This window comes from Mixophyes fleayi, chromosome 7 (genome assembly GCF_038048845.1).
Source record: "Mixophyes fleayi isolate aMixFle1 chromosome 7, aMixFle1.hap1, whole genome shotgun sequence".
Taxonomy (NCBI): domain Eukaryota; kingdom Metazoa; phylum Chordata; class Amphibia; order Anura; family Limnodynastidae; genus Mixophyes; species Mixophyes fleayi.
In genome coordinates this window covers 6,914,110-7,018,043 of record NC_134408.1, presented here as the reverse complement: position 1 = coordinate 7,018,043, position 103,934 = coordinate 6,914,110, and the positions used below count along the sequence as shown (strand labels likewise).

The 103,934-nt window shown below is 37.0% G+C and overlaps 3 protein-coding genes across 3 annotated transcripts; 1 reads left to right on the top strand and 2 right to left on the bottom strand.

Annotated features, from left to right (window-relative positions):
• Nucleotides 1-5,116: 5,116 nt before the first annotated feature.
• Nucleotides 5,117-17,820, bottom strand: LOC142098592 (guanylate-binding protein 7-like). Its single transcript, XM_075181425.1, has 10 exons — nt 17,616-17,820; nt 16,799-16,926; nt 15,688-15,797; nt 14,427-14,614; nt 13,993-14,241; nt 13,103-13,383; nt 12,384-12,596; nt 9,112-9,214; nt 6,219-6,412; nt 5,117-5,340 (listed from the first exon to the last, which is right to left on the bottom strand). The coding sequence occupies exons 1-10, from the start codon at nt 17,788-17,790 to the stop codon at nt 5,140-5,142; spliced, it is 1,842 nt and encodes a 613-aa protein (XP_075037526.1). The 5' UTR covers nt 17,791-17,820; the 3' UTR covers nt 5,117-5,139.
• Nucleotides 17,821-37,148: 19,328 nt separating this feature from the next.
• Nucleotides 37,149-92,935, bottom strand: LOC142098433 (interferon-induced very large GTPase 1-like). The gene is made up of 8 exons (XM_075181280.1): nt 92,539-92,935; nt 55,401-55,622; nt 54,696-54,935; nt 52,286-52,384; nt 50,249-50,377; nt 48,628-48,765; nt 46,125-46,262; nt 37,149-41,888 (listed from the first exon to the last, which is right to left on the bottom strand). Exons 1-8 carry the CDS (start codon nt 92,933-92,935, stop codon nt 37,372-37,374), a joined length of 5,880 nt encoding a protein of 1,959 aa, XP_075037381.1. The 3' UTR covers nt 37,149-37,371.
• Nucleotides 92,936-93,807: 872 nt separating this feature from the next.
• On the top strand, nt 93,808-100,583 carry LOC142098431 (up-regulator of cell proliferation-like). The gene is made up of 4 exons (XM_075181279.1): nt 93,808-93,899; nt 94,906-94,934; nt 95,839-96,831; nt 96,895-100,583. The coding sequence occupies exons 1-4, from the start codon at nt 93,808-93,810 to the stop codon at nt 100,581-100,583; spliced, it is 4,803 nt and encodes a 1,600-aa protein (XP_075037380.1).
• The last annotated feature ends 3,351 nt before the right edge of the window (nt 100,584-103,934 follow it).

Here is a 103,934-nt window from a genome sequence, read left to right as displayed (position 1 = left end):
AGGGGATTAGAATGATACCAGACATGATGTTTCCCATGTCCTAAACCTTAGATCGCACTAAAGTGTATATAACAATATAATATTTAACTATAAACTCTGCTACATTTCATTACAAATAACTGTTATAAAAATAGTTACATGAACTAATTACAAATGTATATGTTTCTGTAAATGTGTGTATAAGTGTTTGCAGGTGTTGTGGTAATTATGCTCCTCCGCGCTGTAGCGTGCTGTTCGCATAATTTCAGACAGACAATCATATTGACAGATATTAATTGAAATGTTTAAATACAATTATTTGACTTTGACACGTCTTAAAAGAAAACTGTTAATAAAAACACTTTTATATTGAAAAAGAAAAAACGGTGACTTTGCTTTAAAATTGGTAAAGAAAGAACGTGTTTCTACAGCCAGGGGTTGGATTACAGCAATATCTAATATCACCATTATCCTCAATGTCTGATAAGATGTCAGTGAAAACAGATTTATTTAACAAACAATGTTTGCAAAATGTGCTCCAATAATGCTCTTTATGAGGATGCACATTACTGGCTGTGTAGAAAACTGTGAACAGCGTAAAACTAAATACAAATGTTGCATATTTTACATAGCTACCAAACACTCTGCAAGGGCGGGCCCCTACTCCTCTGGGCCCCATAGCCGTTTCACACCTTAGAATGGTGGCAGTTCCTCCACTGGATGAAAGGAACTCTACAACCTGTACAGTACAAAACCATTTTTAATCTACTTAAAATTGGTGTCTCCTTTGTCCTCCATATGGTCTTCGGTATGAGAAATTTGTTACACAAGACTTTGAATACATTTATATATATTTATTAGGTCACCTGTCCTTTTTTCCAAAGTAAACATACTTAGATTTTCTAACTCCCATATATAACTTAAACATTCTATTCCCTTTATTAATGAGCTCATTCCTCAGAATCTGGTCTATGTTTGGTGAAACGCGTCTGACTGTTTTAAGCACAATGCAGGGTACTAATATACCAGGATCAAAAGAATGATGCGCCTACTTGTGTGTGCATGATGAAAAGCATGAAATGTCCAACTTACTAACCCTATTAGACAATTTACTTCATAAATGTAAACTTCCATTTTATGCTTGGTTAATCTCTCCAACCAAACTCAACATTAAAGTAATAGTATTCCCATTTAATAAATAAACCTATTTCCCTCCCTCCAAACAGCCCCAGCAATAAATTAATAGTATTTACATTTAATAAATATACCTATTTCCCACAACCGTCACTGCCATTAAATAATTCATATTCACATTTAATACATAGTCCTCATTCTTCCCAAACTCACCCCCACATTCAATTAATAGCCCCCAAACCACCCCATCTTAAATGATTAGTCCCCACTATTACATAAAATCACCCCACCATCACCCCACACACAAAATATCACCCATTGCTTAGTCCCCATCTACCACACACACACGAGCACTACATTGCCACAATCCCTCTGCCCTCATACTCACACTCCACACATTATATTACCACAAGCCCCCTGTACCATCACACACACACACATTACATTTCCACAAGCCCCCTGTGCCATATCACTACATTGCAACAAAAGCCCCCTGTGCCATCACACACATTGCTGTGCCCCTTCATCACCACGCTGTACCCCCATATGATCACACTGCGCCCTCCATGCTGCTTTTGCTCCACCCTTCACATGGACCAACCTTCATCACACTGTGCCATGCTGCTTTCCCCTTCATCACTCTGTGTAATAGTGCTCCTCCTTCATCACACTGTGCCATTCTGCTCCCCCCTCCATTACTCTGTGCCATCCTGCCCCCTTCATCACTCTGTGCTATTCTGCTCCCCCCTCCATTACTCTGTGCCATCCTGCCCTCCTTCATCACTCTGTGCTATTCTGCTCCCACCCTTCATCACTCTGTGTTATCCTGCTTCTCCCCTTCACCCCTCTGTGCCATCCTGCTCCCTCCGTTTCATCACTCTGTGCCATCCTGCTCCCTCCGTTTCATCACTCTGTGCCATCCTGCCCCCACTTCATCACTCTTTGCCATTCTGCTCTCCGCCTTCAACACTCTATGCCATCCTGCTCCTACCCTTCATCACTCTGTGCCATCCTGCTCCCCGCCTTCATCACTCTGTGCCATTCTGCTCCCTCCTTCAACACTTTGTTCCATTATTCCCCCACTCTTCATCACTCTGTGTCATCCTGCTCCCCCCTCATCACTCTGCCATTCTTCTTACCCTTCATCACTCTGTGCCATTTTGCTCCCCCCTTCATCACTCTGTGCCATTTTGCCCCCCCTTTATCACTATGTGCCATTCTGATTCCCCCTTTATCACTCTGTGCCATCCTGCTCCCCCTTTATCACTTTGTGCCATTTTGTCCCCTTTCATCACTCTGTGCCATGCCCCCCCCTTCATCACTCTGTGCCATTTTGCTTCCCCCTTCATCACTCTGTGCCATACTGCCCCCCCCACTTATTCACTCTATGTCATCCTGTCCCCCCCTTCATCACTCTGTGTCATGCTGCTCCCCCCTTCATCACTCTGTGCCATGCCCCCCTTCTTCACTCTGTGCCATCCTGCTCCCCCTTTATCACTTTGTGCCATTTTGTCCCCTTTCATCACTCTGTGCCATGCCCCCCCCTTCATCACTCTGTGCCATTTTGCTCCCCCCTTCATCACTCTGTGTCATGCTGCTCCCCCCTTCATCACTCTGTGTCATGCTGCTCCCCCCTTCATCACTTTGTGTCATGATGCTCCCCCCTTCGTCACTCTGTGTCATCCTGCTCCAACCCCCCTTCATCACTCTATGTCATGATGTTTTCCCACCCCCCTTCATCACTCTGTGTCATGATGCTCCCCCCTTCGTCACTCTGTGTCATCCTGCTCCAACCCCCCTTCATCACTCTATGTCATGATGTTTTCCCCCCTTTATCACTCTGTGTCATCCTGCCCTCCTTTCATCACTTTGTGTCATGCTGCTTTTCATCCCTTTCCTCCATTGTTACCTTTATCGTGTTTTTCCCTCTCTTTTCTTCTCTTCTTGCTTGCTGGCTCCTCTCTGCGCCGCTCCTCACTGAATGTGGGGCGTGATGACGTCACGCCCCACATTCAGTGCGAACGGAGCAGGGAAGAGAGGCTATCAGGTAAGTTTTTATTTGTTTGTTTTTTAGTACCCTGCTCCGCCCCACAAATGAAGAGGGTGTAACCATCAGGCGCTGGGGCCCACCAGGGAATACCCCAGCTTCCCGGCGGACCAGTCTGACCCTGGTGGGGTCTGTACAATGTGGCTGACAGTGGGGTCTGTACAATGTGGCTGACAGTGGTGTCTGTACAATGTGGCTGACAGTGGTGTCTGTGAAGTGTGGCTGGTAATGGGTTCACTATCACTCAATGCTCTGAACAAATTAGAGTCACCATTGATAGAGCCGGTTAGCTCACCATCATCTGTGATAGGGCTGTGTAGTGCTTGCATATTACGACTCTGAGCACAAGTGTCTGTGCAAAGGACCAAAAGATATGTGCTCATTGTGTATAACATATACTTGTATTGGTGGAGCAATATTAAGTATTCATACATAGCATTACACTGGGCAACACCTGGGTCACTTCTGCTAATACACTCCAGTGATTAATACTTGCAGAATGAATATTCAGATTTATTTATGGTTACATGAGGCAAATAACATATTTCATATTGCAGTGTTGTCTTAAATGGAGTAGCTTTATTGAATTGTTAATTTGATGGAGAAGAAGCAATAGTTTAATGCAGTGTAAAGTAAAACATAGACTACTTTAGAACTGATGATTACAGATATTGGTGTAGTTAATGACAGTTGTTGTCAGCGCTTATTCTTAACACTGTATATCTGTGTGTATCTAGCAAATGGAAAACATGAGGTATTGGTTCATATGTTGATCAAAACATTTAAGCCTGCCTTCCAGTGTCAAGTTTGCCTTATTTTATACAGGTCCCACACTGACCTATATGCTTCAAACATCATTAAAATGCAGTTAAAATCAGATGCTCTCACCTCCCAAGTATAGGGACTTACATCTAGCAAGGACTGGCTTATCAGACACACCCAAAAGAGCCTTAAATAGGTTTGATGGACAGCTGCTATGACAACATTCAGTATTTTGAAACTAAACCAGTGAAGAAATAACCCTACGCTCGGTTAATCCCGTAATATATATGATACCAGCTACACGATAGTATAATTGCCCCATATGTATACAAAGCAAGAAGACGTGTTTAATAGGATACTACAAAGAATATGTCATTTTTGGGATTTATACTTTGAATACAAAATAAAATATGATGTCAATATTTTTCTAGTTGTTCTAATATTTTGGGAAACTGTATTTGTAGCCCCAATGTATCTCTGCTAGAGCCGTGCACAGCAGTCAGACCTCACTCAAAGGCTCTGCTACAGTCTCTCAGCTGTACAAGACACAATCAGTTACTTATTGTTTTGCATCGCAGTGAACAGTGACAAGCCCTAGTTATTGATAGTACTACCAATATCACCTAGAAGGCCTGTGACTCATAACCTAATTGGAATATATTATGGCTGTATTGTTAGAAGTAGATGATTAATGTAATTTAAACATGGCAAATTATTGTAGTACATCTGTACCTCATTCCAATTAATATTAATTTTCATACTGCGTGTCAATGTTTATTATTTGAACGTGTATCCATGAGTTCATATTGAGATGCAAATGCACCGTTTTAATAATCTAAATAAAATAAATAAATAAGTGGTGTCTTAGATAAGTGGCCAATCCTAGAGAACAGGAAGAGGGGGGTGAAAGTTCAGAGTAGAAGCTTTTCAAACTTACTTCATGAAGGTTGATTCTATTCACCAGCTCACACACAGATACATTTTAACTAACTTTAATATTTACTTATGTTTACACCATAAAAAGCTGCAAAAGGTAATAAAATAATTAATAAATCACTTTATTTTTTAATTGGAGCATAGGATTTTTTTTTAAAAAAACAGCGTTTCGTTTTATGAATAATCATGGTGATACTGTATGTCAGCAAAACTTATGGATTAAATACAAAGTCTGCATATCATCCAATAATTATATACTAATATTTGTTCAGGATCCGTATTCATAATGGAAAAAACTTTTTTTGTAACAGTATGGAAATCACAGCGGGAGCAACAGCGCCCATAACCTGTGTGAATCCATTCCAAATAGGCTTATACCAGGCCGGTTCATTCAGCTCCACTTTCTTGTTCTGTAGGTCTTCTATCTGTGCATGGTACATATTGGCTTGTAGAGATCCCTGATTCTGGTATGTGTTCATTTCCTGAGTATACAGTAAGACTCATTACATATATGACAGGAAAAGAATAGAACATGAAATAACTGTTGTAATAATATGTTATGACTGCACAAAGATAAGCATTTGTTGTTGTGCTCTGACGAGAGTAATGGTCTGTACTGTGTCTCTGTCTATGTATGTGATACTAATTGTCTGATAGATGCATCGTCAATTCTTCTCTGATGATTTTAATCTGGGCCTATATTTGTGGGTTTGTAGGTACTTTGAAAATTACACATAATGGAAACAATAAATCGCCACAAGAAAGTCCAACCTACGATGATTATAAGAACACCCACATTATTAATTTTCCTTCCTAAAAGTTATATTCATGTATGTCTTAAATTCATCATGACAGAGGGAAACATCAGGACTAAAGTTATTGCATTTGTTTACTTTTATGTTTAAAGATCATTATTACATTGGTTGTAGTGTCCCTAAATATCTACTTCCTAAAGACCTGTAACTGAAAGATGTGAAATGCATCTTATGAAAACTGTAGAGTAAGTTGCGATCTCTGGGATTTCAGAGGTGGTGGAAGGATCAAGTCCTTTTTGGGGAGGAGAAGAGGGTTGTGCATTCTCCCACAAAGCAGGACGCACCCCTGTTTATCTGCCTTCTCCACTAGGCCTGATCGACACTTAGTCCCTCATCCACACAACTCCTCTGTCTCCTGCTGCAAACCTTGGCACCGTGCACACACCCCTGTCACTACCCATAAATCCATTCACCAACCTGTAAAACCAGATGCTAATGTGCAAAATTAAGCATGTGAGCGTTTGCATTTCAGTTTTCCAGTTTCGAAGTTCATAAATGACATGTAGCTTCTGAGTGAGGTAAATTGATTGAATTAAAGTATTTACCCTGTTCTTCTCCTCGATGACTCGCTCTATTTGATGCTTCATCAATCTTCTCTCTTCAGACATTTTCTCTTCTAACTGTTTCCAGTTCTCCTCCATAGTTGTCACCTGATCGGCCATCTTTTGTTTGCTCTGATATTGTTCCAGTTTGAGCATTTGACTTTCCAACTCCTTATTTTTCTGAATCGCTTTTTTCTCTGACAGAAAAAGTACAAGTCCTAAATTAAAATTGTCCCAATTTATCATTTATTTACTTCCTCAAGTACTGCATACAATATTTTGTAATATAAATACAGCTAATAATCTACCTTTTGCTATATTTAAAAGGAGATTTTACACCCATTTGTTATAGAAATGTAAGATCCCTCAATTGAGAAGTTAAATAATTGTTAGTAACTTAATCCTGTCTTCTGGTATATAAAGTGTGTTCTAAATAGTGTGTTGTGACCATTACAGTTCATCTGACATTTATTAATTCACATTTAATAGATAGGAGTCTGAGCTCAGACTCCCTCTCCATCCCCCATATATTACAATATAACTTGGCAGGTATCCAGGACTATTGTAACTTTTCACAGTACTGCAACAACGTTGTGGTTCTCTGATAAACAATTAACTCTCAGGGGGGAATTCAATTAGCCACGTTACTTGCAAAAAGTAAAGCAGCGTTAAAACTATTACCATTATTACGGTTATTCTAACCCATTTTTCAGCTTGAGCAGAAAGTACCGTAATAACGGTAATTACGCACACTATTACCGTAATAATGGTAATAGTGCACAAGCCGCGTTACTTTTTCAAGTAACGCAGCTAATTGAATTTTCCCCTCAGAGCTGCATTGAGGTAGATAATTCTATATCTTGTTTTCAGCTGAAAGAGGTAGAAAAATAATACAAATATGAGTAAATCATCTCAATGACAATTTGTGGATATGAAATTAAATATTTTTAATGGGGATTTAATTTAACCATTTAATCCTCAAATGTTTTTTTTAACTTTTTTTATTTTGGTTTTGTCTGATTGTTTATTTTTCCCCTGTTTAAGGTAATCAATGATAGTGGGTGATCTGTTCCCTGTCATCTGTAACATTTCATCTGCAGTGTTTTATGACCAATATGTTATTCGTATACTGTATGTATGAATCTTAGCAAAGTGTATCTTTTGTGTCTCACAGATACTGGTTGTATTAGTCATTTTTATAGAAATTTGTTGCTGTCTATTGTAATTCTTTATATTTTGTATCTGTTTAGTGGATGCAGTCTCTATATTAACAGCTGATTTTTTCAAATATAAGAAATTTGAAATTTATTACTGTTATTTCTCACCTGAGCACCATTAGGGATTAGTGTTTTTTTTTTATATATATATATATATATATATATATATATATATATATATATATATATATATATGTTATCACAAATAGGTGTCTCTTTCTTTGATTAAATGTATTGTTTAACTTTATTTTTGACATTCAGGCCAATGTTGAACCTTCATAATATTATCTAATATATAAAAGCCTAGCGGCGTGTTTTAGTGTGTGTGTGTGTGTGTGTGTGTGTGGAAAAAACTAACAGAGTGCTCAAGCTGCAGTGCCACCTGCTGGGCGGAGTTATATACTACACTGACCTACTAAATTCTTAGCATTATGTAATATATAAAAGCCTAGCGGCGTGTGTTAGTGTGTGTGTGTGGAAAAAACTATTTTCTCAGAAAGGGCTCATCCAATTGACCTGAAATTTGGTATACTGACATTATTTGACAAAAAAATTATAATAGTGAAGTCAGTTAACTTCCATCATCCCCCCTTCCCCCCTTGGGAGGGGTAGTTAAGGCTAAATTTACGAGTTGAGGGCTCAAACTCATTTTCATCAACACACATGCTGTGTTAGTGTGTGTGTGTGGAAAAAACTACCGGGTGACAGAGTGCTCAAGCTGCAGCGCCACCTGCTGGGCGGAGTTATATACTACACTGACCTACTAAATTCTTAGCATTATCTAATATATAAAAGCCTAGCGGCGTGCGTGTATGGCGATGAAGATGACAAGAACCTTTTTAACACCTTAAGTAGCTTGATTTGACTAGAATGCATGAGTATCATGCATGGGTTAACTTGTATTATATATATATATAGTATATTATATATTATAATTAAGGTTATATGCAGCCCTTGAAGTATATCAGCTTACCCATCACTGATCTATAATCTCACCCTCTCTTAGGTTTCTGGTTATAGCCTGGTCACAGACCTAGGAGTGTACACTGGAGCATACTCTGCTATTTTAATAATGTTCTGAGACAGAGATAAAGATGTTACATATACAGTACCTGCTACTCCATGCGTTCAGTACATCCCCCACATACTCCACCATCAGGGCTATAAACATTGAAAGCAGCTCAGCTGCATGTTTGCAGAATATTGTTTTTATCAGATTTTAGCAATATATTTTTATTACATATGTCTTATTATTGACTACATAAAAGTGTACTGAATGGTAACAACTGCAATTAGGTCATATTATATACACAAATGAACATAAACTTAGTACTCTATTTGCATCTAACCAATTCTTTCTCTTTGCTTTATTTTCTTTACTAATTTAATTTAATTTATGCATTTGTTTATATAAGTACACTGTCTTGTTATAAACCATATCTGTGCTCTTTGTTGGGGTATATAGAGATGACGATGTTGCCTGATCACAGTAAGTATTTTTTAGTTCCATTGTGGGGGTTAACGAAATTTCCCAAAAAATGACTTTTTGTAAAAGCTTACATGTTATTTTTTAGTACAATTACTCACAATACTGGTTGAACAAAAAATTATGGTGTGATGGAATTCAATGTGTTGTGAGGCAAAAGGACACTTAACATGTAACAACAATAATCGTTCACCTTCATTTTCCTTCTCTATCTCAGTCAGAGCTTCATCACTTTTCAGAAGGGTGATATCAATGGGTTTTTTGGACATAAGGTAATGCTTCAGTACTGCTTCCGCCTGCAGAACATCAAAGGGTTAGTGAATATAATGTAAAATAGAGTATTGGTTTCCTTTAGTGGAGCATTCATATGTATATTCCATTAGCTTGAGCTGTGTTCTGTTGAAGAGCTTAATAACACTACAGTGGGTTTCTGGGAAACCTGCTTCTCCCACTATCTAACTCTCAGAGGGTGTCGACTGAAGCTCAATATTCCAACTTTTATTACATTGAACAAAATTACTAGAAATCACCAGGAAATATTTGTCTCTACTCTCTTCTCTATGAAGAAGTGATCTTAGCATCCTCCATTGATTCACCAGCGATGTTTAAATATCTCTGAGCTTTCCCCTTTCATTTCAATGTTCCCAATTATTTCAATGGGGTTTCAGCCGTGTGTGCTTCACATGTAAAACCCACTGAGATGAGTTTATGTATTGAAATGAATGGGAAAATGTCCATCTAAGGAGTTTTCCATTACTATACAAACAAACTAGTTATAGAACAGTCAGTCATCTGGGCACCATACTGGATATGTATCTATACCAAATGATCCTGCATTTTTAGTTTGTTTCCGCATGCCTGGAGTCATCAGCAGTGTTTAGTCTTTTTATCACATAATTTCATATTCAGAAGTCTTTAATTGAACAGTTAATTAATTTGTTAACATTGTGTGCTTATACTGAATATTGAAATTACAATGGCATTAATTGAATAGTTGTAAGCTTTAAACACTGAGCATAGTCAAAGTGATAACAAATTAATTAATTACTTAAAGACTTCAGAATCGCTACTGTTGTGGGTAAATCTAACAAACATGACACATGGACACACATAATGATTTAAAATAGACCTGACACCTCCAGCATGATGTTCAATGTCTAATAATTCTATGGAGGTTTTCAAATTTATGTCATTGGGTTTAATAGTGCACATGGGGAAACACCACTGAAGTGGTGGCCCTAACATGTAATTTTTATTATCATTATTATTATTATTATTATTATTATGTCTCTTAATTTTGAACTCTAGTATATGAAACTAGTGGAAACTTTTTGGAGTGATCTACAGGATCAATTTAATAAAAAGATCTTTCATAGACTTACTTGTTCTCTAGGTTTTACTGAATAATCAGTGGTGTCAGTCATTTTTTATGTCAACAGATTTAGTGATTAGGAAATATGAATGTACAAAACAGCAACTTTTATCACTATTTCTGCAAATTGACCTTTAGAAGGAGACCCCTCAGTCTGCCATCCTGCCCTAACTACACAACAACAGAAGTGGACACTGGTCCCTAGAAAGTCAGCACACTCTAACCCTGAAATCCTCTTCTGAAGGTGTTTTGAGTATGATCTGAAACATGAGATGTAAGGAACACTAGAATTTCTATTTGTGCCTATCTGCCCGTATCAAGACTTATAAGGGCCTGAGTACTTAAGGAGAGCAAAACACAAAAAGGAGTAACTTTACACCTTAGCAAAACCATGTTGCATTGGAAAAGGAGGAAAAATTAAAATGTGGGGATAGATTTATAGTTGGGCCAGGGAATGTCTTAGATTAATTTTAAATTTCAGTGTAAAAATGCTACACTGTTTGTGCGCTAGAAGAAAAAGCATCCAGTATTTTTCTTATGTGCAAAATAATAAACTTATTTGCACCCCTTGTATTGTAACATGTTTTGTCCATAGCAAATTGACTCTTTTTTCTTTTTTTTTTTTTGCTTTGCTCTCCTTAATGATTCAGGCCTCCAATTTGCAATTTCAGATAAACTTCGCTCACTGCATTTTATACCAGTGGTTTAGAGATTTTCCAATCCAGTTTTATTACAGGATTTCCTCTCAAAACATTTTACAATTGTGTGGAGCAGAAGCAGGTCCCTGAGAGTAACTGACTAAATAAACAGGCATCAACTGGATATTGTATTTTCATAATGAAAAAGGGTTTGTAATGTCAGACTGACTAATGTGTTCTTTGGCAGTCATTCTGATTTACGAAATAGACCTGTTGATATCACAATGGCTTGCCTGTGTATCTTTAAATCTAGATTGTTAACAACAAATACAGAAAAAAATGTTAGCTTGTAACAGACTGTTTTAAAATATGGACCATTGATAATGAATAATAAAATGGGTTTTAAAATGTTATTACAGTGACATGTATGAATTGATATTATCAATATATGACACAATTTTGGCAATGACAAAACATTAAGAGTAATGGAATTTTGTAAAATGGATACAATTTAATTTTGGCTCTATTAGAGCAATTAAAATGGGATATAAACATATAACAAATTCAAAATACTGCTCTTTCTACCACACACATGCTACACTGTATTCTTTGCCACCTATATTGCTATATATGGCTATATACAGACAAAATATTGTTGAGATTGTAACATTATTTGTGTAGGGTTTGTATGTTCTCCCCGTGTCTGCGTGGGTTTCCTCTGGGTGCTCCGGTTTCCTCCCACACTTTCTAAACATACTGGTAGATTAACTGACTGTTATTAAATTGCCCTTAGTTTCTCTAGTTCTGTCTGTGTGTATATTAGAGAATTTAGACTGTAAGCTCTAGTGGGGCAGGGACTGATGTGAGTGAGTTATTTGTACAGCGCTTCAGCATTAATGCCGCTATATAAATAGATGATGATGGTGATGATGATGATAATGAACGTTCCATAAAATACATAAGTGTTTACGGTCCACGTGAAAGTCTTGCACAATACTGTAGATGGGTGGCATGTTTTCCCAATGTGGATTGTTACAAACATTACACAACTATGCAGCAAAGCAGCCGATTGTCCAAGGTACTGTTAACTGTTTTCATAGCGCGATAGATATGTGACGTTTCTTGATGCTTTTTTACTGGTGGGCGATATTCTTATGATAATCTTAAGGTGATTCTTAAACTAAGTGACCAAAGTCAAATTTAAATACTTTAGCCAAATTTATGAGACTGTCTAAACAATTCGCCCATCTCTAGTCAATGATCCTTTATAAAGTACTCTTTGAACTCATTATCTTTTGTTCAATGGCTATTAAACATAACACAGCTCCAGCAGAGGAGTCACAAAGACTGGACCACCATAAGCACTTCCCCTTTAAATCAATCAACAAAATAGAGTTTATGATGATAAAATTAATTGTCATCTAATAGGTCAAATAGTAAGCCACACCCACATACCTGTACACCTTTTCCTGTTTCCATATTGTATTGTTCCTTTATTGCTTTCAAGTCTTGCTTGAACTTTTTATGTCCACCAAGAACGCTGTACGTTCCTTCAGACAAAGCTTTCTCAAACTCTGCAGAAAGCTTCTCAATAAGGTTCTCACAACATTCCCAAGACTTTGTCTCATTCATCTCGCAGAAATCTTCCTTTTTCTGTTGTACAAGTTCCTGATAAAGGAAATAAAAGAGACTCAACTGCATGTTGTATCTTTATTCCTTGGGTGTAACATTGGAATATTGAACTACTGTCTCCTTCTAGTAATTAATAGTCACTTGAATTTCAATTAATCCTTATTGGAAACACTAAAATGGAGCTATTCATGAAGTGGAAACAATGTGGAGGTTTAGCGTCCGTTATTTTACTCAGCTGGGTCTATTTCAATACCAGACACCAGACATATATGTTCATATACTGTACAGTCATCTAGGAGAACATGATGATTTGCATAACTTTATGCATTGTTCTTGCTGGCAAAAGTAAAAATGTCACTGTCTATTATCGCTATGTCCCCACCCCTTTATAGTTGAAGCCTACTGTATATCTTTTACTCAGGTGACCTTAATATATGGAAAACAAGCTGAAATTAATATCTGCAGAAACCATGAGTTGATCACCTCAAGGTCATTGACATTTCTTCTCCCTCATATATTTTATGTTTGGACGAGTAACTCACTATAAATTGTCTTTGGAATTTGTGATCTTTGTCCTTGAAGGATTTGTTCATGAAAATCTCAAGAGCTTCATTCTCACATTGTCTACTCAGATTCAGAAACTGGTCAAGTGTCTCGGTGGGGAACACAACGTTTGCCATCATCTTGTTCTCATAGTACAGTATTGCCTCCTGGACGGCCGCCTTGTTTTCTATCTCAGACAAAGAAACCACCACATCTTCCATGCAGGCGACATTTGTGGTGCTTATGGCTTCAGTGTATGTTTCTGCCAATTTAGCCAGTCCTCGAAATGAGAAAAGTAATATATTATTGTATGTTTTAAAGACTTTGTCAAACAGTTGAGAAATCTCTAAACTTGATCCTCTATTAACTTTTTTTATGGATCGCTATAAAATAAGCAAATAATAATTAGAAATGAGATAAATGTTTTGGAAAAAAGATTTGCCAAATCTCAAGGTTGCCAAATTACTTTGTGAAGGTCATTCTGAAAAATTTTAGGACTTCACATCAATTGATCAACTAATTTTTAAAATGTATCTTCTGTCCAAAATTGTCTTATAGATGAATTTTTTTGACAATTGAACCATATATAAAATAACCAGCATAAATAATAACAGATTAACCAAATTTACATTGTTAACAATCTGGTTAAACTAGGACTTTAAATTAGTTTTTGAACATTAATAAAAGATTTGTTGAAAGTCAAAAATCATGAATTGTCCAAAGAATTGAAACATGGGATGATTTGTGATATTAGCCAGCCACTGACAAATTACAGTGCTTTTCAGTAAAATTTATTTCTCGTGTGGAATGGTTGCTTTTTTGGGTTTGCACAATTTGAACACTTACAAAATTTATAGTGTGACAATATTAATGACATAGATCAACTCACTGATTCCTGTGACTACAGGTATTCCTATAACACGCTTCACTTCAGCTTTATCGAATATATAGTCACAGAACTTCTTTGACTGAGCCACAAAATCAGGTTTAAGGTCACTCTCAGGTACTTCCTCCATCTTCTGTAGAACTTCTTTGTCAGCCGATGGCAAATCAAACACAAAGCATTTCCGGCTTCTGAAATACATGCGGAGGCATTGCCTGGGCTTATTAAACTCCATGTTCTTCAATGTTTTCTCAGCTTTTGTAAAAGTAAAAGAGAAAAGAAAAATATAATTATTTATAATTTGATTTTATTTTCATATTAACGTTGGGTTCTTCCCATACCTTTATATGCATGTTTTCATTGATTTCTTTTAAATCTCCTCCCCACATCTGTTAGAGTACTACTTTAGTAAATCTTTCTACTTCTTTTCCAATACTTACGGGTTTTCAGCTTTAGAGCATTCTCTAGATAATCATCTTCTGTGACCACGTTTCCGTCAATCACTAGTCCCAAAGTAAAGTCCCTCACCGCCCAGATGAAGATGGGGAAATGCTCAGAGAATTCTGCCTCCTCGTCATCATTGTCCTTAGATTTCACCTTGATTAGCTCTGTAAGTTCCCCCACAAATCTAGCACAAGTAAGTTAAGAAACAAACATACTGTTTTTATTTATTAATTTTCACTCTGGTCGCTTTCTATTAAATAAAAAAATTTCTGTGTTTACTCAATTTTGGATTGTTTCCAATCTTGATTGCAAAGCTGAATTGTTATATCAATTGCGGAATTGGAGACTCAATATAGATACTAAACAGCATCAACAGCAGCAACTTTGGGGTGTGCAAAAGTCTGATGGTTCTGATGGGATGAGCAGAATGGATTTGGGTGTTTCTTGCTAAATGTGGGCTAAGAGTTGTAATTCATACGTACTCATGTACATGAGGGTTGTTGTTTGAAACCCTTTATCTAAAGGACAGTCATGATGGCTGCAACACGCACTTCAATGTCTCTATGTCTCTTTAAATAGATTGTACTCTTTATAGATAGGTAATTTTCCCCCATGTAACCCATTGATTGGCCATTGTCCACACCAGAGACAGAACTAGTGAGCTGTGGGCCCCAGTGCAGGAAAGCATAGAGAAGGGACCCGGGGCCCACAGCTCACTAGTTTCTTGTGCAGCGGGCCCCATTATCTCCATGGGCCCCAGTGTACCACACCTGCTGCACCAATGGCAGTTCTGCCACTGGCCCATACTCACACAGCTGAATGTTTCACAGCTCTGACAACAAGGGCCCCTGGACCTAACACTACATAGCTGCCCACGCAAAAGTAAGATGAGGCATAAGATGAATGGATCAGCATCTAATCTTGTCCAGACAGTTGCCATGTTCTCTGTTTACATAGAAAGTCGGAGTTGGAATATTCCACACACTTACAGTCAGTGGTGATGACTCTCTTCTCCCCTATAAGCTGCCAGGGAGTTGGTGGAATCTGGTAATGATGGGACACACAGGGAAAGTTTGTACCTATCTCACTAGACGTGGTTGGACAAAGGTGTTCAACCTTCTCAAGTTCAGCTACTTCTACCGGAAACTTGTTTCTATCATTTTATGCTAAACACTGATTTATACGATCATATGCCGACCTCCACAATTAGAACAGTGAAGTATATTCTGTTTTATTTCCTTTCATTTTAAAGGATACTTTAGTCTATTTAGAGCATCCTGATCAATTGTGCCCTTGCTATTATACACCAAGGCACTGCTCAAGAGAACGGCAAGAGAAAAAATCCTGATGTCATTTTTTGTATCCCCCTGTAAGAGAACAAGAAATAATAAAATTGGTGTAATGAGCCCCTTTGTTTGTAATGTGGTTCTGATATTATCCAATATATTTATATTGGATGATATCCAATAATATTGGATAAATTCAATGTAATTATACTTGACAACTAATTTTTTATGGAAACTTTGCTATATTATTTATAGACCTGCTACGTACAAGTAATTTTTCTTTTCTAAATTTTGCATGCATGCACACACACAAACACACGCACATGTGTGCACACACGTGTTACTAGTCATATCTATATACAAGTTATATTGCATATAAACATATAACTTCATCCATACATTGAATACATTTTTGTTAAAACAATTACTCATCCGGTAAGACCGTAAGGCACTTTACACAAGGCCCTTTAATGTATGCATTGAACCAAATGTCTCCTTTTAGGCAGGACAGTCCCTGTCTGACTTCACCACACCAGTTGTCGCAAGTTTTCAAATGTTGGGAGGTATATTGAACTCTTACACCTGGCTGGTGTTAATAAATTTTGCTAGCGGCTACCAGCAATATGGACATGTTTGCAAGTTCCCAGCCGGCATCACAGATAAACGCTCACCTCTTCCATGAATTTGCAAACTGTGTAGACTGCACTTATAATTTTACCAAGTAAGTATATGCTTTCTTGTTTGCCATATAGATCTTTACGTAAATAAATACATACATACATACATACATACATACTTACATACATACATTGGCCATTCTATTCACCCCAAAGCCCCAACCCTTAGCCTTTCTTTAATCAGAAGTATGGACAGACTCCATGATTAAAAATGGAAAACCCCAATAGTAGACATGGTAGATATACAGTACTGAAACCAGTTCATATCCCTATAGACACGGAACTTACAATCCCCTCTAGTAAAGTCACATACTAGATTGGGTTGTTTTGCGAAGGTGAAATTTTATATGCAACTCCTATATTTCACCCTGTATTACATAGGAAAATTTTTAGTATCTACTTCACCTTCTCCACATCTCCCAGACCTTCTGTGTCCAGCAGAACCAGTGTGTGATTCACTTTCTTGGGATGGGGAACACACCACATCCAGATGCCCTTTGTCTCAGCTTGGACATTGTAGCCCAGGTTAAAGCCTGCAAACAGAAAAGTCCTTAGTGGAACTAAAGTTGGATCCAGCTTTATCCCAATGTGAAACAACACATACCTGTTTATCTAAGCTGACCTCATAGGTAAAATGATGAATAAATGTGTTTTGGGACAGCAAATGTCTGTAATACGGTTCCAAACAAAATAATTTCCTTTTCTGATATTGTTTGTCCATATGTAGCCTCAATACAATACAAACAAATGTTTGATTCCCCAAGTCCAGCAACAGTATTGCAGATGCTCTCCATTAAAGAGATAATTCTCATAACCAGCAGAGAGTCTTTCATAATTCAGTGTGCACAAGTTTATTAGCAGCCACTATTAAGTAAGAAAAGGTCATTGATTAAAAGTTGTACTCAACAAATGTATCTCAACTTGGCAGATCTCACTTAGGAATTCCACAAATGTCAGCAGTAGAGCTGAGTAAAATTTCCAGTAAAGTTCCACACAATATTCCCCTTTACTGCATTTGCTTCCAAAAATGTTGCATTTTTCGCTGGTGGAATTTGATGTTCCAAGTCCTCCCAGTTTGCTAGCGTATTATTTGCACACATATTGATGCAAGATGCTACACTGGTGAGAAGTGTCTCTTTAATGCACTGCTGTATATATAGAAAATCATAGACACAATACACTACATTTAAATAACTTCCTGCACTTTAATCAGTCCACTGACCTTTCTGTTCTCCAGCCAGCTTGTTCATCAAGTAGGACTTCCCCGTCCGATACAAGCCGACTATTGCCACCACTACCACCGGCTGATTGATCTTGGAGAGGATGTCTATTGCTTCAGGGTTGGGTTCTAGCTTTCCTTCAGGGGTGTTCTCAATCAAGCAGACTGGGGCTTTCATTGTAATGTCTGAATACAATGTCTGCAAGCGGAGAACAGTCAGGTGTTTATGTAGGTAGATGGCACATGGAATGTAGGTTATAGTCTTTATTGAGTTGTTTACAGTAGCAAAAGCTGAAAACATTTATGATTTTCCTTGTCTGTATAATGAAAGCCTGCAAACTACACAACATTAACTTTACATCAATCACCATTTATGCATCTAACATTCGTGCAACGCAAACCTTGGAATTACGACCCTGAAGGTGCATTATTGTTCCAGTAGAAAATATTATTGCCTGTGGGGAAAAACACATATATAACATCCTGCATTTATGTTTCTTCTGCTCCCTGTATTCTGACATAGTCTAAGTCATACACATTAGCCCACAACACTTAAATATAATATCAGCACCCCAGGCAGGGAGTAGATACAAAAACAAACATGCACAAATGACTTATTTTTGAAACAACTCACATTGTTTTCTACCTCTCAAAGTGCAGAAATACTTCTGTGATGAGCAGCTGTAGGGAAGAAGTCACTGGAGTCACTGATATGGACTTTGAACAAACAGGTATTATATACTCTGTACCTGTTGATTGCAAACTGAAGTGAAAATGAAAAAAATATATAATACAATTTTGAATAATAAGCCACAGCAGCTATGGGCAACCTGAAATTCCTCTCACTCATTGCAAAATGCCTCACACGTGCCCGTGACTTGATCCAAAATTCCACTACATTCCCACAGACCCACACTTGACCCAAAATGCACTCACATGCGTTCAGCCTCCCACAAGCCAACAGATCACATGTGTACTTCAACACTTTACCCACATATCACTTATACCTCCCAACATGCCACACAGACCTTCTAGCGTGCCCCCTCATGCCTCTCAGACTCACCCACATGCCCTAATAATATCAATTAGCATTTATTACTGTCCTTCATCTATTGAATACTATACAATTATAGCTTTTGCCTTGATCCCCTAAATATTTAGTCTATATGAGAGTACACAGGAAGGTCTTGTTTTTTCAATCATATTTATTTTGCATATTCCGCAGAGTATGAAAGCAAATAACTGCAATTTTCCGAGGAAGCACCAAATAGTACTTTATGATGAAAACTATCTGTAATAGTAATCTAACCTGTACAATGTATGTGCTTACTTTTATTAGCAATTTAATGGGCTTTTATAAGCGCCGGCGCTAATAAGAAAAGGTTAGATACACCAATTGGATAATTACTACATATTATCCACTAAGCACTCCTAATCCCTTATGTGAGAATTTAGACACCCTAATTGGATAATATCATATATTATCCACGAGATGCTCTAAAGTCTTTATTAGATTTAATATGATTTATGTATCCAATGCACCTATATAATGATTTTATTTGAGTTGTACCATGTCACAATGTAATTAATGTTTTATGGTTTTGAAAACGTACTCCAACCAGACGCAAACGGATACTATCAATCAAAAGAAAACTTCCTCCTTGACTGGCCAAGATGGGTGCCTTACCACTGTTTCAGGCATACATAGAAACACCATGTCATTTCCCTGATGAAGCCCGCCGAGTGCGGGGGAAACGCGTCGGATTATCCATATACTATCACCTTCTGACCCACTTTATTATTCGGACCTATCGGTTTTCAGACCAGAACCTATGGGGCACATTTATCAATATTCACATAAAGTGAAAAGTAGTTTTCAATCCTTATCGCAATGATAAGGATTGAACTATTTCTCCCATTTATGTACAACCCTGCACAGAAACAGCAGTTAGGTTGCGGCCAGAGCAGTCGTCATTCTGTTGAATGGTGACTGCTCGCAAAAACGATCAGGAGTGCAAAGCAGCAGATATCCATGATATCTGCTGCGATGCACCTGTAATAAATTTGCGGAGGGCACATCGGGAGCTGATTTCCACGGTAAGTGCACGATAGTGCACTACCGTGCTTTCTTAAATATGCCCCTATATCTGAGCAGACTGATCCATTCATCACATCCATACTTTGCGCTCCAACAGCGCTGCAGCATATCGGTACAATCGCACACTCAAGATTATCAGCTGGGACGCCAGCTACATTCTGCGCATGCGCGCGCGAGAGGAACGCAGCCCATCATCTTTCTCTCCGATCAAACACATATCAGGGTGGACTCCATACTTACAGGAGGCATTGGAAGCTGACCGTCTCTCTTCAACTGTAAGTGTACAAACTTTGCCACATTTGTGAATTTAGTTATTCTGCATTGCTCGCTGAAACGGGGGCAAATTGACATTTTACCTACCCATTGTGGGGGAACTTGTTACATCTACAAATTAGATTTATTTCAGAATACAACGCAGGGTCTACAATAGTTGAAGGACTTTTCAAGCCTCCTTTATGACCCAGCTGCGTGTATCAGATATTGCTCTAGTGGACAATAGTGAAATCACTTGTTATTGTGCATACTGCATATCATGAGAGTGTCATTACTGTGATTCTATGTCCCTACTGTGTTCATTGTATTGAACCCATTTGCATGTTTTATTGTTCTGGCCAGAACCATCAACTTTGTTGTTTTCAATAAATAACATCAATACTTCCATTCACAGCGCCGAGGTATTCTCTATATATATCTATATTCATTTAGAGATAGGGGTTCCCTATTTCCCTCTGGCTGCTTTTCACACTACAGCTGTGCTGCACTACATTTATATTCTAGTGCTCTTTTATTCCCTTTAATTTCCCCTCTTCTCATGCCTCATGTTTTAGGGAGAGGTTATCCCCTCCTATCTCCTCAGTGCTGGTTATATTGTTATCTTGTGATTTCCATGTCTTTTGTTAAGTCTTATTGTATACTCTCTGTATGGCGCTGTGGATCCCTTGTGGTGCCTTATAAATAAAGATACTACTACTACTACTACTACTACTACTACTACTACTACTACTACTACTACTACTACTAATAATAATTATAATAATAATAATAATTATAATAATAAAAATTATACATACTTCCTACATATATTAATGAATGATTGGTGCGCTAAATATATTTATGCTCATTAAATTGTATTTTATGTTTATAAATAAATTAATTTTGCCCATTTTGCAGCTGGCATTGTATTCGGGTCATTAAATATTTTTATACTCTATGTGATAGCTGACATATTATGTTTTCTGCAATTTGTCCTCTTTCACTTTCAGTTATACTCACACATAGCAGATACAATCTATACAACTGCATCTTGTTCAAAGTGCAGCCTCAGTCACCCAGTAACTGGATAATCACACGCTATCAATCAGCATAGTAGTTTTACTAAATTATTTTACGATAGGTAAGCCTGTTGTATGCCCAGATATATAACTATATAATCACCTGATATCTACTTTATAAACATTGTGTCCTTTAATTTTTTTCCATAACTGTTATACTCAAGACATTACAACTGTGAATATGCCATTTTTTGTTTGCCAAATTGTTGTTATTTATATTTAATTATTTATATGTATTTATATTTACATTTTAATTTTTCTGCTGCCCTTGGCCCTTTATGTGTTGCATTCAAAGGCATAAACCAAATGAAAAGCCAAGAGAAGATGTGGCTGTCTAGCCAAGTTCTATTGTAGGAAATAAGGATAGAAGGGGAATGTGAGGGCTCAGACTGCTATTTCCTAAAAGTGTCTGAACCTCCAACGTAAGGAGCAAATGGCAACTTATGTGCTCATTTCTCCACAAAAGGACAACAAAAATGTTATAAATTCAAATGCAATGAGTCATAAAAGTTAAATATTTGATTTGGATTACACCTGATGAAAATTAAGGATAAGAGATTTAACTATCTGTGACATGAGGATTGCAGAGATTAAGGTCAGTATGTGCTAAAGGGTTAACCAAAGATTTATTATTTAGTGCTGGGCGTCCTCTGAACATTGCTGATCAGCTGGAGCTCCTTTAGCCAGCCTCTGTTGAACCTGTGTTACAAACTGTACTACATTTGATGAACAAGGCGGCTGCTGCTCCCACCTTTCCTCCATTATATCTTTAGAGTCTTTGAAGATTTTTCTATTGTTATTTTATTTCTAGTTTATTTGTAACTGCAATCTACTAATCTGCATTGCTCTTCTAAAAGAATTAGTGTTGGAACTACTAAATTTGTTCTACTTTTTATCACATTGATTGACCAGGAAAGGTTTTCGAAACAAGACTTGGAAGAATACTTGGTACAAAACACATATGAGACCTTATGTATGTCAGCAAATAACATGTCAAGAATCGGATAATTACCAATGTTAGACTGAGGCATTTGAGCCCAGCCATTACAATCTGGATGGTGCTCCACCATGTGGCAGGCTATAGGAAACAAAAGATCCACCTTGCTCAAATAATTTGCTCAGTGCTAAAGTTGGGTGTGTACCTGTATATAGTCACAACTGGCCATTTATACATGCCCTGAAAAACGCAGTTAGTTCTCTCCTCTGAGTAACTCTCTTTGTGTGCAGCAATTTCTTCTTATTTGACTTCGTACAAAACTAGCTGCTTGTGACACTGGTATTATAGTGATATTGGTAACCATGTAGCTTCCCAGAAAACAATAAGTCTAATCATCTAAATTAAACATCTAAGTATAAAATAAAACTGTCATAATTCTGTTATCCGGGGAGCTCTAAGATATTTTTTGAAATAACCTCAGTGCTGTTCTTTATGTTACTATCTACATTCTAGATGTGGCTCCTTATTACTGTTTTGTCTGCTGCAGAGCTGACACTCTACTACAGCGCTTCTTCTCTGTTCCTGTGGAAATCTGCTGACTACTGAACAAGCACCTCCTAAGTGTTTCTGATGCCATTCCAGTGTTAGCCAGTCGTCTGCAGAGTTGACAGTCTTCTAATGTTTGTTATTGCTGACCCTCCTGGCTTGTTCCTCTAAGAAGTTCCGCCTAGATACTCCTAGTAAGGGCCGCAACCTGTGAGGAAGACGCAGCTGAGCCCAAACCGCCTTGCGGGTGATCCCTGGTGAATACCGTCTGCTCATTAGACTCTGTGCCTTACTGGAATGTTGTATCTAGACTACGGCAGGATCCTGTTCATTAAACCGTTCTGGCATCAGATCCGTGACAGTAATGTTTTCTTGGCACACACTAGACCCCTTAATACTAATTGAGCACTGTTTGTGCCACAACCTACCTGAGTATCTCTGCTGATCATGTTCATACCTTTATGGCAACAGTCTACCTATCTTCCAGGAATTTAGCACGCCATGTCACACAGCACACGTCATCTGATGCTGGTTCCACAAACATGACAATGAGTTCACTATACTGCAATGGTCTTCAAATGCACAAGATCTCAATCCAAAAGAGCAATTTGGGTTGTAGTGGAACGGGAGATTTGAAGCATGAATGTGCAGCCGCCAAATTTGCAACACCTGTGTGATGCTATCGTGTCAACCTGATCCTGAATCTCTATGAAATATTATAATAACCTTGTTGAATCCATGCCATAATTAATTCCGGCTGTTCTGGGGTCAAAAGTATAAACGTATTAGTGCTAGAAAAGTGTATCCAATAAGGTGGCCACATGATATATTGTCACAAGATCAGGGTACAAATCCTGGGATAGATGGGCACCTTCTTCACACAGCAGCCATAAAATGTCACAATGCTATGGAACAAACTAGTCTCAGAATTTATATTTAGGTTTATAATAAGTGTGATCTATTTCTTTGTGACTTCAATAAAGTATCTCTTTGGTTAACATGATTATTCTTCTGATAATATCAACTGTAACACAATTCAGAAGTGAGAGATTCTACAGGTGATATTCAGGGACATGCAGACTGTTATTATACGCTTATGACTGAAAGTCAATGAGAAAGGCAAGTCAGATAATTGTTTACATAGGGAGAGGAATCAGTAGCAGAAAGAAAGACATAATAATTCCACTGTATAGGTCATTGGTACGGCCTCATCTAGAATACTGTGTTCAGTACTGGAGGCCATATCTCCAGGAGGATATAAATACATTAGATACTATACAAAGAAGGGCAACTAAAATGGTGCATGGCCTACAGCACAAAACTTACCCGGAAAGACTAAAAGATCTTAATATGTATAGTAAGTCTGTTGCAATTTGCATCAACGTATTTCGCAGTTGATATGTACTCATGGGTATTTCAGTTTGGTATGTAAGAAAGAGATGGATTATATAGCAAGGTGGGGGCTTAATAGTTTCTGCTGAGCAACTACACAGAGCGCAAGGTAATATGTAGTAAAACACATAAAGGACATCAAAGAAAGTGGTAATAGGTCCTCATTATTTCTTCTGGTGGGGGCCATAGGTGCGTATAATAATAATCTGCATGTCTCTTCATATCATCTGTTGAATCTCTCACGTCTGAATTGTGCTACAGTTGACGCGTTCTGATACAATCAGAATAAACATGTTAACCAAAGAGATATTTTCTAAATGTGACACAGAACTAGATCACACATTTTATAAAACAAACTATAAATGTTTTTTTTTTCACCAGAACTAGCAATTCAATTAAAGCAAATAAATTAAAGGACATGAAACAAAGGAAATAAATATATTGTATACGAAATTATATGGATGAGCCATTTCTGCTTCATTACAAATAATTGTCTGAGTTTCCTGTGAGATGATTTAATGTTTGCATATAAAAAAAGCATTAGAGATTCCTGACACTGGTATAAAACTTCTGCGCTTGTAGCAAGAAACTTTGATTGTTTTGTTTTAGAAACCAATCTGCCAATTGAATTACTATCTGATAGGCTTTCTTATAACCAAATATAAACATGTGGGGCCTGAGTCATTAAGGAGAGCAAAGCATAAAAAAGGAGTAACTCTGCACCTGGGCAAAACCATCTTGCATTGGAGGGAGAGGTAAATTTAAAATGTGGGGACAGATTTATAGTTGGGGTAGGGCATGTTGTGGATCAACTCTAAATTTCAGTGTAAAAAAGAAGCTATCAAGTATGCTAGATGGAAAAACAGCTAGTATTTAACTTATGCGCAAAATAATAAACTAATTTGCACCCCTGGTATTGTAACATGGTTTGTCCCGGAGAACATTTATTCCTTTTTTTTGCCTTACTTTCTTTAATGACTCAGGTTTATCGAGAAGTATATGAGCAACTGTAATATAGGTTATAACATCCATTTACATGGGGGAAGGGGGAGAATATATCATTCAATCAAAGACAAATTATTGTTTCTCAACAATAATTGGATGAAATATAAAATTTAAACCTTTGCCAATATTTTAATATAGTGTTTTGAATTATAGTTTATTTACTATAGAAAATATATAAATTTTATGTGATGTTAATATGTAGAGGGCATGTGTTCCTGGATTTACTGTCTGCTTCCATCATCTGACACTGTTCCAATGCTAAAAGAGAAGAGGGAACAAATAGACATTCTGTAGATTAAATTGTAAATAAAATAATAATGGCACTGCCCAGGTGTCTCAGTCTAATAGGCTGCCTATCCTACCACAGAATTGGTCTTAAAGAGGACTCATCACCATGTCATGTGATAATCTTATTACATTATATTTCTCCATTACATTTTGTCTTGTGTATTATGCTGTAATAGAAACAATTAATTCCACGGAACCCCATTTACCCAGCATGCTGTGCTCTCTGCCAGGTAGTCTGTCTCCGATCCACACATTGTGGGAGAATGTGAAATGTAGAGGAAGCCGGCCGGCAAGCAAGCATAGTGTCCGAGTAGTGAACTTACTCTTTGGCCCCCGCCACGTCTCCCAGCTCTCCCGCTGTGTGGGCTGGAGGAAGCCTGGCTGGGAGAAAGCATGATGTACCAACAGCACTTTAAATAAAAAAACACTCTCTTGAGTAAATGGGGTTCTGCGGAAAACTGATTCTTTGCTATTTATAGACAGCCCGAGCTCCTATGTAGTACATCAAAATATAGTATTACAGAATATGGTGAGAACTCCTTTCTATTTATCTCAGGTAACAGTTTATTTATAATAAAACAGTGGTTGAAATACAATTACAGCATGGCATCAAGTGATGAATTCAAATGAGGAGTTGTGATGAATGGGTCTCCTTGACCTCTCATGTGATCCGCTCCTGGTAGTTGGTATGATTACAAGCCCAAAATTGTCGAAAGAGCCCACTGCTTTCAACCCACTTATGTGAAATTTATATAGCGGTATTTAGTTGATATAACAAAATAAGTCTATTGCCATTTGCACAAACGCATTTCGCAGTTGATATGTCCTCATGGGTATTTCAGTTTGGTATGTAAGAAAGAGATGGATTATATAGCAAGGTGGGGGCTTAATAGTTTCTGCTGAGCAACTACACAGAGTGCAAGATATTATGTAGTAAAACACATAAAGGACATCAAAGAAAGTGGTATTAGGTCCTTTTGAATTCTTCTGGTGGGGGCCATAAGGTGCGTACAATAATAATCTACATGTCTCTGAATATGTTGAATCTCTCACGTCTGAATTGTGTTACAGTTGAGGCGTTCTGATACTGTCAGGAGAATAAACAAGTTAACCAAAGAGATATTTTTATCAAAGTGACACAGAACTAGATAACACATTTTATAAACCAAAATATAAATGTTTTTTCTCACCAGAAGTAGCAACTGAACTAAAACAAATAAATTAAGGGACATAAAGCTCAGGAAATAAATAGATTGTATTCTGACTAAATTATATGTCATTTATTCAAGACTTTGTCATGAGGAAAATGATCCTAAAATGGATCAGACATTTTTGTTGAATTACAAATAATTGTCTGTGTTCTCTGTAAGATGGTTTAATGTTTGCATATATATATATATATAAATCATTAGAGAATCCTAGCACTGGCTTTAAATAGTTGGATTTGAGCTTGTAGCAAAAAACTTTGATAGTTTTATTTTAGAAATCAATCTGAAAATTAATTTACTGTATGATGGGTTTTCTTATCTTCCAAATACAAACCTGAGAGAGAGAGAGAGAGAGAGAGAGAGGGGGGGAGAGAGAGAGAGAGAGAGAGAGAGAGAGAGGGAGAGAGAGAGAGAGAGGGAGGGAGAGAGAGGGGGAGAGAGAGTGAGAGAGGGGGAGGGAGAGAGAGAGGGGGAGAGAGAGAGAGAGAGAGAGAGAGGGGGAGAGAGAGAGAGGGAGAGAGAGAGAGAGAGGGAGAGAGAGAGGGAGGGAGGGAGAGAGAGGGAGAGAGAGAGAGAGAGAAAGAGAGGGAGAGAGAGAGAGAGAGAGAGAGAGAGAGAGAGGGAGACATCTAGTGCCCTCTAGTGTCCTCTTAATAAAACACTTACATTGAACATTTTCAACATGAAGACAATTATATTCAATCTGCAATCTACTATTAAATGTATAGTTTCTTAGCTACATTTAGGTAAAATGATCTGTAGCACCACCATTCATGGTAGATGCAGATGCCTCAGAAGTGAGAATGGGAGCGGTTATTTTACAACAATATAACACATCCCTGCACCATTTATTTGTTTCCTGCCACTGAAGTCTACTATGACATTGGTATCAGAGAAGATTTAGCTATAACATGGGCATTCAGGGGTTATTGGGTGGAGGGGCAGCTCATCCTCAACCAGCTCTTACCAATCAGAAACATCTAGATTTTATAGACAAAGCAAAGACACTGAACCCCTGTCAATCCAGTTGTGCTGTTTTCTTTTCCTGTTTTAATTTTCTCGTTCATTGTCGGCCAATAATTTAAAAATAATACTGTGTAGCTTTATAGAAGAATATTATGACTCTCCAGATTTTATTCCAATAATACCGAAAGTCAAATTCATGTTACTGGTACCAGCTCAGATCCTTCATGAAACCCGCCTTTAGAAAACAAATTCATTTTGATAATCTTTATAAGCCAGGCAATTTAGGTCCAGAAACCTATGAAATTGGGAGGAAATGGTCAGGGTCAGAAACGTATATACACATTCTAATTCGGTGTGGCTCAGTGGTTAACACTTCTGCCTTACAGTGCTGGGGTCATGAGTTCAATTCCCATCCATGGCCTTCTCTGTGAGGAGTTTGTATGTTCTCCCTGTGTTTGCGTGGGTTTCCTCTGGGTGCTCCGGTTTCCTCCCACACTCCAAAAACATACTGGTAGGTTAATTGGCTGCTAACAAATTGACCCTAGTCTGTCTCTCTCTGTCTGTGTGTCTGTCTGTGTTTGGGAATTTAGACTGTAGGCCCCAATGGGGCAGTGACTGATGTGAGTGAGTTCTCTGTACAGCGCTGCGGAATTAGTGGCGCTATATAAATAAATGGTGATGATGATGATGATTCTCTTGTAAGGACAGACTGCTGCAATTACCAGACATGCTCATAAAGGCTCATCCTGCCATACTAGAGAGCTCTAATGGGGGGAGAACTGTCACAGATGCACAACCCCTACATAAGCACCAGGACAATCTCTGAGGTTCTGTTTAGGATATCCCGGGGGTCACTTCATATATCGCCCTGGTATATAAACTCTGCCTGACTTCTGGTCTAGCTTAGTATCTGCTTGCTCTGACCTTGGCTGTGGATATATATTACTCTTCTGTTTTCATTTTATATCGGCCTGATTGTTGCTGACAATTGTCCAACCTTGACCTTCCTGTTATCCACTCTTTGGGTTCTGCTTCTGTCTTAATTGACTCCTCTGGCCTGACGCTGACCTTCTTGCTATATACTCTTTAGTTCTGGCTGATCTGACCTTCTGTGCCTCTAAACTTATTGTTTTATTTTTGGCTCATGACAGTTCCAGAGTGTGTATTTATACTAGAGATGGTCACTGACCCCCGTGTTTTGGTTTTGGATTCGGTTTTGGATCTGGATTACCGTCGTGTTTTGGTTTTGGTTTTGGTTTTGCAAAACCGCCATTGCGTGTTTTGGTTTTGGTTTTGGTTTTGTTTGGTTTTGTTTTGCAATTTGTTATAAAAATTACATTTATTGGTGCTAAAATAACATAATTTAGGTATTATTTTGTAGCTACATTATTATTAACCTCAGTAACACTAATTTCCAGTCATTTTTTATTCAATTTTGAACACCTCCTATGTCACAATATGATTTTCATACACTTGAAAAGAAAAATTGCTGCAGTTCTTGCCAGTGATAACAAAAAGGCCATTGTCATGCCTGGGCATAAGACCAAAAATCCACCTCTTAAGTGTGGAATTATTTTTACACGAATCCTGGCAAGAGTTGTCTATCCATTTGTAACATTTTGAAAGCCACACTCAGTAGAGGTAGGGACCTTAACCATCTGGGATCCTCATCCATGTTTCGTCATTTTTCAGCGAGTTATTGGCAAACTGTTGGGAAAATCAGAAACTTTGGTTAAAAAAAAATTAACAACAAGCATTCCAGCATAATCTACCTCCCTTCTCTCATCTACATCCCAGCACCTGCAATCTTCCCCCCACAACAATTGGCAAGTAAACAATCCTCTGCAAGAGGAAGCAAGAATGAAACCTGTCACCCAGTCGCAAAGCGGATCACAGACGCCCTGGGTACTATGCTAGCGTTAGATCTGTGTCCAATGTCCACTATTAATACAGTTGGTTTAAGACATTTAATTGAGGTGTTATGTCCCTGTTAGCAAATGTCATCACTATACCATTTTACTAGAAAAGCTTATTCTCTCCTGTACCGGAAAGTTCCTAAAAATGTCATTATTGGGTGACAAAATGGTATTCTACCCACTGTACACTTAACCACAGATATGTGTACAAGCGGAACTGGGCAAACAAAAGATTATATGACTGTGAAAGCCCACTGGGTTGGTCTTTCGCCTTCCCCAGCATGGACAGCAGCAGCATGTACCCAGGTGCATCACATTTTTGAGAAGTAGGCTACTCTGTGTATCAGCAGCTTCACTAAGAGGCATACAGCTGACAAACTGTTCCAAAAACTAAGGGATGTCATTGAAAGATGGCTAATCCTGCTTGGAGTCTCCTGAGGATATGTCATTTCTGATTACGACCCCAATATTGGTCCAGCATTACAGCGGGGCTGAATTCCATCACATTTCCTGTTTTGCACACACTATCAACTTGGTGTTACAGAACTTTTGAAAAATGACATGCAGGAGATGCTGTTTGTGTCCATAAACATTTAGGGTCAATTTGTGGTTTCTGCAACAGCATGTAGGAGAATACAGCAGCTGCAAGAAGACTAGCATTTGAGGGGAATATACTTTAGTCCAGCGAAGTAGTTACCTGTGAAGAAAGTGCAGACACAGTTAGCTTGAGTCAAGTGATTGCCTTAATAATAGATTTTGAAAAGGTGCTACATAAAATTATAGTGTGCAATAAAACAAAGTAAATGTGCTAACTATATTTTAATTGTAGATGAAATACTTAATTTTCTTTGCAAGGATCCCAGACTTATCAACATCTTGTTGGGACGTCTTCTCCTTCAGTTTCTCTGGCAACTGCTTGTAATAAAAGAAATTGCTTTCCCAAGACACCCAGTGGTGATGCAGATGAGTCCGCTAAACATTTTGATATTTGCTGTGCTGTAAAAGAATTGCCCAAAAACCGTGACAGCTCTGCCCTAAAATCAACTAGTCATTCCCTTTGGAAGGCCATTATCAGCAATTACATCATACTACACAGACTTCTATGATATTGGGATATTGGGATGAATTAGTATTGTTGGAGGAAGATTATCACTAAACCCTGCCACCTCTCCAGTTTCGCAATGAGCTATGGTACAATAAAATGTAACTGCAGATTTAGACCAAGACTGTCAGCCCTATTATTTCTATTTCAGCAATTACAATTAGCAATGGAGCAATGGAGCTCTTCTCTTTGGGTGTTACCTATATAACGCAGCACAATTTGCCTGCAAATTCTACAGACAAGCCTGCTTGTCTTCCTCTCCATCAATGACTCTTAGCAATTGAGCACTCGTCTTTGGGTGTATATTACACCCAAACATTATTAGTGAAAATTATGAAAAATACAGTTTAATCCCTGATAGGCCCTCCACCATCCTTTGCATGTTAATAGTAGGATTGGTTGGAATTATGGTCAAGGTCACACATTTTTTTGACAAATCCTTGAAACCAGCCCAGATGTCAAACTGTTGTGGTCTGCCCCCTGCGTCATCCCTGCTTGTGTTTGGAAAGTGCATATTGGTGCCAGAACCTCACATGCCGGAACTGCTCCCACTGGTGCCACACTGCTGCAGGACTTACACAATCAACCGCATCCTCATCGTCGGATACCCAAATCTCCCCCACATCCTCTTCTAAAGACAAAGTGTCATCCTCACTTGGTGTATCACCGGCTACACTCGGGCTGTTCAGGCACACATCAGCAGAACTGCTGAAAGGGCCCTTCTTTATGGGTAGACTAACAGAATGGTCACGATTAGACATCCCACTGTTGGATGGACTCTCCACAGGGATTGTTGTCATTTGTGAATCAGAGCAAATATTCTCCTGTAATGCCTCACTGTTATCTTGCAGCTCGGCTTTGACGCGTAACAGTAGTTGTGCACCAATTGTAGGCTGGGTAACTTTTTGGGATCTGCCACTAATAGCCAAAGGTGAAGGCCTCATTCTCTCTTTGCCACTGCGTGTGTAGAATGGCATGCTTGCAATTTTTTTTTTATCGTCACTTAACTTTTGCTCAGTTACACTTCTTTTTCGCTTCAATACAGTAAAATTTTTTTGGGTTTTTGTTTTTTGCACTAATTTGAAAACACTCTGTTGTTTGACATCGCCTTGGCCAGATGACGTACTGGGAACACTAACATCAGGACTGGTGACAGAACCTGGTTGCTCATTTAGATCATATGTGGACTGCTTTGAATCCATTCTGAGCGCAAACCACTGGGGAGTGCTAAAAATTATTTAGTAGATTCTGCTGACAGTTATGACTTTTGACAGCCAGAAATATTAATGCACAATTAGGGAGGACACCCCAAAAACACTGAGGAGTGCTAAAAATTATTGAGTAGATACTGCTGACAGATATGACTTTTGACAGCCAGAAATATTAATGCACAATTAGGGAGGACACCCCAAAAACACTGAGGTGTGCTACAAATTATTGAGTAGATACTGCTGACAGATATGACTTTTGACAGCCAGAAATATTAATGCACAATTAGGGAGGACACCCCAAAAACACTGAGGAGTGCTAAAAATTATTGAGTAGATACTGCTGACAGATATGACTTTTGACAGCCAGAAATATTAATGCACAATTAGGGAGGACACCCCAAAAACACTGAGGTGTGCTACAAATTATTGAGTAGATACTGCTGACAGATATGACTTTTGACAGCCAGAAATATTAATGCACAATTATGGGGGACACCCCAAAAGCGCTGGGGAGTGCCAAATATGAAGAAAAAATAATAAACCTCTATCCTCCTCTCTGCACTAGCGATTTTGGTTAGAGCAATTGCAAGAACAATATTGTATTCTCTGTCCCTGCTCTAATTAGCCTATGACTACACCCTGCTCTCTCCCTCTGTCAAATGGCGATGGATTGCTGTGGAGGCGTGTATTTATAAAGTTGAAGTATCGCGAGAACCGAGTCCCGAGATCCGACGACGTCACAATGACGTTCGGCCTCGATTTGGATTCGGAATGGGCGGGAGAGTACCGAGCTGCTCAGCTCGGTACTCGGATACCCAAAGTTCGGGTGGGTTCGGTTCTCGGAGAACCGGACCCGCCCATCTCTAATTTATACTGTCAGAGTCAGTGATATCACAGCAGCTTAATGGATTGAAATTTCAACCTTTTTGAGCTGTATGAAATCTCTTTATGACACAACTCTAAATATGTAGAACATGGCATCAACTGTGTATAACGAAGTGAGAGGTAATATTCTATTGAATTTTAATTTTAAACAGAGCTTCTGTAGAATGTCATAATGACAATGATCACTGTAATTTGGTAGATGCTGCTTTACATATAACATTTTTCAGTGCTGGTGTTTAGTGGTCCTTTAAAACAACATCAATTTTAAATTATTCAGAATACATAGCGGGCCTCCCGAAAGGTTTTGTTTAAAAGTTCACAAAATTTTGCAAGTAATAAATATATATATATATATATATATATATATATATATATATATATATATTGTGGCAATGGGAGTGGTTTGCCACAGGCCTCTCAGAGTGGAATTAGCTATGGAGCTAACAGTCTGCAGGTAAAAGGCTGTAAACCAAGTTATATACAGGTGTAGCACTGTGCTTAGGTTGGGTTATGTACAGGTCTGAGACATGTGGAAAGGTAAATTTAAAAAGTGATTTACTTGCATGCTTTAACGTGTTTGTATCCACAGCTAGCAGCAGAGCTGATAGGGGTTGACTGTACTGAATGGTCGTTACAGAGCACATGAGGAGACTTCCTTTAAAGACAAGGTGGGAGTGTCACCTGTCAATCATCCAAGCCTGTGGGAGGAGACCTGGGTATTTAATCCTGAGTTGTGCTCTTGTTAGAGGTGACTGACGCTGAACTAGTTGGCCAGTCAGTAGGGAGCTGTACTGTGTCTAGTTAGTGTTAAGGGTCACCAGGAGGTGCAGGCAAAAGGTAGTTGCTTGCTGGTGTCATCCTGATGGAAGAAGTGCAATTTATTGTGATGAAAACAATAAATATATTTGATTTAAAACAACAAGTTTTTGTGTTGCTGATATCTGCTGGGTGTTCTTGCAACAGAAGGTGACAAAAGTACCATAAGAAAGGTGCCGTTGTGTTACAAAAAAAATATATCTATATATATATATATATTTGATAAATTACTAATCCATTACTGTATTTCTTCAGGAAACAGGGAATTCTTTATTGCCGCATTGTCACTAGTAAACGTATGACATTACACAAAAACAAAGTTCTGTGCTAATGTAGGTCTAGACGTTTGGCATGAAACGGACAGAGAAAGATATACTGTATGTTGGTATTTCCTTAAGAAACTGATGATACTAAATGGCACAGGAAAGGGGTTGTATTGTGTCAAAACCAGCAAGGACTTTATCCAGATTTTGATTTTATGACGCATAAATTATTTTCTTCCATCGATCCTCTGGGTGTTTTATGTGTTTGCCTGCATTGTTCAGACAACTTTTTACAAGAGATGCTATTAAAAATATCAATGAGCCATTTCACTGTCCCTCTGCTGCCCCCTGCTGGTGATGGTTAACAATGTACCGTCATGCCGTGGCCAATAAGAGATATAGTCACCATTCCGTTCTGTCACACTACAGTACTGTGACCTGCCACAGCCGATTTAAATATCAACATATTAAAGAAAGTGTTATGGAGTAAAAAAAAATCTTAATCAACGTGAGACATGAAATAGTGAAAGATGCTTAGTGGATTATGGGCATTTTTGTTGTCTATAGAAAACATATTAACATTGCCTGGTTGTTATTCAAAATTCATACATAGGGTTTACATGTCCCATCTCCACCGGATTTAAATTAATTATATCTCTTTTTTTTGAAATTCATATAATCCTGTCATTCCCCAGCTCCATTTGTTCCGTCTTTTTTTAGTTAACAAATTAACCTGACTGGGTGTATTGCTGCTATTAACCACTGATATACATAGTACAAGCAACAACTGTCTGAGTAATAATTTCTCCCATTAGGTGTTTCATTATCTTAATGTGATTTTTGGCAGACTCGTCATTTTCCAATAACTTATCCCCAAGAGGAGCAAAAATAATATAACATTAAAACTTACCTTTTATTTCTTATTTAACATTCAAACCCACTCACAAGTGTTTATATTAAAAGCAAGTAGCATATTTCAAATATAGTAATAGTACTGTGATATATTAGTAAGAAAAGTAAGAGTGACTAATGTGGGGTACTATTGTCCCATTGCTCTACGTACGGCGCTGCCGACCCTTTGTGGCGCCTCATAAATAAATGATGATAAAAATAACAATAATAATAATCCTCTCCTTCATTTTTTATCCAAGTTTCCATTGTGTTTTGTCTCATTAATTTAACCAGATTCTTCAGAATAAACTGATGTTTCAAAATTACAATTTTGTGTCTGTTATTTGTCTTTATTTTATTTGTATATTCCAGTATTTCTCTAGGAAAGTTGGCACATTATCTACCAGCATTGTAACATGGTTCTTATACACATTTCAACCAAGAGTCATAAATGTTATAGGCTATTTATTATTACTTATATGTAGATTATGTGTATAATAATTGTATTCTAAATGAAGTAAGGAAAAATTGTGTTATAAATAAAATAAGGAGTTTATGACCCAATTCTCAAACTTAAGGGATTTCATAGATCAAATAGATAGTTTATTAACATTCCCATTAGTATCTTTGTAATGATCCCTATAGATCACTTAATTCAGTTGTAAGAGATTACTTTAATATTATCTCAAGATTCAGTTGTTCATATAAGTACATTTGTCTCTTTGTTTTTTCTTTCTCTATGACATGAAACATAATGTACAGATGACCCTGCCCAAATGGGCTTATATCTAAGTGGTGTAGGGAATCACTTGATACATCAGGTAGTGGGCTAACAATTGTTGATGGATATATATGTTCATGGATACAGCCAATGTGCAAATAGTTGGCTCCAATCAGTTTGTAGATACTGTGCTAGCTCCTGACTCTGGGTAGAGCACCAGTTGTTAATTCCAGGCACAGCATTAGCTACTTGCTCAGGCAGCCAGCAAGTACAGCCACTATGCTAGTTTCTAGCTCCGGACAGTTAGTAATTGCTAGTAAAGCATTAATTCTTGGTTCTGGGCAGCTGGTAATTGCAGGCACTGTACTAGTTTCTGGATCCAGACAGTTGGAAATTGCAAGGTCAGAAATAGTTTCTGGTTATTATTATTATTATTATTATTACTTTGTTAGCACTTATTGTACTTTCTAAATTTACCTTCCATAAATTTTCTCTAGTTCTGATCCTTAATTTCCTCTTGTCCTAACTTTCGTTAAGGTTTATCTTGTTTCCCCTTTTAGTAACTTAGTCATTAGTACAGTCCTCATGATTTCTTTTATATATTTATCTTTCCTCTCTCCGTTCTGGTTGCTCTCTCTCTTCAGTCTGCCCACTGATCACTTCTGACTCTCTGCAGTAAGTTGAGCTCTCTGTAACTTGACATTGTGTGTGACTTGTTGGCTCAGTGGGAGATGGAGGCTCTGTCCAGTTGATTAAGGGGACCGGTAATCAGCAGATCTCACACTGTCCTTCAGTAGTTCCCTGCCTGTGGCAAACATTATCATTATACATAATTTTAAATATTATACTGTTTTGTATAGAAAACTAATTTGTACAGTGCTACAGTGGATAGAGTAAATCTGTGTTAAGTCAAACATATATTAACAAGTTGGATACATGACCTTTGCTTCATATAAAAGTGTGTTTTGCACCGCAATCATTCTGCCCAATGGTGGACAAAATCCTTACATTACTAATCTGTTGTGTAACTCTGTTCCGTCCACTATATAACTCTCAGTCTGTGGCTTCCTGCTGCCTCCATTCTCCTCCTCACATCATGCCCCTGCCCCTTTCACATGCAGCCCTGTCCTCACCAACACATCACTCATCTCCTGATATACTCTGTGCTGCTGGGGACCCTGCCCCTTCCACTATATAACTCTCAGTCTGTGGCTTCCTGCTGCCTCCATTCCCCTCCTCACATCATGTCACTGCCCCTTTCACATGCAGCCCTGTCCTCACTAACACATCACTCATCTCCTGATATACTCTGTGCTGCTGGGGGACCCTGCTCCTTCCACTATATAACTCTCAGTCTGTGGCTTCTTGCTGCCTCCATTCCCCTCCTCACATCATGTCACTGCCTCTGTCACATGCAGCACTGTCCTCACTAACACATCACTCATCTCCTGATATACTCTGTGCTGCTGGGGGACCCTGCTCCTTCCACTATATAACTCTCAGTCTGTGGCTTCCTGCTGCCTCCATTCCCCTCCTCACATCATGTCACTGGCGCTGTCAAAAGGAGCCCTGTCCTTACACAATCATATGAATGTAATAATCATTGTGAGCAACAAGACCAAAACACTCACCTTATAAAATACTTTGTACTGCTGTGAACATGTTCATTGACCTCATGTTGTTATACCCTTACTCACATCAACACTGCTGCATACATTCCAAGCAAGAGGGAGTTAAAGATTGACTACAATAAGGTAGGCATGCACTAGTCAAACCAACTGTAAAAATTCATAAAATGTTACATGATGAAGTTGGTATTCTGAGATTACTCCCTTAACTGCTAGCTTGGTGCAGAATGGTTTAAAATAACATAATGTTCAAAAATAATAATAATAATGCTATTTCAGCACATTTTGCATTTGGTATGCATTTTTAATTATGTGATATATTTAAATAGAAACATTATTTACATCAATTTATTTATTATTTTTACTGTAACAGTATCAATGAGTTCTTCAATTTGATACTAATGTGATTGATATATACAAAGCAGCACTCTTCAGAGAAGCATAATATGTTGTATGAAATTAATTACAACGACAGGGGGAATGAAACTATAGTCCAAACAACAAGTTAATCTAAAAAAAAAGCTGTATATTCTGCATTTTATACCAGTGATTTTATTAATTATTGAATGTCTTCAGGCTGCTGAGGGCATGATCCTTTGTTAGTCTGTACCAGTCTTCTGGAAGATTAGCTCGTTCGGCATTGTATATTTCTGCAAATGAGTCATTAAACTTTTTAAAAACAAACTTCCAGTAATCTGAGGCATCAGCCGTCATGTCAGGATAGATGGCCCAGTCTGGGTAATATGTGCGGTAATCTTTGTATGGATGAGGCTTCCACTCTGTGTCTGCATTACTGAAACACTTATTGGAGATAACATTTGTAGAACATATAGAATGGTCCAGAGCTTCTGTTTGTTCATCTTTATGTTGTGCTAATCCCCTCGGTCGATGGAGTGAAGCAAAGTGCTCCTTGTGGTCACCTCCTCCAGCCTCGCAGGGGGCTTTACAGAATGGACACTGCTTCCCGCATCCAATCACCTTATTCACCAATTCCTCCTGAGGTTTCAGTGTTACCTGTGAGAGCACAGATCCTGCACTTCTTGAATTTATGTCCATTTTAATTTGTTCCTCTAAGACATAAAGATATGATCCAACGTCATAAGCAAACTTTTTAATATCCAAATCACTTTGAAAAGCAACAACTTTCAAATTGTTCTGAGAAATAACCAGCTCTTTCTGCAAAATGCTGCAAAACTTGGCTAAATAATCAGATACACCTTCAGCTTGCAGAGGACTTGTGTGATTCAGAGCTTTTTGAAGTTTTGCTGTCAACGAGCTCAGAATTTTTACTTGCAAAATCTTAACATGTCCTTGGCCATTATAATGCTCTAGAATGTACTGTGAGATCCAACTTGTGACAAAACTCTCATAGTTGTTGATATACTCTACATATTGCTGACATGAATTTCTATTTAGCAACTTTTGAAGTACCAAACACTGAAAACGTTTTCTACTCTTAAATTCCTGAGGGCCGCTTATCTGCAAAATGTCTTCCACTATCTCCTTGCCAAGATATTTGTTAATGTGATCAATGATTGCTGGTTTCAAACACAGATCACAGAATTGTTCAGCTCTACGTTGACATTCATTTCTTTTTTCAAATACACTGTGGAACATGGAGAAGTATTCTGGTTTCAGCATCTGCAAACAGTGACTTGGGTCATTTTTTTGGACAAAGTCATTGTGCATCTTCTGGAACTTCCAGGCTGCACTACCTAAAATATGAAGCTTAACATCCAGTTCAAAGACTTTGGTAGTCTGAAGAGATATAACATCATGGTTATTCAGTCTTTTATTAATAATTTTTAGCAATTCTTTAGAAAATATTTCATTGAAATCCTCTTTCTTACTAACACACTCGGTAACATAATGATCGCATTTATTGAGTAAAGATACAGCAATTTCTCCTGCAAGCTTCATTCTTTCACTAGATTTGCTGCATAGATGCATTGGAATCATCACAAAATTATTCTGCTTATATTCATTAAGACTAAAAATATTATGCAGTTTGTTGTTAATGGATCCATCGTCACACTTCATGTCTTGTTTCAAATGCAGAATAATTATGTGGTCAATGTTGCGCTTTTCTAGTTTACTTAGTTGCAAAGTAGCTAATGTTTCTCTCCACATCGTCTCAAATTCCTTATCCAGTTGTTCAAAGCTTAATATACATTTAATTTTTCTCTTTGCTTCCAAAATATCTGTCACTTTTTCTTCAACTATGTCTATGTACTGGGCTTGCATGGCTTGGATCTGACATTTCTCTTTTTGGATACAATATGTCTTCTCACACTTATCAATTAGAAAATGTTCTAACTCCTTCCTGATATACTTCACACTCCTGAAGAAGTCTCCTCTGAACATCTCCAAGAGATGGGCATTGTCATAGTCACCCTCAAAATATTCCTCAAGGGATTGAGACATAACTCTCTCCCCTTTATTCAATAACTGATACATTTCATCTTTTATGTTATTCCAAGAATTTGCCCCTAATTTATCATATGGTAGGTTGTATATTAAAGTTTCTGTCTTTAACATCCAATGGTGAATACTTTTCTGGAACCTCCATTCCCAGTCTGAGTACTGGATACAAAGCTGGTTGTAGGCCTCAGTGACCAATTGATTTCTGAAGCTGAAGACAAATTTTTCATGTTTCACTGCATTCCACAAACTTTTTATCCATTCTGTAAATTCTGCAATGGTCTGAGGCTTTCCAGGCATAGATTGTAGAGTTTCAATTATGGATTTTTTAACCTTTTTAATATTTTCACTGTAGCCAAAATTAACTGAGGCCATAGGGGGTATGCCGTGCCATAATCCAGGAATATACCAAGAGTGTTTCTCAAGATCACAGTAAATGATGTCAGAAAAAGTAGAAATGTCACTTCTTTTCTCCATTTTTGCTGCTACTTTTGTCATTTCATTCAACTGTTCAAGAAATTTCTGTCTAGATTTCCTATTTTTAACATGAGCAGAAACATCACTTACATTATGATGTACAAACTGACAGTTGGGTTTCTTTCCAACTTCTTTCATCCTTAGAAATGCATGGACCACGATCTGTAAAATATCTTTCATTTCTTCTGTATTTTCCATGGCCATATTGACTATGGTGATATCACTCAACCCAATCACCAATGTCGCCAGCTCATTGTCATGTTCATAACTTCCCTCAAGAGAAGCTAATTCCAAGGATTTCAACCCTTCAGTGTCAATCACCAGAATAAAGTCACAGCCCAGCTCCTCCTGGAAGGTCTCTTTCACCTTAATAAGAGTCATGAAGGCTCCTCGTGTACATCGTCCACTGGCCACAGGGAACTGTAAACCAAACATGGTGTTCAGAAGGGTGGATTTCCCCGTACTCTGCACTCCCAGCACAGTTATTACTCTCATCCTGCAGTGTCCTCCTGTCTTGTTGTCCAGCTCAGTCAGGACATCAGTTATCCACTGCAGGGGGATGTTGGAGGCATCTCCATTGATCAGCTCCAATGGGAACCCATCCAGCAGGAGATCAGCAGCTATTCCTGGGAGGTTATTACATTGTCTTTCAAAGTTGTTTTCTCTTGTGTTCTCCATGAAACGTTCTGCTTCATAAAACTGCCCCAACTCACGTAGGAAATGTTCTACACCTAAAGTGTTGTCGGCTATTCTTTGATCTATATTCTTTAGCTCACATGCATTCACTGATAAGTCCTTGCATCGGTCCCTATATTCAGCCTGTAGCACTGACAGATCTCTTCTTCCAAGTGTGTCAAGACTTATTTTCAAATATTTTAGAAAAAGTTGTTTCTTTACAGAAGATTTATGTGTAATTTCTCTTAGAAATGTTTCAATGCCTTTAGGCATATGTTCTTCACTTTGCTGCTTTCGTAGGTCAATTATTTCTGTCTGAAGCTGTGATTTATATTCCTCTGCATCTCTATCTGCCAGTTCTCTCATTCTACAGCATTCTTTCTCTGTTTTAGTCAGTTGTTTCCAGAGGTCTCCTTGAAGTTTCATGGTTTGCCTCTTATAATGTGCTATATCCTGTATCTCACGTATAATTTCCAGAGCTTTTAATTTTGTTTCTTCACAGTCCTGATTACTCTCATCTACATTTATCTTAAATTCTGTAGCTTTGTTTGCAATTTGCTCTAAATTTAATATTTTGGGGTTATTTTTTATTAACCTATTCATTGCTGTCTGTAATTTTATTACAATCTGTGACTCATTAATATTTCTATTCTTAATTATTACATTCTGTTTTTTCACCTTTTGACTTGTCAGTAGATCTTTCAGGAATGTCATTGTCTCTTCTCCTGGTTTCCCATCACTTGCATTAATCACAAGGAAATACTCTGTGTTTTCATTGTGTAACTTGGAAAGCAGCTCATATTGTCTCTCATTTATACTCTCAACAAATATGAACATGGCTGATGATGTCCATGATAAGAAGTTGAACTGTTTGTTGTGAGCTTCCAGGTCTCCACGCAGATTAGTGACAGCAATGGGCTCAGTGAAAGTATCTAAACCTCCCTGTCCACTTGGTAAATACCAGCATATCTCTACCAGCCCATCTGAGGTTTCCCTTACGATATTCTCACCATCCATATCCCGGTGTACATGATAATTATGGTTTTGCGAATCAGGACTAAGCACTTGATTTAGTATTTTAGACTTTGATATGTTACATTTTCCCAATCTGACAAAAGAAAAAAAAGGCATGTATATGTTTACTAAGTTGTCTTCACTGAACCCCTTACTGTCAGCTGATGATAGAGGTCTCCATCTCTTCACAATATCTCTCATTGCCCACAGCATGAAGGTGCAGTCTGTGCCATCACCAGCAGGGAGCAGCAGAGGGACAGAAAATTGCAACATGGTCATTTTTGATACAATATCTTGCTGTGAATTTTTGTCTGTACATGTAGGCTTCAAGACATCACAAAGAACATCAAGAAAATCAAGACTACAGCATCGTGCAGTTCTATCTAAGGCCATTAATTTTCGCAGAAAAGTTAACTTAACATCAATCTTTTTTTCAGGAAACTTCTCTGTTTCTTGGTCAATCAGTTTTGCTTTTGATAAAAGATCTGCGAAAAAAAACCCAATAGTTGTTATGTGTACAGATGGATTCATAGTTTTTCCATAATGTCATTGTTTACAATAAATTGCAGAGAAGTGTGATAACTTAAATGTAAGTAGACCTCAGTTATTTTGACATACAGTACCATTTGTGACTCAAACAAAAGGTGGAACCATAGTATCTGTAAAATAGAGGGGAATTACAGCAGTTGTACATATAAAAAGCACAACAGTGCTTAAAGCTGTTATCTGTAACTGTTAACTACAGTGAAAATTTCAGAGCTCTAAAGCCAATTCCTCTGACAGTCAGATGGCGCATAGAGGCTTGATAGATTGCAGTCATGTCCATAATAGTTTACCGTTAAATGTATCATGTTTAACAAATAAATATCAATATAAGTATGGGTACAGCTCACAACACATGAGACCAACATTGAGAAAGTGAGTTATATCTTACAAAACCTTTGCTAAAAGAAGACATGTGGTGGTTTACTGTGAATATATTCTGCCGCTATGGATCCTGCAAGGAACAATCTGTACACTGGTAAAATGTGATTTAACAACCTCCCAATTTATTTTCGAAGTGGAACCCTTTGGACTCAATGGTTTCTGATTAGGCTTTGATCATAATGCTTAGACTGGATAATAGCTTGTGATGTACCTACCATCTGTGGTTATATAACCGCAATTCGAGACTATTGATGTAGATCATTTTTTGGGGGCCAAGATCAGGAAGGCACATTGGGGCCACAATAAACAGTGGTCCTCTGAACGTAGCGCACTTTATGTTCGTGTTGTTGGGAAATATATTTAGAAGGGAGGGACAATTAGAGCCACCATAGTCAGGACGGTGGCCATGGAAGTCGGAATCCGCTAAGGAGTGTGTAACAACTCACCTACCGAATCAACTAGCCCTGAAAATAGATGGCGCCAGAGCGCGCCCGCGGGTGCTATGCTGTGACGAGTAGGAGGGCTGCATCGGTGAGGGCCCGGGCGGAGCCACCACGGGTGCAGATCTTGGGGGTAGCAAATATTGAAACGAGACCCAGGAGAAGGGAGAGTACTGTTACTGCACAGGAACTTTAGAGCTGGGATCTCATTCTTTTTCTCACTCACTATATTTCAATACTTAATTTGTATTCGTGTACTTCTATACATTACTGTTTATTTACCACCAGCAGCTCCCATACACTACTTTACAATTTTAAAAAGATCATTCCTATATTTTTTCTACAATTCTAACATGTCATGTTTATATTATTATTTTCTAAGTAATTTTCGACAATATTAAATTTATGCAATTGATATATTTGCATTTTCTAAATAAAATTTTCTACTATCAATTCTATATTCAACTAACACCAATGTCTCCAAAACATATTTTCCACACCATTTGGAAAATCCAAATCAAGGAAATTCTGAGACATGTGAATCCACACATATAGTTTGCCCAGCGTTCTGCATCAACCGGCAGCTGAGTACCAGTTAGATACGCCAAGCATAGGACAACACAGAACACTTTTTTACCAGAGGTTGAGAAATCTGCTGAATGGATTTGCAAAAAATTGGACATGGATTCAGTGGTTAGAGTTGTCCATGAGTGTTTGTTAGAACCATGCTTTATATTTTAGCCATTTACAAAAAGTTAAATATTTATATATGTCTGTTGCTTTAGAAATGTATTCTAGGGTTATAACAAAATGCTTCAAGATCATGTAAAGAGTTGACATTGGAACTGGTACATCAAGGTCTTTTCAAATCCTTAAATCTTCTTCTTTCATCTTCCTTGAAGACTCATCTACCACCCTAGTAGTTGAGCCATACTCTATATATTCTCCATCTCAGGTACCCCTGATAAAGTTAATGAAAACACATAGGGCTAGATTTACTAAGCTGCGGGTTTGAAGAAGTGGGGATGTTGCCTATAGCAACCAATCAGATTCTGGCTTTCATTTATTTAGTACTTCTACAAAATGACAGCTAGAATCGGATTGGTTGCTATAGGCAACATCCCCACTTTTTCAAACCCGCAGCTTAGTAAATCTAGCCCATAGAGTGGACTTCCATACCTAGTTTAGTTTTATCTCCATCAAGAGAACCCCATGAGTTCATCAGGTAGTGACCAGCACATCACTTCAGTCTTCTGTCCAGCTCAGGGAGCATTTGTTGTGCACAAGCTGCATATCACTATTCACCAACTACTATCAGATAAGACTATTACCAGTAATTTAATATACAGAGCATTTTTATCTTTGTATGGAAAAAGAGTCATAGCTATATTACACATATATGCCATATTTGGCATTGTTCATTGATTTTCAGCAGTTCTCACTTGTACAGTGGTATATTGCTACAATTGCTTGATGTCATTTATATTCCTGTTCTGGCTCTTACAAAAATATTTAGTAATCAGGTAAGTTCATAATAAATTTCAAGTGCATTATATTCTACCAATATAACAACAAATAAAAAATAGATTTCCCTGACTTGGTCCTCAAAACTAAGAATTGTGTTTCAACCGGATATATTGCTACCTACAATTTTATTAAATAATAGATTCACCCATCTCTACCCTTATGCCATTTATTGTGTTCCCCCACATAACACCCATCACAATCCACTGCTGTACTTCCTATGGATCCAAATTCTACAGTATCCCACCAGTATCTAAGGAATACATGGATATATTCTACCAATAACTGAGCCCATGGTTAAATATTTATATAAATCTTTATTATTATTTAAAGCACCTAAAAATAATGGCTTCCAAGTGAAGAGTATCACCTCTCAAACCCTGCTGCCATTGGCCAGGGCTTGTATGGCCTTTACATAAATCAGGGCTAGAGAGACGATGAAATGTCTTGGAGAATAAATGAAATGTTTTTGATACTTTAAACCCAAAAATTAATTAAATTAATTAATCCTTAATTAATTACAATGTCTTTTAGACCTTGATTAATCCTTATTATAATTTTTATATGTCCTTAATAAACTAATGGATTTTTTTGTAAGGGCCATAGGTGCTCATTTTTTAAAAGATAAGCAATATAACAATATAACCATATTACAATATTATCTACTAGCTTGAAAGTCATAACTCTGTGGAGGTAATTTACAAAGCACAAAACATCCGCTGCAGAGTGTGGAAGCAGCTGTAGGTGCCTCAAATTGTGCACCTGCACCGAGATATCGCAACTGGCTTTGAAGGGCATTTGCAGCAGACCAGAAGTTTGACAGACAGAGAGGAGCAGACGGGTGGAGTGAAGTATGGAGTAAGTGTCTGAGTGAGCCTTGTTTTACAAGCAGTTCAGAAACAAGTTCTTAGTTTCCAGAGTGATATCATTGATATTAAATAAATGTAAGGAGGGGGCACATTTCTACGGGTCTATGGCCATTTCCAGTACACAAAAGGGCTTGAATTTTACTTCAGCTCTCTGATGGCGAAGACACGGTATGGTCCTGTTTTGCATCAACGCATTGGACTTTGGCTGAAAAGTGCAGGTTCAGGAGTACATCAAGCAATGTAATTAAAGGCTTCATATTTCATACACACAACATTTCCACTTGAAGACAAGCCCGGATATATAATACTTTAAGCCAATTATCATATATCCTGTATTCCCAGGAATATTTGCAAATAAAATCTTAATCTTAATTGAATGTAGATGCTCATCTGTGTCTTCTCCTGTATATGTTTTGTGCCACTGGAGATAACATTGGCAGGTGCATTATCTCAGAGCTCATAACTTGCTAGTAAAGGATGGTTCTTTTTAAATAAGTTTCAACCCCCAATTGCCTCTCATTGTCATTGACATTAATATGTAATCGATTAATATAAGCCATAAATGAGGCTCAGCCAAGCAGTATTTTAGGAGAACTGAAACATTTATTTTGTTGAAAGGACAGATACTAAAATGGTAGCAAAGCTGGACATTGATGTGACTTTACAGCTTCTACAGCCATCAGATTTCTCCATCTCTCCGCACATATAGAGGCGCACATCTTGATAGTGGGGGCTCCTGATACGGGGGGAGTAGGGGGCACATTAATGTGCTCTGGTTTTACCATCCAGGCTCAGCGGTGCAGAACCTGTGCATTGGGTGTTATGTAAATGACTCCCTATATGTGTCACATTCCGTTTTATGCCTTTTGTATTGTACAACCAATGATGTAAATATCTACTTTACGCCAATAAATATATCCAGTATATCCAGCATTATCTGTAATTACAATCTTAATCTTACCTAAATGTTGATGCTTATATGTGTCTTCTCCTTTGTGTTTTATGCCAATGGAGATTTCATTGTCTGGTTCATCATCCAGTAAATTGTCTGAGAGCTCTTTCCCTGTTAGTAAAGGATGTTTCTTATTAAAAACGTGGCCTAGAAAAAGGAAACAGGACACATTATTTACGCTGTAATATAAATGGATAGAAAAACAATATCATTTCTCTTTGGGAAAATACATGTTGCCTATTTAAAGTACATTTAATGACATTTGCCTATCAGTTCATATGCTGCATAACTCAGATACTTAGTGAGACTGGGACACTGTTCCACACATGTCAACCATAGAAGAGAGGGACTGACACTCATACTGATATTAAAGCTAGTCCCTGATTGGTTGAGTTATTCAACTATCCACTAAGGAGATGTATGACATAACTTTCCCCACCAGTTATATTGCTGACTGCTTTACATTTATTCCACAAAAAGTCTTAAACTTTGCACCAGATCAGAGGTGGAAGAGATGGAGCTGTGTCCCTATATTTACAATGGGACACACTTTGGACTTTCAATTTACTCTTATTCAGATAATTTGATTTGCAAGTACACTTTCACTCATGTAATACACATCCCTAATAACAGTCCCGATGTCCCCTCACTCAATCAGGGCTAGAGAGAGAACGCAAGGTACGGGAGAATAAACTTAATGTTTTTGATGCTTGAAAATAAAAAAAACTTAGACCTTCATTAGTCCTGTTTATATTTTGTATATACCCTTAAAAACTAATTTAATTTTTTGAAAGGGTCATAGACGCTCATTTTTTAAAATATAAACTTAAACAATCTACTAGCCTGTAAGTTATAACTCTGTGGAGGTAATTTGCAAATCGCAAAACATCCGCTGCTCAGTGCGGAAGCAGCTTTAGCTGCCACGATTTGTGCACCTGCACCGAGATATCGCAAACGGCTTTAAAGAACTTGATGGCGGCATTTGCAGCAGATCAGAAGTTTGACAGGCAGAGAGGAGAAGACGGGTGGAGTAAAATCATTCCTAGCGAAGTATGGAGTAGGTGTCTGAGTGAGCCTTGTATTATAAGCTGTTCAGTAACAAGATTGTAGTTTGCAGAGTGATATTATTGAGATTAAATAAATGGGAGGAGGGGGCACATTTCTAGGGGTCTGTGGCCGTTTTCACTGCACAAATTGTCAAAGTAATAGTTAGCAAAAAACCCTATACAATCAATTAGTTCAATAGAATGAACCAATGAACTTGAATTTTGTTTCTGTGCTTTTAAGAGAACAGAAACAATATGTATTATACAATGCAAGAACAACAAGTTATATAATTGTCACGTGATCTTCATTTCACAATATAAGGCCAAAGAAATATTGGCTCTAAATAAGGTCGAGACAACCCTTCCAAAAAGGCCCCTCCAAGAACATGTCACTTTAATGATAGAGACTTATCGAGTGCCAGCAGTGATGTAAGCTGGGAAGGTGTGTTTTAAAGTAATGATGAGTAACATTTTCTATAAAAGAAGGACTTAATCAAATATAGATTGTCAATTGCCATTTGATACCCTGGGAGTAAGTCTGCTTCGTCCAGTACGGCTGTATCTATGTATAATATATTTTTAATACAAAATAGAAATATTATATTTTGGAAACCTGCTCATCTCATTTATTATTTAAAGAGAAGAATTAAAGAAAATTTTGCTTCAGCTCTCCGATGGCATAGACTGGGTCTGGTCAGGTTTAGCACCTACATATTGGACTTCGGCTGAGAAGCACAGGTCCAGGCGTACATAGAGCAATGTAGTTAAATGCTTTATTTTTCATACACACAAAATTTGCATTTGGAAGACAAGCCCGGATATATGATACTTTATGCCAATATCAAATATCCGGTATGTCCAGCATTATCTGTAATTAAAATCTTAATCTTACTTGAATGTAGATGCTCATCTGTGTCTTCTCTTTTGTGTATTGTGCCACTGGAGATAACATTGGCAGTTGCACTATCTCAGAGCTCATTCCTTGCTAGTAAAGGATGGTTCTTTTTAAAAAAGTTTCAACCCCCAACTCCCTGTCATTGTCATTGACATTAATATATCATTGATTAATATAAGCCATAAAGGAGGCTCAGCCAAGCAGTATTTTAGGAGAACTAAAACATTTATTTTGTTGAAAGAACAGATACTAAAATGGTAGTAAAGTTGGACATTGATGTGACTTTACAGCTTTTTCAGCAACCAGATTTCTTCACCTCTCCACACATATAGAGGCGCACATCTTGCTAGTGGGGGCTCCTGAGAGGGGGGGTAGGGGCACATTAATGTGCTCTGGGTTTACCATCCAGGCTCAGTGGTGCAGAACCTGTGCATTGGGTGTTATGTAAATGACTCCCTATATGTGTCACATTCCATTGTATGCCTTTTTGTATTGTATTATATATCTGCTTTATTCCAATAAATATAGCCGGTATATCCAGCATTATCTGTAATTACAATCTTAATCTTACCTGAATGTTGATGCTCATATGTGTCTTCTCCTTTGTGTTTTATGCCAATGGAGATTACATTGTCTGGTTCATCGTCCAGTAAATTGTCTGAGAGCTTATTCTCTGTTAGTAAAGGATGTTTCTTTTTAAATAAGTTACCTAAAAAAAAAGGAAACCGAACACAGTATTTAAGCAGAAATATAAATGGATAGAAAAACAATATATTTTCTCTTTAGGAAAATATATGTTGCCTATTTAGAGGACAATTAATGACATTTGATTATCAGTTCATAGGCTGCATGGTTCAGATACTTACTGAGACTGGGACCCTGTTCTACACAGCTCTGTAATGACCACTTTAGAAGAGAGGGACTGACACACATACTAATAGTAAGAGATTGAGTTGTGTCCCTATGTTTACTATGGGATACACTGAACTTTCAATTTAATCTTATTCAGACAATTGTATTTGTAAGTGCACTTTCACTCATGTAATACACATCCCTAATCACAGCCCCAATGTCCCTTCACTCAAGCAGGGTTAGAGAGAGAACACAAGGTAGGGGAGAATAAACTTAATGTTTTTGATGCTTGAAAATAAAAATAAAAAACTTAGACCTTCATTAGTCCTGTTTATATTTTGTTTATACCCTTAAAAACTAATTGCATTTTTGCAAAGGGTCATAGACGCTCATTTTTTAAGATATAGACTTAAACAATCTACTAGCTTGAAAGTTATAGTAACTCTGTGGAGGTAATTTGCAAATCGCAAAACATCCGCTGCTCAGTGCGGAAACAACTTTAGCTGCCTCGATTTGTGCACCTGCACCGAGATATCACTAATGGCTTTGAAGAGCTAGATGGCGGCATTTGCAGCAAATCAGAGGTTTGACAGACAGAGGGGAGAAGACGGGTGGAGTGAAGTCATTCCTAGCAAAGTATGGAGCAGGTGCCTGAGTGAGCCTTGTATTACAAGCTGTTCAGTAACAAGATTTTAGTTTGCAGAGTGACATCATTGACATTAAATAAATGGGAGGAGGGGGCACATTTCTAGGAGTCTGTGGCCGTTTTCACTGCACAAATGGGAATGAATTTTCCTTCAGCTCTCCGATAGCGTAGACTGGGTTTGGTCCTGTTTTGCACCTACATATTGGACTTCAGCTAAGAAGCGCAGGTCCTGGCGTACATAGAGCAATGTAATTATATGCTTTATATTTCATACACACAAATTTTTACTTGTAAGGCAACCCCCAATTGCCTCTCATTGTCATGATTAATATAAGCCATAAATGAGGCTCAGCCAAGCAGTATTTTAGGAGAACTGAAATAAGTATTTTATTGAAAGGACTGATACTAAAATGGTAGAAAAGTTGGACATTGATGTGACTTTACAGCTTCTACAGCCATCAGATTCCCCCCCCCCCCTCTCCACACATATAGAGGCGCACATCCTGATAGTGGGGGCTCCTGAGAGGGGGGGTAGGGGCACATTAATGTGCTCTGGTTTTACCATCCAAGCTCAGCGGTGCAGAACCTGTGCATTGGGTGTCATGTAAAGGTCCATTGATGTATATATCTACTTTATTCCTATATAATATATCTGTATGTCCAGCATTATCTGTAGTTAAAATCTTAATCTTACCTGAATGTTGATGCTCATCTGTGTCTTCTCCTTTGTGTTTTGTGCCACTGGAGATAACATTGTCAGGTGCATCGTCCAGGAAACTGTCTGAGATCTCATTCTCTGGTAGTAAAGGATGTTTCTTTTTACCTAGAAAAAGTAAACCGGACACATTATTTACACAGAAATATAAATGGATAGAAAAACAATATAATTTTTCTTTATGAAAAAATATGTTGCTTATTTAGAGGACAATTAATAAATTAGGCTTATCAATTCATATGCTGCATGGCTCAGATTCTTACTGAGACTAGGACCCTGCTCCACATGGTTCTGTAATGAACATTTTAGGAGGAAGGGGTGTGACACACATACCAGTACTAAAACTGCCTCCTCATGGACGGAGTTCTCCATCTATCCAATAAGGAGATGTATTTCATAACTTTCCTCAATAGTTCAGAGGTGAAAGATATGGATTTGTGTTCCTGTATTTACAATAGGACACACTTTGAACCTTCAATTTACTCTTATTCAGAAAATTGCATTTTTAGGTGCACTGTCACTCAGGTAACACACATCTCTAAACACAGCCCTAATGTCCCTTCATTCTCATTATTAATTTAAGCTAGTAATTAGGCTAAATTGAGTGATACTTTGTGTGAGGATGTGAGGTTCTTTATCTCACTTGGACTGACACCAGGTATAAATCTTACATTTATTTAAGTGTTAAAGGTACACTTAACAGTGAGGGACATCAACAGAACACAACAGCATAAAATACAATCACCAAGTGGGTAAGAGAGTCCGGCAAAGGGCAGGTTACAGTTCCCAAAGTAGATGGCTGGCAAAAGTCTCAACAGCACACAAATCCAATAGAGTCCTGATGGCAAGTTTACCCTGAACAGATCATCATAATAACTGTTAACTTATAACTTATAACTAATAACTGTTAACTTATTGTTATCATGATAACTGTTGGAACTAACAGCCCCCTGCACTGAGCCATCCTCTGATAGCATAAAACATATCCCAGGCAAAACCTTCCGACCTCCCTCAGGTGATATGGACTATGTAACCCCCACACTGTTAGAGTTCTTTAAGGTCTGATGAGGGACAAGGTAGGACTGGAAACAGAACAGTGGGATAGTAGTGGGAATTCCACATGATTACCATGGCATGCTGAACATCAACCTGTGAAGTGCTTTTTACATTCTGTGGGTAAGGAAACCTCACAGGTACTTTCAATCAATGAAGTCTATATCGCCATTTTGTTACGATCTATTTACCTGGCGTATTTTAAATATAACTGGTCCTATAATCCATTGCAATGTTTTAAATACATTTTAGCAATAGTTCACACAGTCTATAATAGAGGTCTAGCAGGTCACAATTGCAATGACAACAGAGGAAGTGTACACAGGGGAGTGGAACCTTTTTACTTGGTTCCTGGCACCCTGCTTTACACTTTGGGAGAAAATCTGATATAGAATTTAATTAAAAGGATAGTTCTAAAGTGGAAGGATGTTGAACTTTGATATGGCGTTTACAATTTTGCACTGTGCCCTTTCTAGATTTTTCCACAAGCTGCAAACTTTTGGTTTCCACAACACAGGAAGTCTACGTTAACATTGACGTGCGTTTAGTTGACTGATAGGTGTAGGATGAGAACAATTTCCATTAATTGTCCTGCAAACCTCATGAATGGCCTTCTGAAAGGCTGATATTTTCAGATAGGACCATTAGTGAGATATTGCTTAGGATAGTCTTGTAGACATGCAGATTATTGTATAGAAAATCTATATAGGGATTAGTTAGAAATAAGGAAATAGTTAAAAGGTAGCACTTGGTATGTCTTACCAATACCTTGTAATCTAAACCTGTGTTGTGTATTGTGTGTCTAGTATGTCACTACACTGATCCTGACTTCCAGGTAGTGTACCTTTGGTTTACTCATTTTAACATCATTATTTAATTTTTTAGAGTTTAAAATCTGCATAATCAACTCTTACTGTATCAATCACAGAACACTGTCACATTCAACAAAACCAAAAATCTCACCTTTACCATAGACGATGAGGACAACTAGAACAATAACTGAAGCACTAATAATCAAATACCAATGGTTTCTTTCAGTTTTCTCATTGTCACTGAGGACCCCTGAAAAATAAATGCAGTTTATGTTTAATTTATGCATGAACACATCAATGGAAATGATGCAAACAATATACAATATTTCAAAATGTTGGGCATATGGCCATTTTAATAATCTGCACATAATTCATAGTTAGCATTGCTTGCAACATGTTTCTAGGAGATGACAAACAGGAGTCAGTGTATTTTGTCGGAACAATTCAGGGATAAAGCATAAAGTTCTATTTATTCAAGGAATCTTTTTAGTAGTTGTATTTGAATTATACTATTGTATATTTACTAAACTAAATAGTTGATTCCTTCCCTTAGGAAAGATTCCATTGTATACATATATATAGTAGGTGAGTGATTATGATAAGTTATAATGTATCATGTATGGTATATTATAATAAAATTAGTCACTAGAGTATTATGTGATCATATAAACACACAAAGCTGTAGGCTGAGTGCCTATATAAAGATATTGGAACTATGACATCACTTCTAATATATTTAGTAACTAAACAATGCAGCCAAAATTACCTGATATTTATATGTCCGCAAAGTTGATGGGCATCAGGCATTGGACTATACATTCAACGGGACACTTTTTATACTGTCCAAGTAAATGATATGCATGAGAGCACATTAGATGTACACGTCTACCAATGGGATGAAGAAACATTTACAAATACAGATGTGACATGTGCAATAAGGATTTTTCTAATGTCTACTCTCATAGATGATTAATGTAAGGCATAAATAACACTTGATGAAGCAGGAAAACAATTGAAAAATTTTAATTAAAGAAGGGAGTTTGCTGAAAAGTGATAGTAGACATTTAAGTGATCCACAAATCGTTGTTTTCCATTGTTGCTCTTGCTAAAGGCAGAGTGTGTATGCATGTTATTTGATGGCAAATAGAAACCACATGGTCCATCTAGTGTACCTATTTTATTACTAAAAACATCAGACCTTACTTGATACTTAGCTTTTTTGTCAAACGTAGGACAGTCTTATATCTATCCCAAGCAGTTTTACATTTACAGTTTTAAATATTTTCCACCATATCAGCCTCTATCACCTCGGTTAGGAGGCTATTCTACAATTTTGCTACTCTTTCATTATAATGATAATTATACCTCAAAATTTCCCCTAAATCTCCAACCCTCCAGTTTTATTGCATGTCTTGTTCTAATAATTCTCTTCCTCAGTAAAATGCTTTCGTATTGTCCCTTTTAAAGTAATTTCTATATTTATGTCCACATCTGTCTTTCTGCTACTAATTTATCTTTCTATGCAACTAGCATCTAACTGGCCTTCACTGGTGTTTTGCTACATTGCCTAACATCATTTAAGTTTCCTAATATAGTGACTTCTATATCCCCTTCCTCAATACTTGTTTCCTTTTTTTCGTTAATACTATATTCAGCCTTTGGATTTTACGAGCCCCAAGTGCATTTTTGGCACTTTTCCACTAATTTATATCGATCTTCAAACATTTTGATCAACCCACTTGTGTGTCTACCCTGTTACATAGCATTGTGTCCTCTGCAAGAATGTATAATTTCCCCTCCATACTAGAACTATACGATTGATCCAATAGATCCTTGGTGTATTCCAAGCATTCCAATTGATTCATCAGCCTTTGATGAGGGACATTGTGGAAGCCATTCAAATCTAAATAACTTACATCGACAGCTCCAACTTGATCTACTATCTTAGTCATCCAGTCACAATATCAATAAGATTTGATTTACATGATCTTCCCCCAGTACGTCAATGCTGCTTGTTATTTTATAAATTGCTAAATTTGAGATATTCTAAGTTTCTTTCTTTTATGGGAGTTTCCATTTATAAAAAGGCAGATCTTCGGAAATAATGTGTTCTTTGAAAAATTCTAGTAATAATAATAATAATTCATAAATGTCAACATAGGGCCCGTTACATTTGTCTGCTCATGTTTTTCTCCAGACATTTTTTGCCCGAAATTACTTGGACTCTGAAAAAGTCATATAGACTAAAAACTTCATTCCCCAAAATTATTTTTTAAGACTGGATAAATTCTGTCAGTGGGATTAGTAAAGAAAAATGTGCAGTGTTTCCTGCATGAAATGAATCATATTAATACCATCTATAACAGGCCTGTCCAACCTGCGGCCCTCCAGGTGTTGTGAAACTACAAGCCCCAGCATGCTTTGCCAGTAGACAACCTGTTGATAGCTGGAAGGGCATGCTGGGACTTGTAGTTTCACAACATCTGGAGGGCCGCAGGTTGGACAGGCCTGATCTATAAAATGTTAACAATTAGTGAAGTTAAAACCTAAATGTATATTACCATCTAGTGATTTCTTTATTCTTGAATTTACACTCCTTGGCTTATCATGGTGAGGACATTTGTCTCCAGTTTCTGGTGAACACTCTGTGTGCTGGTCCTTAGTTCCTATGATCTCCTCAAAGTCCCTCTGTGATGAGGGTTTGTCAATGAGAACTGTTTTATCATCATCATCATCATCATTATTTCTTAAATATTCATGAACTAACAGGTTTTTGTCCAATTTATAGTTCTGTTTACCATCTACAAAGAGAAGAAAAAGACACAATCACTACGGTATGTATTTTATAACTGCTTAGATGTTTGAAGTTCAAACTCGGAGTTTGAGATAGAAATTTAAATATTAACCTCTCCCACAATATATAAATACATTGTTGAAATGTTATACAATTCTTTATTTCAGAAGTGTTTCTATTTATAAAAGGGAATATTTTCTGTCAACATAGGACCCATTACATATGTCTGCTTATGTTTTACCCTAGATATTTTCTGACTGGAATTACTTGGACTCATTAAAGGTCATTTAGCCAAAAGATTTAATTTCAACAAATAATATTTTTTAAGACTGGGTACATTTAGTCTGTGGGAATGGCAGGAGAAATGCATTAGATTTCTCAATTAAGTTAATCATATTAATGCAAACAATAATCTATAAAATATATAAAAGTTTTTAACAGATAGTGAATTTAATATCTAGATATATCTTACCATCTATTGATTGTTTTATTCTTGAGCTCACACCCCCAGTTTCTGTTAAACACTCGGTGTGTTGGTCCTTAGACCATGTGGTCTCCTTACCCAGTGAAAGTTCATCAAAATCTCTCTGTGTTGAGGGTTTCTCAGTGAGAATTGTATCATCATCATCATTATTATTGTTTAAAGATTCACGAGCCAACAGGCTTTTGTCAAACTTGTATTCATGTTTATCATCTAGAGAGAGGAGAAAAAGGGACGTCTGGATGTTGCACAGCAAATAATTGTTTAACATACTAGGGCTCAAGTTGATTGAGCCAGTTAAAAATTTTATCAAAACAGGCCCATTTCAACAACTTTATAAGAACCAAACTCAAAACGGTTGAAAATAATTACTTATTTGACCATTATGGTGTGTATTTTATAACTGCTAAGCTGTTAACTCAAATTTGATGTTTGACTTCTAAGGTTATAATAAAAGTAAAATTTTGCAGTTTTCAGTTAAAAACTTAAGTAAACAATAACAAGTTGCATGTTCTCTATGATCAGGCTTAAATGGCTTCATTTTATAGCATTTTTAACTTTTTTTAATACACATGGAAAACCTTTCTAAATATTATACAATGTTTGAATTTGCTTAAACATGATTGAATCTGTTCAGTTTATTTGACTGTATCTCAAATTTTCTAGTATATCTATTGCAAATTTTCAAACTGTAGAATCAGTTCACAAACCACTTTGAAACCGTTTTGAGCAGCACTAAATGTAAACGGTAAGGATTTAAAAGGTTTCCTTTTTTTCTATAATACTTCTTTTTTGACCTTCATATAATTTCTTAAATGATAATTAGGGGACAATAGAGCTCCCTTTATCACAAATATAACAATTTTAATTTCAGAGTTTTATTATTAAATTGATTTACCTGTATATATTGTTATGCTTTCTATATTAAATGTGCCTAGATTATGCAATAGCCATCCCACTAATGAAAGTAATGGACTACTACCAATTATTTTATTTTTTAAAAAAAGTAAATTAAATATATATATATATATATATTATGGGGCAATAAAAAGATCTGCCAAATTCTATTAAATTTGCTTAAATATGTGACATCTCTACCTCTTAATCTTTCACCCAAATCTGCCCACATCTGGAGAGGTACTCTTTTTATATTGAGAATGAAATTGAACATCTCACAATAGACACCAGTGTGCTGAGTGGTGGAAAACAGATGCACAACATGAATGTACAGCTCATAAGGGCTGGTGAAGAAATCTCCAGTCAATATCTGCACTAAATACTGTAGCTTTTTCCTTCTCATCCCACAGATGCCAACTTGAGATCAACAAAGTTCCTGCACTAATAGTCATGAATCAAATCCACTATAGGAATTTGCAAATGATTACATTTCTGCCATTAAGAATTGGACCTGTTTATATATTCTATTATAATAATATATCTCTACTATCATACAAATACAGTGCTAATCACTCAATATATATTTAAATAAAAAATGGAAAAAATCCATCACTTAAACAACTTGGTAAACGTAGCGGGTTCTGATTCCAGCTCTCCCCGCCACTAATGACATAATTGTGATTTGATCATAATCTTTGTCATTTCAATTTGATGTATATGGTATTGTTTAATTATACAATGTTATCTTTCTTAGTTTTCTTTGTTCACAGCTAATTTCTCATATGCATAAGAGTAGCTCATTGTGTATTAACAAATTGCATTTTGCAAGTCTTGCACCTGTTCTCTTTAAGCAATCAAATAATTAGAAGGAAAAGTAGGGATCAGGAGAGACTTTTGGGGACCACCTATAGCTTCCTACAGTTTGTAAATAAAGTCACACTCTCCCACTAAAATGTCTTTATCCACAAACAGAACATAAAACCAACAAACTTAAATTGCGCATTCTTATACCGCCCCATCTAATGTCCCTATTTTAAGCGCATTGGAGAAAATAAAGTTTCATGTTACTTATATTTATAAAGACTCACGTGACGCACGGACACCCAGGAGTATGCAGAAGACAGTTACAAGGCATTTCAACCATGTTTTCTTATGAATTTTGTTTTGGCTTTGAGCTGAAATAAGGAAACAGCTGATTCAGATAATGTTGCATTCTTCCATATTATGACAATAATATATTTAACCCCTTCACCGTCAAGGCTTTTCTCACCCTTGTGATGAGCACTTTTGGGATCATCGCATTTTTATTTAATACCTGCCGATCAAAAAAGAATCAGCAGGAAACAAATAAACAGGGAGAAGCCTATAGAGGACATGAGGGAATAAGGACAGGCTGGAAATATGGGAGAGACAGACAGGTGGAAAATATAGGGGGTCAATGAAGAGACAGGGGGCAGCATATTGCTTTCTTTTCAGTAAAACCTTTTTGGTATCTTTTACAAAAACATATTTGGCCTCATTCAGAGTGAGATGTACGTCAGTTTGCGCAGTGTATCTTGCATTTTTTCACATGCAATTGCGAACATTTGCGAACTGATTCTGACTGTGAAAAAGACTCAGATGCGAATAACACCCAAGTCACATGTCGGTACCTGGGAACAGGTTAATTTAGAAAGTCACAAAAATAACATAAACGTAGATTTTCATTTAAACCGTAAGGAGCCACCTTATTTAAACAATGTATCCAAGCAGATTTAAGTTTCATCAGCATATTGTCTATGTCTCCTGCTCTATAGGGAACTGGAAGGTGATCAATCATTTTATACCAAAGCATAGTCATACAGTGTCTTGTATTTAAAAAGTGTCTGGCTACTGGTTTTTGGACTGTTTTGTCCAGAGCCATTCTGATAGTGGACCTGTGTAAAGCCATCCTTTCTTCCAATTGTCGTGATGTTTTGCCAACATAATAGAGAGCACATGGGCACATGATGATATAAAGCACAAGTGTACTATTACAGGATAACGTGAGATTGATTTTATACTCTTTGCCAGAGGCTTGATGTTTAAATGGGCTTCTAGTCTCCCAATATCTGCACATGATGCAATTGGGGCATTTAAAGTTACTTCTTATAGTTTTTATGAAACGGTATATTCTCTCTGTTTGTTTAATGTTGGTTAGGTCTGTAGGCATAACTAGGTATTTGATGTTGTGACTCCGTTTATAGCAGACCATAGTGGACAAGGTTTTTATACAGGATAGTTCAGGATCTGACTATACGATAGACCATAAGAAGTTAGTAAATTTGACAACCATGTGGCTTTTGGTGCAATAACATTGTACCCATGGCAACCTATTAACTGTTTTTTCTTACATCTTTGCATCTTTGAAATCTTCAAAACTTTAGGCTTAATTTTCTCTAATGATTGTTTAGAGTATCCCCATTGTAAGAATTTATTGATCATTAAATTAATTTCTGTGTGAGCATCTTCCATCAAACTTGTTATGTGGTGTACCCCAGTGGCGGGACTTCCATTGGTGCAGCAGGTGTGGTGCACAGGAGCCCTTGGAGATATTGGGGCCCACTGCATGGAGAACTAGCGAGCTGTGAGCTCTTGTTCCCTCCTGCCTGCTTTCCTGCACCGGGGCCCACAACTTGCTAGTTCCGCCTCTGGTGTACCCGCAATGGTTATGAATAGCATTAACCTTGTTTGAGAGCCAAAATATGATCGCTATTGACTTAAAGGATGGTGTTTCTATCCGTGGGTTTATGATATATGGTTGTTCTTATCTTTTGGCCTTATTTCATGTCCATATAATCGATTTCCTGTGTGTCACATTCATAAGTGAAATTAATGTCAGAATCAGAAGTGTTGATAGATTTAAACAGATCTTTGAATGTATCACTGCTGCCCATCCAAATTATAAAGTGTTCTTCTATATATCAGGTATAGGAGAGTAATTTTATCTGTAAATTTTTTTTATTTTTGTTTTTGTCATCCATCAATGAAGAAAGCATTCCTGTTCAATGTGAGCTACAATAGTTACATGAAGAAGTTTACCTGCGGATCCTCATTCACAGGATTATAAGCAGAATATTGCTGTTGTTAGACTCTCTTTGTGTGGGATGTACAAACTGCTTCATCTAGCGAGCATAAAATACTATGCGGGGGTAAAGGTGGTAAATTCTGTAATTTGAGAATAAATGAAGTAGTATCTTTGAGATAAGTAGGCTGTTTCTGGACACATGGTTGTAAAAAATAATCCAAATAGGTTGCTATGGGCTGGTATAAGGATTTTCAGGCCCATATAAAGGTCTGCCTGGTGGTTCAACTGTATTCTACTGTATTTTAGGAACTGTGTACAATAATGGCTTCATAGGAAACTTTTGAATCAATGCATCACAAGAAGATTTAGAGATGATATTGTTATCAGTAGCTTCAATGATAATAAGATCCAATTCCTTTTTGTATATGATAGACGGGTCACCTTGCAGCTTAGAGTACACTTTAATATAATTTAATTGACAATAGATTTATATTTGGTGGCATCTTGTACAACAATGGCACCCCCTTATCAGCTGGACGAATAACTGTGTAGTTGTTATTAATAAGATCCTTAACCTCATTATGAGAGAGATTAGATCATTTGGCTGCTTTTATTCTTTCTTTATTAACTGAGTTTTCCAAAACTCTTGTGAAGCTTTTTATAGACACTTTATTCAATTGTAGATCTATGCTTAATATTGGGACATTGTGCTGCAGTAATTCATTCTTCTGGCAAGGAATTTGCTTATGCATAATATTTATTACCCTGTAGGTGCTGCTTCATCTGTAAAATATCTCTAGTACTTTCTAGTATTGTTGATTAAGTTGCTTCTTGTACGTGTGTGTAAGATCTATAGATCTTGCTGTGTTTCTTAACTTTATGTAGACAAAATAACTAGCACAGCTCTCTATTAAGTTTATAATTTCTCACGCCCATGTTTTCACTTTAAATGCACATAACATTGATCCAATGATATTTGTGATGCTAGCATCTTAATGAATGCTTTCACAATCTTTTATAATAAATGTAGCATATTACAGTCAATCCACGGGAGTTGTTTACATTATGTAGTTTACTCTGGTTGCCAAGAAAGAATTGTCCAACACAGACGAGCCGTTGAGTGACTTCAGGAGTCGTTTGTACACCTGATTGGCTGTATATGAGCTGTTGGGAGTGGCTTCTCATGGCAGTGCAACCTGGAAGAGCCTAGTGGGACAGGCAGAAGGGGCAGTTTGGATGGCACGGGTACAGGTGCAGGGTAAGTTAATTAATTCACTTTATAAAGCGTTCATGTCTGCTCAGTGTTCACATTACATCCCTGATGAAAGTTGTTTGAAGCTGTAACGTTAGAATGGTTGCATAAACACCTATTTCTGCTATACCTTGGTGGTGAAAATCCTTCAGTTCCGCCTCACTTCATTCCAATATATAGCACTGTCTTGAATGAGGGGATTGCAGAGGAAGCCAACTGGGCAAAGTACCTACCGACTTCGAAATTGAAGTGCCTGCCTCGTGGATATATATATATATATATAATTTTTTAAAGGTACTTTTTATGTTATATATACTCATAGAATCCACATAGTATTGCATGTACATAGCCTATCTATAGTATACTTTGGTGGAGGAAATGTTGCAATATCCCTGTCAAAATCCTATTCTAGCGTCTGCCAATTATATATACATATATATATACAAGTTAACCCATGCATGATACTCATGCATTCTAGTCAAATCAAGCTACTTAAGGTGTTAAAAAGGTTCTTGTCATGCATTTGGGCCATAGCCCAGGCCTCAACCACCAACCACTCCTCACTGTCACCCCCGGCAACCACCAACCACTCCCAACTGTCACCCCCGGCAACCACCAACCACTCCCAACTGTCACTTCTCCTTCAAGAAATATATATATATATTTTTTAAATCTTTATAAACACTTTTAACAATTAACAAATTAAATTAACAAATTAAAAACATCTTAGTATACCAAATTTCAGCCCTTTCTGAATTTTTTTTTCCACACACACACACTAAGAATTTGGTAGGTCAGTGTATAACTCGGCCCAGCAGGTGGGGCTACAGCTTGATTTTATTTTTTTCACACACACACACAGACAGACAGACTAACACACGCCACTAGACATTTATATTATATATATATATATATATATATATATATATATATATATATATATGCATGCATACATTCATAGATATTTCACACATCCATATGTACTACTTACAAATATAGGTAATACATATATAATATATGCATATATATATATATATATATATATATATACACACACACACACACACACACACACACATATGTGCATATATATATATATATATATATATATATATATATATATATACTGTGGTTGAAGTGGGCTGATATATGGTGGTATGGAATACGGTCACTTCTCCTACTGCCTTCATTCTGAAACTATTAAATTCCAGTCACTTACATCATTACCATTACATCTTCCATAACGCCACTTCACACTGTGCATACATAAGTACATACTTACATATATAATACATATATACATACATACATGCATAATACAGAATATTTGTGCATTTCTTACCTCTCTGCATTTCCAGATGTACAGAGGATTCTCAGTATAGATGAATATCAGTAGCCGCCTTCACCTGTTTTCTAGATTTGGGCTTTCTGCACCTTTCCCTCTTGATTATAATGTTAATTTTTCATGTTTTTCTACTCAGCGTAATTTATACTATTATGTAGTTACTATTTTGCATTTAGCTCTTTGCAAACTCCCTCTTACTTTCTCTCAAAGCTGTTGCTTTCTCTTTAGTCTTGTAGTTGCACTCTGTTCTTCTATCTCATGGGATTGTGTTTGTTGGTTTTACAATGTAGCAGCTTAATTATTAATAGTTTACGTGCAAAACTCATTTCTGAATCTTTTGCTATACACTAACATAATAAACAAGCAGACAGTGAGTTTCCTTTTTGAATACTTAACACTTACACTGATTTGTTTGGAGCTCTTATTGCCTTGTGCTATTATATGGAACTCCTTGGTGGCTTCCAATAGTCATATACTGTATTTTACAATAGGTTGTAAGGTATTCCCATTGTCCTCCCCCTAATGATTTTTCCATTTGTGACATTATGCATTGGCTGGATTTGCAGCTGAGTGCAGCTCCTACAATACATGGAACCTACTTAGGGACTAAAGTTGTGTGATATGGACCCTATGACTAAACAAGTCTGTGTGATTGACTGAATTAGGAACATATATAAAAGTGACACAGTTAAACTTCTGTACTGTGAAAACTGAACCCTCTTTCTGCATTCTGATGTTTACAATTGTTTTTATAATATGGAGCTAAAAGGGTTGGAAGCTCAGGGTAACATTTCTGCAAGAAATACGCAGAGAAATTGGCAACTTTTTGCTGGCACAAACTATGCACACGTATAGTGTCACATAGAACCAGCTGTAATACATACTATTGTTGATCTACATATCCACAATAGTACTTAATGATTTATTACTCTACACTATTACCCTGGCACCCACTATCCCAGGGGTGACATGATGGTTTGTCTTAGGGTGTGCCTTCAATGCTGGGTCTGGTTTCACATTATGACATAGACAGTCCACATTAAAGGTCTCCCTATTATAGTTTGAGTAGCCAGGCCTAGCATAGCCTAGTATGTGTTGCAGCTTTTGCAGGGATCCCCACGCTCATTGTCCCCCTGATTTTGCAGGTGCCTGTCCAGGCTATAGCTGTGATGCTGGTTACCAATCTGAAGGGCACACTGCCCATTTTAATAATTTATTCTATGAACTTTCCACAAAATCAATGGGAAATCCAGTGTTATATCTGTTGGTAGAATTTAACGTTTCTTACTGAATGTAAGAAATAGTAATTGAGACTTGATGCTTTGGGAAACATCGCCAATGTGATGTGATGTGTTTCCTTAAAGTGTCCCGGCACATTACATAATGGCAGCATGCCATGTCTGTTCCCAGTTTACTGAACACTGAACACTGCATACAATTCTTCACAATGTAGTTGAACAGTTTTCTGTAGCATATTTTTGCCTTTGAGGTTTAAAAAAAGAAAGAGTTTCCTCTACAGAACTATTTCACAGGTAGAGGAAAATTATGCATAATAGTGTAATTGTCGTCCCAACACACCCATGTTATTAACCTCACTTCAAAACTGCTTAGAACATGCTCAATAGAGCTCTGGATGAACAGCACAAATCGTAACAATCTAGGCACACTTGTATAAGTGGAAGTGCATTGCCATTTTATGTCTGTAAATGACCATGCCGGCATAAAAATGCTAAGACATAATAACAAGCATTTTTATCTGGCGTGGCAACACCATCACAGTGGCCTAGTGGTTAGCACGTCTGCCTCACAGCACTGGGGTCATGAGTTCGATTCCCGACCATGGCCTTATCTGTGTGGAGTTTGTATGTTCTCCCTGTGTTTGCGTGGGTTTCCTCCGGGTGCTCCGGTTTCCTCCCACACTCCAAAAAAACATACTGGTAGGTTAATTGGCTGCAATAAAAAAAAAAAAAATTGACCCTAGTCTCTGTCTGTCTCCCTCTCTGTCTGTCTTTGTGTGAGTGTGTGTATATATTAGGGAATTTAGACTGTAAGCTCCAATGGGGCAGGGACTGATGTGAATGAGTTCTCTGTACAGCGCTGCGGAATTAGTGGCGCTATATAAATAAATGATGATGATGATGATGATGATGATAATAACAAGCATTTTTATCTGGCGTGGCAACACCATCCTAAAGCACACGTTCATTTGAATAGTATTTTTTTTTTTTTAAAAGTAGCATTTTTTAGGTTCTAAATTTCCATATTGTCAGTAAGATTTACTTGTGATGATGAAATTACTTGTGTGTCTGCTCTGGGTGTGTTTGGGAGTACCAACATTTATTGGTTTATTGATACCTGTCATGTGATGACAGAGATTAATAATTCTGTATCTTATGTTCTGTATGTTTTTATTCCATGATGAAAGTGCTAAGACACGAAGAGGCAGACAAACAAATTTTCAGCTTTATTTACACCTGCATTAATTATATAATTTGATGCTGACAACAGACACTTCTTGCTTTGATAACTTTGCTTTTATTGTTCACATCAAAAATAACACACCACTTTTTTGTCAGGATAATACCAGATGACCCCTAACTCTTGCTATACACACCTCTCCTGCCTAGGCACCGGACAGCTAGCTGGCATCAGTCATGTCACACAAATGAACAATACAGGTTTAAATACAATAAATGCCACCCTGTAGTCTAATTATCTCATTAGACCCATGAGGTACACCTGTGTATATTAAACCTAGGAGACTCACAAATTTAACCCTGTCTGCAGTTTGTACCTGCAGACACTTTGGGAAATCTCCTGTCCCTATACAGGGCAGATATGCTAAATAACCCTCTTTCTCACAATAAATACATTGAAGACTTTGGATGTAGGGTAAGGACTCTCGTCCTCAGTGGTAACAATATAACATAACAAGCCATCCTCTGGATATCCAGTGACTATACTGCTTCAAGTAAGGTTTGACTCCTATATTTCTTTGTTGCATTGTGTTACAGTTTTAACCCTTGGATATTGATGTAAATTATTGCTATAAGCCCAGATTAATACTTCTGGACTAAACTGACCTTGAACTTTTTCATATATAACCTACCTTATGAAAGTTAACACCAAGTACTTTTATCCAATTACCTACTGTATCCTATCATGTACACAGGATTATCCTTAACTAACTTACTAACTTAGGTTATCTATTTGAGATTCATTGACTTTTATCTGGACTATATTTCATTATATTTACTTATTGTTGTTTAAGGCCACTACTGTCTTGTGTTGCCTCTCTCCCAACAATTGATTTATTATATACTATTGAATATACTGTATACTGTATGTTATAATTTCTGGCTTAAAAAAATAATAATAAAAATGTTTATTTTTTATTATCTATCTCGGTATTTAAACTCACTAACCATTAAACTATACTTATCAGCTTACATTCATACACAATAATTTTTTAGATCCAATTCAGTTTAGTCCCAAGCGCCTTGAAATTTCATCCATTGTCACTGTTTGCACCCAATTATATGGTCAGATCATGCCCCTATCTTGGCTGTCATAGTGTACCTAGCTTTAGTCTTTCTACAACCACACTGAGAATCAACAACTCTAATGTTACAATTAAAGTGCAGCTGCAAGAGCTTCAAACTGAATATTTTCCTTTAACGATTCCCAACATATGTTCCCTGATATATTATGGAAAGCTCATAAAGCAGTGTTAAGAGGACATGATAAACATAGCTTCTAGAGCCAAGAAAGATAATCTATTCAGAATAGCAGAGCTAGTTTAACAACATCTTTAAAGTCAACAAAAGTAACACTATAGGAACTTAGATGAATTAATAGAAAGTTAAATGTATTTATCTCTGAGAAAGTAGCCAAAGAACTTTAATGGCACAAACAAACCTTTTATTAAAAAAGGAAATAAGAATGATAAAATCACAAGACTAAGAGCCAAGGACTATTTAATCTCCTGGACATTAAATCCCACCAGGATAGTTTATGATCCCAAGTGTGAAGAATTCCAGAATTACTATAGTGACCTATATAACCTATAACAAGAGTCATGTGATGTTCTAATACCAAGACAACTCCAACTGTCATCTCTAATTGTAGAAAAATAGTTTGACAGAATCTCCTGGCAATTTTGGTTCAAGCTTTGAGAAATGTTTGTATTGACAGGGGACTTCCTGACAGGTCTAGAAGCATTATACAATTCCACAGTTTCCAGGATAATGGCCGATGCCCCCTCAGAATCTGTATCCTCTGATCTGTTTTCTCCTTTGCTTTAGTGATCGAACCCTTAGATGCAATGATCAGATCTTCAACAGACACATTGAGTGGAGGTCGGAGACACTACTTATAAAATATCACTATTTGTCAACGACATCCTCATGACACTTACACAACCTTGACTAACCCTTATTAATTTATACAAATTTATTGACTGATGTTATGATTTCTAGTTTTAAAATTAGTTATCCAAAATCAGAGGTCATAATGTTAAATGTTGCCTTGAGAGAAAAACTTATTTCATGTTTTAATCTTTGATGTCAATCTAAGAAAATCAAGTACTTGAGAGTCTTTATTACATCTTCATATGAAACTTTACCTTTCTACTCTTTCATCCATCTAAACCTATACAACTGAATTTCCTCCAAATCCTTAAATTTGCTTTGAAACTATGGAGCTCATACATAAACAAACTTATTCTTTCTTCTTGTAATTCAACTATTGCCTTCAATTTGATTTATTGTCCACCTCACTGAAGGCGTTTAATTAACCATTATCCAACTAACATTCAGTTTACAGAGTCTAAGACTTTTTGTGTACTTGCAGCTCTTTTTCTTCCCTCCACTTTCGAGTCAATCTGCCATCAATCAACTTAAGCTGAGTTATAGTTTTCTCACTTTACAATATGATTCCTGACTACAGACTCCCAAGCAAGTCATGAACAAGAATGGAAAAACGACCTTGGTCCTACCCCAGAGGACGATTATTTGGAAGAGGTGGGAGAGGGAACAGGATACTTCTTAATTTCTACCTTGATCACAGAGACAGCATATAAGCAGTAAAAACTTGGGCTACTTATATTGTATGTGTGCTATGTTGTCTGTACCCTAATTGCCCTTTTGAAAATAAAATGTTAAAAAAGAGAAATTCTAGCATTTCTCAGACTAGAATTATATTCTTTCACAGTGTGACTAAAAGGAACAAACACGAGATTACGTCTCTCAGAGATATCTATGCAAAAGACTCTCATTGCTTTCAACTCAGCTGAAATATAAGAAAGCTATTTGACTTAATCTGAGGATCCCTGGTACAAACTATAGTAGAAAACAACCATAAAGTTATTTCATCACATATCGTCACACATAGATGGGGATATCCCAGGACGTACAGCAATTTATATCATGTAAGTTTAGTCTACTTTGTCTGAGCTGACACATGCAAGTAAGATAATACAGATTGCAGATGCAATTTGCTTCATGTTATTGTATTTGATTTATTGTAATATCCCCTCTGCTGAGTATTCACTTTTTTTTTGGGGGGGGGGGGGGGTGGGGTTTCCTAATGTGAATTCTATCTTCTAGGAGGCTACAATCTCAACTGTATAAGAGTGATATAGTTGTAGACTTTAAAACAACATGCCAAGCAGTATCTACTACAAATAGCAATAAAGAAGATAACATACAATTTTCCCATCAAATATATTTGTATGTTTTAAATAATGCTAATCTGTAACTATAGTTAAAAATTAAGTATTGTACAAATTAAAATGTTTATATGATACAAGTTTAGACACGCCATAATAACGGCATCTTGTATTATATAAGTATTTAGGACGTTATAAGGGAGTTTTGTGACCTACTGCACCCTCAGTTATAACATTTTATATTTTTATTGCAAATAAATTTATGGTTAAGAGCGTTCATACAGGAAATTCTTGCAGCAAAAAGCACAACGACAGCGTTCAGTAACCAAGTTATAATAGTTCTAGTAAAGTATTTGTGATATGTTTATAGTTTAAAGTCTCCTTCAATTGGCTTATTTTGCTTCCCTGTAGTTGTCATAATATTATCATATTACTACCTAGTTAATTTTCAATAATTTAAATCTTTTTATTACCCACTTTCCACACGCATAGTATTCGTTCAGAACTTACTCATATGTTAAAAAAAATTGTAAGCAAGAGATTTAATCCTCTCATTATATCTTGTAATCATCCTGCAACAACCATGTTAGTCAGCACAATTCTTCACATTTCATTTCAGGCCATAAAATGGAATTCGTAGGAGAGCATAAATGCTCTCACGCGATACGTTTCCAATACTGTAAATGCACCTATTTGTCTATCACATCAAAATTATGAAGTAGTTCATATAATTTCCCAAGTCACGTACATAAAATGTATTCATCTTTCTTCTCACTTTGTTGGAAATATTGTTTTGAGTTAAGAACCTTTGTATATTTCTGGTAGTTTTGTTATCTTCTAAAAAGGTTCTGGGGCAAAATTCTGGGTTGTGTAAATTTTTTTTTTATATGAAACACATCCTTAGTTTATACTTTCGCAAGTTACTCCTAGCTCAATAATCCCCCAGTAAATGTTATCTTAGCTGTTCTCCTTTGAATGCTGCCAAAAGCATTATTCCAAGACAATGGTATAAGGGAACAGTTCGTCAATCATGGTTGATTGAGGTGAATGGTTTAATGGTATCAAAAATAGAAAATAGTAACAAAAATGATTATAAGTATTATTTGATTTTGACTTTGATAATGTTTAAACCCTGGTCTGAATGGAAATCGATTTCTAATGCACAGTAACAAGCCTCTCATTTAAATACTTGATTATGCTGAAACGTTATAGACAGTTTACATATTGATTACTTATACTTACTTTAATCATTTGAATACATTTTTTGATAACTTTAAATCTTGTAGCTATTGCTTAATATTGTGTGATATGATTAATAATTGGCTTAGTGTGAATGAGTTTAGTGCAGTCAGACTAAATACTTTGCTGAATCACAGCATTAATCTATAGATAACTGCTCCTTCTATACAACTCCACAAGTGCCGTATGGGTGGTTCTGTTGAGCGTCAAAATTCTGAGTTTTGGTAATGCCCCATAATTGCTCTAAATCTATTTTTGCAAGAAAGTCGGCACACATTACTTCAAAGTCTACTATCACTTTAGGACTACTCCTTCATCATTATTTTAAATTTTACTTTTTTTGCCTTAAATACTGATTTGCCAAGTCTTATTTATCTCTTACGTAAATCATAACAGTGATGGGACATCAAAACTATCATTGTTATATGTGTCCTATCGTATATTTCAAGGGTTTTGACATGCGTCCTGACATGTATAAAACGGTATCCTATTGAAAGTATAGACCAAGGTTCATTTGCTTCCAACTTCGAGTACATTACAAAGGAGAAAGGGAGAAAGATGTTCCCTGTCTCACTAAAAAGGTAAACCAATTAAAAGCTTAGTCCTCACCCCTTCAATCTCATTTAAATAATATTATTTCCCAAAATTAAATCTTGATTTTATTTGATAGCAAGTACACAAATATGCCCAAACTGCGCTCAGTAAGAATAATCCCATCCATTAAGCTTTTCACTCACAAGGTACATAATATGTACCTCATCATCATCATCATCATTTATTTATATAGCGCCACTAATTCCGCAGCGCTGTACAGAGAACTCATATCAGTCCCTGCCCCATTGGGGCTTACAGTCTAAATTCTCTAACACTCACACACACACACACACACACACACACAGATAGACAGAGACTAGGGTCAATTTTATATCAGCCAATTAAACTACCAGTATGTTTTTGGAGTGTGGGAGGAAACAGGAGCACCTGGAGGAAACCCACACAAACATGGGGAGAACATACAAACACCACACAGATAAGGTCATGGTCGGGAATTGAACTCATGAGCCCAGTGCTGTGAGGCAGAGGTGCTAACCACTGAGCCACCGTTCTGACCCTGTACTGGTGCCGCCATTTTAAGTGCAGAATACATACCTGATGCAACAATACTTTCACTGCCAGAGTCAATTTTTTAGTCTTTCTATAATACCTGCATAGAGTACAGGTCAAGCTGTGCAGCAGCTGAATTTCTTATTTGCACTGTGAATTTACTGTTTCATGGAATGATCTTGTTTAACACTTGGAGTACAGTCAGTATTAGATACCGTCCTCAGTAAATATCTATGGACAACAGGCCTGCCCAGAAGGCAGAAGATATAATAAAGATGAGAAGCAAAAGAGCAACAGAAGAAGAAGAAGAAAAAGGATGGAAAAGACAGAAAATGCAAAGAAAATAAGATTAAATATAGTAGGAAGGTGTTATAAAAAGAGTTATTTGTGTTTTGGACAGCTCAGATATTGTATCTCATGTTGTCTAATATCAATGTTCAATAATATGTCATCTGTACAATGACATAAGTACCATATGGGCAGTTCTGCTGGGTGTTTTTGTTTGATTTGGTGTGTTGTATCTAAAAATTTGTGTGAGGTTTATCACAAGTTTATCAACCTTTATAACATTTTAACATATTGGAAAAAACAACACATAATCCATATAGAGTCATTAATGTCAAAATCACACTTCATTATTAAGTTTATTTCAGCTATACACCCATCACTGAACTCTCAGGTGGTAGAAGATCCCAGACATGGGGCCCAAATGTGTATTTATATATTGAGACATTACTGTGAAGCATAAGTTAATAAACAGAGTATTAGATAGTCATTTACCAATTATTTGCAGCCTGACAAAGTAACACCCTGGATGACGCCAATTCAACATTCAAGGTGCTTTTCCTGGCATAAAATAATAAAATAAATGGACGAAACCTCTCACTCTTACTTGACACCACATTTTATAGAGATATAGAAATGTGTGAAAAGGTTTTCACAATGTACAATTTGAATCAACACGTCAGCAGGTATTTACAAGCAATGGTAATAATGATAATACATATTTGTATTTATTGGTTTTAAATAATGCTTGCTTTTAAGAAAGTACAGATAACCATTATTTACTGTAGAACATAACACATTAATTTCATGTAATACAAGTGGAGGCTCGCCATTATAATGTAACTTTTTATTGCATAAATATTAAGATGACTAGAAAGGACATATTGAGCCCTTAATTTAATCACAAATAGTAGAGTATATGTATTGTTAAACTGTATTTTTTAATAAATCAATATGCATCTTAAATCGTCAGTTCAATGTATTTTACTATGACGCTATGTGTGTCCTTAAAAATTAAGATTCCTATATTGAATAAAATACCTTTCAGTCACTAGCTACTTTGAATTTTAATTAGAGTCTCATGTATTACTTGTGAAATCTAATCTATATGTAAAAACTAGATTTGCACATATATTTAGCATATACAAAGCCTTTTGTTGTACTCACAAATTTCATATGTAAACAGTCATAAATAGGCTTACTTATATATATATATATATATAACATATATATATATATATATATAACATATATATGTAACATTCTGAGATAGACTAGAATCCATATTCAATATCTTAATAATAAGATAAGTATTAAGTAAAAGGTTTAGAGTCTTGGTAAAATGTCACTTTTATACCTGTTGTTAAATCCTTATTAGATTAAATTTGACTTCACTAATTGTAACATTTCTATTTAAGATTTACCTGTGATTAATTGATCAAAGATTCTGTTGTCAAAATTGCCTGAGGGAACAAAACAAAGGTGTCATACCATCCGAACTAAGAGACAGATCTTATTGCATATTATAATGAACTTATTTTTGGAACATTTTATACACACTGTAATTACTTATGTAAATGTGTGAACTGATCCCATGGTTCAAATAGTATAAAAACTTCAGTCTGACTTTGGTCAGAGATTTTCAGTTTTGAAAACTCAAGCTAAGGTTGTGTAATAACATTTAAACTAATGTTTAATTAATAAATGTATTTATTTTCCCTTTAAGCAACTAGATCGGACAATCTATTTTTTTCTAATTTATTAGTATTATTACATAGCAAAATGTTAACCAAAATGTGTCACAGATGCTTCATACCATTCAGTTATCAAGTTATAATAATTATAGCAAATTGTTTGTGGGGTGTTCAGAATTTAAAATATTATTGGAGTAACTTATTTTACTTACTTGTAGTTATTTTATTTTGTTATCACACCACAAAGTTCATTTACAATGGTTTAAATCTTTTTATAACCCACTCTTAATTTGATTTTACATTTTGAAAATGTCACAGAAATTTGCTCTGCATCAATTATTTCCAGGAAAGATTAAATATAAATGATATTGTGAGATGCTTAATAAGTTGACACAGTCCAGTCTTCTGTCACTTTAACTACTCTTTCAGTAATGTATGTTTTTTTGCCTTAAATACTGTAATTTAATGTAGGGTCATATTTATGTGTTAAATATGAACATGACTGGCGGGACATCAGGTCTTTATCATTTATTAAACAAAAATATAATCACCAATCCTTGAATCACATTTAAATAGCATTGTTTCATTACACCTAGATTTTAAATGTGGGTACACAAAGTACGCAAGTACACTGTCCTTTTAAATCAAAGATGCTAAATATTGCACCTCTATTGATTCTACCATTTTGATGTGCAACATAAATACATACATGCATACATACATGTTGCATAAATATAGACATCAACAGAATTTAACACTTTCTAAATGTCCTTCATAGAGTATGTGTCAACTTATTAAGCATCTCACAATATCATTTATATTGTAAAGAAGTACTATTTTCATGGCATTATCTTGTTTTACGCCTATCTTCATTTTCATCACCAACAAAACCACCTAATTTAGGGCCTGATTCATGTTGAGACGTAAGTCTGCTAATCATATCTTGCGTGAAATACCTCTGCGCATGCTCCAAAATGAAACTTCCGCCAATGAACGCAATTGCAAACAATTCATATCCAGACGCAACTGACACCTACAACTGTCTATGACTTGAAAGGTGAACCAGAGGTGGAAAGGGGCGGGCGGACGTAGGCAGTGTACAGTAAGGGCATGCCGAGGGCGCTCTCATGCCGATGCGCCCAATTCAAGTCCAGGCTTATCCGCAAGTATGCTTGTTTTATCCATATGATTTATACTAGCAACAGGACAGTTGTAAGTGCTGACTGATAGTGATGACTGTCATGGCATTGTCTAGATAGCAAATAGAGGGATCTTGGGTGGTCATACATTTTTTAATCAAATTAACGGTGCTTCAGTCATCAAGACTTACTAAGGAGTACACCTGTATTGATTTATTTATATACATTTTTAGTTGTGGTATCAGTGTGAGAATTTAGGATTCTTGGTATTTTTATGGATCCTGAATTAATCTAATACGATCCGTGTCGTGAGGTTGTTATTTTTATATGTGTTTTTTTTTAAACAAAAGTGTTCTGCTTTCGCTGAATATGAGCTGTAAATAATTGGTATTTTTCCATATACATGAAATGTTCCAATATCTTAAATGGAGATAACTGAATCTTTATATCCCACTACAAGCTCGATAAAGGTATAAAGTGCACATTCCGAATCAGCTGCAGACTGATTAATTATACTAAGGATACTTAAAGAGGTATTGGATTGCAGCAGAATACTTCCTCTGAAGAAATCACCCGGCAAGTGAAGAAACGCGTCAGAGGACTTGGACATCTCACTGAGCCGTTGGACATCACAATTCCTTGATCCTGTTACTGCTCACAGTGATTCCCTGGAGTTTGCTACATCTTCAAGCTGTGCGATCATTATCAACCTGTGGTGCCACGATTGTGTCAGCCGCCACTGAAGTTTTATATTTGGATCAGAATCCACAGCTACGGCTTTACTACGGGCTCTACGGAGTCTCACCAAGTTATGAGGTGCATGCGCATACAGACCCTTTTACGGGACTGAGCATCAGACCAGGTCTGTTTTGCGTTAACTGCTAATGCAGTAAGTGACATTGATTTCCTTTAAAAGTGTTTTTACATTCGGAATTTACGGCATTCATTTACCTCCGGGATTCATGTGCAAGATTTATTGAAGTGGTGTTTGTTTTATCAAGGGTGTTATTCATCTTTACATCATTAGTGTGGCCACACTTATATATCTACTATTGCTCCACTTCGTGCTTCTATCACCGGGTCATTGGACAATGATATTCCCGTATTGCGGGACATATAGCCTGTCACCTATTATCGAGTGACCAATCAGATCGTATACCATCTGTACTGAAAGTTTTTCATTACTGCAACAGATACATCTGATTTCTAACATGTTTAGTCCTATATTCACTGGCCAGTGATGATTTTACATTTTATGTTTTGTTTTTATTATTAAAGTGTTTATTTCCACCACACGGATCAACTAGTTTATTATGTGTACATCAGTAGTCAGCTCTGTTGTTTGTTGTGTTGCATTTCCTTTTGTTTGAGATATCATTGATCTCTACAGCTGCAGACACTGTTTTACACTTAGTCTCCATTTTTACACCAATTCCCTTGCGCCAGGTTTTGTGGTTTACACATATGTATGTGTGTATCTTGCACTCTGTTTTGTCTGTTAACATACGGCTTGTAATGTTTAGGCAGAGCGTACTTACACTCAGATTCAGATTGAAGCGCATCTTGAGATCTGCATGAACTTGAATACTGGCGGAAACATGCTCAAGTTTTGCACCCTTTTTCTACCCACAACTTATATGCAAGTTGGGTGGACATAAATCAGGCTCTTAATGTAAAAGGTGTATTATGCCTTATTCTTATGGGTGTGAAATGTTTACATGTTACTGAAAATTACACAACAAAAACCTCCTCATCCTACATATAAACAAATAAAATATACTTTAGTGGAGTCAACTACCATGGGTGCAGGAGCTACAGGTCCAGAGTGAGAGGAGCCCGACAATGACAGGTCAGCCCCCCCTCTGAAACCGACAGACCACCCCATGCCCCCACGCTTCTGTTCGAGCATGAACAGAAGGTGTAAATACCGACTGATAGTGATGACTGACATGCATAGTCTATGTTTTAAAAAGTACACATATGTGTGCCACTAGCTACCACAGAACATGTGTATGCAAGTAAGACCTTAAACACCTTGTATGTACAGTACCCATTAAAACCACCTTTATTCATGTGTTTAATGTTAAAAAAATCTTAAAAATTCCAATGTTTTATTAATGATCATACTGACTTGTACATTTTTAATATAATATTTTTTTTTCATGCTTTCCAATGTGTTCTTGTATTGCAATTACGCTTTTGTGGATACTGCAGTCTGTTCTGTCTGTTTACATAAGGTAAGTACCACATAGACAGAACTACTTACATCCAGATTCAAACAAAAACGTATCTATAGATACACATGGATTTGAAAACTGTCTGAACTACACTCCGTGCTCTTTATTTAAAGCGAAACTTGCTTGCAAGTTGCATCTGAACATGAAAGAAGCCGAATGTTATTAAAATATAATCTACAGACAAATTGTAGAATTAATCAGATTTCAGGAATTTAAAAGTAAAACTTTGTGGAATTTATTTTTCAAACACAATTCAATATTGAACTAACTAAATGTGTAATACAATTATGCTATTATTATGACATATCACTACATATGCTGTGAAATCCCAGTTGGGATTGTCTCATACCATTTTTAGTGTTTACTTTAATCCAGGAAGAAACCAACTAGTGTCAAACAGTCAAGCAACCTTTTGTCTTACCATAAGGAAGATTAAGCAAAGTATATCTTTTGATAGTAATAAATTTTAATAGAAACCATCAGGGGGTAAATGTATGAACCTCCGGATTCTTCAACTCCAGCGAGTTCAGCGTCTTCAGCGCTTAAATTTAAAGCGGCGCTGCCTTGTAAAGGGAAACTTCCCTTTACAAGGCAGCGCCGCTTTAAATTTAAGCGCTGAAGACGCTGAACTCGCCAGAGTTGAAGAATCCGGAGGTTCATACATTTACCCCCATGTCAGAAAATGCAGATATTTGGTTATGGGTGCATGTAAACATTCATTCTTCCTGAGTATAACATACGATGTAAAGCTATCGAACTTCAATATGATATTTATCAAATTTTCTGTGCAACAATTTTCAAAATTTGCAAATATATAAACAATTAGTGTCCTTTATGGATTGATCGCACCTGTAAATGTTGTTCATTTATCAAACACATGATTGTTTTTAGATTCTTTGTTAGACATATTTTTTTCAAGTTCATGTCACAATAATGATTCCAGTGTTGATGCACAGCTAGCCTGCGGTGACAATAACTTTATTTTTACTGGTTCTACTGTAGTTCTTAGTGTTGCCTGTAGTTTTTTATTGAGATTCTTGATAATTATAGAGATTCAGAAATCATTAGTACTTGATTTACTTATTTCTGTATCAAATTTTGTATGATTTTCTACTAACAGTGACAAACAGGGAGGGATAGGTTGTCGACATGTAAATATTCAACTTCCCTAGTGAAAGCAAAATGGAATTTACCATTTCTCACCAGAATTAGCTATAGGTTCAGTTTATCAGCATAAGCATAATAGCTAAGTGTCATTATAATAATTACCACTGTAAATTATAAATCATTAAAGCCATGAAGCAATAACCAGTGTATATCGCTACACTTAAATATGTAATTAAAATTCCTTTTCATCACTGTGGTTAGAGATTATGGACAAAGTCTTCATACTGTACATATTAAGGGCCTCATGTAGAGATGGACACACATTTTGTCTAAAATATATCTCTGTGTCTCAGTCTACATCTTAAAAACAGATGAAGATTTTGCTGAAACAATAGGAGCAAAAGTCAATATAGTGTGGAGAAGATGACAAAAACTGAGAGATAGATTGGTATGCAGCCATTTTATAAGGAGAAATAAAAACTTAGAAACCCTAAAAGGAACCTTAAAATGTGCATGTTGTTGGTGATCACCAAAGTAGACTTTGAAAACAGGTACAACAAAAAATGTGAAATAAGGGATTACATTAATTGCCAATCCCAATGAATTATATATTGTTCACAATGTACTTGCAACAAATTATATATTGGGAAGACAAAAACAGACCACTTAAACACATATTGGAACATGCAGGTAACGTAATAAACGCAGTGAAGGATATAATGACATTCAAACCTCTAACCAATGTAGCACGTCATTTCCTGAAAAAACATAATGAGAACACAAAAGAATTGAAAATATTCAGTTTGGAAAAAGTAATTTAGGAATTAGAGGAGGGGATATTAATAAAGAAACTTTGAAATGTGAAACATGGATAATATTCTTATTCTATTCTATTCTTATGAATAGCATGAAACCAAACGGCTTCAATGAAAAAAAATGATTATACGCCATTTATCTAAAAATATTATCAACAAAAAGAGTAGTCATAGATTTTCCGAGGAAAATAATGAGTATATCATCAGTATCAATAAATAAGAGAATATCTCTTGTAATGGTTAAAATCAATGTAAAACATGGACAGATAAATTATTCTATGGACAAAATAACTTATTTATGAGTAAGATATAATTTTAGAATAATATAGACTAGATCAATCATAACCACTAATGTTAACAGATGTGTGTAATAGCACGTAGCTGGGTTACAAGATCATATAATACATAAAAAAGAGCTTTATAGATTAGAATAACCTCAAATAACACTAATTGAAACATGTTATTATAGCAAACTTAATGATTACAGGTTATAGTTTCACCACATTCACTTTTCATGGTTATATAAGCGCTAGTTTATTCACCTCTAGACAATGTCATCATTACACATGGTATACACAACATGCAGTTCATATTGTTAAATTATACAACAGTCACTAACAGTTTACGATCACTTAAGACAAATAATTCACATACTGATCAGGTGTTATAAAGCTAAATGATGATCATGCAAATAATGATAGAAATCGAAAGTATATTCTTGCTAACGGGTGGGGTAGGTGTTAGCGATAACGAGAATCCCGAGACCAGTGGCATCCGTAGGAAAATTCCGAATACTGTAATGCAGACCTACACTCCATTTCGACATCCTAAAAAAAAGACTGTCAACAATTCCGGGCATGAGAAGATACTGTCAGTGACATTGACGTCACTTGGAAGCACGACTTTTAGATTTATGGTATTAAGGCGGCAATGCAAGGACCCCAGGGGTGTGTAATGTGTTTAGCCCTTCCTAAAACATATTACACACCCGTTGGGTCCTTGCATTGCCGCCTTAATACCATAAATGTAACAGTCGTGCTTCCAAGTGACGTCAATGTCACTGACAGTATCTTCTCATGCCCGGAATTGTTGACAGTCTTTTTTTTAGGAAGTTGTAATTGAGTTCAGGTCTGCATTACAGTATTCAGAGTCTTCCTGCAGATGTCACGGGATTGTGGTTGTCGCAAATGTGAGTACCACCTCTTGTTAACATGCTTGGATAGAGGTCGATATGAGCTCTAACAGACCACATAAGAAAAACTAACTTCTACTGTTGTATAACTATTACAATACAATTGTTATTAATAGATTAGACACTATAGGAAATTATGTTTAATAACATAAATTTTTTATCAGTTGACTCATCTGTGATGTTTAAAATCACAATATATTATAGATTCCACTAAGATATTCAAGTAAATAGTCAAAATCATGTTATAATCACTAAATATCAACAGAATACATAAAGCAGTAATGCCACAAAACCATAGGATGGAAACATAAATTCTGAATTCATCATGTAAAATAATCAATATACTTGAATAATAGCTATCACGCAGAACTGTAATGTACTAGGTACAGATAACGATAACATTCTGCTAGCAGAGAACGTATTATTATACAAGAAAACAGAATTAATAAACTGGACATGATAAGAAAAACATCTTTCTCTTTAAAAAAACTGGACGGAACACATTGATGTGCAACATTCTTGTCTAGATAACTGTGTCTACTTTTATTTAAATCGGAACTTTAATAAATTCACAATGACAAACTAGAAATAGGTAGGTAAACATCATAAGAAAATAACATAATATTAAACAGGTATAGAAGAGAGGCACAAAGAAAACAGACAATGCATCTGGATGCGGAAGCTGATAATAATGGTTTCCATGATGCAAATACCGAATACTCTATGGATATAATTTAACAATAAATTCACTAATTATTTAAAATACAAATATATATTAAATTATATTCATCACTATTCAAGAGCAGAGACATTCAGCAATGGATATTTCATGCAGATAGAGCTTTATAACATTTCATGCATATAAGATGAAAAAGTTTTAAAAAAAGAAATCTAATAAACAACATTAAGTTTTTAAACAATAAAACATCTTAATTGCGCTGAAATTAGTCAGATATAAAGGGAAAAAGAATTGAGGATCACGAGTTTCCTATTGATTGGTATCTATAGGAAGGATATAATATGTAGATGCATCTGCAAAACATAGTGATCGATTTGCACAATTATAAATGAATTCCATTTGACTATAATAGATATTTTCAGAAATTACACTATTAAGAATATAACATATATTTGTATTAGTTAAATCATAGCAAGAGTATAGTGGGAATCCAATAAAAGAAGTAACTACAAACTAATAGATAATCAATAATACATTATTAAATTTTACTTACAATCATGACAGAGAAGTGATCTAATCAGTTTAATATGAAAATAAAGGGAAACAGTATAATAAACTTTGCACATAATGTAAGAGTAGATACGGTGGAAGTTTCTCTTTCCAATTACAGAAAGCTTTAGACACTTTCTTAGACATATTTTTCTCAAGTTTATGTCACAATAATAATCACAGCATTAATGCACAGCTAAGTTGCAGTGTCAATAACTTTATTTTTAGTGGTTCTAAAGTAGTTTGTTAGTGTTGCCTGGAAAATGTTCATTTTTGAGTTGTAATTCTTGTTAATTACAGAAATCAGTCATATTTTCTCTTCTTATTTGTATAGGAAGTTTTAGATCCTGATTTTCGACCAACATTGACAAACAGGGAGAGATAGGTTGCCAAAATGTAAATATTCAACTTGCCTCATGGAAGCGAAATGGAATTTACCACTTCTCACCGGAATTAGCTATAGGTTCAGTTTATCAGCAGAAGCATAATAGCTGAGTGTCAATAGAATAATTACCACTGTAAAATATAAATCATTAAAACCATGAAGCAATAACCAGTATATAGCGCTACACTTGAGCTTGTCATTAAAATTCTTTTTCATCACTGTGGTTAGGTATTATGGACAAAGTCTTCATATTGTACTTATTAAGGGCCTCATGTACAGTTGGGGACAAGTTCCATCTAATATATCTGTCTGAGTCTCAGTCTACATAAGCTGCATTTACTTCGACACGTCCTTACATACCCCCTCCTTCCCCCGATCCAACCTCTTCAATCGTAAGGGGCAGAAGTGGCCGCAAACACACAATGTGACTGAAAACGCAGTTTGCGTCCAACTCTACATGAGCCCCTAAGTTTAAACAGTTTTTATGTTGACTGAAATGCAATATACAGCTGACACATAGTTCTCTATTTCTGAGCTTTACACAAAATTTCAGCCTGAAACATAGACTCAAGTCTTTTAAAAAAGTTTGATCCCCGACCATGGCCTTATCTGTGTGGAGTTTCTATACCCTCCCCGTGTTTGTGTGGATTAACTCTTGGTTTTCCAGTTTTCTCCCACAGCCCAATATCATACTGGTAGGTTAATTGGCTGCTGACTAAATTAACCCTAGTTTAGGGCAATTAGACTGTAATCTCCAATGGGGCAGGGACTGATGTGAGTGACACATATTCTCTGTACAGCGCTGCGAAATTGGTGGCACTCCAAAAATAAATGATGACGATATCCCATTAGCATCTCTCCTCTGCATGATACAATGAATTGTGTAAGTTAAAAATTAAAAATAAAAAACACCATCCTGGCACAATCTCTATCAGTGATAGGAAACAGACAGCTCTAGGTATTTTTTTTTGCATTTTAATCACTATTCACAACTTTTAACTATTCTTTTTAATTATTTCGCTCAATTCTTGTCCATTTTAATCAATCTAATAAAAGTTAAATATTAATGAGCATCCACGGAGTGCCTCAATTTACACTGTCTTTTCTTTCTCTGTAATAAACTAAATATATCAGTGTCTGGGTGCACCCCCCGGTTTGAATTTTTCTTCTCGGGTTAATCAGGATTTATCATACTTTATGCTCGCAATACTTTACCTTGTGCGGTTCTTCCATCCCAGTCCTATACAGCTCTAGGTATTCACCTGCGGCCCCAGCTCCTTAGTGCATTATTATCAGATTTATCTGTCATAGCTTGTAACACTTGTGTAAAATGCTGCTGACATTATTACAGATAGCTGGTTCTTTCTTTGATTAAATGTGTTGTTTTATCTCATTACTGAGATTAAGGGTTATATTTGGCCCTCGCAGCCCCTGTAGGGTATCAGGTTGTCTATCACTGTTCTATATGGATAAGTGCATTCATATGTATGTAAATACCAATGCAAATACATGAATGTGGCTTTACTGAATAGCAAGTTACCACTCGCAGTGCTGAAAATGGTAAGATACAGTGTCTGCATAGGGTACGAGACACTGACACAGCAGTTATATAGGTGATAATGTATGTGCAATAATACGTATGGAACATTCACATCTCTGTAGTTTGTTAATGAGACACTGTAGCGCCACATTCTGGTACAAATCCTGTATGACTCAAGGTATTTTAGGGAGGTTACATATATGACAATCATTTGGGTAAATAATTAAGTGTTATTGATGGGGGAAAAAAACACCACACAATCTAGATATGAAATCCATAAAATGTACTTCCTGAAAGAATTGATGTTTCAGATATAAATACAGCTCAGAGCAGCTTCTTCTTCGTTGTTCTCACTTATGTTTCATCAAGAGATCAGGAGGTAAGAAACACTATATTCACCTTGTATTCATAAATATAGCTTTAAATATATGTACTACTACTACTACTGTTGTACACTGCAACTCCTACTGCTATCATTACTACAACTACTACCAGTGGTGGATCCAGAGGGGGGCGATCGGGGCAATCCCACCCCCCCCTAGCAGGGGTGGCTGTCTGCGGATGCCCACTATATACTATATACATGTACCTATTGGCAGAGACAGGCAGACAGATAATCCCGCCTGGCCACTCTGATTGTGTTTTAAATACAAGTAGAGTGACAGGCAGCACCCTCTGTCTGCCTGTCTCTGCCAATAGGTACATGTATATATTATTATTATTATTATTATTATTATTATTATCATTTATTTGTTGGGCGCCACAGGGTTTTCGCAGCGCCTAACATAATACGAACAGTAGACCATACAGGGTAAAACATCACAGAACAATAAACACTAAGTACCAATGCTTCGGAAACTCCGAGCAGACATATGGAGTGAGGGCGGAGCAGAAGAGTCGGTATGAAGACAGGAGGGGAGAGGGACACTGCTCATGCGAGCTTACATCCTAAGGTATATAGTGTGCTGCTGCAGGGAGCACCCTCTGTCTGTCTGTCTCTGCCAATAGGTACATGTATATAGTATATAGTGTGCTGCAGTAGGCAGAACATAATTGCTATAAGTGAAAAAGGGGACTAAAACCCTAAAAATATTTAGGTCCTTCCCTCACTGCTCCTAACATTACTACTACCACTGCTGCTACTGCTACTATTACCATTGCTACTACTACAACTACTACTACTACTACTGCTGCTACTACTACTACTACTGATACTACTAATACTACTACTACTACTACAACTACTACTACTGCTACTACTACTACTGCTGCTGCTACTACTACTACTGCTGCTGCTGCTACTACTACTACTATTACTACTACTACTACTGACACTACTAATACTATTACCATTAGTAGCAGTGTTGCAACTACAACTACTACCACCACTGCTGCTACTGCTATTACTGCTACTATTACCATTGCTACTACTACTACAACTGCTACAGCTACTACTACTTATGCTACTACAACTGCTACAGCTACAACTACTACTACTACTCCTACTAATGCTACTACTACTATTACTACTACTACTACTACTACTGCTACTACTACTACAACTGCTACAACTACAACTACTCCTACTCCTACTAATGCTACTACTGCTATTACTACTACTACTACTACTGCTACTACTACTACTACTACTACACCTGCTACAGCTACAACTACTACTACTTTTACTACTACTACTAATGCTACTACTGCTATTACTACTACTACTACAACTGCTACAGCTACTACTACTACTACTACTACTACTGCTACTAATGCTACTACAACTGCTACAGCTACAACTACTACTACTGCTACTGCTACTAATGCTACTACAACTGCTACAGATACAACTGCTACTACTACTACTAATGCTACTACAACTGCTACAGCTACAACTACTACTAATGCTACTACAGCTACAACTACTACTACTACTGCTACTACTACAACTGCTACAGCTACAACTACTACTACTACTAATGCTACTACAGCTACAACTACTACTACTACTACAACATCTACAGCTACTACTACTACTACAACTACTACTACTGCTACTACGACTGCTACAGCCACAACTGCTACAGCTATAACTACTACTATTACTACTACTACTACTAATGCTACTACAGCTGCTACAACTACTACTACTACTGCTACTACTACTACAACTGCTACAGCTACAACTACTACTACTACTAATGCTACTACAGCTACAACTACTACTACTACTACTACTACTACTGCTACTACTACAACTGCTACAGCTACAACTACTACTACTACTAATGCTACTACAGTTACAACTACTACTACTACTGCTACTACAACTGCTACAGCTACAACAACTACCACTACTACTACTGCTACTAAAACTGCTACAGCTACAACAACTACCACTACTACTACTACTACTAATGCTACTACAGCTACAACTACTACTACTGCTACTACAACTGCTACAGCTACAACAACTACCACTACTACTACTACTACTACTACTACTAATGCTACTACAGCTACAACTACTACTACTACTACTACTGCTACTACTACAACTGCTACAGCTACAACTACTACTACTACTAATGCTACTACAGCTACAACTACTACTACTACTACTACTGCTACAGCTACAACTACTACTACTACTAATGCTACTACAGCTACAACTACTACTACTACTACTACTGCTACTACAACTGCTACAGCTACAACTACTACTACTACTACTACTACTAATGCTACTACAGCTACAACTACTACTACTACTACAACTTCTACAGCTACAACAACTACCACTACTACTACTACTACTACTACTACTACTACTACTACTACTAATGCTACTACAACTGCTACAGCTACAACTACTACTACTATTACTACCACCACCACTGCTGTTACTGCTACAACCACTACTACTAGTACTACTAGTACTATTACCAGTGCTGCTACTGCTACTACTAATACTATTACTACCAGTGCTGATACTACAACTACTACTACCACAAGTGATGCTACTGCTACTAATGCTACTATTACCATTGCTACTACTAATGCTACTACAACTACTACTTCTAATTATACTACTACTACTACTACTACTGCTACTAATGCTACTACTATTAATATTACCATTGCTACTCCTAATGCTACAACTGCTACTACTACTAATACTACTAGTACTATTTTCAGTGCTGCTACTGCTACTACTACTACTACTACTGCTGCTACTAATATTATTACCATTACTACCAGTGCTGCTACTACAACTGCTTTTACTACTAATACCAGTGCTACCACTGCTACTACTGCTACTACTATTAATATTACCATTGCTACTACAACTACTACTGCAACAACTAATACTACTAGTACTATTACCAGTGCTGCTGCTGCTACTACTACTACTGCTACTACTACAACTATTACTAGTACTACTAAAAATGCTACTACTAATAAGGATTCTTTGGTTTAGTAAAAGTTAATCTGCATTATTTTTTTTGTTTTTTTATCATTGTGAGGTGAGCGCCATTTACGTCTGATTTTTGCTAAAGTCTTATCTCAGTAAGTTTTGAAGTTAAGCTTCACCATGATTAATTAACCATGCCTTTCAATAGCACTGGTGTGGTCAGGGTCTATTCTTTAGTTATAGATAGTTTACCTGCACTTTAGAAACCAGACATGGATAAGCAAATTATCAGAGTAAGTCAACATTGTATTGTGTAACTGGAAGCTAGCTATTGTTTACATGTCCACAGAGGTCAGATTAATCAAACAGATTCCCCTATGCAAGATAACTCCCTATTACATTTTTACACTGAACTAAGAACCCACTGTATTATGTTATGTTATGACTTTATATACAGTTAATGATATTGTAAGATTTTAATGATATATCATTGCTATTGCAGTACAGGATTTAAATAATAACAGTGAGATACTGTAACATTATATCTATATGCAAATCAGATGAGATTGGAGAATTTTGTGTACTTTAGATCCAGACAGTGTGTTTTTTGGTGTAAAGCTGGGTACACACTACAGAGTTTTCCACCAAGTTTTTATGCCGATCGATTTTACATCCGATCGATGGTCCGATCGCTCGGTCCATGGACTGCATACACACTAGCCTTGTTTTAGACGATAAAGGGAAGAACGGCCGTCCCGTTAGCGACTTTTTAAAGCCAAGTTGTCTTGAGCAATGATTGTAATTTCGTACACACTGAAGCAAGATCGGTCAGAAACTTACACACACTACACAACAGAAACTAGATTGGAACGAAAATATTTAACAGTACGACCAACCAAATGAAGCGACAATCATTCATTTGGGCAGACTTTCGACCATCGTGTCACTACACACAGTGACCCAACTTTTTAACTAACGGTCGTATGTCGGCTGGTTGAACCGATTATTGGACAAAAACCCTGTAGTGTGTACCTAACTTAAGCACTGGTTTTCATCATTTCAGCCAGGCCATTGTGTATTACATTCTGGGCCAATCTGACGTAGAGAAAAGCTGATTATACCCCTGTAGCCTGAGGCCATTTTGAGAGTATAAGAAGGGGCAACACAGAGCAGTAGGGTCATTCTATGTTGGAGGATCCTGGTGTATGTAACACCAGCACAAAGGACTTTGAGCCAGGCACTGCGGTGCTACCAGGGGCGGATCTAGACAATTGTTCTACCCGGGGCGATTTTAGGGGGGGGTGATGTAGGCCCCGCCCCCTTTCTGATTTCTAAGGCTGCCGGCGGCTGCACAGTGTGCTGCCCGGCTGTCGCTGCCGAGCGGACCTACACAGTGTACAGTTGTTGGCAGAAAGCCCCTGCTAGGGGGGAGGCGATCGCCCCCCCTGGATCCACCACTGGGTGTTACCGAAGGAAACTCTAACAGGCAGGATCTCTGTGAGCCAGTATCCCAGGCTGGGGTACACAGGACTGTCTAGCTAATGGTGGAGGCAGCACTGCAGAAAGATAAGACTGAGGACTCCAGAGAAGCTGTGGAGATTATTACTTTGGGGAAAATGATATCCGATCCCTTGTGCAACCATCTACAAACAAGAAACTTCACAAACAATGCTGCCTCTCTACAACTTCAATGCATTTCACTAATATTGCTCCACAAAATTAAATTTCATTATGCACTTCTCCTCAAGACAACGTTCACCAGTTCACCTGCTCTGTCAATTAATATGTATGCCTTGCATATTCTGCTGAAAACTCCTGTTCTTCTGTAAATGCCACCATTGTGATAGGAAAACCCAGATCTACAGACAGAAATCTACACAAAAACAACAGGGCCTGGTTAAGGATTTACCCTTCCTCCAGCCATTTCATCCCCCCAAGCATTTCATCATCCCTCAGCCAATTTTATCAACCCCCCATCAGTCAATTCTTCACTTCTCCAGGCATGTAATCACCCCCTGTGCCATTTCAGAACTCTTTGTCAGCGTCACCTTTATCTGACAGGCAGCCTGGCAGCAAATCAGATAGAAGCAAACTTGCCAACTGTCCCGGAATGTCAGAGAGACTCCCGAAATGCATCTAGGTCTCCAGGAGTCCCAGGAGAGCAGGCAAGTATCCCGCATACTGCAATTTACTCGCCAAAATGATGCGATTCATTTTGGCCCCGCGTCAAAATGTCATTTTTGTCACGGGGTGGGGCCAAAATGACGAGATTGATCACACCCTGCCCAGGATCTCCCGGAATTCACTATGCAAAGGTTGGCAAGTATGGATAGAAGTCATCTAATGAAAGTAGCAGCAGGGCTTTTACTGTTTCCGCCATGTCAATTTCAATTGGGCCTCAGATCCCAAAAAATAGCATTTTATTTTGGAAAAACAGAATATGGACACGCACCTTGGTATTGCTAGAGGCAACTTTTCAGGATGATAGAATGATGATGATGATGATGATGATGATGATGATGATTAATCCCACTGTTCTCAGATAGTCAAAATAAACATAAAAGCACAATGTATATCTTATATGTATTCTCATAGAAAGCATTCCCATATTATGCGTAATAAACATATTTCTTTGTGCAATTATTTTAGACTGAGGATGTAAAACACAGGAGATTACTGAGATTACTTCAGATCTCTCAAAATGGCCGAAAGACCAGGTAGGTGTCTTCTTTATACTGAACAATGACAGACACATATACACTGTAGGACTGAACAATTCGGAATAAAAAAATATGAAAAATAGAACTGAATCTGAATTGTGACTAGAACACCAATAATTAGATTTAATAAAACTCCTTAAAAGGAAAAGGGGAGATGTTGCCAAGAGCAACTAGTCAGATTCTAGCTCTCACTTTTCCATGTACAATAAGATCCCCACTTTGGAAACTGGCATCTATTGACTAGAGAAAGTAAAAGCAGAATAATCCCCACCATGCTTGTCTAAGTAGAGCACAGACTGCAGGTAAATTATATCACTTACTAGATGATACAGATGATGCAGATGTGTTTAATCCCAATATACCTATATTGTGCACAAAAATTTCCTTTATGTATATACTGACACATAGTGATTTATATATTGTTTGTTTGTGAGCGCCAGACAACAATTTTCTTTTGTTTGCACATGCAAACATAAGAAAGTCTCAATTGATCTCAATTCTCCTTGGCTGCCGTTTCAAATGATTTTATTCACTTGTACACATTTCATTAATTTAAAGAAGCGCACCTTTCTCTCTTTTACTTGCTAGATAATAGTTTAGCAGTGTGATGTATTTTGATTGCTGATGTAATTCTTGCTGTTATAGGGAAAGATGTGTGACATTGATGATCAGTCATGTAATAATGTTCAAAATGTTCTATAATTATGTATTTGTTATATGAGATAGATAGATAGATAGATAGATAGATAGATAGATAGATAGATAGATAGATAGATAGATAGAGTGAGGGTGTATACTGTGGTATGCCATACCGCAACTTCAGCTACTACCTTCATTGTAGCGGTAGTAGTCAGTTTCATGGTACTGACTACCCCGACAGAGAAGACAACGACATGAGGAGTCCGGTTCAATAGTACACCGACCTGCAAAAAAAACCATTACCGGAATGCAAATTACTTCATATCACGACTCACTCTGCTGCCGACTAGGGAATATGACATCATCACCAACCGCAACTTGGCTTAAAGCGGCAATGGACGGACCCGCCTGTCATTTATGTCATGTAAGTATTATATTAGGGGTTAAGGCTAGGGTTAGCGTTATGATTAGGGTTAACTCTAACTCCTAACCCTAATACCCCTAACACCCCTAACCCCTAAAATAGTACTAACATGACATAAATGACAGGCGGGTCCGTCAATTGCCACTGTAAGCCAAGTTGCAGTTGGTGACGTCATTTTCTCCAGTCAGCAACAGAGCGAGCCATGATATTAAGTAATCTGCATTCCAGTAAGTAGTTTTTTAACTGTTGGGGTGGTCAGTACCGTTAATAGGTACTACACCCCATTGTAAAACTATTAAATTCTGTTCACTTTCATTCTGTTCATTCTATTTCTCATACCACCACTTCTAAATTCCCAATTTCACCACTGGATGGATAGATAGATAGATAGAAAGAGAGATATGAGGTAAATAGAAAGATAGATAGATAGAGAGAGAGAGAGAGAGAGAGATAAATATGAGGTAGATAGATATGAGGTAGATAAACACCTTTTCAAATCATTTAAATCTCTTCTTAATCCTCCCACCCCGTACCCTCCGTCTACTATCAGTGCCCAGGATCTTGCTTCCTACTTCAAGGACAAGATTGATAAGCTCAGACTAGAAATTCTATCCTCTTCCTCGACAAGCAATCAGCTCAATTCCTTCCCACTACCCTCTGACACCCTCTCTTCATTTGACCCAACAAATGAAGAGGACATTTCTACTCTCTTCTTATCATCCTACTCTACCTCCTGTCCTCTTGATTCTATTCCCTCACAAATTGGTAGATCCCTGTCTCCTGTGCTCATCTCGCCTCTAACTAAAATCTGTAATCTTTTGCTCTCTACTGGCATCTTTCCATCACTATACAAGCACGCAGTGATTACTCCTCATAAAAAAAACAAGATTCCGACCCAAACTCTCTCTCAAATTGCCGTCCCATCTCTCAGCTCCCATGCCCCTTCAAGCTTCTAGAGAGACTTGCCTATGCTTGCCTAACATGCTTCCTTTCAGCAAACAACCTGTTGGATCCTCTTCAGTATGGCTTTCGTTCTCAATATTCTACAGAGACTGCGTTGACTAAGGTTGTCAATGATCTGATCACTGCTAAAGCTAAACGCCATTGCTCTCTCCTAATTCTCCTGGATCACTCTGCTGCATTTGACACCGTTGACCACTCTCTTCTCATACAAACGTGGCAATCCCTAGGTCTTCAAGACACTGTTGTATCCTGGTTCTCATCCTACCTTTCCAATCGCTCTTTCACTGTTAATTTCTCTGGGGCCACCTCTGCTCCGCTTCCTTTATCAGTTGGAGTACCGCAAGGCTCAGTGCTAGTCCTCTGCTGTTCTCTACCTATACCGCTTCTCTTGGAAATAAAATAAATTCCTTTAGATTTCAGTATCATCTCTATGCGGATGATACCCAAATTTATCTATCCTCTCCTGATCTCTCGACATCTGTGTTGTCCTGCGTAACTGACTGACTTTCTGCCATTTCATCTTGGATGTCCTCTCGCCAACTCAAACTTAATCTTTCTAAAACAGAGTTAATGAGTTAATAATATTCCCACCCACCAACAAGAGCATACCTGACATTTCTATCTCTGTTGATAACATGACCATAAATCCCACCGCACAAGCTCGCTGCCTAGGGGGTAAATGAATCAAGCTGAGAGTTTTCCGGCGGGCTTGAAAAACCAATCAGATTCTAGCTATCATTTATTTAGTACATTCTACAAAATGACAGCTAGAATCTGATTGGTTGCTATAGGCAACATCTCCACTTTTCAAACCCGCCGGAAAACTCTCAGCTTGATACATTTACCCCTAGGTGTGATCTTTGAATCACATCTATCCTTTGTTCCCCACATTGACTCTATATCTAAATCATGTTACATACATCTAAAGAACATTTCCAGAATTCGCACATATCTCACGCAAGACAAATGCAAAAACCTCAATTCATGCACTTATCATCTCCCGCATTGACTTTTGCAATTCCCTCCTTACTGGTCTCCCCCAAAACAGACTCAAACCCCTACAAACTATTTTGCACGCTGCTGCAAGATTGATTTTCCTTGCAAATTGTTATTCCTCTGTTTAATCACTCTGTATGTCTCTACACTGGTTGCCTGTTTTCTTCCGAATCCAATAGAAATTACTTTTACTAACCTACAAGGCCATCAACAAAGCTGCACCAACATAAATCTCCTCTCTTGTCTCAAAATATCTCCCAACTCGGCAACTCCGTTCTGCACAAGATCTGCGTCTCTCCTCCACCCTCATTACATCCTCCCTTTCCCGGTTACAGGACTTTTTTCGGGCTGCACCCACTCTATGGATTTCTCTCCCTCGCACAATTAGACTCTCCTCTGGTCTACAAAATGTCAAGCATTCTCTGAAACCCCACCTCTTCAGACAAGTTTTTAATATTCCTCAACCACCTTCTTAACCTCACTACATTACCCTATTACCACCCGTTACACAATTTCACACAAGACAACTACCCCCTGACCAACATTGTTGTGTGACAGGATCATTTAGCTTATGAGTCGCTTTTATCTTTGCAGTCTGGCTGGACCGAAATGCAAAATATAGACTTAACCTCATGTATCAAACTGCCATTGTCCCATAGATTGTATGCTTGCGAGCAGGGCCTTCTCAGTTTGTTTTACCCAGTTTGTTTATTAGTTTACTATGTTTGTCCCCAATTGTAAAGCGCTGCGGAATATGTTGGCGCTATATAAATAAATGATGATGATGATGATGATAAATAGATATGAGGTAGATAGATAGATAGATATGAGGTAGATAGATATGAGTTAGACAGAGCCAGATTAAGGGCCACATGGAAGTGCCGTCCCACCGGAAGTTTGGCCAGTGATGTGTAGGTGTGGCCAGCAGTGTGTGTGGGCTTTGCCAGCACCATGTTGGGCATAGCTTGCACTTCCCTCCATCCACCTACATCTGCCGCCCATCCTCCTTTATATAAATAGTGCAGCACTATCTGGTTCACACAGCATGTATGTAAAGTGAAAAGTGGGAATACATCCCAGCTGCCTTTAATGCCCGGAAAAGCTCCTGGCTGATCAGGATAGTCCCCTAAAATCAGGACTATCATGATGGAATTGGGACAGTTAAGAGGTAAAGGTATGTTATTTTATTGACCATTGAAGACAAAAATACAAACAATGGTTGATCGCAAAAATAACATTATTTTTATTTATATAGTGTTTTAACAGAAACATGCTTGAAAAAATGCTCATTTTCAGGTTTTTAACATTGAACAATGAACAGGGTGCATAACATGAAAACTTTAATGAAATAAATAAATAACACGAAAACTTTAAATTACACGAAGATTTTAAATAAATAACATGAAAATGTTAAATAACATGAAAACTGTAAATAACTAACATAAAAACTAAATGAATCAATACATACTCCTAGATGTTAACCCTCAATGCTTTCCGGCTGCTAAATTCTTCTATTATCCTTTCCATGTCAATATCTCTCAGTAAGTCATTTTCAATGCATAAAAGACATTGCATTTAATCGTTATTGAGCCATGGTAGGTCTCAGTGCTCTCTTTACCTGTTTCAGTGCAGAAAAGCTGCGCTCGCCACTGCAGTTTGTTACCCTCAAACACCGGTACATGCGTAGTGCAACGGTTACATTTGGAAAGTTACCGACCAATGACTGTGTAGGTAGAAATTTATACATTTGAATTTCTTTCTCCTCAAATGTATTTTTTTTTTTGCTGTGGCTGAAAAACAGATTTTAAATAAAGCAGCAAACTGCACCACTTCATCAGCGTACTCTGGGACAAGAACTTCGGAGTATACTTCCATTAGTGCACTGGCTTTAGCATGTAGGTCATCAGACGATAAAGTGCATAGTTCTGTAAGGAACCCAAACCTATCTGGAATGACACTGTATGCTGATTGCCTGTGATTTATAGATGTCAATAATTGGTCGATTATAGGTAGAAAAGTAGTAATTCTGAATTTATCTAATGGTGAAAATCCTACAGCTGCATCTTCAGCATCACCAAAGTCCCACTTCTTATTTCTTTTAATTCCTCTTATTTGTCTGTATTCCTCACAGTGGTAAATAGCTTTGCTTTGGTTCTCAACTTCCATAAACTGAGAATGGAGTGTGTCTACAAACATTTTTAAGGACTCCAACATGGCAGTGGCTGTATTCAATCCAATTTGGAAGCATGAAGGCAATTGATTGTTTTGTTAAATCTTTGTAATACTGTGGACCAAAGTTGCACTATTATACCTGTTTCTTATTAGCTCATAATGACATTAAGGCCATTTGCTTTCAAAAAAGTTTTTCCTGTTCTGAGTCATCTTTTGCTAAGTTGAGAAGCACATCTTTAATAGATAAATAGATAGATAGATAGATAGATAGATAGATAGATATGAGATATATAGATAGATATGAGATAGATAGATAGATAGATAGATAGATAGATAGATAGATAGATAGATAGATAGATAGATATGAGATAGATAGATAGATAGATATGAGATAGATAGATAGATAGATAGATAGATGATAGATAGATAGATAGATAGATATGAGATAGATAGATAGATAGATATGAGATAGATAGATAGATAGATAGATGATAGATAGATAGATAGATAGATAGATAGATAGATATGAGATAGATAGATGATATTATTATTATTATTATTATTATTATTATTATTATTATTATTCTTTATTTGTAAGGCATCACTAGACTTTTGCAGCACCGTACAGAGTACAAATAGTTGACCATACAGGGTAAAACAGTACAGAACAATAAACGAGTAAAACCAAGACTCCAACAGCTCCAAGCCTAACTAGCACAGTGAAGTTGAAGAGGAGAAATGGTATAAAGACTGGAGGGAAGAGGGCCTTGCTCATAAGAGCTTACATACTAAAGGGAAGGTAAACAGACTGCGGGCACAAAGGGGGGTCAGTGGAGGGAATCACACACAAGATGAGCAAGTACAGGGACAGGTGAAGAGAGGTGAGGAGATAAAGCATGCAGATGGTTACATGGGAGGTCGTTCCAGTGAAGGGGCCAGCCCGGGAGAAATCTTTGATTCTGACATTGGATGAGGTGATAAAGTGGAGGTAAGATGACAGTCATTGGCGGATCGCAGTGGACGTGAGGGAATGGAGAGGAGGTTGTGGATATAAGGGGCAGTGGAGTGGGAGAGAGCCTTGTATGTGAGGATGGATAGATAGATAGATAGATAGATAGATAGATAGATACCACCACCATATTGTGCAGTGGTTTACAGGGAAAATTAAATCATTAACATCAGTCTGTGCCCCATTGGAGCTCACAATCTAAATTCCTTACAGTGAAAGTGATTTGATCTGCACTGGGGGTAATGTAATCCAAGGGAGATAAAACTATTAATTTATAAGTCTCCACACCGGTAAATATAGAAGCCAGGAGGTGCATCCTACAACACTTAAATTTTACTCAATAGAAATAAAAGAAAAGGAAGTGTGTTTAATAGGTTCACTTCATGGATCTGTCTGTTTACAAATAAAAAGTTTAGCTTTTATTATTTATGTATTACAATTTCTTTCATTACAGATTAGGGATTCACATGAAGAAATTCGAATATATAAATAGCAAAAATTAAACTTTTATTTTATATCTATTGAATGTAAATTCCTTTCCACACATTTGGTTAATTATTTTGTCAGAAGCCACCTAACCTTCCAGTCAATATTTGGAGTGTGGGAGAAAACCTGACACAAACTTGGAGAGAACATACAAACTCCACACAGATAATGCCCTTGTGGGAATCAACACCATGGCCCTTTTGAAATCTATTAAGTGCAGAAATGAGATTTAGTTTCAACTGGTTAAGACATTCTATGGAACTTGAAGTGGTAGAGACAGCACAATAGAGAGACAGTCCTTGTCTAGCAGGTACCCGCAGAGCTTCTTCAGAAGTACAAAATTGCCTGATTGTAAACTGTCAAAGTAATAATTTAATTTCTTCAGCAAAAAAAACTTTAAGAATAAAATTATATCATTGTTTATTTACAAAATAAATGCTTGCGCTGTGATAATATTAACAGTCCAAATTTCAATCTCTGAAATTCTGCCCATCCACAGATCAAACAGCTACTTTTCTAGCAACAAAAGTAGGTTGTATTACAATTTACAAATGTCATATTACAATTTGCTGAGATGGCACAAGTCTTGCTGCTTTTGGCTCCCCGGGATACAATGGAGATTTTTGAGAAATTCTTATAAAAGTCTTTGTTCACCAACTTTGATTAGAAACATCTGTTCCTTGAATTAACTCCTTCCTGCTCATATCCCTCAAATCAGTTCACATGCAAGGATCCAATTGACATAATAAAACCACATCAAATATAAATGATATACTAAAATAAGATAAAACAATGTAAATATTTTCATGCCAAATAATTTATTTCATCCAAAAAAAACATCTTTGACAAAACATTCTATGACATTGTGACTAGTTGCCAGTCATTTCTTTCAATGAGATACATTTTGCACCATATAGATGCAATTGATAGGGAAAAGCATTGTGATAGATGAAAAATAGACCCATTACTACTTAGCACATAAATGATTCATCAATGAGAATTTTTTTAACGTATGATTAATTAAGGGTTGTGTCCCAAAGTGATACCAGATAGAGCTTTAACATGACATTTTTAATTTGCAGGCATTCACGTACATCTGCTGTAGCGCAATCCTGTGCATGGTTTCAGAAAAACAATAAGCAGAGAGCTGGTTCCTATAAAATAATGAGTGTGTGCAGTTCTATAAGCTCTGGGGGGAGGCATCATGGGTGTATTTGCGCAATGTAATATGTTATGGAGCTGTATATTTGGAAATATGATGTAAATATTTTATTGACACACTTATTTAAATATAAGTTAAAGATTCAATTTTTCAACAGCACTCTCTTGTGCTGTGAAAGGGGGGGCATTCAGAATAATTTTCATTATAATATTTAAGGGTAAAATTCTCACAACAATATAATAGTAATATGATATTTATCCTTTTCTTCAGACAACAGAACATTGCTTCAAGATTTTACATTGAAACTGGGACTTGAAGATTCTATAACCTCAAAACTTACACTTAAGAAATTTCTAAATATCGGACCAAACACTTGTAAAAAGATTGAACCTCGGCCTTTAAAAAATGTTCCCTGGTATTTCCTGCGAAAACTCATGACTTTGAATGGAACTGCACGGAGCATAAATCCAGAAGATGAAGAAGTGAATGAAGACATCCAAGAATTTATTGATATAGATGAATTATTTGAAGATAATGTTGATGAATCAAATCATGTCAACCCCCTGGATGTTGTGTGCGCTCTCCTGAACTGTTCAGATAATTTTCTTCAACGGGAGATTACATCAAAAATGTCCATGTGCCAGTTTGCTGTCCCTCTGCTGCTCCCTGCTGGTGATGGCACACATTGTACCTTTATGTTGTGGGCAATGAGAGATATTGTGAAAAGGTGGAGACCACAGCATCTAGCAGAAAGAAAAGGGTTTGTAGAAGAAAGTTTGGTGAACATCTCCATGCCAATATTTTCTTTTGTGAGGTTGGGGGTATGCCATTTAGCAAAATCTAAAATCCTCAATCATCTTCTCTGTCATGAGGAGCAGCAACATGACTATTTCACACATGGGAACATGAGAGGTGGGAACGTAAGAAGAGTCATCTCTGATGGATTAGTAGAAATTACCTGGTACTTTCCAGCTGGTGAAGATTCTGATCTCTTCCCTGATCCTGTTGCTGTTACTAACCTACGGGGAGATCTACAGTGTAACAGGAAACAGTTCCGTTTTCTTACGAAGGTCTCATCAACGGTATTTGTATTCATTGACAACATAGATGAGGACAGCAACTGTTTAAAGGATATTGAATTATCACATTTAAATTATTTTTTCATTATCTCCCTGCCCTCATTCAATATTATAAAAGGAACATTCAAGACTTTCCTGGAAGACTTTTCACACTTCCAGAACAATAACTATTTTTTCACCATAAGTAAAAATGAGAAAAATGATGCAGGGAAACAAACAATTGAATATCTGTCAACATTATTTCCAGGTTTAAAAAAAAGACTTATAATACTGAAACCAAATACTCCTCAAGACAGACTGATTGCAAAGAAATTGCAGTTATTAATAAGAGAGAGAATAATATCAAACGAAAGTGCAAGCATCCTTGATGAAATGTCACAAGTGGCTGAAGAAATTGGTATAGATGTAGATGAGAACTCGGAGGTGTGTAAGAAGACAAGAACACTCGCCCAGGAGATCACTGAATGTATAAAGGATGTGACAGATTATAAGAAACATACAATGAAGCTACAGGGAGATCTCTGGTCACAATTAGCTAAAAATGAGAAAGAAATGTGCCGAATGAGGAGACAAGGTAACAAGAGCGGACAGGATTACAGTTCCGAACTAAATAAAGCAAATTCAGACTTGCGTAGACAGCAGAGTCAGCAGATACTTCCTGATGGTATCATGAAATTTCAGAATGCACTGACTGACCTGTCTCAGAGTGAGAGACCTTACTTCCTGAAGTGGATGAAGTTCTATCTTGATCGAATATCTAGAAAGAAAATGTCACAGTTACAGGTTCAGCCACCTGAAGTAAAAGGTTTAGGTCAAACAATATCTGAAAGCAATTTAGGAATCGAACATTTTCTACGTGAGCTAGGACAGTTTTATGAGGCTGAATGTTTTATGGTTAAAAATGGAGAAATGAATATAAATCAGAAGCTATTCGATAATCTCCCAGGAGTAGCTGCTGATCTCCTGCTGGATGGGTTCCCATTGGAGTTGATTGATGGAGACGCCTCCAACATCCCCCTGCAGTGGATAACTGATGTCCTGACTGATCTGGACAACAAGACAGGAGGACACTGCAGGATGAGAGTAATAACTGTGCTGGGAGTGCAGAGTACGGGGAAATCCACCCTTCTGAACACCATGTTTGGTCTACAGTTCCCTGTGGCCAGTGGACGATGCACACGAGGAGCCTTCATGACCCTTTTGAAAGTGGAGAAGATTTTCCAGGAGGAGCTGGGCTGTGACTTTATTCTGGTGATTGACACTGAAGGGCTTAAAGCTCCTGAGCTGGCTTCCTTGGATGATAGTTCAGAACATGACAATGAGCTGGCGACACTAGTGGTTGGGTTAAGTGATATCACCATAATAAATGTGTCAATGGAAAATACATCAGAAATGAAAGAAATTTTGCAGATTGTGGTCCATGCATTTCTGAGAATGAAACAAATAGGGAAGAAACCCAACTGTCAATTTGTACATCAAAATGTGAGTGATCCCTCCGCTCATGAGCAAAACCTGAGAGAGAAGAAGCTACTTCTGGAACAATTGAATGAAATGACAAAACTGTCAGCAGAGATGGAGGGTAACACTAATGTCACAAAAGTATCTGATATCATTGAATATGATATTGAAAAGCACAATTGGTATATTCCTGGATTGTGGCACGGTGTTCCACCCATGGCTTCAATTTGCACAGGATATAGTGATAAAATTTCTGAAATGAAAATGCATTTGTTGAACTTTCTAAAACAAAAACCACATTCTGACTCTTGTAACATCAAGGAGTTTATTGAATGGATAAAGAGTTTGTGGAATGCTGTGAAACATGAAAAATTCATCTTTAGTTTTAGGAACATTCTTGTAGCTGATGCATATAATAAACTGTGCATAGAATACTCAAATCTGCAGTGGACTTTAAGGAAAAAGGTGCACAGCTGGATGACCGAGACAGAGAATCAGATAAAAAATCAGTTATCTGCTAAAGAAGAAACTGAGATGTTGATGGATCTAGAAAAAGGGATAAAAGAATTTCTACAGGTGGAAGTACAGGTAATGAAACAATCACTGGAAACATATTTTAAAAGTGAAGATAAATATGTGAAATTGGTAGAACAATACAAAGAGGACTTTATGAGGAGTCTATCAATGCTGAGAAAAGAACATGAATATAATCTAAACAACAAGTGCAAAGAAATTATTACTATCCAAAAAGAAATAAATAAAATTAGAGATATACAAACAAATTATCAGAAAAAGATCGAGGAGCAAGTCGAAAAACTCCTTAATAATTTCAGAGATAAACACTATACACTGGGTGACAAAGAGCTAGAGTCAGAGTTTGAGACTATGTGGAACAACACATTTCAAACATTTAACTTAAGCAGTTTAGAGAAGCTCAACATCAGTCAATTAATGCTGGACCATCTAAGGAAAGACATGAAAAATAAAGCAGCCAATGTGAATAGCAAACTTACTAAACTAGACAGTTTAGCAAAATATAAGACAAGAGAATTTATAATGAAGATTAAATATCTGGAAGGGACAAAATTCACAGCCATCAAAAAGAGATTTACCCCTGAATTCTGGAATGATGCAAATGCTGTAGCTCTCACAATTTTGGATCGATGTCATCGTTATGTCACAGAAAAGATTACCACAAAGGTGAATTATAATGACATATTTTGTCAGCATTTATTAGACATTATAAATAAAAGTCTTGCTGAGAAAAATGTACAACCATTTGAATTTAAACAATATTTTGATCAGGATCTAAAACTTCTAGTATTAGGGAAGGCGGCACCAATGTTCCAGAAGATGCATGATGACTTCATCCAAAACAATGATCCTAAACAATGTCTTGAACAACTAAAGTCTGATTACTTGAATACATTTAAGCAATTATATCAAGAAAAGGACGACTGCAGAATCAGAGCTCAGAGATTCTGTGAAATGTGTCTGAAGCCGGCGCTATCTAGATATGTTTATTCAAACCTTGGCAAAGACATTGTAGATGATCAATTGATGAGTGAAGACTCCAAAACATATTCTAGTAAAACTTTTTTCCAATCTGCTTTGCTTTCAGACTTACTGACAGAGAAAAAAATTGATGAATATGTGCAGTATTGTTGTCAATATGAGATCTTTGTTAAAAATTGGATAAAAAAACACATAACACTGATGTACAAAAAACCTGAGAGTCTGAAAAACTTAATATCAACCAATCTAACAGCGATTACAAACAAAGTCAAACACATTCTAGAACAATCACTTCTACAACATACAGCATTGTCACTCAGTTTGGATGCATTTTTTGAGAGCCTAAAGAGAAATTTAGTAATATCACAGAATGACATGAATGTGGTCATGTTTCAAAACACTACAAACGTTCACCAGTTCTTACAATATGTTAAATCACTTCTAGATGATCTTAAAGAAGAAGTAAAAAATGAGATAAATTCTTTAAATATTGAATCTGTCCTGTCCAGGGTTGTTGTAAAGCCTCATGAAGAGCTCTTTATAACTGTGTTTGGATGTGGGGAACAATGTCCATTCTGTAAAGTCCCCTGTGAGGCTGGAGGCACCGACCATAAGGAGCACTTTGCATCTACTCACCGTCCACAAGGATTAGTGGGCTATAGATACATAGAGACACGAATTCTATTTCATGAGCTGTGTTCCACTGATGTTGTTTGTAATAGAACATTTGCTTGTCAGGCCACAGACTGGAAACCACATCCTTACAAAGAGTATCAGACAATTTACCCAAACTGGAAAATTCAGCCTGATCCAAGCATTGAGGCTTCTCTATATTGGAAATATATTTTCAAAGAGTTTAATGAGGAGTTTGCAAAAGAATATAAGGCTAAACCTGCTGATTTACCTGAAGACTGGAGCAAAATAACATTAGAGCAAGCACTTCAAAGTCTAGACAGACACTAAACTCATATAATGCATATATGTAGATAACATTACTTTACTGATCTTATGATACTGATCCCTTCTCACCACTATCATGGTTACACTTACCATTGGGAACAGATCACTACCCAGTATGATTATAGTAGTTATATGATAACGTCCTCAAATCCAATTAAAATTCCACAAATTACTAAAAGTTCTCAAATTATCACTCTGTCAATTGTAGAGCAAATGTCTATCTACCTTCCATACAGTTATATTCAACAAATACGTTTCCATGCCTCCTCCTGTACTGTTATACTGACCATGTGACACAGCTCCCTCCTCCTGTACGGTTATACTGACCATGTGACACAGCTCCCTCCTCTCCTCCTGTACTGTTATACTGACCATGTGACACAGCTCCCTCCTTTCCTCCTGTACTGTTATACTGACCATGTGACACAGCTCCCTCCTCCTGTACTGTTATACTGACCCTGTGACACATCTCCCTACTCCTGTACTGTTATACTGACCATGTGACACAGCTCTCTCCTCCTGTACTGTTATACTGACCATGTGACACAGCTCTCTCCTCCTGTACTGTTATACTGACCATGGGACACAGCTCACTCCTCCTGTACTGTTATACTGACCATGTGACACAGCTCCCTCCTCTCCTCCTGTACTGTTATACTGACCATGTGACACAGCTCCCTCCTCCTGTACTGTTATACTGACCATGTGACACAGCTCCCTCCTCTCCTCCTGTACTGTTATACTGACCATGTGACACAGCTCCTCCCTCTCCTTCTATAAGTATATTGAGCTACAACATTGTAAATTAGTTTAAGTGCAGGTACAGTACATGTCAGAGGAAGGGACAGAAGAATTTTGTGTCACAAAATTGAAACCTGCAAAATATAATCTTGCCATCATTTACACATTAATCCTGAAAAGATCATTTGACCAATTGCACACCTTTTTGACAGCTGCTTAAGTTGTCATCGCCCGCATCCGTCCTTTTCTCTCTCAGGATGCCACCAAAACTGTCATCCACGCACTCATCATCTCCCGCCTCGATTATTGTAACCTCCTCCTCACTGGCCTCCCCCACTCCCGTCTCTCCCCCCTCCGCTCTATACTCAATGCGGCCGCAAGACTCATCTTCCTCTCACGCCGCTCCTCCTCTGCCTCCCCCTCTCTGCCTTGCCCTACACTGGCTCCCCTTCCCCTACAGAATCCTTTTCAAACTCCTCACCACCACTTACAAGGCTCTCTCCAACCCTACTGCCCCTTATATCTCTAACCTCCTCTCCATTCACACTCCTGCCCGCTCCCTGTGCTCGGCCAACGACCGCCGCCTCTCCTCCACTCTTATCACCTCTTCCCACTCCAGAATCCAAGACTTTTCCAGTGCAGCCCCCCTTCTCTGGAATGACCTCCCTCGTTCCATCCGTCTCTCTCCTACTCTGTGCTCCTTCAAACGTGCACTCAAAACTCACCTCTTCCTCAAAGCCTACCAACCATCTACTTAACCCCCATCTCCTCCCTTTACTTGTCCTCCCTTCTCTCCTCTTGCCTCAACTGGCTCCTCTTGTGCCTGGTCTGTTTACCCTCCCTTAGGATGTAAGCTTGTATGAGCAGGGCCCCCTTCCCTCCTGTCTCCATACCTGTTCTTCCGCTCCGTCTTTACTGCATATGACTGGCCGGAGCTTTTGAAGTATTGGTACTTTTTGTTCATTGTTCTGTATGGTTTCACCCTGTATAGTCTACTGTTAGCACTGTGTGCGGCGCTGCGGATACCTTGGGGTGCCTAACAAATAAATGATGATAATAATAATAATAATAATAATAATAATAATATTACATTTAGTCATCACCAGAAAGGTTTTTTTTGGACATTTGTCAAAATCAAGCTTTAGAACATACATTAGTATAAAAGATGTAGGGAACATCCAGCAGCATTGTAACAGTTATCATGATGTGGCCTGGAGATGTGATATTATGGAAACCTTCCTGGTGGCAAAAGTCAGTCAGTCATGTGATGCTCACGTATTGCGATAGGTCAACCACCACCAGATGAGTCCTGCTATTGTCCCTTGCCATTAATATTGCAATGCTGTCTGCGGCTTCCTACCCGCTAAGTGGAATTGAATTCATTTTTTACGATAATTTTTTTTGGATAATGGCGCTTCTCTTTTGCTCTATCTTTGCCACATGTCTCTTTCTTCACAATGATCTTCCCACGTTTAATCATCTCTCTTTCTACTTATCTTTATTAACTGTAACTGACATTTATGTATATAATACAAATAAAACACATATTGAAATATATGCCCATCTTGTCCAGATTTACTCTTTTTTAAAATGTATTAAATTTATAATTCTATCAGATAATAATCTATTTGAGTCTAGATGAAGCTACTACAAACCTTTCATTAGCAAATTCTTAAGGAGTTAATGAAAGTGTTGGCACAGATACATCATTTTTAAACACATCTGATGATGACAATCGGCCATGTATTTCTTTAACAGTAAAATATTTTTTTTTGTTTCTGAAGATCCCCTGGTCTTTAATATGTGCCCAACACAAAGTATTAATTTATTGGTTCTTGGCTGCTGTATATAATTCCTACTACCAGTTACAATGTATAATGGTAAGCATTGAAAACATAGCTAACTTGTATTATGATCATGAACTAAACATGCCCTTATCTGCCAACATATATACTAAATGCTATTTTAAAATATAGCCTGTTGATTGGTCGTGCATCATCACGTGAGATTACATTAGTTTTCTATATGGAGACTTCACTCAATTACTCAGACACCTGGGGCCTGATTCATTAAGGATCTTAACTTGAGAAACTTCTTATTTCAGTCTCCTGGACAAAACCATGTTACAATGCAAGGGGTGCAAATTAGTATTCTGTTTGGCACATAAGTTAAATTCTGACTGTTTTTTCATGTAGCACACAAATACTTGATAGCTTATTTGTACACTGACATTTAAAGTTGATATTTGTGTGTTACATGAAAAAACAGTCAGTATTTAACTTATGTGCAAAACAGAAAACTAATTTGCACTCCTTGCATTGTAACATGGTTTTGTCCAGGAGACTGAAATAAGAAATTTATCGAGTTAAGATCCTTAATGAATCAGGCCCCTGATTTGTAAATTGGTTTATATTATCATACGCTCTTAATACTCTGCGTGGGAAAGTTCAACAGAGAAAGGTAATAACTTTATTAACTTTATATGATAGATAAAACTAATAAACTCAATATATGGGATTTAACTTTCATGTTATGTTGAAACATGTGAAATGTTAGGTTCAATTTAGCAGTATTAGAAATTGCCACAATTATCATTATTAGATTTGACACAAG

What these genes read in the sequence shown, in the direction of transcription:
- LOC142098433 (XM_075181280.1), bottom strand. Translation starts at nt 92,935, where the DNA reads ATGTTTGTAGACACACTCCATTCTCAGTTTATGGAAGTTGAGAACCAA. An exon ending in TGCTGCTTTATTTAAAATCT is followed by an intron (nt 55,623 to 92,538) that starts GTTTTTCAGCCA and finishes TCCTCTCTCTAG; the next exon opens with ATGATAAACATGAATACAAG. An exon ending in ATATAAGCATCAACATTTAG is followed by an intron (nt 41,889 to 46,124) that starts GTAAGATTAAGA and finishes TTTTTTTCGCAG; the next exon opens with ATCTTTTATCAAAAGCAAAA.
- LOC142098592 (XM_075181425.1), bottom strand. Translation starts at nt 17,790, where the DNA reads ATGAAAGCCCCAGTCTGCTTGATTGAGAACACCCCTGAAGGAAAGCTA. An exon ending in TGCTCTAAAGCTGAAAACCC is followed by an intron (nt 14,242 to 14,426) that starts GTAAGTATTGGA and finishes CTTTTACAAAAG; the next exon opens with CTGAGAAAACATTGAAGAAC. An exon ending in GATAGAGAAGGAAAATGAAG is followed by an intron (nt 6,413 to 9,111) that starts GTGAACGATTAT and finishes TTTTTCTGTCAG; the next exon opens with AGAAAAAAGCGATTCAGAAA.
- LOC142098431 (XM_075181279.1), top strand. Translation starts at nt 93,808, where the DNA reads ATGCAGATGGTTACATGGGAGGTCGTTCCAGTGAAGGGGCCAGCCCGG. An exon ending in GATGAGGTGATAAAGTGGAG is followed by an intron (nt 93,900 to 94,905) that starts GTAAGATGACAG and finishes GCCCATCCACAG; the next exon opens with ATCAAACAGCTACTTTTCTA. An exon ending in CTACTTTTCTAGCAACAAAA is followed by an intron (nt 94,935 to 95,838) that starts GTAGGTTGTATT and finishes CCTTTTCTTCAG; the next exon opens with ACAACAGAACATTGCTTCAA.